At 40.0% G+C, this 144,179-nt stretch overlaps 5 protein-coding genes across 14 annotated transcripts in view; 3 read left to right on the top strand and 2 right to left on the bottom strand.

Annotated features, from left to right (window-relative positions):
- The first annotated feature begins 3,270 nt into the window (after window positions 1-3,270).
- Window positions 3,271-22,078, top strand: Gprc6a (G protein-coupled receptor class C group 6 member A). 3 transcript variants are annotated; one of them, XM_036168531.1, is made up of 6 exons: window positions 3,271-3,479; window positions 5,740-6,043; window positions 6,415-7,251; window positions 14,794-15,006; window positions 19,791-19,914; window positions 20,961-22,078. In XM_036168531.1, exons 1-6 carry the CDS (start codon window positions 3,298-3,300, stop codon window positions 22,073-22,075), a joined length of 2,775 nt encoding a protein of 924 aa, XP_036024424.1. In that variant the 5' UTR covers window positions 3,271-3,297; the 3' UTR covers window positions 22,076-22,078. The 3 variants fall into 3 exon arrangements, with proteins under 3 accessions (XP_036024424.1, XP_036024426.1, XP_036024425.1); XM_036168533.1 differs by having other exon boundaries at window positions 3,298-3,479; window positions 6,415-6,726; window positions 20,961-22,075; XM_036168532.1 differs by lacking the exon at window positions 14,794-15,006 and having other exon boundaries at window positions 3,298-3,479; window positions 20,961-22,075.
- Window positions 22,079-41,866: 19,788 nt separating this feature from the next.
- Fam162b (family with sequence similarity 162 member B) lies at window positions 41,867-47,320 on the top strand. The gene is made up of 4 exons (XM_036168543.1): window positions 41,867-42,017; window positions 42,140-42,248; window positions 44,901-45,009; window positions 47,007-47,320. The coding sequence occupies exons 1-4, from the start codon at window positions 41,867-41,869 to the stop codon at window positions 47,103-47,105; spliced, it is 468 nt and encodes a 155-aa protein (XP_036024436.1). The 3' UTR covers window positions 47,106-47,320.
- A 6,966-nt stretch (window positions 47,321-54,286) lies between these two features.
- Kpna5 (karyopherin subunit alpha 5) lies at window positions 54,287-100,549 on the bottom strand. 4 transcript variants are annotated; one of them, XM_036168784.1, is made up of 14 exons: window positions 100,366-100,549; window positions 94,789-94,922; window positions 93,120-93,221; window positions 92,894-92,993; window positions 88,962-89,056; window positions 86,565-86,696; window positions 84,772-84,860; window positions 74,917-75,016; window positions 67,452-67,615; window positions 65,220-65,298; window positions 62,641-62,766; window positions 61,197-61,324; window positions 57,665-57,843; window positions 54,287-54,617 (listed from the first exon to the last, which is right to left on the bottom strand). In XM_036168784.1, exons 1-14 carry the CDS (start codon window positions 100,367-100,369, stop codon window positions 54,430-54,432), a joined length of 1,620 nt encoding a protein of 539 aa, XP_036024677.1. In that variant the 5' UTR covers window positions 100,370-100,549; the 3' UTR covers window positions 54,287-54,429. The 4 variants fall into 4 exon arrangements, with proteins under 4 accessions (XP_036024677.1, XP_036024676.1, XP_036024678.1 ...); XM_036168783.1 differs by lacking the exon at window positions 100,366-100,549 and adding an exon at window positions 99,919-100,314; XM_036168785.1 differs by lacking the exon at window positions 100,366-100,549 and adding an exon at window positions 96,210-96,321.
- Window positions 100,550-109,204: 8,655 nt separating this feature from the next.
- Window positions 109,205-135,345, top strand: Zup1 (zinc finger containing ubiquitin peptidase 1). 5 transcript variants are annotated; one of them, XM_036169004.1, is made up of 11 exons: window positions 109,205-109,283; window positions 109,882-110,025; window positions 110,966-111,536; window positions 116,235-116,345; window positions 118,161-118,282; window positions 124,012-124,180; window positions 128,910-129,098; window positions 129,266-129,431; window positions 131,086-131,237; window positions 131,536-131,756; window positions 135,129-135,345. In XM_036169004.1, exons 3-11 carry the CDS (start codon window positions 110,981-110,983, stop codon window positions 135,174-135,176), a joined length of 1,734 nt encoding a protein of 577 aa, XP_036024897.1. In that variant the 5' UTR covers window positions 109,205-109,283; window positions 109,882-110,025; window positions 110,966-110,980; the 3' UTR covers window positions 135,177-135,345. The 5 variants fall into 5 exon arrangements, with proteins under 5 accessions (XP_036024897.1, XP_036024899.1, XP_036024898.1 ...); XM_036169005.1 differs by lacking the exon at window positions 109,205-109,283 and adding an exon at window positions 109,295-109,627; XM_036169006.1 differs by lacking the exon at window positions 109,882-110,025 and having other exon boundaries at window positions 109,208-109,283.
- A 4,573-nt stretch (window positions 135,346-139,918) lies between these two features.
- The window catches only part of Rsph4a (radial spoke head component 4A), a 13,383-nt gene continuing 9,122 nt past the window's right edge, over window positions 139,919-144,179 (bottom strand). The window contains 3 exon segments of the mRNA XM_036169314.1: window positions 139,919-140,508; window positions 142,603-142,720; window positions 143,407-143,545. Of these exon segments, the coding sequence (XP_036025207.1) occupies window positions 140,271-140,508; window positions 142,603-142,720; window positions 143,407-143,545 (495 nt within the window). The 3' untranslated portion in view covers window positions 139,919-140,270.

The following is a 144,179-nucleotide window of genomic DNA, read 5'->3' as shown; positions in this document are numbered from 1 at the left end:
AAGAAGAAGAAGAAGAAATCTGCTAGAGATGAATTTAGCACATTTGAAATATTTTTCTGAACAATTACTTAACTAGCTATGGATTCAAACTTTGAAATTAATCATTTTCACTTTGGCTTTCAAGGAAAAGTAAGGAAATAATTAATGTCTACTATAATAATAAAGGAATAATATAATTATTGTGGCTTATCTCATAGCATATCCCTTAGCATCTTAATTATCAAAAATGAGAAATTTTGTGTTCAGAGACTTAACATAACTCACTCCCTGTTCCACAGATGGTGATGAGAAAACCTACTTCTGCCTCTCAGCTTTTGAGGTCTGAGCCCTTTCTACCAGTTGTGCATAGCAGGGCAGAGTGCTTTCTGAAGCTTTTTTCCCCCCTAGCTTTGGAGGCAGATCCACATAATATTTATCAAAATGAGAATGTTTTGTTGTGTCAGATTATAAGAATACTAAGTAGTTATGAAATTGCATGTCAAGAGAAGTTATTAGTATAAACTCTATCAAGAAAGTCTTTTAAATGTGTGATCTGAACAAGCCATCCTCACATTCAATCCAAGGTGCTTTATACCCATTTGTTGCTGGCCCTGTTTGCTTCTCTGCTGCTGTGATAAAGCATGCTTGTGGAAGGAAGGGTTTATTGGGTTTACATGTACAATCCATCACTGAGGGGACCCAGGGCACGAGCTTGATGCTGAGAAGCTGAGAACCTGGAGGGACGCTGCTTGCTAGCTTGCCTTCTCTGCCTTGCTCAGCTACTTTTTAAATACAGCCCAGGCCTTCCCGGCTAGGGATGGTACTGCCCACAGTGAGCTGAGACCTCCTACATTAATTAGCAATTAAGAAAATGCCCATGGAGCACACTCATAGACTGAGATTCCTTCTGCCCAGAAGGAATGACTCTAGTTTGTGTCAAGTTGACAAAACTAACCAGCAAAATTGCTTTGCCAGGAAATTATGAGTTTTCTAATTTTAGTGTAATTTTACCAAAATCAACTTTGAACTGACAATGTTGTGAGAACTTTGAGATTATCTGAGCAAAATAACTGCATTCCTAAGATCATAAAGTCATTCAATTCCACATACACACATTTGCAAATAACAAGAGAGTTGAGTAAATGCAATTATTAAATAGTTGAAAAATCACAAACTTGTGTGTATTTATTTAAGGTTTGTGGACAACTGAAGTCACTGACTTGCATTCTATTAGAAAATGCTGTCAGCCAGGTGGTGGTGGCGCACGCCTTTAATCCCAGCACTCGGGAAGCAGAGCCAGGCAGATCTCTGTGAGTTTGAGGCCAACCTGGTTAAAAAGAGAGTTCCAGGAAAGGTGCAAAAACTACGCAGAGAAACCCTGTCTTGAAAAACCAAAAGAAAAGAAAAGAAAAAGAAAAAAAAAGAAAATGTCACCAGAAAGTAGAAAAGTCTAGAAAACATTTGTCAAGACATTTGGATAATGGGAGTGATTATGATCAAAGTGTGTGGTATACATATGTAAAAATGTCACAATGAGACTGTTATTCATATAAATTATATACACTAACTCGAAAAGAAAACACTTGACACCTTGTAACAAGCTGTGACTCCACTACTCAGTCAGCCTAACTGCATACCTCGCTGAATCTACAACTAATCTGGATCATTTAAAATGCAACAGTCACTATTATGCTATTATGTTTCGAGATTCCTTTAGAGATTTATCTACTACTCTCCAAGTAACAGAGAGATGGTAGACCAAGGACTGCTTTCCCACGATACACCTTTTACAGCAAGCATTATTTTCTCCATTGAGCTGGTATACATGATATTTATGATTTTTTCATATGATATATTTTGATCATATTCTTTCCCATCATCTAACTGCTCTGTTAGACCATCCCCATCTTCCTAATCACCAACATTATTTTTTATTCCCTTTCTCTCTCTTTCAAATAAAAAAATAAAAATCAACACAAAAGATAGACTTTTTTAAAAAATACCAAAACAGAACAAATATGGCCAAGTATTTTTCAGAATGATTTTGAACAATAAATTTTAAACTCATCATCAGTGGTCTTAATGGTGCCTAAGTCACTGAAGTTTCTGGACCCCCTTAAATTCCAAGAGCTAACTATTAGGGATGGAAATATGGCTTCATAGTTAAGAGCATTTTTTGCTCTTGCAGACAATGTAGGTTCTGCACCAGCACCCACATGGCAGCTTCAATCATTTGTAACTACAGTTCCAGAGGATTCAACAGCCTCCTCTGCCCTCCTCTTTCTTCAGGACTCTGCAGGCACCAGGTATGCACCTAGTGCACATATGTACACCCAGGCAAAACACTTGCATAAAAGTAAATCTCTCTTTTTTAAAGGATACCTGTTGTGAGGAGTGGCACCCGCCTTTAATCCCAGCACTTAGAAGACAGAGGCAGGTGGATCTCTGTGAATTTCAGGCCAGTCTAGTCTATAGAATGACTTCTACACCATCTAGAGCTACATAGAGAGACCTTGTCTCAGAATAATCAAGCAAATTAAAAAGGATACCTGTATCGTTATGTTATTCTTGTTGTATTTAAAAACATGTACAAACTTCATGTAAATAAGAAATGGACAGTGCAGGGATATAAATGATAGTTATCTGTAACAGACCTTTCTTTCCTGACATCCCACCCTGTTTTTAGTTCTGCCCAAGTGAACAAAAGCCATTTATGTCTACTACTACATGTAACTCAGAAGTAATGAAAGCCTAAATCAACTGAATTTCCTTTTTTAAGTTGAGATTTCTAGGAGAAATAAAAACAGGATGATTTTTTTTTCTAAATAGCTGATCAATTACACTTAATTTTTTTTGCATTGAAAGCAACATGTTCAGAAGATATAGAACTACTCATTTTATAAGAAGGAGTTTCCCTTTTCTGCCTCTTGCAAAAGGTCCTCAACCTGTTTCAAAAGAAAAGCCAACAGGATGCAAAGCCTTTGATATTCCTCTGGAGTAAAAGAATACAATGTCCCAAAGATCTGTTTTCACGTTCTATCAGCACACTCTTGTATTTATAATTCTATCAGTTATCTGTAACTCTCACATGTCTACTGTTGTGTGGCTCAGCACCAAAGACTGTTATAATCTGACATGCTCTTGTTGGTGAGAAAACTGTTTTCACTGACATCAAGAATCTGAATACTGAGCACTTCTGGCCCTTGACATTGTCCTATACTTCAAAGGCGTTTAGGGGAAATGGGATTCTTGTCATTAGCATCTGTGAACTGAGTGGTTCCTAATAATTCTCATGAGCTGAGCAAATAAGATAGAAGCATGGCACTATTAATTATATTCCTGATTATTCTTGCTACCTCCCAGTCTTGCCACACCCCAGATGACTTTGTGGCTATCACTTCTCCTGGACATATCATGATTGGAGGTTTGTTTGCCATTCATGAAAAAATGTTATCCTCAGACGACCGTCCCAGGAGACCACAAATCCAGAAATGTGTTGGGTGAGTAAAACTGAGAGAGAGGGGTCGGGAGAGAAATTACAATTCAAGATTATGCTGTAAGACTAAGATGTGCAGATAGTTTGCTTGTGATAACATTTTAAACAATAGAACATGAGTTTATATTGAAGTTGTATCTGGTTAGTTTTGTGGTCCATACAATAGATTCAAACAACTTCCAAGCACAGGGGTAAAGAATGCTTTACAGTGATGTATTTTTGGCAGCATCAGCTTCAGTAGTATGGCAATGTGACCTTCAAGCTTTCCTGTGCCTCTTAAAATTCTGATTACAACATGATATAATCTTAAATTTCTCTTTTATTTCACTTTTCTGTTTTGTTTTGTTTGTTTTGCTTTGAGACGGGTCTCCTTATATATCTCAGGCTAGCCTCATCCGTTGGTTCCTTTTGCCGTGACCTCCAGAGTGCTGGGATTTGAAACATGTATCATAACATCCAATCTCCTGCTTATTTGTTTCCTTATCAAATAGTGCTGAAATGGCACAAAATAATAAGTGAAGATTTTCAATGCATAAAATTGGCACCCAAAAAATTGAAGCCCATAATTTTAAGCCAATAACCAATGATAAATATAAATGTCACATTTGATCTAACAAACTTCTTCCAAAAATCACAATAAATTAAATGTTTGACTTTATTGTCACTCAAGAGAAATGTGTTTTACCAACACTGAGCCAGGGGCTAGCATCACCTGGCCCCTGTTCTGAACACTAGGGACACCAAGGTCATTGAGTTTACATGTAAGGGACTATAAAAATACTATATGGGTTAATTATGAGGTAAACTACTAATCTTTTCTGTCATTTTCAATAAATATTCTAATGATTTTCCACATTTTATCTTCAGTCATCCCACAGTGACAAATAGTAATTTTCAAGTAACCCTAACTTAATGAGCTCTAAGGAAACTTTAGAATCAAAACTCTGAAGTCCTCCTTTATCCACTTAAAAAGCATCCACTGATCTTTTATTTTATATGAGGTCATACTTGCAATGTTTATGCACAGTAGCGAATGAAATAGCAGTGAGTCAGGACTAAATTACTGAGGTCCCTGAAATAATCCCAAAGCAAAATGCATGCAAGAAATGTTCTCTGAAACAGCCGCATCTCTGGTCTGCACTAGTCAGCATTCTCTGAACAACGACTGGGCTTTACCCAATAATTCTTCTAGGTCTCATTTATGTGTTTGGACATATATATATGTATGTAACAATAATTAGAGAAAAAGAGGCCACATGTTTGAAAGAGAGCAAGGAGATGCTGTATATGGGAGGCTTTGGATCAAGGAAAGAGAAGGAGGAAATGATATAATGATATTATAATCTCAACCAAAGAAATTATTTTTAAAAATAAAAATTTGAATTTATAAAAGTCTCATTTATCTCATTTCCGACCACAACAGATTAAAATCAGAAAACTAAAAGATAGGATTTAAGTCTAAGAAGTATATGCACTGACAGCAGTAACATGCTGGCAAGAAACTACAAAAGGGAGCAAAATACCAGATATGACAGAATATTAAATTGTTCAACACAATTGTCAAGAAAAGGCTAGGCGCTGTGCTGTAGACTCTACTTATGAAACGTACATTTCTAACATTATCCCTTTTAAAGGTTTCCATTAAAATTATTTTCATCAGGGGCGTGGGAGGAAGGAGTTAGAAGTGGCTATGATCAAGGTACATTGTTCATAGCACTACAGGCAACTAATGGCTGCTGGGAGAAAGAGAAGTAGCCTTCCCCAGGAATGAGTCTTCTTACTGGTTATCCAATACAGAGTGATCGGTCTTGGGGCCATATACACACAAACAACAGAAGTGAATTCAGTAGGTTATATTTACATATATTTGTACATGCACACATATGTATGTAACAATAATAATCAAAGAAAAAGAGGCTATCAGCTAGAATTGGGGGGACATGGGTTGAGTGAACAGTAGTAGTTAGGAGGCAGGAGAGGGAGAATGATACAGTTACATTTTAATTAAAAATGTACCTTTGAAAGATACATTGTTTACATTTATAAAATTGTCAACAAATAAATAGAAGGTATTCTATTAAAATTATTATCAGAGGGGAAAAGAAGGGAAAAGTTGTTTTCAAATAAAGTTCATATTTTTCATAAAATCACCTGGACTCACCCAAACATTACCCACCAAAGGGCAGAGGTGCGGGTGAGGTAAGCTATCCCCACATCAATAGATTAGTCACGTCTTGTTTCAGAAAATGCTTGTTTCTCCACAGCTTTGAAATATCAGCATTTCTTCAAGCTCTGGCCATGATACACAGCATTGAGGTGATCAATAACTCGACACTATTGTCCGGAGTCAAACTGGGGTATGAAATCTATGACTCTTGTACCGAAGTCACAGCAGCTGTGGCAGCAGCTCTGAGGTTCCTCTCAAACTTCAACTGCTCTGGAGAAACAGTGAACTTCCAGTGTGACTATTCCAGCTACACGCCAAGGGTGAAAGCTGTTATTGGGGCTGGCTACTCTGAAATATCCATGGCTGTCTCAAGGATGCTGAATTTACAGCTCATGCCACAGGTACATTTTGGGTCTACTTCTTTCCATACATTGATTTTTTTATTACATTTAGTTTTAGGAAAAGATTGGAGAAACATGGGAATTAAATAAGGGGTTGTTTTTGCAGTAGACAAGAACTAATTTCTGACCGTTTTTAACTTGATTTAGAAAAGACACATATCTCTGAGGGCTCTCTCACCTGCTCTGTTTCCATAGTAACATCAGCCAGGTTCAAAGAAGGCAAGTCAACTCAACATCGTTGGGTGCTGACATGAGTTGATCTTCTTATAGCAAGAGAATTTAGGAGGGTCAATAGAAATCAAAGGGCAATGTGCTTACCATAACCGGCTCCTGTGCCCCACAATCATAACACAGATTCTGTCTGCTTCCAGGTGAGTTATGAATCTACGGCAGAAATCCTGAGTGACAAAATCCGCTTTCCTTCATTTTTACGGACTGTGCCCAGTGACTTCTACCAAACTAAAGCAATGGCCCACCTGATTCAACAATCTGGATGGAACTGGATTGGTGTCATCACAACAGATGATGACTACGGAAGACTAGCTTTGAACACGTTTGCAATTCAGGCTGCTGCCAACAATGTGTGCATTGCCTTCAAGGAGGTTCTGCCAGCCTTCCTCTCAGATAATACTATTGAAGTCAGAATCAATCAGACACTTGAGAAAATCGTTGCAGAAGCCCAGGTCAATGTCATTGTGGTGTTTCTGAGGAAATTCCATGTTTTTAATCTCTTCACTAAAGCCATTGAAAGGAAAATAAATAAACTCTGGATTGCTAGCGATAATTGGTCAACTGCTACCAAGATTATCACCATTCCTAATGTTAAGAAGCTTGGCAAAGTGGTGGGGTTTACCTTCAGAAGAGGAAATATGTCTTCTTTCCATTCTTTTCTTCAAACTCTGCATATGTATCCCAAAAACAATAACAAACCCCTACAAGAATTTGCCGTGCTTTTTTCTGCCTGTAAACACATCAAAGATGGTGATTTGAGTCAATGCATTTCCAACTATTCTCATGCAGCTTCGACCTATGACACTACCAAGACCATTGAAAACCATTTCTTCATGAGAAATGACTTTCTCTGGCATTACACTGAGCCCGGGCTCATCCACAGCATTCAGCTTGCAGTGTTTGCCCTTGGCCATGCCGTGCGGGATCTGTGCCAAGCCCGAGACTGTCAGAAACCTAACGCCTTTCAACCATGGGAGGTACTAATTCACATATCTGAGCCCATGCACCAACTATAACTTTCCTTTATTTTACAAAGGTCCACAGTACTTACTCTTCAGCTTATCCCTTCTACAAGTGAAAACTGTCATTTTTGTAACCTACATTGCTAATATAACTTTTTATTCTTGAAGATAGCTCTATTTTATTCTCATTGCTTTCCTTAAGCCTCAAAGTTCTGTTTTATTTTCTGAGGAGGTTCTGTTAGTAGTGCTGTCTTCCTCTGTGGGAGCCCGTTTTCAGGTTCCTCATTACCCAGCAGGTCCACATAGAGAGGATGATTAGGACCACCCACCTGAGTGCAGGTGTCTGAGATGGTCTGTGCTTGGGGGAGGTCTTTTGCTCCACCCTTTGGCATCTCTATAAATACCCTGGGGCAGAGACAGTCAGGGCCCGTTGGAATAGGTTCCAGGCCCTCTCGAGGCTATCCTGTATTTTCTATCTGTTTATCTCCGCACTATAAATCCTTCTATCTAATATTTCCTGCTGCTCACACTCAAGAAAACTCTGGGGAGCTGTGGGGTTGGTGGGTAAACGCCCCACATTCCTCCTCAGACATATGGATTATTTTCAATACTTGATATGCATTATGTTGTTTAATTATTTTTACACATAAGAATTAGACTGCACAAATTAAATGACTTTTTTCACAATCGTTAAATATAATAGTGTTTCCCTCATCTGATATGCTCAGTATTATAAATGTTTCAGATTTTATATCTTTGTATAGGACAAAGTCTATAAGTAAAATTAATCTTTGCTTATATTTGCCTTTTTCATATAACTCAAAGGTGGTCTTATACAATATTTTTAGTGTAGCTATATTGTGCCAGTGAAGTCAAGTGTAGAATTTTTCACTTGTGCTATCAAGTTGGTGCTCAAAAACTCAGATTTGCCGCATTTTGGATTAGGGATACTCCTCATGTATGTGAGGAAACTATAGACAAAAAGCATCATAAATAAACCTGTCTTCAGTCCTGGTCTTCTTACATCCCCTCTAATTGTAAGGCAGGTGAATTATAATCCTATCCTTTAGTCCAGTAGTTCTCAACTTGTGGGTTGTGACCTGTTTGAGAGGGGAGATCCAACCACCCTTTCACATGGGGTTGCCTAAGACCATCAGAAAATACAGATATTTGCACTATGATTCATAACAGCAGAAAAATTATACTTACAAAGTAGTAGTGAAGATAATTTTATGGTTGTAGATCACCACATAAGGAACTATATTAAATGGTCACAGCTTTATGAAAGTTGAGAAGCACTGCTCCAACAAATGCTCTCACTCTCATAAGTAGGATGCTGTCTGTGTGTGTGTGTGTGTGTGTGTGTGTGTGTGTGTGTGTGTGTGTGTGTTTTAAGATTTGTGTTCTTGTTTTATGTGTATGAGTGCTTTGCCTGCATGTGGGTATGTGCACTGTGTGCAAGCGATGCCTGCTGAAGCCAGAAGAGAGTGTTGAATCCCTGGAACTGGAGTTAAACATGGTTGTGAGTCACCATGTCGGTGCTGAGACTAGAACCTGAGTCAGTTGAAAGAGCAGCCAGTGTTCTTAACCACTGAGCCATCTCTTCAGCCCCTTCGAGTCTCCTTCAAGAGAATGTTGTTAGGTTTATTATATTATCATAATTTAGGTTTAAATGGGACACCAAGTGTACACACAGCAATGTTTTTCTTTCTTTTCTTGGATTACTTTGGAAAGACTTAAAGTTTAATATGGCTTGGGGGCTGGAGAGATGGCTCAGAGGTTAAGAGCACTGACTGGTCTTCCAGAGGTCCTGAGTTCAGTTCCCAGCAACCACATGGTGGCTCACAACCATCTGTAATGATATCTGGTGCCCTCTTCCGGTGTTCAGGTACATGCAAGCAAGCAGAACACTGTGTATAGATAATAAATAAATAAATCTTTTTTTTTTTTTTTAAAGTTTACTATGGCTCTAGTTAGTGAAAAAATCACATTGCTTTTATGAATGACCTTGAGCAAAGCACGTAAGAGACAGTGCTTCTTTTAATAACAATATTTTACTTGTGAGAATCAAACTTCTCAATCATATGAATTCAAAGCCAGACTTCAAGGTCTTGAGACAGTATCATGTTACAACATATATGTCGTTTAGAGTTAGAAGTGAACATAGAGTAGAATAAGACAGTTTGGATGGTATAAGCACCTTCTAGAGTGTTATTTGTACTTCTGTCATCATTACTTTTGTTGCTATTGCTTAGAACTGAAACAATGGCCTTGTGCAAGCTTGTGCTGCCTGGTGCTCCATCCCAGCAACATCAGCACCAATGCCTGCAGTAACCTGCTTACTCATTCAGATGAATCGTTTCCATGTTTGTTTGTTTGCTCTAACTTTGGTGTCATTGCTGTTGTCGTCTCTGTTTTGTTTTGCTCTGGGGTTCAGGGAGCATGCTCCCTCTGAGCTGCAGCCTCAGCCCTAGAACCGCGTATTTGAAATGGTTCGTTTTTAAATTGTACTTATTTTTATTTTTAATAGATGCATAATCAATTATACATGTTGTGGGACACGCATGGCTCATTTTCAGGTACTTTTTGCTTTATAAATAGAAAGCCCGAACTCTAATAAAGATGTAAATGATTAGTGATTAGGGTCTTCATTGAAATTAAAATTCTTCTACATAATATATGCATATTTAATAACTTTTAAACATCTCCTGGAAAGCACTTCCTTAGTACTAAAAACTCTAATGAGGGGTTAGGGGGACTTTAAATTGCCTTTGTTTAGACTCCTTTCCTTTAGACCCCTATATTCCATATGGCATTATCTATACATTTCAATACTCTTCACCTAGGGTACTGCAGAAAAGCACTGTTTGCTTTTAAAAAGTAGACTATTATACTGAAATGACTGAGCTGAATTTTAGACAAAAGAGACTGGAAGAGAAATGGAGACTAGTCCTTGAACCTACAGGATACAAGAGAAAATAAGAGGAGGAATTTTATAAGTGAAAAGAAACAGAAGCACACAGAGCTATTTATTTATCTACCAAAGGTCTGAAAAGTATTTCATATCAAAAATATATCTCAAATATTTTGAAAAAACTTGAGAAAATAGAACCTTAATGTTTTATTTAAACACTAGGAGCCTGAGGTCACTTCCTGTGCCTCTGAGAACCTGTTAATTTAGAAACAGATTGAAAAGGAGGAGACAGAGTGAGGCGTTCCTTTGATCATGATGCAAGTGAGTCACACAATAATCAATGCCAGGTTTGGGTGACAAGTCTTCCAGTCAATGGCCTTTTTACATAGAAAATCTTTATAAGACATTGAATTTTAAAACAAACATTAACATTTGGGATCCCTGATCAAGGATGCATTCCTAATTGCAAATTGCCCTAATATTAATATACTTCATGAGTGGTTTTAGATCCAACTAAATTTAGATTCCAGTGGCATTGGGACACTGCTTTGGCTGTGTTTGGTGAGAGCAGTCAGGGACAGCACACAGTCACCCTTATTTTACTTCCACAGATTTTTGACGTTCTTCTTCATGTTGTAGCTAATGGTTGGGTTTTGGCTCCTTCTTCCATCCCGTCCTATATAAAGTAATGAGAGACACATCTGAGATGAGAAAATGTTAACAGCCACACCTCACATGTTTACCTAGGAAGTATTTGTTAGCTGCCTCAGTGTTCCAGGCACTGTGCTGAGCACTGCAGATACCCAGAGGAGGAAAACAGAATCCCCTCCTACAGCAGTCAATGTGGTATATAATCAGATGATTGCCAAGCTGCATGCTGCACAGGAGGGCACACTACAGTATTTCATACAAACACCAGATAAACATGGCAGCACAGCACATAACCCAGGCAGCAAGTTCAGCGTTAGGAACTTAACATTCTCTGAAGCCTGGACATCACAGGACTGGAGTCTTGAAGGGAAGCTGGAAACAAATGAGATCAGGGATTCGTGTAGGTCACTTTGTCAAAAGACTTGGCCAGAAAGGACATCTCAAAATTTGATGTGCAATTTGAATTGCCTCGGAACTGGAAAATCTATATTTTTAACAGCATACCAGGTGATGCCCCAGTTGCTGATATAGGGAATCTGTGAAGGATGCATGGAGTTTGGACTGTAGAGAGCAAAACAGGGAACAATTAAAAACTTTTTAGGCAACAGAGTAATGACCTATTTTCCACTGCAGAGACAGCTTTTTGACTGATACAAACATTAGAGAAAATGGATGAAGAATATTTAGAATAGATCAGATGTTTTTTGGTTTTGTTTTGTTTTGTTTTGTTTTTTAAAGCAAAAACACAACAAAGATGTCACAAATGATTCCTAATCAGGGCAGTTAATGCTGTGTGTTAAAAATAGAAACATGGAGAAATGTGGAGATCTGGTGGGGAAAAATATAGACCTTCTATTTTGGAGATGCTGAATTTCAAGAACTTAGAAGACATGGAATTAGGGGTTGAGGATTTAGCTCAGTGGTAGAGTGCTTGCCTAGCAAGCACAAGGCCCTGGGTTCAATCCTCAGCTCAAAAGAAGAAGAAGAAGAAGAAGAAGAAGAAGAAGAAGAAGAAGAAGAAGAAGAAGAAGAAGAAGAAGAAGAAGAAGACATAGAATTATGCAATGGTGGCTTCATATCAGTCTAGAAGTTGGGAGAGGCTTGAGAGTGACCTTCAGTTGTAAGGGTAATAGTATCTGCTGATGTTAAGTCTGTGCTTCTGGGATTTTGAGCTGGGGATGGATCACTTTTTATCTCTACAGTTTCTGGGGAGGGCCACGGAACTTACGTTTTATGCTCTAGCCTAAGGGAGTGGAGGAGGAGGTATACTTGGAGCCAAGTCATTGAGGTCAGGGAATGAGAAGAACTGGGAGTTAAAGTATTTGCCATGGTCACTCCCAGGGCTGGAGTGAAACAGTCAGTCTTGGTTTGCTGGGTGTTTTGTTATGCCACAGGAAAATTTGACTGAAGAAACAGATATGGTCTGGGCACCAGGACAAAGACATGAGTCTACTCTCTTCCTGCTGCGCTCTAATGGTCACATGGATACCTCTTCCCACAAACAAGCTTATGTAGAGAGATGGGGCAGGCATCAGGTGCTTAGGGAAAGGAAGCCCAAGATAAACACATAATGTTAACTAGTGGGGTGTGGCCCGTGGTCTTACCAACAGAATATCAACATACAGAAGTGAATCCGATAATAGAAATGCCATTCTCAGTCTCTAAATGTTGTGGTGTGGACTCCAAGTTTAGTCCCCATGGGGGCGGGGGTGGTAACTGATGGAAAATAGCACTTCATAATTTAGAAGTTCTGTTCAAAATTACCTTACTCCAAAGTCAATGTTCTGACGTATTTCCTAAGCAAGGGTTTCACTGCTGCTTCCCTCTGCCCTCTTAGAGTGAGCAGAAATTGTGCATGGCTATAATGCTATTGTTACTTATAGAATGTATCGGGATCAGATTTTCATATTAACTATAACTAGATGCAGGAATGGGGGGGGGGGACAGGTGGAAATTACAGTTTAAACACAAGACTAAAAAAGAGATCTGCTTCCTAAGTGACTGAGGCTGATGTGGGACCACTGCTTGAGAAAGGAGCACAATTTAAAGCAGTGCCTAGGCAGAAGGGGGGAACATTGAAGCTATTCTGTTTATTAAAGCAAAGCTCTTTATCATTGAAGCTCTGATAGATTCATTTAGTTTCAGTCCCTCCAGTTTTTTGGGTTTTTTTTGTTTGTTTGTTTGTTTGTTTGTTTTTAATTCTGGTCAATGTTAGAATAATAATAAAAAAAAAAAGGTTTATTTTTGAAGCCAGGTGTCATGCAGTCCAGGTTGACCAAGAACTCCCAGCCCCCCACCACACACACACACACACACACACACACAATCTGAGTGCTAGGATGACAGCTGTGTGCCACCATGCCTAGTATAAGTGGCGCTGAGGATGGAACGTAGGACATCATACATGCTATGGGAGCACTCTACCTCTGAATCACACCCATAGCCGGAGAATAAGATGGCATTTCTGTTGTTAATTCCATCATGATAGCTCTGATGCATTCTGCCTCTTTAAAGCAATTCATTTACATTCACTAAACCAAATAACAAACCAGTGGGGACAAGTAATAAAATCAACACACACTTTGAGATTTTGCTAAGGCCATATATTTGGTCATTATGTGACTATAATAGATAATACATTTGCCTAAACGTGTTAGTTGATTTTTTTCAATCTAGTGACAAAAAAGTAAAACATTTAAAATTAGTCAAAATAGATGGAGAAGAATAATTCTATTCAGGTAGAATAATGTCATCCCATGTATTTTTAACCCATCAAAGCCACAAGACCGTGGACTTAGGCAACCAGTGGGCCATGATGAATGCATTGGGAGAGGGCACAAACTGTGCTTACTCATCAAGTAAACAGTAGACTACAGTCTCCTAGTTTCAACCCCAATGTCTTTCTGTACAGCACAAGCTTAGTGTGGCTGCCACTGTCAGCAAAGCACTTCCTGCTCTAGCCAGTTCTCACCACACCAACTGGATAGCAAGGCAGGTCATTTTTTAGTTGAATGAAAAGAAATTACTTTGTAACTTAAGTTAGAAATAGAATTCAGAGGTCATTTGATTGTGTGCTCATCACTGAGACAGACGTAAGAACCATCAGAGGAAAGATGACAAGGGGTGTTTTACCATCAATATTGCACCAGCCATGATAGAAGGAGCCAAAAGCCCCCACCTGCTCCATAGAGCCCATCCTGAAAATCTGCCACATGGACACAGGCAGGTGCTCAGATTCCAGGTTCATAGTCTGGGAAAGCTATCATCGCTAAAAAAAACTAACATGCTTTTATAATTTCACATGGGAAAAACTTCTGCAGAGATCAAATCTAGAAGCTGAGAGAAGGGGCAGAGGCACTGTGGTGATATTGTGTTCCCCAAAATATTGTGCATCCTAATAAACTTATCTGGGATCAGAGGACAGAACAACCACTAGATAGACATAGAGGCACACACGCCTTTAATCCTATCACTTGGGAGGTAGAGATCTGTGAGTTCAAGGCCACACTGGAAACAGCCAGGAATGGTGACTCACGCCTTTACTCCCAGAAAGTGATGGCAGAAAGCAGAAAGGTATATAAGGCATGAAAACCAGAAACCAGAGTTAGTTGAGCTTTTGGCTGGTTAAGCTTTTAGGCTTTTAGCAGCAGTTCAACTGAGATCTATGAGGCTTACAGTCTGAGGAAACAGGAACAGCTGAGGAATTGGTGAGGTGAGAAAGCTGTGGCTTGCTCTATTTCTCTGATCATTCAGTGTTCACCCCAATCTCTGGCTCAGGTTTGTTTTTATTAATAAGACCTTTTAAGATTCATGCTACAGGGCACTCTTTCTTAAACAGTTCTCGATATTTAAGCATGCCCAAACAGTGATCAAGAATCTTTTTTTTTTTTTTTCTTTTCAGTTTAAGTAATATTCCTGAGGATGCAGTGTCCTCACTGGGGTAAAAGATGTGCCGAAACTGCCCCGTTCACTCATGTGTTTACCTTTCACAGCTGCTTGCCGTGCTGAAAAATGTGACATTCACCGACGGAAGGAACTCATTTCATTTCGATGCGCACGGGGATTTAAACACTGGTTATGACGTGGTGCTCTGGAAGGAGATCAATGGCCTCATGACTGTCACAAAAATGGCAGAATACGACCTGCAGCACGACGTCTTCGTCACCACAAGCCAGGAGTCAAAGCGCGAGTTCGGGAAACTTAAGGTGATTTTGGCGTAGGCTGCTTTGCTGAATTCAAGTCACTAGTATCTCACCTCCAAAGTCCTGATCTCCAGCAGGGCGTCGGACGATCATCCCACGGTTCAATGGCTGCCTTCCCTCCCTAAATTCTGTGGCCAACTAGCATAACACTCTAACACCTACTCTCTGTTCCCCCATTCCTCTCCCTTCAGTGTCCTCTCATTTCTCAACATTGGCAAAATTCCTCTCACTATGTGGTCAGCTCTATGTGCGTTCCCTGAGTAGAAGAACTTGGGGTAGGAGAGGTGGGAATACAAACCTGGTTCATTGATATTAAATGTATGAACCCCAGTGTCCAGTGGACCTTGTGTTGCTGGGCAAATCAACCCAACTATTCCCCGACAGCATTAAGTCTCTTTTCTTGCTAGCTGGCCATTTTATACTCTCCTCTGACTTCACTCCATCACCTCCAGCGGATCCTGCTTTCTGTTCTAGAAACACCAAAGCAATAGGAAAAAGAGCTGTGCATATCTGTGCCTGTGCTTCTAAGTTCCATCTGGCCCCGTGGGTGGACTGCTGTGCTTATGCTCAAATGCAGCACCCCGGCTTGACCTTTGGGCCCCAACCCTTTTACTTGTTTAAAAACTGGCTGTGCCAACTTCACTTTCTCCTGAGTCCTCTGTGATGCTCTCTTCTGCACTGTCCGCATGCTGATATAAATGTGTTTTATTTCTCTCATATTCAGAAGGCAGCAGCTGCATTGATTTCCCGCATCCTCCTCCATTTGATACCCAAGCCTCTATTTCTCTTGACAGCAAAACTCCTTGAAAACATTAAATAATTGACTGGCCGCAATTCCTCTCCTTTTAATCTATCAGAATTGTTTGTCTAGCTCCCTTACACTAAATCCAAATATCACCCTAATTCATCTAACAGTCGTATTTTCTTTCCTCCATACCATGGGCCTTCCTTGCTTCCTAGACTCCACTCTCCTTTGATTTCCCCGTGTCTCTAGCCACTGTTCCTGTCTCCTTTGTTGGGTCCTTATCTTTCCAATACCTCTAAATACCAGAGTGCCCAGGCACGGCCCTACTCTTTGTTGTCTGTTTAGGGACCTTATCAGGCTCCTGTCTTTAAATAATGTCATTCTGTAGGAGGCTGGTGGCTTCTTGATTTTTATCTTTTAACTCAAATAACTGCCTAACTGGCATCTCTACATGGATATCTATCTGACGGTTGTCCTCACCGACTATCTCCAAAACAAAGCTCTTGATATTCTTTCCTACAACTCAGAAAATGGCCACCCTCCTTTGTTGGTTGCCCATGAGACACCCTGATGGGATGCTTGTCCCTGGTCTGTCACACAACACACTTGTCACACTGCAGACTCACTGAAAGTTTACCTTGCAAAATGAGTCTAAAGTGTGACTACCGTTTTTCCCCCCGGGTTATACCACTGACACTCCACTGTGAGGTCCAGTCACTGCTCACCCAGGTCACAGTGCTAGCTTTGTGACTGTTTTACCCCTTCCCTCTGCTCTTAAGACATCACCTTGGAAAATGCAATGATTTGCTTAGTACTCTTCTACAGCATTGTGTTTCTTTACAGGTAGAATCTGGAGTTTTGTTTTCATTAAGTGCTCTCTCTCCTGCCTCTATCTAGCATTTTCCTGTTCCCAGTACCCCCTCTCCTTCTCTCTTCCCCTTGATTGCCATTCCCCTGCAACTCTACAGTTCTCTCTCTCTTTCTCTTGATGGAAGAACCCTGCACCTGCTGCATTCTATTTTCAATTGTCACACCTGAATCAGGCGTGATGGTGAGCGCCTGTAATCCTAGCACTTGAGAAGCTGAGACAGGGGAATCATGAGCCTGGGTTAACACAGTGAGATCCTGCCTTAAAAAAAAAAAACAAAAAACAATCACATCTAAGCTTATAACATGATAGAAGTTAGCTGTCAAGCACATGTTTAGCACTGTGTGAGACCCCCAGACGGAAGGGAGAAAGAAAGGAAGAAGAAAAAAGAGGGGAGGAGATTTTTTAAAAAGGAAAAAGAGGAAGAGTGGCCAGGAGAGAGGAAGCATTGTATTGGCAAGCTCTCTACTTCTAGTCACTCCCTGTCTTGGTTTTTGGTTTTTTTCCTCCCCACTTGTCACCATCTCTCATTTTGTCCATTTTGCTTATTTTTATCTTGTTTATGGTCAACTTTGTCAGTTAGAACTGAAGACCTTCGAGAGAAAGGATTCTGTTTCATTCTTTGCTATGGCTCCAATTAGAATCATGCTTGGCACACTAACGGTCACTCAGCAAATATTTAGTGCACACAATGCATGCACTAGTGTTAGAAACCATTTTCTTCAAGTCCATTTCTCCTGACAGATGTGTTAGTAAAGATGTCTCTTCCTTGGAAGACAGAAATGCAGTCGTTCCTTGTGCTCTCAAAATCTCTCCATCTTCTCTGATATTGCAGGCATCATCTAGCACCATCTGAGGAGCCCTACCTTATGCTAAGCCCTGCACTCACGCTGGACTTTTTAAACCACATGCTCCCTCACATTCTCACTGAATCAAGAGGAGAGTCTATTGTTTTTGTGAGAAGCACTGTTTTTCAATTGTTATAAGATGTATCTCCATTTTCTGCATGGAAGAATCAGTGAGACTGTGAGGGATGTGCCCTGAGGGGGTGGTGTGAAGCTGTACTACAACAGTGAGGGTCTAGTCACTAGGGGAAAAACTGACCAGCAGAGGACAAGTCTTCCTTCTGGGGGAGACATTCATATACATCTAGCCTATTGCAGAAACCAACAATATCAGGGGTCATTTGGTCAGATTTCAAGACCTACTTGTCAACACACAGGCTAGTTGGAGTATCACTTCTCACTGTCCAAAACATCAAATAATCTTACATCTATTTTTATTCCAAAGTTATCTACATCAGACTCTAAAAAGCTTTTACTATCTCTTTATGTGGAGGGAGAAAACATGTTATGTTCCCAAGAAGGAAGGCAGAATTATAACCTAAATTTTCATAATGATTTCAATATTAGCTACAAGAAAATGTGGTGTATATATAAAACAAATTATCAGCCATAGAGAAGAATGAAATCTTGCCATTTGTAACAAAATGAGAACTTTAAACATTATGCTAAGAGAAATAAGCCAGACACAGAGAGGCAAGAACCATGTATTCTGTCTCATATTTGAAAGCTTATATAGCCATGCTGAGTGTAGAATAGCAATTGCTGAAAAATGACAAAGGGAGGAAGCAGATGAGCAAAGAAAGATGGATTTGACTGGTACACATTACACATATGATATATTGAAATACCACACTGAATGCTATCAAAAATAAAATAAAATATTTTAAAGTATTATTTATATATTTTGGATTATTTTTAAACTAATAATCTAACAGTTTTAAATTCCAAATTTTCCCCTACTTTGTTTTTCAAAGGTATACAGGATGTGCTCCTTGTATGCCATAATTAGGACTTTCTTCTAAAATTATAAAAATCTAGGGCTGGAGAGATAACTCAGTGGTTATGAGCACTTGGCTGCTTTTCTAGAGGACCAGAGTTTGGTTCCCAGAACCCACGTCAGTGACTCACAACTGTGTATAATGCCAGCTCCAAGGGATGCAACACCCTCTTCTGGTACACACACACACACACACACACACACACACACACACAAAGAAGAGGGAGAGCAGGCAGTGGTGGTGCATGCCTTTAATCCCAGCACTTGGGAGGCAGAGGCAGATGGATCTCTGTGAGTTCGAGGCCAGCCTGGTCTCCAAAGCAAGTTCCAAGAAAGGCACAAAGCTACACAGAGAAACCCTGTCTTGAAAACACCAAAAAGAAGAAGAAGAAGAAGACGAAGAAGAAGAAGAAGAAGAAGAAGAAGAAGAAGAAGAAGAAGAAGAAGAAGGGGGGGGAGATTCATGAACATAAATTTTTTAAATCTTGTTTAAAAATACAGAAGTCCTGCTTTTCTTGCAGAATTCTTCCTTCATCATACAACTGGAAATTCCTAGATCTTCATCTCCTTTTTCAGCTTTACAAATATGTGTTTTTCCCTATGCTGGGAGTTCTCTGAAAGAGCCATTTTCTGTGATTTGCTTATAGAAGCCATAAATGTCACTAGACTTAGTGGTGAATTGCTGTGGATATCACTTTGTATATTGTGAATGTGTTGCTCTGATTGGTCAGTAGCCAGGCAGGAAATATAGGTGGGACAAAGAGAGAGGAGAATGCTGGGAAGAGGAAGGCTGAGTCAGGAGTCGCCAGCCAGACACAGAGGAAGCAAGATGTAAAAGTACCAGTAAGCCACAAGCCATGTGGCAACTTGTAGATTAATAGAAATGGGTTAATTTAAGATATAAGAACTAGATAGCAAGAAGCCTGCCACAGCCATACAGTTTATAAGAAATATAAGTCTCTGTGTGTTTATTTGGGTCTAAGCAGCTACAGGAGCCGAGTGGACACAGGAAAACTCCAGCTACAATGAATGCCTTTAAATCCCAGGACTCTAGAGGCAGAGGCAGGTGAATGTGAGTTCAAGGCCAGCCTGGTCTACATAGTGAGTTCTGTGCCAGCCAAAGACCCAGTAGGGGGGAAAAAGTTATAAAATATCCATAAAGTAGTTTTTTTAATCCAAAATATCTCCTATATTTTAAGCTTGTTCTGTTCCTTAAGATGGGAATGCTATGAAAAAGACCAAAAATGCTACTTAGCAAATATTTAAGTGAGGAATAGCTATGATAAACCTCTTTTTTAATTATTTGGTGTTTTTTTTTTTCTTTTACTATAGCAAATTCTATCAAAATGCTCCAAGGAATGCAGTCCTGGTCAAATGAAGAAAGCCACAGGAAGCCAACATATGTGCTGCTATGATTGTGTGAGCTGCCCAGAGAATCACTATAGCAACCAGACAGGTAACTGCAGGCATCACCCACTGGCAGTGGGTGATTTTTTTTCCTTAGGCTGAATATTAATCTCAGCTTTGTCTTTTGTTTTATGTGTTTCTTTCTATTCCATTCTGGATATCAAACCTTGGGCTTTTTGTTTATTAGGCCCATGTTCTACTGCTGAGCTACAGCCCCAGACCCTCTCTAGGTCATGCTCTGTCACTGAGCTACAGCCCCAGATCCTCTCTAGACCCATGCTCTACCACTGAGCTACAGCCCCAGCCCCTCTCTAGGCCCATACTCTATCACTGAGCTACAGCCCCCAGACTCTCTCTAAGCCCATGCTCTACCACTGAGCTACACCCCAGACCCTCTCTAGGCCCATGCTCTACCACTGAGCTATAGCCCCAGACCCTCTCTAGGCCCATACTCTATCACTGACCTACAGCCCCAGATCCTCTCTAGACCCATGCTCTACCACTGAGCTACAGCCCCAGCCCCTCTCTAGGCCCATACTCTATCACTGAGCTACAGCCCCCAGACTCTCTCTAAGCCCATGCTCTACCACTGAGCTACAGCCCCAGCCCCTCTCTAGGCCCATGTTCTACCACTGAGCTACAGCCCCAGACCCTAATTTAATTTGTTCTTGTCCTTGAGAGAGAGATTCTGAAACAGTCTTGCATGGTTCATTAGCTTGGACAGGATTACAAGAATCATAGGTGTAGAGGGAGGAAATGGCTTAAGCTATGTCTAATTCCAAAACTACCTTCTTAACAAGATCCCTAAACTGCCACCAATAAATAGCAAGTTCACAAGAAACTAGTGTCTATCCGGAGTATATAGATTTCCTGAAGAGTCATGGCCCAGCTGGACTTTTAACTTTCTCTGTTCTACTTTCCCATCTTCCTCATAGCTTCTGTTGACCTTCCTCTCCCACGTTCTTTGGGTTCTGTGTAGGTTTTATTTGAATAAGTAACCAATATGACCTCCTCAGAGCTTATTTTTTATGCTGAATTGTGGACAACCACCTAGATTAAATGTTTGTGATGTAACCATTCTCCTTTCCCTGCTAGATATGGATCATTGCCTTTTATGCAACAATGAAACCCACTGGGCCCCAGTAAGGAGCACTACGTGCTTTGAGAAAGAAGTGGAGTATCTGGACTGGGATGACTCTTTGGCTCTCCTCCTCATCGCCCTCTCTCTACTAGGAATCACCTTTGTTCTGGCCATTGGCATAATATTTACAAGAAACCTGAACACACCAGTTGTGAAATCATCTGGGGGATTAACGGTCTGCTACGTGATGCTCATCTGCCATGCCCTTAATTTTGCCAGCACAGGTTTTTTCATTGGAGAGCCACAAGACTTCACGTGTAAGACGAGGCAGACGCTGTTTGGCGTGAGCTTTACTCTCTGTGTCTCCTGCATTTTGATGAAGTCCTTGAAAATTTTGCTAGCGTTCAGTTTCGATCCCAAGCTGAAGACCTTCCTGAAGTGCCTCTATAGGCCAGTCCCCATTGTCCTCACCTGCACGGGCATTCAGGTGATCATTTGCACGCTCTGGCTGGTCTTGGCAGCACCTGCTGTGGAGGAGAACATCTCCTTGCCTAGAGTTATTATCCTGGAATGCGAGGAGGGATCCCTCCTTGCATTTGGCACCATGCTGGGCTACATCGCATTCCTTGCCTTCGTTTGCTTCCTGTTTGCATTCAAAGGGAGGAAACTTCCTGAGAATTACAATGAAGCTAAGTTCCTGACCTTCAGCATGCTGATTTACTTCATCGCTTGGATCACATTCATCCCTGTCTATGCTACCACATTTGGCAAGTATTTGCCTGCTGTAGAGATTATAGTCATTCTGATATCCAATTATGGGATTCTGTGCTGTACGTTCTTCCCCAAGTGCTACGTGATTCTCTGCAAGCAAAAGACTAACACCAAATCAGCCTTCCTCCAGGTGGTTTACAATTATTCGTCTCACAGTGCCGACACCCTTGCCTTGAGTCATGTTTCCCTAGGCACCATTCACCATGTTACTGCAATAACCAATCCAAGCCGTAATGACAACGTTACCGGCTGTCCCAGCAGCAACCATAGTCTGGCACAAGTGTTTACTCACATAGTTAGGGAAGACGCTACAAAGGTGTCTAAAACTTGGCATCAGAAAAGAAGTTCAAGTATATGAATGCGGGGTTTTTGTTTGGTTGGTTGGTTGGTTTTGGTTTTTCGAGACAGGGTTTCTCTGTGTAGCTTTGCGCCTTTCCTGGAACTCGCTCTGTAGATCAGGCTGGCCTCAAACTCACAAACATCTGCCTGCCTCTGCCTCCCAAGCGCTGAGATTAAAGGGGGAGGCCACTATCCCTGAGGAGATGCTTCTAGTCTTTGCTGTAAGTTGTGTACGTGCTTTCCCAGCAAATACATCTTGTGTGGTTTTGCTACCCTTCGCTTGAGTACTCGCTCTGTTTGACCACCTATAATAAGAAAATTAAAGCTTTCAGTATTAATCTGCCTTTGTTTTCTGTTCCTTCCTTCAGCCTTTATCTTGACCAGCCGTCCTCTTAGGCAGTCCGAAGTCAATGCATAACAACACATCAGCCTTTTTCCATCCCCTGCTGTTCCCATTGAAAGAATGATAAGCGGTGTTGGTGGCGGGAAGGTCAGGAGCCACAACAGAACCTGGTTACTTTATTAGGAGGAGGGGGTGGGCAGGGACGAAAGGACCAGGCCTGAGAAAGAGCACTGGAGGAGGACAGAGAAAAAGATGGGGGGTGGGGGGGGGGCGGGAGAGCAGGGCAGACAGAGAGAGAGTGGGGTCTGCATCCGGATTTTTAAGGGTTCCCAGTATGGAGCTACACCACGCATGCGCTGATTGCTTGACAACGAAGCCACCGGTACACACTGATGATGTAAGATGCAAGACCTTTTGCTTAACTCCTGAACTGCACGTGTGCAGTCATGTAGCTGGAGTGAGCGCAGAATTCTAACACTCATACCTCTTTGTAGGGGCCCTGCTTCTTTTTCAAGCATTGTGATCCTTCTAGTCTACTGAAGTTGAACAAGTTTTGGGGCGGTTCCTACATATCCAGTAATATACTAAATGCAAAGGTACAGGAAATTACAATGGATCATTTCTAGTCTCCAGGAGCTGAAATTCCACAGGAAGACAGATATCTTCAATCACTATATAGATTCTTCATTTATAATGTGTACAGAGAACCGTGACGGTATAGGGTAATTATAGTCAACTACCTAGGGAGATGAAGGCAGGGCTTAGAAGGCTAAGTCAGGGATGTGATATTATTTAATGCCCTAAAATATGAATGGAAGTTAGTTAGGTAGTCAAAGAATGCACAGAAAGGGGGAAGGAGGCTCTACAGAAAAAAGTAACAAGAATACATGTACAGGGACTCTATCCATTCTGTCACTGCCCAGGAATCCTCTCTAGCATGTGGAGTCAGGTCAGGAATAAATGCCTCGGCCTGGAGCTGCTCACTGAGGAGTTCAGTCTTTATCTTGCTTGGTGGCTCTCACAGTGTCTGGCTGGGTGATAGTTGGCTCAAAATTCTTCATTAGAAAGATCCTGCAGGGCGGTGGTGGTGGTCCACATCTTTAATCCCAGCACTCGGGAGGCAGAGGCAGGCAGATCTCTGTGAGTTCAAGGCCACCCTGGGCTACCGAGTGAGTTGCAGGAAAGGCGCAAAGCTACACAGAGAAACCCTGTCTCGGGGGAAAAGTGAGAGAGAGAGAGAGAGAGAGAGAGAGAGAGAGAGAGAGAGAGAGAGAGCGCGAGCGCCTTCTGATACAAGATGGCGGATAATCTTATTATGAGCAGCTAGTATCTGTAACAGGAATTGGTAAGGAGGCTGTGTATGTGTTCTTGAGCAGGGAAGGAAGTAGCCATTTATTTCAAACTACTGGTGAAGGATGAGTTATGAGGGTCTAGTTCAGTTTACTGGAAGGTGATAAGGGATCCAAGAAGTGGGGAAGGGAGAATGTTGAACTGGAAATGGTGGAAACCATCTAAAGATACATCAAGCATTCACATGGAGACTTTGAGCTCAGTAGACAACAATCAAGGCTGGTAGCAAGGACTCGGATGCCAGATTCATATGACTTCTGCCCTTTAAAGAGCAGATTAAACAGGGCCTTAAGTGTTGCTCTTTCACAGGACCTGGGTTTGATTCCCAGCACCCACATGGTGGCTCATAACCAACTGTAACTCCAGCTCCAGGAGATACCCTCTTCTGGCCTCTGAGGACAGTAGGCATGGTACACATACCTACATGCAAGCAAAACACCCATACACATTTTTTTTAAGCCATAAAATAAGTAAATCTAAAAGAAAAATTTTAACCACATAAACAGATAGGAGGCCTTGTCTCAAACAAAGCAAAAACAGGGTTGGAGAGATGGCTCAGTAGTTAAGGGCTCATTGCTCTGGCAAAGGAGCAGAGTCCAGTGTCCAGCAACCACCCTGGGTGGCTTACAGCCACCTACAATCCTGGCTCCACATCCACAGAATCTATTGCTCTATTCTGGTCTTCACAGAGACAGTAAAACACACATACACATAAATAAAATAAATAAGCCTTATACACACACACACACACACACACACATCCCTGATCTGATTTTCTTTTTAGCTGCCATTGTCTTTTTTCCTCTCTTTACAATCAAAGGGGGGAATGTAATTGTCATGTTGGCAACTTATAGATTAGTTCTGAGACCATTGAACTATCAGCTAGGTAGACCACTTTGTTGAAATAGTTCACAGCAAAGTTACAGTGACACTTTGTCTCTCAGATTTAATTTGTAATTTTATGTCTGTTGAAATGCACCTTCTCAGTTCCTCAGGTGGTTCTAGTCTGATAGGAGCCCTTTGTCTGTTCTGAGCAGTGTTGGCCTCCTTTGACGGTGTGTCCTTCCTGATGTGACTGTTGTGTCTGGATGGTTCTGCCTCAAGCAGCCTGTGCTCCCTCAGCATGCCGTCGCCTGTCATATTATCATCTCCAAGTCTGTACTTTGGCCTAGATAACTCTCCAAACCGCTTCCCTGCACAGGGTCAGTCTAGTCTACTCACCCATCTCTCTAGACTTAAAGGTCAGTGTGCCCAAAATGAAATTTGCGTTTTACTTCCCTTTATTCCCTCCTCCTTAGTTTCTATTTCTCAACATGCTATCCCACTGCTGGACTAATTGGAAATCTGGGTTTCATTCTTTGACCACATTGACCAGTTCATCCTCTTATACCATTCATTTGTCTTGGAGCTTTTATTTTCTTATTCTTATATTTTCTCAGAACTTTGCCATCATGTGCCAGGTATAGTGGTGCAAGCCTTTAACTCCAGCCCTCAGTAAGGAGGAAGGTGGATATATGTGAATTTGAAGCTAGGTATGTCTACATAGTCTACATCAGCTCGGGCTATACAGTGTGACCCAGTCTCAATCTCTCTCTCTCTCTCTCTCTCTCTCTCTCTCTCTCTCTCTCTCTCTCTCTCTTTCACACACACACACACACACACACACACACACACACACACACCATCACCACCACCCTGCTGTACAGTCTGTCCCTGCTGTCATCACTTCCTTGATCAAGTCCTTCATCACCTCTTTCATAAATTGTTGCAGCAGCTTCTGATTTGACTCTGATCTCAAATATTTCACTGTCAACAAAGTAGATCTCTTCATAAACTTTATGTTTATATTACACTAGCTCCATTTCCACATGGAAGGGGCCTGGGAGAAGCTTTTCATGTTACTCACACACTCCAAAGCTTGGAAAGAGTCAAAGGACTTATCCTAAGAGCTAGTCTAGGTTCTCCAAGTTCAGCACCAACTTCGGCTCTGCTCTTCCCAGTGCGGCAACCTGATGAAGTGTTAGAGATAGCCCACATCATGCTGCTTGGTGCCTGCTAGCCTTCATTCCTCTCTGCTCTTCGTCTTCTTTACCTGTGACTATCTGAGGTACAGCTAACCCTGCCAGACACAAAGAAACTATTTCCTCCTCTAGCCAATTTCTGCCTTGATCATAGCAACTATCACACATCGTTGCATTCCCTTGGTTTGTCTTCATTTATGCAGCCTATGGCTTCTGGGTGCCTATACAATACCAAGCATAATCTAAACCTAGGAAATATAAGACAGACACTAAGTGACTAGTGAGTTCTGTGTTCTCAGGAAGTTTACACTCTGGTATTTGCATCATTTTGCAGTGAGGACAAGTTCTACCCTGTACTTGCCCATTTGCTGCCAGCATCACCAACTCCAAGACCCCAGAGTCACCTCTCATAATGCCATGTCTCTGCTGCTGAGAGACCCTGCTCGAGATTCCCACTTAACACATAGACTCCACCATCACAACTCAATCTTTTTCAAGTAGTTCTGTTGTGCCCATTTCATGAAACCCCCAGAGACCACCAAGGAGCCAGTTTCTGATGTAAGAATATAGGGTCCTTTTATTGTCAGGTTAGAACCTGGGCCACTGCCCAGCAGATGGAGGGAAATACGGTGGCAGTGGCTGCAGGCCCATGGGTAGAGAGTTTTTATAGGGAAAAACCACAAGCCGGGAATTACATGCTTTAGCAACTTGGGATTGGTTAGAAGCGATATGGGGCAAGGTGATTTTTGAAACTATTGGTCTAGACATGTGGCATGAAATTGTATTTGAAACTATTGGGTTGGACTTTTTGGCAGGGAACCACAAGTTGCTGGGCAGGATTATCTGGGCTGCTCAGCCAAATTATCTAGATATCTTCAAGGGCCATAAACCACAGACAGAATGTCTGCAGAAGCATACTGCCCTGTATCTGTTTGAGTTGTCACAGAACATCCCTGAGGTCCTTCCTGGAACTGAGTACAGCAGGTGGTCTAAGATGGTAGCCCTTCCCTAAGATGGAGTCTGTATTGCCTTCACATTCCCCCCTTCACAAGTGCCACTGACTGGACTCAATCATGACTCCTACCTGTCCAGAGGTTCAAGGGTATTGGGAACTAAGCTAACCATTAGCTAACAGATTTTTCTGTATCTATTGCCATTCTTAAGGCCCTGTAGTTCTGATCTTTGAGTAATACTCCCTTGGTTCTGCACAAAGAAGTTCAAGTGTCTTACCTTATTGCAGAACCATTTTAGTTAATAAATTTATCAATTGATAATTCTGAACCTATTTTCCTGGTGTGTCAATGGGCATTATAGTTGGCCATCTTGCCTCTATGCCAAGGAGTTTCCTTTTTACCCAGGATTTCAGTCTTATTCTGGACAGGGAACATGGGACAATGTATTCTCTTCTGGAACTGCTTCAAGCTGGCTTTGGGGAATTGTTGTCAGGGCCCCAAAAAAGGCTGAAGGCTGGTCAAAGGCTGGGCAATGGGGCATTTTTCAGAAGCATTTGTCAGGCTATCTGATCCTGTAGAGACAGGGAACAATCATAGTAACACTCTCCTAGTCAGGAAAATTTAATAATCTCTGATTGCATTCACAATTAAAGTTCACCTCCTTGATAAGCAATAGACATTTTTAGAAAGACTATGTGTAGTACTATGGTAGTGGGATGGTGGTTGATTACTCAGTCTGAATATACTCATATACAGTATGACAGTACTGGGCTGGAGAGATGGCTTGGTGGTTAAGAGCACTGGCTGCTCTTTCAAAGGACAGGCATGCAATTTCTAGCACCCACATGGTGGCTCACAATGGTCTTTGACTCTAGTTCTAGGGGATCTGACATCCCTTCTGGTCTCTACAGGTACCAGACATGCAAATGGTAGACAAACATACATGCAGGCAAAATACTGACAGGCAGATCAAACAAGATTTTTAACAACCAGTGTGGAGATGCCATCTTATAAAATTGTTAAAGGGATAAAGTATTCTAATGCACATCAACATGTTAAGAAATGACTATCCTATTGGTGGTTTCACTGACTCATAGCTCTGTTGACATGAAAATAGTTTCTCCTGTTGATTTGGAACCAAAATAGCAGGACAGCTTCCAGATACCTGGGTTGCTCACACAAAACAAAAGTTGAAGGGGTGGGGCACCAACAGAGCAACAAAAGACACATTGTTCTGTGTAAGGTATGAGCTTTACTTCAGGTACAGAGCTCTGGACCTTTATGCCAGTGGAGTGAGAAACAAAGTTTGGAATTATCTGAAGCTGAAACTACATCCTTGTCACCATGTGAATCGGGCAAGGAAGACAATGGCCACTTTCTTGTAAGATTTTCCTTTCACTGTTGAAGCTCTTAGATTCCAGTGGGAGTAAGATAAATAAGCTTTTTAATCTTTTTTTTTTTAATAAAGGATTTATTACCTTTTAAATATAAAGGTAATACCAAAATATGGTTTTTCTTAATTCAAAAATAAAAGGAAGAAAAACACACAAGAAAGTGCCTGCATCTCCAACCACCCATAAGCCGGACACCTCTTTACAGATCATCCTGTAAAGCCAAAATCATTACTCAGATGGATACTTTGCCATTAGTCAAAGCCAACTGATTTAGAATTCAGTGCACTTAGAATCCAGTGTCAGAATAATTCATAATATCCTCTTATTCTGTTCTCAGGGACATACATAGTAAAATATTTTATGATCAACATAGGGTGGGGTACAATCCACACTGCATACACAGTTTTTATTGTTAGGAAATCAGAAGTCAGTCAGCCCAGGTTTTATGTCTCTCAAGGGCAAAGTCTAGTGTAATTATCACTCGTGAGTCTTAGATTTCATACAAGCCATCACCAATTTATACTCGATAAATGCTGAATGAGCCATCAAGATTCTAATATACAGTCTTAAAATCTTGATCTGCCCAGTAACTCAATGACATCTTCCCAAGCTTATCCTCTCATAGTACAGTATCCTCATAAGAATTTCAAACAGCTAGAACATGAAGCAGTTGCTTGTCCAGTGCTCAAACTACCTGAAAAAATAAAATATAGACGAAAGATGCACAGAAGTTTGAAAACATGAAGCTTCCATCATGACACTACCTTTGTAATTCTCCCCACCCCTTTATATGAAAAGAAAAGATTTATTTCAGTTTTACACTTCCAGGTCACAGTTTATTATCAAGGGAGTTGTAGGGCAGGAATCTAAAAGCAGGAACCCAAAACAGAAACCATGAGAAATGTAGTTTACTGGCTTGCTCACTGGCTGGTGCTCAGCTGGCTTTTTAAATTACAGCTCAGGTCCACCTACCCAGTTATGGTACTACCCACAACGGGCTGAGCCCCACCTCACACACACAAACCCATCAATCATCAATCAAGGCAATCTCTCATAGACATATCCACAAACCAATCTGTTTTCAGGGCAACCCCTCAGTTAAGATTCTCTCCTCCCAGGTGACTCTAGATTGAGACAAGTTGACAATGAAAAGTAACAGCACAGGAAGGTTCCAGTTAACTCTACTGCAGCAGTGATCATGATGATAACAATGTTCAGGCATGGCAAGAGGATGTATAGGAAATTCTGTTCACAGGTATGGAGCTGGGTTGGTGGTTACCTCTCTCTTCTGGTAGCATACAGAGCACCTTCCAGTACTGTGAACACTAGTCAGTAGTGGGTGAAGACTCTACATAGACGCCAACTTGATCTCTCCATGTTCAATGAGACACGGAAGTTTCATCTTCAGCAATAGAGCTTTATTTTGTGGTTGCTTTCCACAACAGCTTGAGTTGTTTGGGGGGTTTCGATGGGAACCCTTTGACCAACAACTCAATTAGATGCAAACCATTTCTGGCACTAGAATTTTACTTGTTGGCTAAAGATGTCTAGTTGGTGTGTTCACCCCCATTATCTAGTGACTTTATTTAGATTGCATTCATATATGTATATTTTTAAGATGTTTCTACAATACTAGGTTTCAATATGACCCCTCAGATGGCCCTCGGTGTTAGTTGTCCTTTGCTGTGTCTTCTCCCTTTCTCCCACCTCCTCTCCTCCTCTGTATAACCCTGTTCCTGTATGTCCCCGTCTCTCCATAACTGTGCATTCTGTTTCTCCATCCTTAAGAGATTCTCTCATCTCCCTTAATCCTTTACTCTATACCTAACCTCTGTGGTTACACAGGTTGTAACATGCCCACTGAAGGCATAAAAGCTAACATCCATATGTGAGAGAATACATACCATATTTGTCTTTTAGGGCCTGAGTTACTTCACTCAGGATAGTTTTTTTTCTAGCTCCATCATTTACACGTGTATTTCAGGATTTTGATTTTTTTTTTTTTTTTGGGGGGGGGGACAGGAGAGTAACATTTCCTTGCATGAATGTACCATATTTTCTTATTCATTCATTTATTGATGAACATTGGGAATGTTTCCAATTTCTGGTTATTAGAATAGAGCAATTATAAACACAAATGAGCAAGGATCTCCATAGTAAGGTGTAGAATCCTTTGGGTATACTCCCAAGAATGAAACAGTTGGATCTTTAGGTAGGTCTATTCCCAGCTCCCTGAAGAACCACCACACTGATTTCCATAGTCAAGGCACTCACACCAGCAACAGATTAGTGTTTCCCCACCTGGAATTTGCAGGGTCTGAGGCTGAAGAATCAGCACTATGTCACTTGACTTTCATGGGACTCATGACATTTTCCAGTTCAGAACATGAAGGATCTGGATGAAATTATGTTAAATGTTCCCCTGAGTCTATAGTCTATAGCTCCAGATCCATCGTAAGGGACTTCAAGGCAGAGGTACTTCTGCCCCTGTCTTGGTGTGTGTGCTGTTTCTGATTTTGCACTGAAGCAGTTACTATTTTTGCTCACAGTTCTCCTCCTCTATATCCCCAGTGCAATTCAGTGTGGAGCACATGAGCACAATTTTACCTTTTATGGGAAAGTGTACTATGTTGGCTAAATTAACAAATGCATTTGATCCTTAGAAGAAAAATACATGTCGTCGTCATGTTCATCTGATATCACAGAGAATGTGAGAATCCCAGAGAGCAATCCTCAGTCACTCCACTCAAAGTGAACTCAAAGACTTGACCATCTTTACTTTCTGCTTATGGAGAACAAAAATGACATAAAACTTTTTTTTTTTTTCCCCTCTTAAGTCATTAGCTAAAGGAAACGGAGGTTTGGAACACAGCTCCTGCTTCTGTGAATGTTAGGACTTTCTTTTCTTTTAAGCAGCTTTCCAAAATCAATCACACACACACACACACACACCACACACACACACCCCACTTGTCATTTACCCTTCAAGGATGTCGATAAAGTAAGAAGACTGTTCTAAGACACTGGCACATTCTTTTCATGTTTTCCTAGAAAATACAATGAGAAGCTCTTGGCGGGAATATGAATAAGCCAGTGTCTGAGTCACCCAGAGTGGGTTTCTGTGAGGTCCCAATTCTGTGTTTACAAAAACGAGCTGGGTAGGGAAGCAGGAGGAGTGTATCCCATTATCAGCAGTAGATTAACAATTTATATAAGATATACACTTAGATGTCACAGAGATGCTTCCATTTCCTCATGGCTAAATTGTTCTCTAAAATTAGATATAGGGAACTTGGGTGAAGAAATGTGAAGGAGGAGGGTTGGTCACAGATCAGGTAAGTATCCCAGATACGTCAGAAGAAAAAATGTGTCCACAGCAGTTCCCTAGCCAGGTAAACATGTGTATTTCTTTTCCTTGGCATTATATTTAACTTACTCCTTTAACATCTCAAAAAAAAAAATTCTTCTTGATTTTTCTACCAAATTTCAACAAGCACTGTTTTTTTAAAAGAAAGAAAGAAAGAAAGAAAGAAAGAAAGAAAGAAAGAAAGAAAGAAAGAAAGAAAGAAAGAAGAGTGGGATGAAAGAAGAAGGAAGGAAGAAAGGGAAGAGACAGACCTACAATGAAACTACATGTCGAAGGGCAGGCGATATGGCTCTGAGCTGTTAAAGGAGCTTGCTAGCCTGACGACCTGAGTTAGAGTCCCTGAGACCCACATGATGGAAGGAGAGAAGTGACTCATTTAAGTTGTCCTCTGATACCCACATGTACGTTTACCATGGAGTGTACCAAAACAGGGAGATAAATAAATGCTGTTGTAAAAACCAAACACTATGATTCTGGCCTATCATATGAGGTTATTACAAAGATAAAAAACGTAATAACACAGGGCTGGAGAGATGCTCAGTGGTTAAGAGTACTTGTTCTTGAAGAGGCCCAGGTTCGGTGCCAGCATCCCCAGCATTGTGACCCACAATTACCTGTAACTCCAGTTCTAGAAAATCTGATGTCTTCTTCTGACCTCCATGGACACCAGTCATGCACATGGTGTACATTCATACATGAAACCAAAATATTCATATACATAAATTTAAAAAAATCTAAAAATTTTAAAGATAATGCACATTGAAGTACTTTGACAGCTGTACAACACTATTCAAAATATTATTACTGTCACCATTATAGCGTTTGTTTTCACAATAATTTTGTAGTGTAACTCTAAGGAGGAAGTGCCTACTTATGCGCACACAAATTGAAATGAATTCGTGCACGTGACCCGCTGCTAGACGACCAGTTCACGCACCGTAAAATTGATTTAAAAAAAGATTTCTGGAATTCTACAAGAACATTTCCCCCATGTGCTTGCCCTACACTGTTTAAACTTGAAGATAAAGAAAAGAGAGAGAGAGAATAAGTTGTCTAACAGACAGCTGAGTGAAATGTTCGGTTCCCATCCATTTTGTCTCTGGGAAGACAAAACAAGAAGTGACGAGGAGGAAAGAGTGCCTCGCAGAGCGCTCACAGCGAGCAACCAGACAGGTGTGCTCAGTGTGAGCAGGGTGTGAGCACGGACATAGGAGCACACGGAGGGACAGGGTGGAACAATTCCTCTAACTAAGCCTATTTAGAGGCAGATTCGGATAGAAACCCCACAGTTATAAATCTGGACCTCCAAAACAAGTTCTTCACTATGCAGAGGTATATTTACAAGACATTCTTTACAACACTCCTTGAAATAATAGAAAGCATTGAAAATGGAAGAATTTAAATTTCCATAAATAAATTATTGTACAATTTCTCGATGAAAGATTGTTTTTAGAAACTTTTTAAAGCTGAGATAAATTTTACATGAACAGGTATTTAAAGGCCCTGTAAAGCATTAAAAGAAGAAAGAATAAGTTGAAGAGAATTTCTTCCATAATTGGTAGATGAGAGAGAGAGAGAGAACACACACACATACATCCAATTAACAACATTTTCCTCTAAATATTGCATGGCCAGGTAGATTTCCATTTGCTCTGTTTTATTATTCTTTTCATTTTTATTAACAATGAGTATATTTTGCTTAAGAATAAAAACATAGGGGTTGGGGATTTAGCTCAGTGGTAGAGCACTTGCCTAGCAAGCACAAGGCCTGGGGTTTGATCCTCAGCTCCAGAGGGGGAAAAAAAAAAGAATAAAAACATAAATAAATCCCACTTTTAGCCTGCCCATGTATTGACTTGGTGAAATTACAATGAAAATCAAAGAAATGCTTCAGTAAATAAAACAAACACTACGGAATAGTCAAGGGTCAGACTAACGAAGAGAGCTGGGGATGTGCCAGCAACAGGTCCTTCCAGATAAGGCACCAGGGATAAGGGGAGGTGAGGCTGATGTAACAGCGAACATCCACAAATCCTAAATCAATCCTTTTGATTAAACAAGGCCACATAGGTCCCAGGATATTAATGTTTGTTAATAAACATAAGGTGACAAATGTAGTACAACCAAGAGAAAATGGATTTTGATATAAAATTCAAGCCAGGCATGATGACTCATGCCTGTAATTTCTTTTGCTTTTCTAATCCAAAGTAATTATTGTGATCTTTAAAAATTAAAGTATAATTTCATCATTTTCCCCTCTATCTCTTCCCTTCGGCCCCTTCTATATTGCCCCCTTAATTCCTCCCAAATTCAAGAGCTCTTTTTCTTTATTATGGTTAAATATGTAAATTAATGCATAAATATATAAATAGGAGCCGCTGAGTGTATTTACTGTTGGTTGTATGTATATGAGTTTGGTGTTGAGTAACCAGTTAGCAAACATCTCCATGTCTCCTTGTCTCAGCAGTCCTTAGTTGCTTGTAGTCCTTTGTCTAGAGTCACTGCCCAGATCTTATTTAGGCAGCTATGTTATTGAGGTGTCATGGGTTACTAGGCAGCTATGTTATTGAGGTGTCATGGGTTAAGCTTCCATGGCATTTCTAAGAGACAACAGCAACAAAAACAGCAACAGGTTTCCGGGTCTTCTGGTTCTTACAATCCTCCCTCTCCTTCCTCTGAGATGTTCCCTGAGCCTGAGGTATGGGGATTACGTTCTGGATGTATCTGGTGGGACCCAGGACTCCTTGACCAGTAGCTCTCTGCATTTCACTAACTGTGGTTTTCTGAAATGGTGTCTGTCCATCTGCTGCCCAGAGAAGCTTCTGTGATGGGATGAAAGCTACATCTCTCTGTGGGGCTAAGGATAAACATTTAGAATGCAGTCAAGGAATCTAGTTTAGTACAAGATCACAATTGTAATTTCCATATTCAGGAAGCAGAGGAAGTGGGATCATGAGGTCAAGGCCAACCTGGGCTACAAAGCAAAATCTTAGGAGGGAAGCCGTAGAAGAAAGAAAAAGAAAGAGAAGGAGGAAGGATTGTACGAGCCAGTGGGGGTCGAGGGGGGAGGTGTCAACGCACAAGGGAACCCACAGAAACAACTAACCTGGTCTCATAGGGGCTCACAGACTCTGAACCAACCACTAGGGAGCCTGCCTGGGACCGACCTCGACCCCTACATGTGTGTGACAGCTGTGTAGCTTGGTCTGTTTGCAGTGGGACCAGGGCCCGCCCGACGCTTGAGCTGGCTTTTGGCAACCTATTCCCCATACTGGGTTGCCCCACCCAGCCTTAATACAAAGGCTTAGTATGAGTCCTTCCTCAACTTGACTTGCCATGCTTCGTTGACACCCATGCGAGGCCTGCCCCTTTTTGAACAGAAACTGGGGAGGACTGGATGATGGGGGTGGGAGCAGAGGGGAGGTGTGGAGAGGGCAGGGGAGGAGAGGAAGGAAGGGAAACAGAGGTCGGGATGTAAAATAAATTTTAAAAATTAATTAATAAAGAAACAAACAAACCAGAGAGGCAAACTTGACCTCACTTTTTCCTCTGACATGAGAGAAGTCTATGTTTAGAATTTTTAACTAACAAAAGAAGAGGAGAGAGAAAATCTACTACGTAAAACTTCGGAATGCGGACTGTGAGTTGAGGATGGGAAGAGGTCCGTCACTTCATTGGGGAATTCCCTTAAGCACCAGTTTGTAAAACAATTTGAGGATATTGCTGCCACCTAGTGGGCAATTATAGTTTTACTTTTTATTATAGCAAACTGAGACCCTCAAGGAATACAAAATAATTTCATAAGTGCTAATATTTATGCCTCAGTATAATTCAATACTTATGAATAAAAGCATAGACATAAAATATTTACTTCATTAATTTACTTATATAAATTTACTTATAAAAGTGGTAACATAATTAGAAGCAAAGGATTTGTTTCTAGAGTTTCAGAGAAAAGAATACAATTGTGGCCAACAGCAAGATAATAATCTCCTATCTTTTACTGTGTATCCTTAGGGTAAAATAATCCCATACACTGTCTTTTCTTCCAAATGTAAATGTAATGTGCATGCACAAAATCTTCATTAAATATTTAATACCATTTGTTAATTCATTCCAAACTTGTTAATGTTTCCCCTTCGTACAAACAACAATAATTCCATTCAGAATGTGTGGGGTTTTCTATAATTGTGTCCGGTCTTACTGACAATTACGATGGGCAACACCTATCATAACTTCACTCCCATCTGAACTCCGCGTGCTAACTCAGAACCAAGTCCCAATGTTCATTGATACAGGAATCTGCACTATAAAATATGAGAGAAATTAAAACCGAAACACAAAGTCTCATCCAATCTTTGTTGGAAATGCATGAGTCATCTAAATGTGGCTTCCTAAGGCAAAGCCTCTGTTAGGCTGTGCTGACCAGGGACACAGCCTCCGTGTCTTCTAGAAACTTGACTAGCATTGTAGGAAAAGCCAACCCCGGTCTTTGCCTAGGAAGCGGTTAATTAGGAAACAGGCTTCTTTGACGCCAGGCCAGAACACGCTGAAGGGGCTTTACAGGTGAGTGGGGGAAGCTGAGCACAGAAAGGATGTGCCGTCTCCCACATACACACTCCACTCCTGGATTATTCGGTGATGAAGACAGGAAGGAGGAAGAAGCATAAGCGGGCTGCAGGAGTGAGGAGTCTGAAGCATGCTGATGTCACTGGATCCTTGATGAGCAAATAAACATGCCTTAGGATTTGCATTGGGCTGAAGGAGAAAAGAAAAAACGTAAGACAGAGTAACACAATCAGTAAGCAAATTTAGGCTATGGATGAGTTGTTCACTTAGTATTTTTAATTTTGTTTTTACCTATATTTAAAGTTTACTTTTATTTTTATATTATTACATTTGTTCTTTGGCAGTTTCTTACATGTACATATTGTATTCTGATGTATTGTATTCTCGCCTCCAACCTTCCTTATCTCCCTCTCAACCCTGTGAACCCCTCTTCTCGCTGCAAGTCCCTTTCCCAGGCTGGTGACATTTTGTTTATTTTGCGTCCCACAGAGTTTAACCAAGGCCATCTGTGTGACCATGGATTTGAGACTGTCCACTAGAGCTTGGGGGCCTCACCAGTGGATGCATGACTGAAGATAATGATCTCCCCACCCCTGTGATCTCTCAGTGTCCTGTAATCCAGCAAGGAGGAGTAAGGCCATGTGCTCCCCTCATATCTATACCCCCCTGTTGACAGCCCTGTCTTATGCAGGCCACTGCAGCAGCCGTGAGATCATGATTGCGATGGTTGTGTCATACCCTGAACATTCCAGCGCTCTTCTCCTCATCTTCCAGCTCTTGCATTCTCCCTGGCCCTTTTCCCACAGTGTTCTCTGAGTCTTAGAGGAGAGAGAGCAAATAGCTTGTACAGAGCTGCTGCGCACTTGTTTATCATGTAGTCTCAGCATCTGGAGCAGCTGAGCGTAAGATGAGAGGCTTCATTGGAACGAGAGGCTTTTCTGTCCACGAAGCAGCACTTGTCTGTGGATATAAACACAAACAATTTGAAGGCAGTTTGGCATCATGTCAGTTTAGCTAAACAATGGTACTAAGTTCCCAGCTAGGGTCTATCATCTCCTGAGCCATGTGGTTTTTGCTAGTTTATAATAGCAAGCATACCACTCCTGTGGAATGGACCTCAGATTCAACCAGAAAGTGCTTGGTTGCTTGGTTATCTCCATAATAGTTATTCCACTACTGCCCCCGTGGACACATCTTGCCTACAAGGTTAATATTACGGTTTGTACGGTCCACAGCTGGGTGAGTTTTCTCTCCTAACAGCCTGTATAGCACCTTACAAAATTATGAAAGCTAGTCAGCGAAAAGGAAGATTCCAGCCCTTCTGATTTCTCTGGATCTTAAATCCAAGGTATGTGGTCCTTTGTTCTGGTGGCCAATAAAGAGAAAAAGCAGCACCTGTCTTGTTTTAGGAGCTTCTGGAGCCTCCCTGGGGAACAGTTCATAAGGAAGTGTCCCACATGGGGCACTAGGATTTTTGCTTAATGACCTCTGGGGTCTATGTGCAGAGTTATCTAGCCATGCATTGCCCTGTCTCTCTTCTAATCTTATTTGGTTATATTTTTAGTTGGTTTGCACCATCTGCCACTCACGTTAGCCCAGCTATACTTGTTTTCTGGCCTTCGACGGAGCTTCCCTGTGCATTTCCTCCTTTGTGACAACCCTTCCTTCTGTCGATACACTCTCCCTCCAGGAAACTCCTTCACTTTAAACTCCATGCAAACGTCATCTCTTCAATGAGTTCTTCCTTGGTGACTCCATCCAAGATTATAGTCTACTCCCTGTACGGTGCTCTAAACCTTCCTTCAGCCTTACCTATTTTAACTTTGTCATATAACTTCTTAAACCTCAGTCACCTGTCACTTAATGACAGGTATATGATTGGAGACACATAGAGAGATGGTCAAGTTCATTGCACCAGGAACATCATAAAAGTATTCACAAACTGATATGGCATGGTATCCCTAAGCAATGTCACCTTACAGGACAGTGCTTGTATGCATGATGTAATTTTAACGCAGACTTTGTTTCTAGGAGACTCATTACTGCACTGATTTTTCTGTTTGTCATACACTTTCTAATATCTGCCTCAATAAAATAGAGCATCCACTCAAGAGAACAGAGAGGTTTTTTTTTTTTTTTTCTACCCACTGATGTAATCACAAGGGCCTGGAACTTTTGTCACATAGTACACACTCAGTTGATATTTTGTAGTAAGCAAAGATGAAAATAAAGTTGAGAAACTCTTCAAAAAGTAAACAAAGAAGCAATAAAATAGGAAAGACCGGGAAGAAAACATGAAGATCCAACACAGCCACATCCAAATAAATCTTCTAGAATAAACACAGAAAAAAAGTACTGGGGTGGAATTTATCAGAGAAAATTTTAAGAAATTATCTACTACTTTCAATTCTAAATAGTGAGTATCCATAGGGAGCTCACAAAATGTCAAGAACTTTTGATATACACCAAAATACATCATTGTGAAATCTTAGATGATGGCAGAACCAAAGGAAAAACCCCCCCCCCCAAAAAAAATTCTAGAAGAAAAGAACGTTTTCCTAAAGTTAGGAGTCTCACAGTGCCCAACTTCTCAGCAATAACCAGCACTGGTTAGAAACATAAGTACAGTTGGGAAGGGTACCGTCCTGTGGCAACCTCTTCAAATCCTGAAATAATGTTCTTTCTACTTCAGAGCCTTACACCAAGCTTCACAAAGGATAAGGTTCCTTTTCATTATCTTATGGGATAAATTAAATATATCAGCACATTTAACATAACAAGCAGCTTTCCATTCAAGCAAATGCCACTTCCCTATTTTACCTAGAAAATGAAGAATCTCTTTTACTACATTAATTTCCCTGCAAACTAAGATTGGAGGGCACACCCTCAACCTGATCACACCTACCTTCCTGCAAACTAAGATTGGAGGGCACACCCTCAGCCTGATCACACCTACCTTCCTGCAAACTAAGACTGGAGGTCACACCCTCAGCCTGATCACACCTACCTTCCTGCAAACTAAGACTGGAGGGCACACCCTCAGCCTGATCACACCTACCTTCCTGCACTGTGTGCACATAAGGAAAAGGAAATTAGATGGTGAGGTGGAACATGGCTGTAATCTCAGCACCTGAGAGGATGAAACAAAAGGATCAGGAATTAAGGGCCAGTGTGAGCTACAGTAGTGGAGGCTGCTTTCCTCGCTGTGAATAGGGTGTGTATGCAGGGATGGAGAAGGACAAGGACGGTGTCTGCAGCATGTCTTAAGAACTGTCTTTGGTTAAGACAGGTATCCATGTCTTCAGCTGTGGCTGTAAGAACTCAGATCATATTAACACATTTCCCATCCTCAAGTACTGGAAGTGTTCTAGTCTTGAGCAACGTCTATATAAACACACACTTGGGAAGTAATTGCAGGACTTTCACTAAATTTCTGCTGTTCACTTGAGATCTCTCCCTCCTCCTCTTCCTTCTTAAAGTTCTAAATGTTAGCGTAACTTCAGAATGTGTTCCTTGATAAAAACAAAAAATACCCCCGTTTTGTTGCTGCCTTTTCTGTCCTAAGTGTCCTAAGTGTTTGTTTTTTGAATGGTAGCTAAGCAGGCCTCACCTCACAGGAGCTACGAACAGTTGGTAAGTTTGCCCCAGCACTGGGGACCTCTGAGATGACTCTGCAGGAAAACCGCCATTTTGAACTTTTCCCACTGAAAGATTAGTAGAAGGTCAGAAAACAAGTTAGTTAAGGTCCTCCTAACACTTCCCTTGGGAGAGAAGACTTTCCTGGTGAGGGAACATCATCCCAGATAGATTGGCAGTTCCTGGGGGTGCGGGGGTGGGGGGGGAGGGAGGGAATATGTCCTAACTCAGTTTTTGCATCTTTTGTCTTAGACTAAGACAAACCATACAGTTTTCAATTAAAAAAAGAAAGAAAGAAAGAAAGAAAGAAAAAGAGATGTGGGAGAGAGAGAGAGAGAGAGAGAGAGAGAGAGAGAGAGAGATTAACCCACACCAAATCTATTCCTGGGCACAACAGTGTTTTTAAAGAAGTAATCATGGTAGATGTAGAAATCAAGAATGGAAACTACATTAACAGAGAACAAATTTTGAAGGCACAATCCTGAAAACATTCTTTTCAAATAAGTGACATAAATCTTTGGGTTGAAATATAGCACAAAACCAGAATGGGTCAGCTAAAACTACTATGGATGAATACCCTCTGTGAAGGGCACTGGCTATGTGCTGTCATATCAGAACTCAGGGCACAGAGCAAACACACTAAACATTTGTTTAATGAATAAATATGATATCGTGGTTGAAAAGAAATAAACGAATGCAATCATTTTTTCTTCTATTAAAATGATTCAACTATTTTTTAAATTTGTTCTAACTATGGAGCTAAGGAAAACATTTCTTATGCAGCTGTAAGCAATTCATGTAGAGTTCTGCCCCAAAGTCATAGCTTAAGGGGTAGGGAATAGAATGCAGGTTATTCTTTCCCTTGTGACTTGAGTTCTTATTTCCTTGCTCTGCGCCGCTTAGGTCTGTGATACCAGGAAAGCTTGAGTATATGTGCACAGCATCTTGTTCACTCCAGGAAAATGAACTTAGTTAGTTTAATACTTTATGGTGGACTATTAGCGATGAACTATTTCTCAGAGATAGTTCACTCTAGCTCTATGGATGCTTCCCCAGTGATGCAAAAATAAAATATGTTAAAAAGAAAAGCATCTGAACGGTAGGAGAATTGTCAAATAACATAATGGGGAAACCATCAGATATCTGTGGCAATGCACTCTCTCAAGCAGGAATCTGTTCAGTTTGGTTCCATCAATATTTATCTGTAGACTGCTATGTGCTGGGCAATATATATACTGGGAACATACAAATCCTTCTGGTCAGAGAACTCATATTTGTCTACAAGGAATTTCATAAATTAAAGTGCTCTGGGTTCAGGAACTAGGTTGAAAATGCTAAGGGAAAGAAATCACGTCTTCTAAAGCGTTATTGGAGAGTAAGACCTCTGCATTCCACACGCCCCAGCCTCAGATCCAAACCCTGCTCTTGCTTACTGTACCTTTTCACTGTATTTGTCTTTTATCCACTACTCCCCATCTAACATCACTGCTCTATACCAAGTTTGAGAAACATCTGGTGCCTAGTAGGGCTTGAGTAGCCAAAGGCATACATGAACAAAAGGCAAAAATTCTGTTTTTACAGATGAGATCAAGACTAGTCCATGATTGTGCAACTCTTACATTGCATGTCTCAGCTTCACAGCCAGTTGTGGAGGCTTAAGCCATGCTCTAGCTACAGTCACTAGTCCACGTGTGGGAGGGTTACAGAATTGATCCTGTGAGTTCCTTAGTGTGAGAGGAGCAGGGCATTGCAGAGAAGGCCTGCTTTCAGTCTAGTTGAAGGAAAACCTTCTGGACATCCAGCTACAGGAACGTGACTGCTTAGGAGGGTGGAAGGCATCTTTAGTTTGTTTAGAGTTCCTGCCCTTGCTTGGTGAGACTTGATGTTTCCTGCATTTGAAAGTCTATAAAAAGTTTAGCTTTATTCTCTAGGGGGACCAAGGCCAAAATCCTGATGAGAATCCCTATCTACTCAATACCAAGAAATGTCTTTTAAATGAGTCGTGTGAACTGTCTCAAGGGTTGGTGGGTCTGAGCAGACAGTGCGCAGCTCCAGGACAGCATCTGGAGCGGGGCGGGGCGGGGTGGGGCGGGGCGGGGTGGGGCGGGGCGGGGCGGCGCCCTACCCCGGAGCTCTGGAGCTGGTGGCTGTGGGGTTCAGAGAGCGTGGTGTGCAAGATGCTCTCGGTCTGCGGCAGCGTCCTGCGCTTGCAGTTCACCGTCCGCCGCGTCCCTCAAACTGTCTCGAGCTGGCCGGGATGGGGTCCCCGGGTCGCGGGCCGCCCCTGTAGCTCCAGCAGCCAGAACCCCAGCGGCTCTGAGCCCCCAGGTTAGGGTAGGGCAAGGCTGGGAGGGAGGGGGCCGCGAGAGGGCGGGCCAGGGGCTCGGGCTGGAGGGTCCAGGCTTGCGGATGCACTAGGCTTCTGGTCCTGCCCATGGCTTTCACTGCAGGGAAGGTTCACAGGATCCCCGCCCAGTACAAGCCTTCGCAATTCGACAAGAAAATCCTGCTGTGGACCGGGCGTTTCAAATCCATAGATGAGATCCCGCCCTTAGTACCGTAAGTGTGAAAAGGGGTCTTGGCCTGGGGGCCTGGGTTTCGCCGCGGGGAGACACAGTGTCCAACCAGTGTGCTTGCTGGCCAGGGGCAAGGCAGCCATGGTGCTGCGCAGTTCTTCACACTAACACAGTCATGAGCTATTTACAACACTCCCCTAAATGAGGGTCAATGTCAAGGGGCTTGACTGGACAGTAGGGAGTTGGGATTATTGAGGGCACGAGCTACATGAAAACCTAGAAGTCTATTGGACAGTTCCCAGCCTTATAGACACAGGTTCCTGGAGAGCTCTGAGTAGGCTGAGCAGTGGAGTACTGTGATTTAGCATGAACGTGACAGGATGCAGAATTTGGGAAAAGACATTTCTGAGCATGTCTGTGAGGTATTACTAGATTAGGTTAATTGAGGTAGGAAGGAAGACCCAGCAGTGGTGGGGCGTGTGTTGGGGGTGGGGCGGTTCCTAGACAGAATAAAAAAAAGCCGAACACAAGCATTCATCACTCTTGACTTCCAGTGGATAAGTTATGGCCGCCTCAGCTACAAACTCCATGCTTTACCCCCATGATAACCTACACCCTCGATCTATCCACACCATACCACAATGACAGCCTGTGAACCAAAGTAAACACATCCTTAATTTGCCTTTGTCAAGGTACTTTGTTAAAGTAATGGAAAGTCATTCAAATACTTAAGCTGAACTAGAACCTGGGTGGTGGTGGCTGGGGTGACAGAGACAGAGAGGGGCCAGTGTCGGGGGATGTTTCCCTACTGCTCCATTGACAAGGAAAGAATCCCAGATAGGACTGTCTGGCGACTGGAGAGTAGCCATCTGGTACCAGGTTTCCTGGCGCTGGGACAGCTTCAGCGTGGTTGGTCTCATCATAAATGGCTTCAAGTGAAGGGAGGAGGAAAAAACGTGTGCTGGAAAAATGCACAATACCCAGTGATACATTGTGAAGCATTTCCTTGCTCTTTGAGAAATAGTTAAAAAAAATAAAACGTGAAATTTTGAAGCCAACTTAAATGTATTTTCTAACATTAAAAACAAATTTTACTTTCCTTGACATCTGTAGACTCCAAACTGTTGAAAATGTGAGTCTCAGAAAAATTTCAGGTCAAGTTCTACTTATTAAAATTTTAGAATCAAATAAAATATAGAAAGAATACAAATAGAACAAGAAATAAAATTCCACCCTCAGTTGGTTTGTTTTGATATCTATTATTATACTAAATTAAGAAGTAAAGAATCTGCAATGTTGCAAATTAATTTCCAAAAGAACCTATTTCCATATTGCATCATCACAGCTGAATATGGGAAAGATCCAATTTTCAGAAATAATTTAATTCCCCCAGGACCACAGTCAACAGAAGTAACATACATACGGGCATTGAACAACGAATGAGATACTTATAAAAACACTGTGGTTTTGAGCTCAGAGTATTTGTGTACTTTTCATTTTATTAGTTTCTATAATTTTTTAGAGCTTTGCTATTTAGGAGGGACACTCTGTTAAGATGTTAAGCTTGCAATGTAAGGAATGTTCTTCTCTATGATTTTAATAGACAAATAATTAACAGGAGACCTAAAGTTTCTGTACTACACACCGATTATATTTATAGTAACTGTGTTGTTTCTTTTTCTTTTGTTTTTAATTGCTAAACTAACTCTGTATGCCAGATCACAGCTAGATACGGTTAAAATGATAAGCTCTTTTAACCAGCAACAAATACAATCTAATAATGTCTCCCTGGACACTAATGGAACCTGTTTGCAACTGACATTTTAAGCTTAATTCTGCCTAAAGTATAATGAAAACAAGCTATTGTGGGTTTTTTGTGATTTTTTTCAAGAGAAATTTAACATCTTTATTAATTTTTTAAAAATGTAACTGCATTATAACTAATCGTATATAAACTCTATACTAGATAAGAGTACCACTCATTATATTCCAGAGTCAAGAACCTTATGCATATTGATAAACTGTCACTTAATTATCATTGTAAATTGGTAAAGTTTTGTTTCAATATAAAAGCACCCAAAGATGGGTTGGGGATTTAGCTCAGTGGTAGAGCACTCACCTAGCAAGTGCAAGGCCCTGGGTTTGATCCTCAGCTCAAAAAAAAGCACCCAAAGCTTGATTCCCATTGTAACAGTTTTTATTGCTAAAATCTAAGGTAATTAATTATACTACACTTGCATGTAACTAGTCTCTTTGGAGAATAAGACAGATAGGACAGGACAGGAAGAAACTGAGAAGTTCTTGAAAGAAAGTGTGGGAGAGGGGTCTAAGTATAAGCTGTTCCAAATGGCTTCAATTCTTTTATCCCAGCTAAGAAATAACAAACCACAGTCCAACACATTGCTAGTGGTTTTACCTTGATCAATTAGAAACCAAATATATTACACTGGTTTCATAGTGGCTACCTTTAGTTTAAGATTGAAATCTGAACAAATGTGTACTAATTTAAAATTACTAAGACAAATGGGCTAGCTTTTGGTGAAGTCTTTTAGGACTATGGTTTGCATTTAGGCTATTCAAACAATAAATCATTATTTATCATGCTCACCAGAAAACTGGATCGCTTTAGCATTAACAAATACTAAAATGTCAAAAAATATTAAAGATAATTAACGAAATGCACATCTTGGTTCAGGCCTGAAATGGTAGATGCCGCCAGAAACAAAGCTCGGGTGAAAGCTTGTTACATAATGATCGGGCTCACGATCATTGCCTGCTTTGCTGTGATTGTGTCGGCCAAAAGGGTGAGTGTCTCCCTAGAACAAATACCCAGTGGTGGTGGGCAGGGGAGGAGGCACAGGGGCAGACCACTTGTCTACCTTCTGGAGACCCAGGGTTCAGTCCAACCCTACAGGGTTGGGGAGAGAAACAAGACTAGTTTTAAGAAATGTGATGGACCTTGTTCTGAACTCAGGGATTGACTATGCTTTACGAACAAATTCATCTTTGGATCCTGGATCCACCCACATACATATAAGAGACACAATTCTGTTCATGAAAAATTGAATCCAAAATTAATTGGTCAAGAGAGACAGAGTTTTTTTTTTCCATTGTAAAATAATGAAGAATAGTTTAAAATCTGTGTGAGAACTCTGATGTGCGACAGTAAAGCAGACTAGCTCATTCTCTAAATTATTACGGAAGTAGCCGTTGCACAGACTTAGGAGACAGAAGTGTGCAGGTTGGAGGTGCCCGTTGGGGTTGAGGATGAGCTGCTCTTTGCCATCCTCCATGCACACTTTCTATTTAATATCTATAAAGAGAAGTGGGGAGATGACCTTTTCACAGTCTGTGCTCTTGTGCTCTGCCTCTAAGCCTCCCGTCTCTGCGCCCTCTGGTCCATTTTTTATTTATTTATTTATTTGTTTATTTATTTATTTATTTATTTAATTTATTTTATTTATTTATTTATTTATTTAAACAAACCATGAGCAGTTCCAACAATACTGACAGGTGCTCCAAGAACCTCTACCTGGGGGTTGTCTCTAGACACACTCTACTTCAATGTGTCACCTGTGCCTGGGCTGGGTAGCCTGATCTCAGTGTCCTCCCTTCTGGGTGTATTTAGGCAGCTGTCATTCCATCTATGGCTCCTCCTTCTTTGGAGGTGGCAGGCATTCATCAGACTTCGCTGCTTGGATTTTTTTTTTTTTTTTTTAAGTTTCACCTATGTATACAATGTGATCATATTCACCCCCTTTACCCTCTGGAATCTTCCTTTTCACTCTGAACCCCTTCTCATTCCCGCTTAGCCAGTGGCTGGCTACACCATTAACAAAGATGACACCCTCATCCTCAGAGGGGAAACTTCAGAACCATGCTCACTGGGTTGAGTACTCAAAAGTGAACAAAGAAATCTCAACCATCTCATTTTTAGCCTCTTGGGTAACTGCTTGCCAAACTGGCAATTCTCTGGTTTCTAGAAATCTTTTAATGGAAACTATAGTCTCCTATTTTTGTTTGTTTTGTTTTGTTGAGACTGGGTTTCTCTGTGTAGTCCTGGCTGTTCAGGAACTTACTCTGTAGACTAGGCTGCCCCCAAACTCAGAGATTTGTCTGCCTCTGCCTCCCAAGTGCTGGGATTAAAGGTGTGTGCTGCCACTGCCTGGTATATATTCTCTTCTAAATGATGAACACTGGGGTTGCTTCTTTTGTTTAATCAAATAAATGACGCCCTTATTGCCAGTTTCTCAGGCAGGTGAAGGGACTTATTTCACATGTTTCCTGCCGCCTTCAGTTTCCCATTCACAGCTGCACAGTGAAGACCCCAATCCTGCACTCACTCCTTTGTATAAGTAGTTAAAGTTCCAACCCACAGCTGTTATGGCTAGTGTTTTCCCAAATGCCCTCTGGCTGAAACCATTCCCATTTGGCCTGGCATCTCTCTCCCATCCTTTACCAGCACAAGCCTCAAGTTACATTCATTTCTAGTACCCAAGGATCTCCCTTTTGGGCTTCAGTGTTTGAAGATACTTCTGATATGTTTTACCCAACACACAAGTCTATTTGAACTAGGAGAGATGACAGTGGATTCCTGATATTAACAATCCAGTTGATTAGTAGTCGAGCATCTTGGGTGATTTATTTACACGGTAACACTGAGCCATTTTGAGGGGTGGGGATATTATCTGTGAGAGTTGCTTAAGGTAACTTTTCCTCCTTTTCACTTTACAAAGGTTTTTCCATAGATCTATTGATGATATAAGTTCTTCTAAACAGTCCTGTTGTGTTGTGTTTTTAGGCTGTAGAACGACATGAATCCTTAACAAGTTGGAATCTGGCCAAGAAAGCCAAGTGGCGTGAAGAAGCGGCGTTGGCTGCACAGGCTAAGGCTAAATGATGCTCTAAGTGTCGAAGCACCCACTCAGACGCCATTACTATTATGAGCAACAGTAAAAGATTGATACAATATTTGCTCTGGTTTTATTTTGGTAACAAAAACATTAAGATCTTTTTAATGTTTTAGTAAACATTTACTAACACCCATTAAAAAACAGTGCACAAAAGTATAACTATCTTGGTAGATTTTTACCCAGCAATCAGAAGGGAAGGGACCCTAGACCGCTCGAGCATGTGGCTCTGACAGGCCTTTCCCTTCTCCCCCATTCCCTCTGCCTTGCTAAAAACCACTAGATCGAATTCCTAAAGCCGGCTGCCAGGGTCTGTTCCCTTATTCGGCCACTCCCTCCTCCCAAGGCTGATTGCCAGGGTCCAGCAATCAAAGCCCCCTTTGGTTCACTTAACTTGTCCAATCAAAATTAAATACCTCATCCTAACACAAGTTTCCCCCTTTACCTTTATAAACCTTCATTTGCCTATATGCCACATCTGTCTCCCCTCTATCCAGAGGCAGTTTTGTTGCTCTGGGACGAATACCCCTTCCCCATGACCCCTTCCCCTTCTCTCTAGCCCCCTATCTCCGCTACCACTGCATCCTAGCCCATTCTAACACAGACCTCCCCTTCTTCTCCTCTTAAAATCACACCTGCAGGCTCATTTGCTGCTGTTTTTCTGCCTGAGTCAGAAAGCAAACACTTTAACTTTTCTTCCCCACTTAATAAAGGATCCGTGTGAAAACTGGTCTTTGGGTATTGTTTGTGCCAAGTCTGGGGTCCAGGAGGAAGCCCCTGCTGTTGGGGGGGGGTGTCCTTCAAAAGGAAGCCCCAAGTGAGTGAGGTCCTGAGTGAATTTATTGTTGACATGGACACAGCCTTGAGGAAGATCCAAGCCCTTAGACCCATGGGAAATTAGCAAAGCTGTTCTCCATATGGGCTGGGCTTGAAGTTGGGAAAATCATCTTCCTCTGATCCAAGTGCCAGTGTTTACAGAGGACTGATCAGTGTGTACAAACACCGGCAACTGCAGCTCCCTCTCCCGGATGTTTACAGTCTGAGACAGCTTGCCAACAGACACCTCCTATGGAGACCAGCTAATGTCTCCCTCTGCTGTACCTAATAAAAGGGTGTGGTGGTGGAGGTAGTGCCCTTCCACCAATGTGCACACTGCACCTGACAACTGCTATAATTAACGAGGCAATTCCATGTAGTTTATCTGGTAATTAAAAGGTTTATTTCAGGGGTAACTTACAACCAATAAGGGGTCAATTACAGGATCCAGGGGAGGTGAGGTACAGTCCAATGTAGTCCTCTGGGGAACTCTGATTTGGTCTGTAAATCCAGCCTCCAGGACCATGAGGAGCTAAGAGAGTGAACAAATATGCATCTCCGTCTTAAGGGATCCCTCTTGGCCACACCCCAGGGGCAGGTCATAGCCAGGTATGGCAGTTACTTGCTGCCACACTAGGGGGCAGTGTTTCAAGGTCAAAGCTGGGATAGCTACCCACTACACCTGACCCCAGCTTTTCTGCAATATGCCTGTCCTTTCTTCCTTCCCTTGCTGCCACAGTCAGGTTTCCAGATCCAAATTCCATGGACTACAGCACTGGTAGGCTCACTGCTCAAAATAAAATAATCAACAGAAGTTCAGAACTCTACTCTCTCTCAACTTAGAATACCTAAAAGGTAACCATCGTTCTACATTTCATTAGTTTTACCTGGTTTTGAAAAAGTAAAGATGGGATCATATAGTATGTGGTTGATGTATGGACTCTTACCATTACATTCCGATGTTCATGCAAAGTGTATCCTTACATTCCTCCTTTTATTGCTAACTTTAATAAATGAATGGTACCCCGTGCATGTAACCCATGCACCGTGGTGACTGAGATAGTATTCCCATGAAGTCAAAGCTGGTCTGGGTTATAGTGTGAGACCTTGTCTCTAAACCAAGAAACAACCCCCCCCCATACTAATTCTCAACCCAAGGTCTCTAGTATTTGGTACCTGAATAGTCCCTTTAGTTATGTTTTCACTAGCTGGCAATTAAGTAACAGATCCGAAAAGTCTAAGAATTATTCCAAAGTTTATTTCATTGATGAAGTATTAAAATAGTAATTAGAAAAGCAATTTTAAGAACAGAAAAGGAGACAGGCAGTGGGGGTGCAGGCCTTTAATCTCAGTACTCGGGAGAGGCAGAGACAGGTGGATCTCTGAGTTTGAGGTTAGCCTGGTCTACAGAGCTAGTTCTAGGACAGTTAGGACTACACAGAGAACCCTATTTAAAAAAAAAAATAGAAAAGGAAAAAGTGTGTCAATAGCCTTCAAATGTTATTTATGTTCTTTATTTAATCATGTTTCTTTTAGCTTTACAAACTACTTTCTTAGAAAAAATATAGAATGCCTTTATAAATATGCTTGAGGGGACAGTATAGGAAAAAATACAAAAAGCAAATTTAAAAAAACCCAAACCAAAAAAACCCCAGAAACTAAAAAAGTAAAGGCAGAAACTTAATAAATGAAGGCACACAAATCAGTGTAACCAAAGTATCTGAGAGTAAATGAGACAAAACAAGAAGCAAGAAAAAAGTATTAGAAATGGCAAGTGAGGCAGAAGCCTACCTTCCAGACTGTTAAGAGAATATGGTGGACTGGTGCACTTCCTGCTTCCTGCCAAGATGGAGGGTCAAGGACTCAGTGTGCACTCTAGCCTAAACCACCAGAGAAAAATGTGGACAGACAGTAAATATTGTGGGCAGACATTTGTAAAGCCAAAGGGACCTAAGACTGCCCCATTTCCCTTCCTAGAGAGTTTGAAGATGGCCAGCATGACAGGGGACCCCTGAAATCTGAGCTAAAAGCCAAGACAGGCAGAGCTCATGACAGCACAGTGGGCAGGCAGAAGGGGATCCGGTTTTAGACTCGGCAGTTCCTCTTGTCTTCGGCTAAGTTGAGCAGGTGTAATTATTACCCAAGGACATCAAAATAACCCCTGAAGGACAAGAGAAACCAATCCATAAGACTCACCTGGGGCTGAGTCAGTCACCCTTATAATTCACAGGCTATGGGAGATGCTCAGACCAACACAACACTGTACCTACAAAGTTTAAACAAGCTTGTAAAAAAACTTTTTTTTTTTTTTTTTTGCACATGTAACTTCATTGCAGGCTGTGTGGCATGGCGGCTGTTCAGAATCAGTGCTGCAATAACGCCAGGGGCAGCCATCTTTATTATAGTGATTTCACTGCTCTGGGGTGTGTGCCAGAAGGGCTCACCTCCATTAGCCATCAGACACACACAGGTCAAAATAAAATGAAATACCATCTCCTTCATTAGAATGGCTATTAACAAACAGAAAACAAAATAACAAATGCTGGTTAGGATGTGCAAAAGAGAGCCTGTACATACCACCGATGGGAGTAAAATTAGTAAAGGCAGTCTGGAGAAGAGTGTGCAACTTTTAAGCAAAAAAAACTACCGCGTGGGACTTGTTCACTTTGCCTGACAACTTCTCTATTTTCAATAGTCTTTGTGAGCTATACACTACTGTGGTCGTATAAATAAGATGTCCACTGTAATCCTGGCATTGAACTACTTGGTCCCAAGCTGGTGGTTGTTCAGGAAGCACAGGAGGTGTGACTTTGCTGGAGGAAGTGTGACTCTAGGGTGAACCTTGAGGCTTCAAAAGACTGCCATTGAGGACTTGGAGAGTCTTCCTTCTGTGAGATGACTGGACCCCAGGGCTTTATCATGGCAGAAGAACAGTATCTAATACAGCTCCCTACTGTGCTTATGAGGCACCTCTTAAACACCTTCACCTCATTAAACATCTCCGTGACTGCTGATGTAACTGATTTTACAGCGAGCAATCATCCTGCTATTTGCCCTATTTTTTTTTGGGGGGGGGTCCCCTTCTCTTTTTTCTACCTAGTTCTGAATTAGCTATTCTTTATGATTCTTGTTTTACAAAATGGACAGACTATTAACTGTTGCATCTGTTTCTATTCCATTGAAAATATACAATCTTAGCAATAATAATGAAAATAAACACACGCAACTGCAAAACAGTATTTTATTGTGTTTAGTAGAGTGTAACATTTCATAATATTGCATAATGCTCAAATGTTTGTTCGTTTGTTTAGTTAAGTTAAGTGAGAATTTCATCTCACTTTCCAATCAGGAGACAACAGCCTTTTAGGACCTTACTATACTGGTTCGTAACAGCATGTCACATTTCAGACAACAGCAGTGCTCTGTACTGAAATGAATATGAGTTCATTTTATTTCACAGTATCACAATAAGCAACCAGTAGGTTACTGAATTTAGAACACTAACAAAAATCCACACATTTTTACGTTTACTTTTTCCATAATACCCCTTTATAAAGAAGAAAAAACTATAAAAGCAGAGGTAATAAATTCTTTAGTTCTTCACCCAGTGAGTCAATCTTTAGCTGCAAACAGGTTTCAGGAACCAAATGAGAAGCTATCTCTGTGCCAGGAGATTTACTTTAAAAACAAAAAAATACTCTGTCTCAGTGCTACCAGTAAGTGACAAATGGCATTAAAAAAATTAAGAACACTAAAAATGAGGTTAGAATAAAACTTGCAGCAAAAACTAAACAAACAAACAGTAAGAACCTAGGCCAGTGTGTCAAGTGTTTAAAAAATAAGTGAGCATGATTGCATAGTTCAACCAGTAGAAATTCAATTTCAAGTAAATTTAATTAAATGGGCCAATTTAATTAAACGGACTCTTTCAACTATTTTTCTTGGTGTCTGCATTAATGTCAAATGCATTCCCGAAAACACATTTTACTTTTTTTGGCACAGTATCTATCATATGTATGTGTCATAAATTTCAGGACAGCATCCTATTAAGTTGTTTCACAAGGGACAGTAATATGATGATTTTCGGGGCATTTTAAATGGCACACTTACAAAGCTGTCTCTTATTCTTGGTTCAACAACAAAGAACTAGACCTTAAAGTGGGACCAAGTGCCCTTCACACTCAAATCTATCAAATTACACAAGATGCAGATCCAAGAAGTTAAATGTATATCTAAACATTCAAAATATGACCAAGTTCTGTGCTTAGAAAAACAACATTTGTCCCACTGGTACTTTCTAAAATCTCCTTTGATAGGTCATTCATTCTATGTGTCTGCAAATATTTTATATATATAAAATGCATATATGTATGTGTATATGTACACACACACATAATTTCTTCTATAAGAACTATTTTTTGGAAGATTTGCCTAAGAGATTTGTTATAGTGACTACTGGGTTCCCAAAGCAGGCACAGCTGGCGAGGTTTGAAGTATGCTGCATCAACAAGTTCAACTAACTGATTACAAAGAATCGAATACCCTGTCATCTTATACTTAGAAACATTGGCACCATAAGATAGTGTTTATTTGATAAATTCACCCATCAACTTGGTAATCTTTCTATCACTACCCTGTTCCTTTGAATGTACATATGCAAAAGGAAACCTTTTATACTTAACTCTTTAACTTCCATTACAATAAAAAGGGCAGACACAATCCTCTACTTAATGTTACAGAAGGACCAGCAGATGCAGTCAGCACTGTAGAAACCATTTAAACCTACATTTTATGGCTGTAGGCTTTAAGTGTCTTGCCACAAGCTTAGGTTCATGATAGACAGTTTACAAAGTGTCCTACTATTTAAAAGTACTCCTATATACACATTCCTTAGGTTACATGCCTCTGATTTCCAGCAGAAACATTACAAATGCTATCATAAATGAAATCTTTCTTTATAGAATAGACTATGAATCGTATCAAAATTGTTTTAGTTCCCATCTTAAAAGAGTTATAAATTAAGTTTTACGTAAGTATTCTTAAGTATGTAATTGGATATATCCATAACCTACATATAACTATAAATCAAAAGACTGTTTGATAATCTAAAATTTTCTAAAATTAGAAAATTCTAGCACGCACAGTTCTATGGGGATAACGCATACATGTGTAAATAAATATACATTTTCTATCAAAACCCTTTAGACTTTCATAAAACACAAATTAGACTGACCAATCTGATACAAAGGTCATCTACCATACAGTTCATAATAAATAGCAGTATGACCTGCTGTGTATTACAAAAGGAAACATTCCTAATATGGACTTCTACACGTTAAATAATAAATAGCAGTATGACCTGCTGTGTATTACAAAAGGAAACATTCCTAATATGGACTTCTACACGTTAAATAATAATAGCAGTATGACCTGCTGTGTATTACAAAAGGAAACATTCCTAATATGGACTTCTACACGTTAAATAATCAATAGCAGTTTTCATTAGTGTCACTCATTTAGTAGAAACATTAAAGTGAATTTAACAAAATTTAGTACATGACAAGGTGATTTCTTCAGGATACTTTGTCATTTAAGTACTCAAGTTCACAACTATACTGAGAATAAAATGTTTCAAGACCTTCTGAAAACTTAGAGAAAATAATTAGTTTTAGGTATGTAGCGATTTTAGATTCATGATCACCTCTCTGTCATGATCCTCTTTAAAATGAGGAGTGAAAATAAACATTATTTCTAAAAGGATAGCATATCTGGATAATATATAAAATATACTAGAATAATAGTATTTTATGTGAACAAGACAAATATTTAAGTGTTTTATAGGTATATAATGTGATCAACTGAACAGCTTCTCTCTTCATAACTGCCACATTTTAACCATCAGTACACTATTTCTTCTATTTTATAAATAAATTTTGCAAGTTTTCTGTTCTGTTTGAAGTATAACTATAGCACAGTGATTTATAATCTAAAGTAAAGATTATTACATTCTAATTCAGCTATTATATGACTTCATGCTCCTGAAGCTTCTTTTTATTTTTATGTTTGCTTCAGGACAGAGGTAGATTTTAAAGCCTGGACATTGTCAGACTTCCTGCCAAAATTCAATTATCAGTATTCACAACACTACTGCTGTGAAGTTTTCAAGAATACTTGAAAAGTTTAGAACCATTATATAATGCCAAGCCCTCCTTTTCAAGCTTGAGTGAAATAATTGCATAATGTATATTCACAAAGAGATATAAAAATCCAAACAACACAAGACAAACACAGCTACATCAAAATGAACAACCAAAACAAACAGAAATCTATAAAGAAAGGGTGCATCTCAATGAAAGCTTTTGTTTCATTTTTTGCTTTTTCAAAGTGCATCCAATTTTTTCTTTTCCGTATTATATAAAAACATTTCTACCAACACTGGTAATGTGGAAGAGATATCAGAAGCTAGTTATTTCAGTCAGTCATTGCCACTACCACCTGTTAGAGGTGAAATCCTTCCATTGGTGCCTCCTGCTGCTGAAATACAAACTGTTGCTGGTTTTCATCCACCTGTGGTACAATGCTGGGGTCATCATCTTCTACACCAAAATAGTGTTCAATCAGATCAAAAGCCTTTTGATAAATTTCCTGATTTTCATGACTTTGCAGAAACTCAATTTTATCCAAGCCTATCATAGAAAGAATACATACAAGAAACAAATTATTATTAGGGTTTCAGTATATGTTATATGAAAATAACAAATCAATAGCATCCATTCACTCTACTAAGATTGAGATTTTTTTAATTAATTTATTTTTTTTTGCACAAATCAGTGAGTTCACACTTATGCCTTATTCTTTAACAATAACAAGTACAGTGGACTAGGGATGTAGCTCAGTTGGTAAGAATGCTTGACTACCACACAGAAAACCCTAGATTCAAACACCCTTAGTGCATAAAAGCAGGCAGGCTGTACATGCCTGTAACCTAGCACTGGGAGGTAAAGGCAACAGGATCAGAAGTTTAAGATCATCTTTGACCTCACAAAGAGTCCCAAGACAGCTCAGACTCATGAAATCCATTCTTTCTAAAGAATAAACAAACAAACAAACACTGGAGGTAAAAGTACAAGGAAGTACAATGTGATAAAAGACACACATTGGGGAGGAAGGTTACAAGCACCAACCTGCCTGCTGTGTTCTTGACTAAGTCAAGTTTGATTATTTGCACTTGAGTTACAAAAGTCTAGAGTAACTCCACAGACCCCTTCCAGAACAACTATGCTAAATAATGAACAGAAAGAGAAACAAAACAAATGCACAAACTAAAACACATAGAACCAGAGGGTTTGGGCATGAAATTCATGCAAACTGTATTAGACTCCATGACACTTCACAACAAAATGCCATATATGGCTGTTACAGAATGTCCTAAAAGTACAACCTATAAAGAAGCGTGAGAAAAACCTTCATTCTGAAAGGATGAAAGAAATGTGTAGCATCCTATTTTATTGCTTTCAGAAAAATCTTCTACACAGATCTGAGTGACGCTAGAATATTTTCCATTCAAAGACAAATGACTTTGGGCCAACCAGATGACTCAGCAGGTAAAGGTGCTTGCCATTCACACCTGGCAGCATGGTTAGAATCCTGTAGCCCCCTGGGAAATGGAAGCACGAAGTGACTCCACAAAGCTATCTTCTGATACTCACATATGCACTATGAACTCATGCCTACAAATGTACCCTAATAATAAAAACACTTCTAAATGCTTAAAATGTAGGGTAAGGAATAAGCAAAGCAGCCACCATCTCTCCATACAAGCACAGAACACCCTAAACTCCAGTATAATCTGGGATTAAAGGACTGTTAATAAGAAAATACTGGTTTTTTTTTTTAACTTAATTTTTTTTTTTTTATTTCTGTATATATGTGTGAGCAAGCTTGACTTTCTGTGCACCACATGCATGCAGGAACTGGATCTTCAGGTCACCTGACTGAAGTCAAAGGAGATGGTGACCTGCCCAGTGTGGCTACTGGAACAGAATCTGGCCCTATGCTAGTGCAGTGTGCTGGCTGGATTGTGTCACCATGACACAACCTAACTCCATGAGAGGAGAGACCCACAACTGAGAAAATGCCTCCATGACATCAGGCTGTGGAGGCCTGGGAGCATTTTCTTAATTAGGGATTGATGTGAGAGGGCCCATTCACTGTGGGTGGTGCCACCCCTGGGCAGGTGACCCTGAAATGTATAAGAAAACAGGCTGAGCAAGCCGTGGGGAGCAAACTAGTAAGCAGAACTCAGTGATATTTTCTATATTTGAAATAAGGGTAACATATCTCTGGCTTTGTTTAAGAATTCTGAGGAAAAGCTTAGATCAGTATATAAAAAATGGGACTTACTAGAGAACAGTGAATATTCCTATTAATAAATCTTTTCAAGAGCAAGCCTGATGATGTGAATTCAACCCATAAAGTTGTCTTCTAACCTACACAAAAATGCCATGGCACATGAGCCAATGGACCCCAGCTTGTACACACAATAACAAGCTTAAAAACTAGTGAAATAAATAAAAATAAAAATAAAAAATAAAAAAAGTGAAAACAGTAAAGTACAGAACTAAATACAGTACAATAAATAGTCAACTGTGATTAGGACACACGCTAATTCAAGAGGAACAGCACTTTTCTTTTTTAATAACTTATTCTTACTTTATATGCCTGCACATAGGTCTATGTGAGGGAGACAGATCCACTAGAACCTGAGTCACAGAGTTGTGAGCTGCTATCCGGGTGCTGGGAACTGAACCACTTCAATTCTGGAAGAGCAGCCAGTGCTATTAACCGCTGAGTCATCTGTCTAGCCCAGAAATAGCACACTCTATACAACATAAACCAAGAAATTAACATAAAAGCAATGTAGTGACATCACTTTACACAAGCCAATGAAAGGAAATACCAAGTTATAGAGGTCCTTTCATACACATAATTGACTCTGTCAATTAAAAGCCCTTAGGTAAATGAAATGAAAAGATAAACAATTTGTGCCTATGATTCAGCATTTGCATTCCTGAAACTTTCTCTGGACATACTAATTCAGCTGGATATGACAGTCCATGCTTCTAATCACAACTCCCAGGAAACGGAGGTGAAGGCCAGCCTGGGCTACACAGTGAGATCTACACCTGTCTCAGCTACACAGATGGCAACTAGTATCCAAACAAACAAACAAACAAACCAACAAACCAAGCCAAAAACTGCTACCAACAGATAGAAGAACTAAATTTACAAGCAGAAAGATGATTGCTTTGGCTTTTTTAAAGCACTAAATAATCTGGAAACAAATGATTAATTACAAGTATGTGACTAAAACTATAAAAGATTGCTTAAATTACACTTACACATCTATTCAATATCTTATACATCTATGCAATCATGGAGATATGTAAACACACATTACTTAAATCAATGTAAAGCACTTGTACAAAAGGGAAATATAAAAACGAAGGTAGATAAGGGAAGCTAAACAGTAAAAAGAAAAGTAAATGATGAAGAATTGCTACAATACGACATATGGGTAACTATTTTCAAATATTTTTCAAATATTATACTGCTTTTATAATGAAAAAAAAAAGCCATATAGAATGGGGGAGGTGGAGGTGCAGAAGGGGGACAGCCACTGGGGCAGGTAGTTAAGAATGAACTATAATTAACCTTTCACCTGCCTGCTTACCATATGCTTCTTCAATGAGCGCACAGTAGGGGTTGACACCCACTCCACTCTGCTTAGATTCTTGTTCTCCAAGACGTAAAATGTTTTCAAGTCCATTCAAAGCCACTTGAACTATTTTGGAGTCCATGACAGTCAAAAGGTCACAAAGTGGTTTAATGCAGCCCAAGGTTACCAAATACCTTCACAGAGATGTTAAAGAGAGATGGGGGAGGGACGGTTTAAAACTGTGTATCATAGTAACACAGAACCAGAAAGAAATGTTACAACCAGTAATGAAAGTGCTGTCTAGGGGAAAGAAAAAGAAAGAAAGAAAGTGTTTCTATACACACTTTTTGTTGTTGTTCTTTTTGAGTCAGGGTCTCACATGTAGCCCTAGCTGGCTTGGAACGTACTATATAGATCAGGCTAACCTTGAACTCAGATTTAACTGCCTCTGCCTCCTGATTGCTGGGATTACAGACAGGTCTATGTCACCACACTTGGCTTCAACTCAGAAAGTTTTTTTTTTATTTACATTGCAATCTTTAAACCGTTTTCTCCTGTTCTCCAGTTTCACATAATTAGCAATAATGACATTACAAATACTACAAAATGTCCACACAGACCAACACGTAGATGATTTTGCAGAGGAAGGTTAGAAATAGTAGGTTCCACCCGTTTCTTTTTTAAAAGTGAGACAAGTGTGTTCTCTCTCTCCTTCCCTCCTCCCTCTTGGTTTATTCGTTGGGAAGGTACAAATGGAGAAGGAAAGGGAACACCCAAATTCAATTTCAAAAGATTTCTTACAACAGCAATCATAGCCAATGCTCTGAAGCATACATTATTATTTCAGAAATGCAAAAGATCACAAAGAAGAAAACAGGCTACCCTGGTAAATGTTAAGAAGTACTGTTCAATGGGTGGTGCCGCCTTTAATCCCAGCACTTGGGGAGGCAGAGGCAGGCAGATCTCCAAGTTCAAGGCCAGCCTGGTCTACAAAGTGAGTTCCAGGACAGGCTCCAAAGCTACAGAGAAACCCTGTCTAAAAAAAAAAAAAAGAAAAAGAAAAAAAGAAAAGGAAAGAAAAAGTACTGTTCACAGAAATATCCCTTAACTTCCTAATGCATTATTATTACCTACTTTCTACTTCTTATATAAATGAAGTGATTTTTTTTTTTCACTTGGCAAAGAGTTCATATGAGCCACAAAGGGTTCTACCTATTTTTACCAGGCTTTGGAGCCAGATTGTATGGTTTCAAATCCTAATCCCATTTTTAATTAGTTATGTAACTTTGAGCAACTTCTCTCTACCTTGGTTTCCCAACAGAAAGTATTTTACAAAAGTTTCTACTCCTTGAAAAAGGAGAGTGTGTGTCTGAGTGTTGGGGGGAGCAGGGTGGCTTAGCACTTGCTGTGCAAGGGTTACCTAAGTTCATTCTTGGAACCCACAATGAGAAAACTGATCCCACAGTGTCATCCTCTGACTTCCACACATGCACTGTGACACACACCCACACATTCAAAAAAGAAAGTATGCACTCAATTTCTAAGTAACTGATCAAAAACATTTTTGAATGAATAATATCTCATAGGTATGAGGTTAAATGAAATAAAATATATAAAAAAACCTGGTGTAACCCAAATGACTTAGCTACCAGAACAATAACTGGCAACAGTAAGCACAACTATTGTGGTACGCATGCTGAATCTAATCTGAGATTAAAACATTTTCTTCCCGTATATGTGGTTACTTTCAGCTTAACACAGGTAAAAATAGCAGGAGCAATTAAAAAAGACACAACAAGGCAAAGTCTGTTTTATTACTGCTTATATTTATGACACAATATAAAGGAAATACTAATTAAAATAAGGGAGAACAGAAAAGGAGCAGGCACAGATGCTATCTCTATACACAGACATGAAGGTTGGCAGTATACATGAAGTTAATGAAAGACAACTGGTCTACCAAGACACAGTGGCACATTTATAATCTCAGCACTTGGGAGCCTGGCCAAGAAAATAATGAAGTCACAAAATGAAAGGTGAATAATGAAAATAACTATTAGCATGATAAAGTTACTTTTTTCCCCTCTGAAGGGCACGGTGTCACACACCTTTATTCCCAACAATCAGGAGATAAAAGCTGATTGTTCAAGGCCAGTCTGGTCTACATAGTAAATTCTAGACAAGTCAGAGCAACATAGTGAGATCCTGTCCCAATATACATACATATATACATACTTACATACACATACATGTATGTATACATATATTTTCAAATACTGTACTATTTTTATAAGAAAAATGTATGCCACTGAAAAAGGCACACAACAGTGAGAACTAGTCTCTAAAAACAAGAAACAAACAAGATAAAGATCTAACATTTGGTGGATTTAAAATTCTTTGCTTTGCTAAGATAGTATCATAATTTTTCATATTTTATAAATTTTTAAGAGTTATATATTTATCAGAAAATATTTCTTAAATAGTTTTTTTTAAAGATTTATTTATTATGTATACAGTGTTCTGCCTGCAGGCCAGAAGAGGGCGCCAGATCTTACTACAGATGGTTGGGAGCCACCATGTGGTTGCTGGGAACTGAACTCTGGACCTCTGGAAGAACAGCCAGTGCTCTTAACTGCTGAGCCATCTCTCCAGCCTATCTTAAATAGTTTTATGGAAGGATTTTTAAGAATGAGAAGATTATGTAGAGAAATCAAGTTTATTTGAGGTATAAGGTCTATCTTTGCTGTAGAAGTCAAAAAGATGGAAGATATACAATACACAGAGACTGGAATCAAGACTTGACAATGACAATTACAATCGACAGCATACCCTGTTCTAACTGAGAACCCAATGTTCAGTAAGCACTCTGCTGAGCACATCAAGTGCACACATTTCACTGTTGATATGGTTACTGATATTCAGTAGCAAGAAGAAACTGGACTAGAAAGGTTAAATAATTCTGTCAAAACTGATCCTATGACAAGTTTTACTGAGGGACAGAACTTGATCAGAACTTGGCCAGACTTACTTAAAGTCATGTACCAACTATGAATGTTGTCAGTAATATACATAATAAAAGGCACAGGTAATAAAACATGGTATAGCAGGAAAAAGACAAGTCATACATAAAAGCACTACACTATGTACTAGCAAGACAACAACCAATAAAGAGAACACCACTAAACAAATGCATATTTTAATATTACTTTAAACAAGTTGATATTCATATGTGTAACTTCTATATAATAGTTAATTTTGTGATTTTAATGCTTAAAACAAATCTAATGCTCATGACAGTATATTTCTGCAAATCAACAAATTCTTCCCATCTGAATTTCTAATCTCTGCCAAGGAAGATGGAGTTGACTTTCACTTAAGTAAAAATAACGAAAGAAACAAGATGAAAGAGACAACAAATGCTGCTATTTCATGTTAATGTATATCAAACAGACATAAAGATGTTAGTTTCATCAATCAATGAAAAACATGTTTTATTTCAAATTGTATGATTCACATTTAAAGACAATGTTAAAGACTCTGAACCCACCTTATTTGCTCTGGAGTGCCTCCTGATGTGGCATTAGTTACAGCCCATGCTGCTTCTTTTCTGGTACGAAATTCTGCTTTCTGGAGAACCTCAATCAAAACCGGGAAAATACTTGCATCTATGACAGCCTAAGAAAAAGGATCCGACAGAATTAGTGCAAACACTGTTTCAGAACTACTGTCACGTGCAACACTGAAATACAGAGGCTTTCCATGAGAGCAGCCCGAGGATGGCTCAGCACTTACAGGCAACTGCTGCTCTTTGCAGAGGACCTGGGTATGGTTCACAGCAGCCACATCTGGTGGCTCTCAATGACCTGTCCCTCCTGTTCCAGGGAGCCCGACACCCTGGCTGCCACAGGCTCGGTACACGTTGTGCTCTACAGGCACATAATTGTTTACATCTTAAAATGTGAGAGGTTTTAGAAAGATCCTCTTTGTAATCTGTCAACATTTTAACTGCTTTCTTTTGTAAAAGGAAATGAGCTTTTATAAAGAATGTCTCAGTAAAATATAGACATCAAAAGTGGTAAACTGCAAGCATGTGACTAACCGAATGGGTAAGTAGTATCCTTTGGCTCAAGAAAGCTGACAGAACCTAATAAACACCAAAAGTCAACAGAAAGATGATTCCTAATACTTAAAGCTGATGGAAACCCTGCCCAGACAGGGTCTCCCATACTGCCCATCCTGGCCTCAAAAATCATCATCCTGACTCAGTCTTCTCTCAATCGAAACCTATGCAACACCTTTTTTTTTTTTTTTTTTAATTTATTTATTTATTATGTATACATGCCTGAAGAGGGCACCAAACCTTATTATAGATGGTTGTGAGCCACCATATGGTTGCTGGGAATTGAACTCAGGACCTCTGGAAGAACAGCCAGTGCTCTTGACATCTGAGCCATCTCTCCAGCCCCACTATACCTTTTTTAAAAAATCTTTTTTTGGGGCTGAAGAGATGGCTCAGAGGTTAAGAGCACCAACTGCTCTTCCAGAGGTCCTGAGTTCAATTCCCAGCAACCACATGGTGGTTCACAACCATCTGTAATGAGATCTGGCGCCCTCTTCTGGTCTGCCAGTGTACATGCACACAGAACACTGTATACATAATAAATAAATAAATCTTTTAAAAAAAATCAAGTTAAAAATTAAAAAAAAAAATCTTTTTTCTTCCTAGACAAGGTGTCCCTATCTATAGCCCATGTGGCCTCCAAACTGGAATCTCCTCCCGCTTCATCCTCTTTAAGCACTGGGATTACAGGTGTGACCACTGTGCTCAGCAGAAACTAACTTGACATCTCGGGTACTTTATAGACATAACTGGTATTCCTCACTAGATTACTAACCACAAATGCTATTCTTTAAAGAAGAAAAGGCCATGTTGAATGCTGGGCATCCAGCCCGACCCTCCTACTATCCTCTCAACTCTGAAAGGCACTTACCTGGATCTGAGCTCTGTTTCCTGCAGTGATGTTAGAAATGGTCCAGCAGGCTTCCTTTCTAATTGACTCCTTTGGACTACCCAACAAGTGTAAGAGACAGGGCAATGCAGAACAGTTCAAAATGACCTAAAATGGGGAAGACAGAAAACAGAAGGGCCTTAGTATAAATGCAAACATCTTATGAATTATTAGAAGTACAGAAGTCAATCTGAGAAATGAAGGAATAAATTCCTCTCAAGGTGAGAACAAGGCAACTGCTAACTTCCACACCCTGCTGTTAGCAGGTCTTACCTGGTGCTACTGTAGTTCTCCACTGCAGTGGGAATCAGACATATCCATCAAATACACAAATTAAAATAATACAGCTATCACACTGTCAGAATAGATTAGGTTTGGAAGACTATTATTACCAAGTACAGAAGTCTTGAAACTCGGAGTGACCGGCCATACTAGTGGAAGCCCATGAACTGTGGACTGGTGGCTGTGGAGCCCCCATGGGACTGGACTAGGCCCTCTGGATATGGAAGATGGTTGTTTGGCTCGAACTGTTTGGGGGGCACCCAGGCAGGGGGACTGGGATCTGTCCCTGGTCTATGGGCAGACCTGGAATCCAGTGCCTGTGGTGTGACACCTTGCACAGCCTGGTGCAATGGGAAGGGGCTTGGACCTGCCTAGGCTCCATATACTAGGTTCTGCTGACTCCCCATGGGAGACCTCGATTTGGGGGATGTGGGGATGCAGGCTGGCTTGGGAAAGAGGGCTGAGGGGCGGGAGGAGGGAGGAGGGAGGAATCTGTAGATAGTATATGGAGTGAACAGAAAATTTCTTAATAAAGAAATATGAAAAAAAGAAACTCAAAACTTGAAACAGTTATGATTTCCATTCATACCCATAGAAATATCTACAAAGTTCAACTTAGAAAATTACTTGAAGAATAACTTAGTGATGGAAGATAGGATTAACCTCATTTTTTTAAAACAAATGACTGAATGATATTCTTTCCCAAACACATGTATAGCATTATAAAAATTTTCAAGTACAGAATAAATTTGTTTTGTTTTTAGAATTTGGCTTTTATAATGAAGTATTATCTAATTAGGTGTGTGTCACACGCCTTTAATCCCAGTATTAAAAAAGCAGAGAGGAGCAGGTTTCTGTGAGTTCAAAGCCAGTCTAATGAGACAAAAACCAACTGGCATAAATACTGCCTGCTTTGAACTAATATGATGATCATCCACAATGATTCTGATTTAGTGAGGGTGGAAGGTATGCGGCATTAATATCTTGAAAATTTAGCTGGTAAGTGCAGTGTATAGAGAGCTACCCTTAAAATGGGCATTATCGACTGTTAATGATTATTCTTTTAAGAACTGTGGTAGGTTATCAAAACAGAAACCTATCAGGAGTCACATCTTACCATTCTCCCAAACAGGTGTGTGCACACACAGTTAATCACCAATTCTGGAACCATTTCCTTGCTAGCTTTCCTTTGGTCTTATAATCTGATTCTTAAGTCCTATAACCTATTGATAACAAATCACAGCTGCTATTCTAGTTGTTTGATGGTTATTGGACATATCTCATGTATCTAACTTTCTCCTTATGACTACAAATCTCATCTACTCAAGTACTACTCTACTTACTCAGTTCCACTCAACTACAGAACTACAGATTTCTCATCATACTCATCTTATAAAACCTTAATGCTCTCACTGGATGATCAGCTCATAGCACAAGCATTTCCTTGTTAGTTTGCTTTGTTTGAGTCTCAAATTCTACTGAGTGAGTTAGCTGGGCACCCTGTTTTATTTCAATGACTTCTACCTAGCTGAGATTCTGAATCCTAACATCTGGCTGTCCCACATTTGAACATTAGAAGGCCGGCCAGTCCAAGTTTGAGGTCTCCATGGGGTCCCTCCCCTTGAAGCTCCTCCAGCTGAAGAAGGGGAGGAGGAATTGTGGGAGCACACCAGGAGAACAGGGCCCAAAGTGGCTGGGGAACCAACTAAGCAGGGTTCATGGTGGTTTACAGAGACTGGTGGCAATCACAGAGACACTTCAGTCCTGTGCATATATGTTATGGTTGTTGGCTTGGTGTTTTGGGGGGACTCCTGACAGTGGGTGTGGGGGCATCTCTGAGTCTTTTGCCTGCTCTTAGGAGCCCTTTCCTCCTACTGAGTTGCTTCACCTAGCCTTGATGTGAGGGTTTGTGCCTGGTCTTACTGTACCTTGTAGTGACATGTCCAGCTGATGTTCCTGGGAGGCCTGCTCTTTTCTCGGGGAAGTTGGGGAGTGGAAGTGGGGGAGGGACCGGAAGGAGTCGAGGAAGGGGAAGCCGCAGTCAGGATGTATTGTATGAGAGAAGAATAAATTAAAAGGATTCTGAATCCTCTGAGCAGACATTTGGTACATTTTGCACTGACAGGGCTCTGATGGTACCTTCCCAATTAGGTAACTGAAGTTGAAAACTGTGCTCACTGCCACAGATGCCTATACAACTACAGTAACGAGGCCTCGATGAACACATGATCAAGTGATATGAAACCATGTTAACAATGTGTCATGAATTCTCAACTCACCTGTGTTTGAATATCATCACCAGTCACAATATTACCAACTGCTCTTAATGCAGGTGATACAACTTTATAGTCATTGTGCCTAAAAATAAAAATACAAGCTTACACACTAATAAGTTAAAAGTTATACAAAGCTGAAAAATAGTACAGAAAACTTCCATAGTCTTCACTCGGAGCTCCTACTCAATTTTTACTTACTAATATTTTAAAGACAAAAAAATACAATCCAGTATCATAAATGCCATATAACCTCAGTATATCTTATCAGGTGACGCACTGTATACACTCTGTCTCATTATTACGGCACTGAACTCTGGTCGCTAATTAAGACAGTATATAATGTTATTCTTTACTAGTCTCAATTTCTCCTTTATTTTTAGTATCTGATAAGGAAATACTTGAGACCATATAAAAATCCCATTCTTTAACCTTTTACTTTATTTTAGAGATTATAATTACATTTCTCCCTTCCCTTTCTTCTCTCCAAACTCTCCCATAGACCCCTCCCCTCTGTCCTTCAAATTCATGATCTCTTTTTTTACAAATTGTTATTGTATGCATATATGTATATATATACATATATATTCCTAAATATAACTTTTTCAGTCCATATAATGTTACTTACATGTATATTATCAGGGCTGACTTCCCTTTCCCCCTCTAGTGCTAGTATCTGTATGCTCATTATCTGAATTAGTAATTATTTATATTTTTTTAATCAGTCATTTTGTAATGCTATCATCTCAACCATATGCCTTATCTAACTATTGACCCATCCACATATTTTAGTGTGGACTCTGTGGTTGTTGCTATTCACTAATTTATTATAATAATACATTACTGTTATTTCCGAGCTCATTATTTTCTGTGTTCATCTCATTTTTCCTCATTCTAATCCAATAATTTCTTTAGGAAAGCTACTTTCCTTAAACGAACAGTGATGTTTAGAAACCAAGAGCTGTGCCCTCAGTGTGCTCACCATATTTCTAGATGGATGTCCCTGGTCCAAAAGCCTCCATTCACATATGCACACAGACTTAAACAAGAGCTGTGCCCTCAGTGTGCTCACCGTATTTCTAGAGAGATGTCCCTGGTCCAAAAGCCTCCATTCACATATGCACACAGACTTAAATAAGAGCTGTGCCCTCAGTGTGCTCACCGTATTTCTAGAGAGATGTCCCTGGTCCAAAAGCTTCCAGGCACATATGCACACAGACTTAAACAGCTCCTTATTTAGAAAGCCATGAGTTTCCACTGAGGGATCTAATTCTAATCTAACAGCAAAGGCTTTTTCCCTTCACATTTTCTGACTAGGAGCCAGGTGCTTCAGTTCACATCTTCCGACATAATCTGACAAGAGAGGCCACCGGGTCATGAGCTTTTGGTTCTAGCCCTTGTTCTGGCCTGCTTGTCTACCCACTCTGGTAGAAGTCATTCTGCAGCTGGGGCCTTGACCACCCCACTGCACCTGTCTAGCTTTTGCTAACACTGTCCTCATGCTGGAACATCACCCCTTGAGCACAACTCTGTGCTTTGTGCCCTCTGCCTCACTTGTTCTTTGAGACAGGGTCTCACTATGTAGCTCTAGCTGATCTGGAACTTGCTATGCCTGAAACTCAGAGATGCACCTGCCCCTGCCTCAAGTGCTGGGACTAAAGGCATGAGCTACTAAAGGCATACCTAGTTTACTACTAACGGCGTTCTGACAAAATGAAGACAACTGTAAAGAAGGTTGGAGGGTAGAGAAGCTATAACATCTTTTTAAACAACATTTTCTTTTCATTTCTTTGCATGGAAAAGCTCTGATTTTAAACAAAGGCAATGATTGGCCAGTAAAAGAAACACCATGGAGACACTAAATGAATTTCCTGGCTTTGTATTCAAGTCGATTATTGTAAAGAATAATAACTAGATTATTGGTTCTGTGAAAGCAGTAACTGTGTTCTCTCCCTAATTACATTTCACATGTCACCTTTGGTGCTAACATTCTATAAATGCTTCCTGAGTTAAGGCTCCTACATAAAGTTTCATTCATACAGAGATTAACTTAGAAAATCATTTCCTTGCATTTCAGAATATGTATTGAAGGACCAATATATAAGGATTATAAAGGGTGGAGTTAGTAACTTTTAAATTCTTCCTAAAAATGGTGACTTTTGAAATGTTTAAGGCCATGAGTGTAACTATTAAATTTAATATACAATCACGTAACTACTAAGTATAAATTATAGTTACATCAAAAGTTCCACCAATCTTCGACAGACTCCAGAATCAATGACTACTTGAATTTTATCATTGGGTCCATCAGAGAGATAAGAAAGAGCCCAGCACACATCTGCTAACACATCTGGATCGCTGCTAAACAACAATCGTGATAAGACATTTAAGCAAGGTGAAACCTGTAAGAAAAAACGAGTTAACATTTAATTATTTTCTTTAATATCAAGGTTCCTTATCAAAATGTAGAAATTTAGTTTAAAACCAAAATCTAATACAATTAAAGTACCAGAGAACTCTTCTATTATTTCAAGATTATGATGAGGTATATGAGTATCAATAATTATGGTTGCTATTAATTGGTTATTGAATAAAACATGTTAAAGCAATAAAAATATATTTAGTACCTCCTTTTGATATCTAAGCTATATATATATCTAGACTAAAAAGCTTAAATGCTCCCTGTTTACAAATAAATTTAAATTAGTTTATTTATTGCATATGCTCAACACAAATAAATTGATTAAGCAGCAAAGATAGAGGAAATGTAAAAACAAATATTCTGAGAGGTTTTCCAACCAAAAGAAGCCACTACTGACAGTATGTATTTCTTTTCTCTCTTTCTTTTTTTTTTTTTTTTTTTGGTTTATTTTAAGATGCTGGGGCTTGAACTCAGGGCCCTGCACATGCTAGCTAGCCATAAGACAGACTATCTATCCTGTTCTCAAACTTAAGTCTCCTGCCTCAATGTAGCATTACAGGTATGTACCACCACACCCAGCTCCATTTCTTCTTACTGTAATGAATAATGTCATATATCTTCAACTAAAACAAAACCAAACAAAACCCAATAGGTGTGTTCAAATGCACATCTATAATCCCAGTTCTCAGAAGGCTAAGGCAGGAGGACTTTGAGGCCACCTCCCACTATATAATGAAATACTGTCTGAAATAAACAAAATCCAAAGAAAACACCAGCTAAAAACATGGCAAAAGAAATGCCTTAACCCCTCTTAGCACCATAATTATTTTAATATCTCATATTACTACAACTAATCAGGGTGAAAGTAAGCAAGGCACTTTACAGTTCTCAATGACTGTTTCCAAGTCTGTGAAACAGAATATTACATCAGATCAATTTTGTGATCTTTGCTATTTTCCTGCCAATCGTAATTCAAATACTATTTGCTAACCTCTGTGACATTTAAAAAAAAAAAAAAAAAGCTACCTATTATCTGTATATCCAAATTTCTTCACTTGTAAAGCAGACATAATATAGAACTGTCGGGTGTGTAAGAATGCATGTAGTTAAGAACAATGCTTGGCATCCAGGAATTACTCAAATTACCAGTACTGAGTCTCTTCCCAAGTTACTTTGAATTTTTTGAGCTGGCAACCTCACAGGCCCTCAATTTAATCCCTCACATAGGAGATAGAGTAGTGGGCTTCCATCCTCAACCCTTTTCTGTTAAAGATGCATCCTAAGCCACCAGTGGATGCCTGGGACCATGCATAGGTCTGTATTGTTTCCCTACACACACAGACACAGATGTAGTATCTTTCTAGCTTAGCCAAGCACTTGCCAGGCACTGAAGTTGAAGTTTCAACAACAAAATTAACTCGACTCATTTTAGTTCTTTATAATTTTATGTATACATGATTTTTCTTTTACCATAGATTTCAGCAACCTCAATATAACTTTTTCTTTTCTTATTAGTCCAAAAATTTTCATATTTCCATTTAGAAGAGAAGCACTTCATAACATGAACAAAAAGTATTTGTATCAGGGTAGGAGAGCAAAGGTCTTGTAACAGTATACAGAAAGAAATGCGATTTAAGGCTCATGAATCACTTATTTTTGGGTTTCCCGTTTGCCATGTTTATACCAAGAGTAGTTGAAAACTCAGAAATCAAAACTACAAATAATGGTATCAGTACATATGTTAAAAATGGTAAAGTTAAAAAGAATTACAATGTTTTAATGCTACTTTTCCCTCTACCTCTGAAGACTCAAACAGTACATTGTTATGCCCAGATCATGACCCCAAAGACACCACCAAAGACCGTGGATGTCCAGAATGCAACAGCAAGGTCTATTTTGTTTAAGTTTACAAGTCTAGACAGGGAACTCGTTCCTGCACCCAATACAGTGAGGCAGGGAGGAGTTGCTCTTTCTTTGTGTGGCTAGCTATTTAAAGGCTAAAACTGCAAGCCGTTCAGGGCAGTTGCAGGGGTTGGCTTGGGTGCTACCGGGATTGGTTTATTTTTATGTCTGTTCTCTTTTAATTGGGTGAGGGTATGTAACCTTTGAATTTATTGGTTGGGGGTTACAATTATCATTTTGAGAGCTATCCGGGACAAGTCCCAGGCTTTGTTCTTGAGCTGCCATGGGGGCTGGCTCGCCTGGCACATACTGACTGTGGGGGCTGGCTCAATGTTCCGGGCTCTGTCCTTGAGCTGCCATGGACATAGTGAGGGGTCCCAGACAGTAAACAACTGGCTGAACTTTGAGCAGTCAGAGTACATGCAGAAAGGGACCTACTGCAAGGGCTATGTCTTTTGTTCACGGCCCTCCCAGAAACTGTTTGCTCAAGTCTCAGGAAACTGAAATTGAGGCCTGAACTCTGAGAGAAGACTGAGCAGCCTGTTATGGCATCTGCTTGGTCCTTTCACATAAACTGTATCTTCTGAAAATCCTTCCTCTAAGGATAACTGTAGGGCTCACATACAGAAATTGGCTTATAAAATACATGTGTCCATCCATAAGTTAGGAAATAGAATTAGCACAATTGGATCCTTCCTCAATAACCATGCCTCCACCTCTGCCAACAACCTCCATGAAAAAGGGAAATGCATCGAATAGTTTGCTTTACATATATTTCATTTTATTTTTATGTGTATGGGTGTTTCCCTGCATGCATGTCTGTCCATCATCTGTGTGCTTGTTGCCCTCAGAGACCAGGAAAGGGCATCGGATCCCCTGGAAATGGACTGACAGACGGTTGTGAGCTCTAATCCCCCACTGGAACAGGTTTTTTTTTAAACTATAGAGAGTTCTAAGTTTAAAAAACTCAGGATGGCTGATATATACACTCTTGTGGAATTAAAAAACAAAGAATTAGGGTCAGGTGTTGTGACACACGCCCTTGATCATAGCATTTAAGAGGGAGAGGCAGGTAGAGCTCTAGGAGTTTCAGGTCAGCCAGGATTGCATAGTGAGACTATCTCAAAAATCACCAACCAAACCAACCTACAAAGCTCTAGAGTTTACACAAGCAAGCTAAAAACAATTCTGTCCCATAGTCTTGTCAGAAATAAGGAACAGTAACATAAATTTATCTTTGAGGAAATCAGTAGATACTTAAAAATTTTGCCCACAATGACTAAATTAATAAAAAATAACTGACAAAGACAAAAACAGAACAGAACAAACACACAAACAGAACAAACACACAAACACAAAGCCAACAACCAACACTTACAGAGAGAAGTGCCAGAAAAAGCCAATTTATTCCCCAGTACTTTTTTAAATGCCTTTTAAAAAGTGGTCCCCTGGTGCCACAGAAGACAGGAGACACAGAGCTGCAAGGAAGGGAAAGAGCTCAGACCCTGTGTCGTCCATCAATAGGGAGGTGACTAGCATTCAAAGACAAACACTGGGATTTTACTTTAGGACAAAGGGACAACATGTGAGCCATGCAAAGGGAGTGGTGTCAGGCAGAGTGGAGGCTGAAACAAAGCCATGCAGGGATCAGAAAGCGTGTGACAGCCTCTCTTCCACTCCAGGAGCTGGCTGTGCTACCTACACGAAACCTTCTACTAAAGAAGGCAGCATCTGTTTCCGGAAATCACAACACACTCAGAAAACACTCTAAATGAAGTTCCTTAAAGATTCTAAGGTTAAAAAAAAAAAAAGATACTAAGGTCTCACTGCCCGATTAAATACTCCACCACTCCACATAAGGCTGATGAGGTAACAGGCTGTACATATACACCCATTTTCTAGTGAGTTTTGTGCCTCAGTCCTAAATCTGTCCAGAACTAAGGATCAACAGACAATTGAGGCTGAGGACAGCACCCATAAAGAACACAAAACAATCCAAAGAAACAGACACCAGAAAAAAAATCTGTCGTCAGAGGTCAATGAGAGAGGACAGAACTCTGGGTAAACATGAGCAACCAAAGACTAAGGGAGATAATCACTGAAAATGTGATGTGCATAAGAAATAAAGTGCCATAAAGTCAACAACAGAAAGTCTTACACAACCACAAAATTTATCTTATCAAAAAGTCCATTACAATGTGGGGTTTACATTTAAATGGGAGAAATTTACTTTAAATTAATATAAATAACATATTATGTCAAAAGAAGAAAAAGTAAAATAATGGGGTGAGCAAACCTCAGGACGGCTATGACAGATTGCAATGTTAAAGGCAACAGTCAGCACTGCATAAGCCAAGGCAAGGTGAGGGCCAGCCCAGGAGCTGCAGAGATGGGTTATTAGCGACAATGCTCTCGCAGGATGGAAACTGCTCACAACTGCTAACTCTGGTCCACACGCGCGCACACACACACACACACACACACACACACACGCGCACACACACACACACACAAGAAGAGAAGCAGCCAAGTACCACTGTAGGAGCAGGCAAGCTGCTCGTGTGGTACAACAGTGGAACAGTAGGTCACTGGAGCACCAGGAGAGGAAATTCCTGGAACATTTTTAGTGGGTGTGTGATCTCAAAACTATTTCTATAACTAATAGTAAAGTATTTACTTTGGTGACATTTAAACTAATGGATAAAAAGTAAGTGGTGGGTAAAACTGTTGGAACCTGGACACAATCCAGGGCAGAAGTAGCAAAGTTCATTATACATCATTATATTCCTCTCTGACAAAAAGGAACATTTGGAAGAGTCCATTTAAGAATCACTTTGAACTATGCGTAAAAAATAAAAATTTCAACAAACTCACCCCTTGCACATATGCCTTACATGAATAATTTATCAGATGAAATGAGAAACATCTCTATAACACTTCTACTCACAGAAATACTTGGGTGATCTGAACAAGCACTCTCATGATTGAGTCGCATACTGGATTAGCTACTTTCCTCATTGAACGACATTTCTACCTGAATGACTTAATGTTATTCAGTCTTAAGTATCTGGAGGATAGTTTAGAAACTACAAACAAAGTGAGTCTGTCATTTTAAGAACTATAACTAACTATATTTCTTGCCAATGATAACTTTCAGATTTCAAAACAGAATTTTAGAAAACTTGCATCTTTCCCTTTTGAGTCTGACAGCTTGCTAGTACTGATGGTTTTATATATATATTTAAGAATAATTTAAGGGACCATATTTTCCGAATGGCCAAAGCAGTGTTCTAAGATCATGTGTGAGAAAAAGACTCTTCAAATTCAAGGTAAGACTGATGGATTTGAATGTACTAGAAAAGAAAAAGTTCACTGGTGGAATTTTAAACTCCTCAATGAGAGAAAATCCTAAGAAACTACCACGCTGATGGGCTTTGACACATGCCTTTACGCCAAGCCAGGGCAGCCTGGTTTAACATTTCCAGCCCAGCAAAGGTTACACAGTGAGACCTTGTCTCAAATAAGCATACCACTTCAAGTTTTGGTATAGTATCAAAGAACATCCTTTCAACTATCCAAACAAACATCATATTCTTCAGCTAAAACAACACAGCACAGCAAATTAGCACAGAGAAAAAGTGAGACTTGTAAAACTGAGCAAGCACAGTGGTACACACCTGCAACTCCAGCACTTCAGAGGCATGAGCAAGACTATGAACAGTACACATGTAGTTGAGCAACATAGTAAGACCCTAGTCAGAAAACAAAGCGCTGGCTGGGCATGTAGTACACACTTTTACCGCCTGCACAGGGGAGGCAGAGTTAGATGAATCTCTCTCTGTGAGACCCAAGCCAACCTGGTTTACATAGTGAGTGTCAGGCCCATCTGAGCCACATAGTAGACCCTGTCTCAAAACAACAAAAGGCTAAGGATGTAGCTTGGTGGTTCAGCACAAAAGGTTCTAAGTTCAATCAGCAGACCCACACAAAACAGATACTCTCAGGACTACTCTTCCTATAAAATTCCTCTTCTTTTGAAACATGCTTTTTGTGAATAGTATTACTGAACATGTAATTGGTTTGTTACAAGTGAAATAAATATTTAAACTTTTCATAGTTTAAAATTTTAATCTAGTATTATTAAATGTAAGTCATATAATAAAAGAATTTGAATCCTGTGGTAGCTTGAATGAAAAATGGCCCCCATAGGCTCATATGTTTGAGGACTTAGTCCCCAATTGGTGGAACTGGAACTGTTTGAAAAGGATTGGGGGTGTGGCCTTGTTGGAGGTAGTGTCTCATTAGGAGCAGGCTTTGAAGTTTCAAGACTCTTGCCATTCCCAGTGTGCTGTCTCCTGCTTGTGAATAAAGATATGAGCTCTCAACTTCTTATAGTCAACATGTTTGTGGCTTGCCTACTTTGCCCGGACATCATGGACTCTAGCCCCATGAAACCATAAGCCCCAAAAAATGCTTTCTTTTGTAAGTTGTCTTGGTCATGGTCACAGCAACAGGAAAGTCACTAATACAAATCTTCATAACGTTTAAAAATGGAAGGAAGTCCTAAGGTTAAAAGTCTTAAATCCCATTTCTTAGTTGTTTTAAACAGAGAGAACAGCTAAAGCAAAGCATGCTGTGTGAATCTGAGGAGCAGCCAACAGTCTAGGGAGGGCAGAAAGTAAAGCAAATAGGACACAAATCAGGGAGATCACAGTGGATTGGTGTATGACAATTCTTATAGGGCATTCAACAAAAGTATCTTGTTCTTTGAATAAAACATAGGCAGCCACTGGGAACAGAGGTGTAGTTTCAAAGTTGTAGATTATTCTTGTTGCTTTCTTGGGAACAACAAAAAAAAGAATGATAGCTGGGCAAAAAATAAAAAAAATAGAAAGATGATTTGCCAGAAAGCTATTGCAATAACCCAGGTGATAAAAGGGTCTATGTGCATGCAGGTCTCTTTATGGTTAATGGTGCTGAACTTTTTTCAGAAAGTACCAGCCAGTGAGAATGTCAGATGATTTACTCCAAAGTCTCTGTGTCATTTTCCATTTTCAATTACCTAACAGTGGATCTGGACAACTACCTTAATCATATGGGGGTTGGGGAACAACTTCAATTTCCTAAGAAAGAAAAGGACTAAATTACAAACACTTCTAATTCAACTCTAAGACACACAGACATCTGGTTACAGTGGGCCAGAGGAACTAGAGGCAAAAGAAAAGTAGCAATCTATAAATTTATTTAATTTGCTGAATGTATAAATAGTCAAGTTAACAGAGAAAATAACAAAAATCAAGAGTCTACTCAACCTCAAAAAATCTTATCATAAAGGAACTTATGGAAACAGACTTCTTAACTTATATACTTCACTCATACCTTACTGAAATTTGGAGGAGGGTTTTTGCCTCTACATAAATTTGAGAGGGCCCACACAGCATTTCTGGTGGTTGTAAGTCTGTTTGAATTTGTTAATAACCTGCCAAGAAAAGAAAAAGAACTGTCATTTTATATTCACTTTTCCATTTCAACTATTTTCTTGTAATAACTAAATTCTCTTTGATAGACTTTATAAGATATTTAAACTGATAAAACAGAAAAGGGGAACTTAAAATTCACTATAGTTTCATTAAAATTATTATAGTCCTATTTTCTCAAGACTGAATCTAAGAGCTAAACACTTAAATCATAACAGACTGAAAATAATGGATGTCAGAAGAAATGTACAAGATTACTTTTGTTAAAATAATGAAAATACTACAGTATACAAAATCAAGAAGCAGGAAATATAGTGTCAAATTAAGTGAAGGTCAGCTATTGGTAAAAGAAGTTCTTTGTTTTTATTTTACAATGTGTGTTGTTAAAACTGGTTTGCAATGAATCCTGATAGATTTTAAGAAACTGAGTATCTGAAACAAGAATGTCTCTTCCTTGGCTCCCTATCAAGTTAACAGTTTCCCTACACATACAACAAGCTTCATTATTCTGGTGGTTTGAATGAGACTGGCCCCACAGGCTCATATATTTGAATACTCAATGAGAGAGCCAAGCAGACGCCATAACAGGCTGCTCAGTCTTCTGCCAGACATCAGGTCTCAGTTTCTATTTCCTGAGACTGGGCAAGCAGTTTCTGAAAGAAACACAAGCAATGAATAATCAATCTTCAACACCCCTGACAGGAGAGATGAGGGAGACAGCATGTACCAAGCCTGGGCCATCCCCTACTGTATCTCAAGGCAATGACCAAACAGTGACAAATCCTCTATACCCTCCCCCCACCTCCCCACCCCCACCCCCGTGGAACTTGCCCAAAGATGGTAAAACTGTAGCCCTAGCCAGCTGCTAGCCCTAGCCAATTAGAAATGTACTAACATAGTTGCCACTTGCCATAGTTGCCACTCATAGACAGGATGACCCAACTGCTTCCTAAACTCCCCTTAGCGAAGGAGCCTGCACATTCCTCTTGTCATCATTGCCATTTTGTACAGGAGGACGACCCCTCATGTGCTGGTAGAGTAAATAAACACTCTTGCTGATTGCATAAGTGTCTGGTGGTCTTTTATGGTTCCCCCAAGCCAGTGGCTATCTGGAAAGGAGTAGGAGGTGTGGCCTAGGTGGGGGAGGTGTACCACTTAGGGGTGTACTTGAGGCTTCAACAGCCTTCCACCACTCCAGGAATGTGAGCTCCTAGCTGCTGCTCCAGCCACCATGCCTTCTCTCTGCCATGACAAACTCTAACCCTCTGAAACTGCAAGCCAAGCCCAATTAAACTCTTTTGTAAGATATTTTGGCCATGGTGTTTTAGCACATCAATACAAAAGTAACTAAAAGGCTTATTTATATGTTCTTTGTTAATTTATTTGTTAATTATATCTAAATAGGAGACTTCCAAAATAGTGAGATGAATTAACAGGAAGGCACTAGCCACTAAGCCTGACTACTGGAGTTCCATCCACAAGATCCATATGATGGAGGCAGAGAACTGACTCCAACAAGCTGTCCTCTGAACCCTACAGGCACACACTACAGGAGATTCCCTAATGTAGTTTGGTTTTTTGTTTTTTTAAACTTTTAGGGAGGTATGGACTATGGTGACATCATACTAAGTCTTTATACCTTAGAAAAAGAGCACACACAGCAAAATTAGCTGAGTAATTTTAGGAGTTTTTTGAGCTGCTACAGACCTTCACAAACCTGCTAAGTATATTAACACTCTAGGTTGAGGGGGAAAAAATACCCCATTTTGTAATGACATCAGCAAAAATGGCAAAGAAGGGAACCCTAAGAAGCTTCTCCCTCCCCAGAAGCACCACAAACAAAGAGCAAAACAAGTTGTGAACACTGTTCTTATTAACTTTGTCAGAATTCTGGAAGACAGTCAAAAGTTTACAGCCACTGAGGACTGATATGTATCTATGAACCTTTCTTTATTTTAATTCATCCTTGCTCAAATCCACCTCTCTAGCCTGGCAGCTGACTTTAAAATGGAATCCTTTTCTCTGGAGGGTCCCTGTTCCAGAGCGAGAAGAATAAGAGCATATACCTTGTTTCCAAGTGCTTTTACATGTGGTGCCAGCTTCCTGGGGACCCTGAAAAATGGATACAACGTGTGTTTGTCTTTATTTTGCCTATCTGAGAACTTGCTAAAGGTGGAAAAGTAGCTAGATGTCTCTTAATAAAATGCAGAAACCTAGAGCAGAATATAGGGCAAATGGAAGACTGAACATATGGGAGGGAAAACTAGGGCATGAAATACTCTGGGGGAATAAGCCATTAGAAGAGCTTTGGTGTAGCAGACATCTAGATAGTCGCACATCTTCTGGTCAGAGGACACACTCAGGAAAACACGTGGGAAGGCCCTAGCTATCGGCCTCATTTGCAGGCTTAGCATAAACCAAGTAAGTGCTGAGTCACAGTGGTATCTGGTGCAGCTAAGTGACACATAGCTGACGACGACGACGAGGACAATTTTTAAAACATCTTTTTTTCAAGGGCTGGAAAGTCAGCTCAGTCACTAAGAGCACTTATTGCTCCTGCAGAGGACCCAGTTTTGAGTACCAGCATCTATACTGTGATTTACAACCAGTGATTCCCAACCAGCTGTAATGCCAGTTCCAGGGGATTCGACTATCCTTTTGATCTCTGCAGACACCAAGTACATAGGTGGTACACAGGCAGACGTGCAGGCAAAACACTCACATAAAATAAAATGAATAAAACTAACTTTCAAAACCACCCCCTTCTTTTTATGCCTTCAACCACTTAAAATGCTGTTAAACCGTAAGTCCCACTAACCTAAAGGCACAGAAACACTAGAGACTATAAATATCCAACAACACAAGCTTTACAAACTTAAAAAAAAAAAAAAAAACCTTTAAACAAGCAACTATAACAAGGATCATTAGAACCCAAGAGAAGATAATCTAAGTTCTATTGTAATCCCAATGTGCAGTTTTCAACAAGGAATTTGTTAGAATTTCTGGCCACTCTCCCAGCTACAGGACCGCACAGTAGTTGTCCAGTAGCCAGGCAAGGTGCTTAGTCTTCCGAGGGCCTTACGTCCTAGTTATCTGAGCACAGCGTGGTCATGTAATCTATGAGCATGCTTGACATAGCTTTATAAGCCCATATGCACATGTGTGGGGGGGGGGGGCTATAGAAGCGGGTTCCACCTATTCCTTCCTTCTCTTCCTGCATGGTCATTCCATAGGCCTATGCACACCCCTTCTGTTCCCTTCCCTTGATAAAATCTTATAGTGGGTTTTGTTGTGCCTTGTGGCTTCTCTTGTACAGTAAACAGCACACTTAATAAATAATATTCTGTCACTTAATAAATAACAGAATTAAGAGGCATACAAAGAAAAAAGAAAAGAATTAGACATTGGATTTTACCATAAATACTTAAATACTAAACTAAAAACTAAACAATTCTTAGTGAAAGGAAAACATTGAACAAATAGAAAATTATTAATATGAAAATTATAAGATACTAACAGAAATTTAGGTTTGAAATTAAAAATTCACTAGGGGCTTTCAACAGCAGATCTGAACAGGTTGAAAGAATCTATGTATTATCTGAAGGCAGTCTACTTCAAATGACGGGGTCTGAGAAATAAATGGAAGACAAAAATACATAGAGAATTTAAGATATCCATAGGACATAATCAATCCTACCAATATATGTATAATGGAAGTACAAGATGGAGAGAAGAAACAGAGCAGGAAGAATATTTGTATCAGGAAACCAAGAAAGTGAGAATGCTAAAAATAAATTCAACGAAATCCACACTAGGACACAAAATCAAAGTCTCAAAAGCCTAATGAGGAAAATATCAGATAGGAAGAAACAGGTAGCCCACTGTGTGTGTACAAAGGCTCACTGGTAATAATTGTTTTCTCATATAAAGGAGGACAAAGGCAACGGGGTGACATATTTATGGGGTTGAAATTAAGAGTCACTCAACACTATATCTATAATCACTATCCCTTTGACAGTTTTTCATGAGAAAGCAAGGATTCCTTGTCAATTTTATGTCAAGGAAGATCATCAATGGGAGGTTTGCTTCACAAGATTGGCTAAAGGAAATCTTTCAGGCTGAAATAAAAGACCAATCAAGAATGGCTAAAACCACACAAACAGGAACAGTACTAAAGATCATCACATGTGAATGAGCTAGACACTTTTCCCTATGTGACTTAAAAGACAAGTTAGCATACATTACAATATATAATGACTTAGCTTGTGCCAGTAACAACTTAAAAGGAAGGACAGAGCGGAGTTTTGGATAATTTCTTAAACTAAACCAGTGAAAATTCCAGGCAAAATTGTTGTTAGTTTAAGATGATAATTATATTACCTCAAATAATCAAAAGGAAAATAACTTTATACAATTTTAAGCCAATAAAAGGAAAAGACTCAGAATGAGCTTCTAACAAGTCATTCACTCTGGCTTCACTACTGAATACTATGAAGAATTAAGAAAGAATTCAATATTTCCCAAGTACACAGACAAGGTCACCCTCAAAGCAAAGGCAAGGCAAACCTACAGACCAATATTCCATATGAATGTACATATAAAATTCTAGGAAAATTAATTCCAGGAAATTTCATTTCACAATTCAAATTATTATAGAGTATCACCTGATAGGATTTTATTCCAGGAATTAAAGGATGATTACATGATTATCAATGTAATAAACCACATTAATAGGATAAAGAAAACATGATCATTGATATACAAAAAAATTAAAGGAACCCAACATTCTTTCATAATAAAAATAAATAAATAAATAAAAGGAAATCATTTCAACATGATAGAAGGAAAAGACATTCAAATTGGAGAATAGAAAATGAAACTATTTCTATTTACATGTGATATAATCTTATACACAGAAACCTAATGATCTGTAGAGACATATGGTAAGTTGACTCAGTCTAAAAGAGGCAAAAAAAAAAAAAAAACCCTACAAGTAATAATAAGTCAATTCACACAGTTGTAGGGTATACGATCAACACCTAAAATTAACTGAATTCCCATATATTTCTGTAGTGGGTAGCCATTCCAGCCTTGGCCTAGAAGTTCCGACACCCAATGAGGCCTTGGTAATGGTCACGCCCACAAGGCGGGGCTGAGGGAGGAAGCTGAAGACCCAGGATGGAGAGGAGAGGCTTCTCTTGGTTCCAGGACCCTGGACACTGGAGGTAGACAGAGCAGAGTTCTCCAGAGAACACCGCCAGACTGCGCCATACCATTCCCAGACCCTGCAACCTATCCCTTCATTTGTAAGCTACCCCACAAATAAACCTCCCTTTTAACCACATGGAGTGGCCTTAACAATTTCACCAATATACTTCCTACAAATAAGTTTTTAAAAAAAAAATCAAGAAAATGCTTTTATTTACAGTAAAAATATAAAGATGTTCTTGGGTTATGAATGACTAAATCCATTACAACTTAAAAACACTGCAAGAAGAAAACCTATAAAATGCATCTAACCTGTTAGTGTGTTTGGACCTTAAATAGTCTCCAAATTTCATGCTAAAGATTCAAGTGATAACAGAGTCTTTTGGAGATGGTACACAGTAGAAATAGACTAAGTCACTGGAGGAATGACTTTAAGATTTGGGGACTTTGGACTTTTCTGCATGTTAATTTTGCTTCTGGACTGCTGGGTCAGCAGTTTCACCCTACCACACATCCCTATAGTGATGTTGTCTCTGTAGAGATACAAAGTAACTCTGGTAAGTAATCTTATACCTAAGCCTCTGAGACTGTGAGCCAAAAATAAACCTTTCCTCTTGACAAGTTCATCACAATGATAGAAAACTAACACACCTACCCAAACAGCTTAGCAACCCAGTACTCTCCAGAGGATCTGTTGTTTGCTCTCATCTATGGCTAACTAGCAGCTGCAGTTTGCCTCTACTGCCTGGAATCACAAGAGTATCACTCACATAGTGCTGACCCAGGAAAAGGTCAACAGTCAAAAACAGCTTCCATCAACTGTACTGCACTCTTAACCCATCAAGCCAATCAAGCATGTGTTCAACCAATGTAAACTAGAGACTGCCTTAGAATAAATTTAATCAAGGCCTAAGACTTGATCAAAATTGATTAAAGTATTTGAAGATCTAAATAAATTATATTGCATGCCATATTTTTCTTTTTAAACACATATTATTGTTCAGAAAGCAATCTGCAGATTCAAAATGGCAATTACTTTTTCCAAAAATGGAATGCTATTCAGCCATAAAACAAAATACCACTACAGGAAACAATGCAGATGAAAACAATACATTAAGAGAAACAAGCAAGACACAAGATCATGCTGTGTTATTCAACTTATGACATATCCAGAAAAGGTAAAGACATAAAACAAATTTTAGTTCCCAAGAGTGGTGCTGAACTGGGATGTGATTGCTTAATGAGCGTTAGGTCTCTGAGCTGAATAAAAATTCAGGAAGTAGACAGTGTTGATAACTGTGTAACAGTAGAAATATACCTGCATAAAGAATATACAGTGTGGTTAAACTGAGCTGGGCACAGCAGCTCATTCATCCTGTAATCCCAGCACAAGAGACTACTATCCTAGGATATGTACAAAGTTACAAGCTAGACTCAGCCAAGTGTGAGACACTATTTAAAAAAGAAAAAAAAAAAAAATTAAGAAAGAAAGGGTTTATTTTAGGCCACAGTGTGAGGGTAAAGTTCATCATGAGGAAGCCCTGGCAGTTCTCAACACAGCAAAGCCAGCATGTACAGTCAGGAAGCAAAGAATGGTGAATACTGGCACGCAGCTCATTTGTCATTTTTATTTAGCCCAGAATCCCAGCCTATGGAATGGTACCACCCACCTCAACTGAGTCTTCGAACTTCAATCAATGCAATCTAGAAATTCTATCACAAGCATGCATAGAAGTTTGTCTCTTAGGTTAGTCTAAATCCTCTCTGTTGACAATCAGTATTCACCATCACAGATAAAATGGTAAAGTCTATGTTATCTGTATTTAAAAACAAACTAAACACTGTTCTGAAGGTTTTCCTATAAGCAGATGAAGCCTCTAAAGAATACATCTCATTTTAAAACAAAGTAATAAAACTTTTTTCTTTTTATATTATACTATAGCAAGTATTTTCAGCAAATATTTTAGGCCTTTCTGTAGGTATGCAATTCCACTGACACAAAGCAAAGCAAAAGAAAACAGGTTAACAAGCCAGATTTGGCTTGAGGGAGAAAATTGGCCAACCAATTATATATTTATCTTGATTTAATATGTTGTGAAAAAGTACAAAATTATAAAGCTAAATTACATTTAAATAAAGTTATTAGCATATAGTCTATAGAACTAAGACTTATATTTACTAAGAATCAAATTAGCAAAAAAATAAATAAATAAAACTTCAATCAGGAATGATCAAATTACACATTAATAGAAAATATATATTTATTTAAATATTAGCAGAGTGAATCTCAATGTAACAGACAGATAATTCATCATCATTTTTCAGCTAGTGACAACCTTTGGTAGCTAGCATGATTTATTTTATTTCTCTTTAAACTTTCCAATATTTTGTTTGTCTTCTCCCCCGAGACAGGAATTCATGCAGCAGAAGATGACCTTGAAGTCCTGATCTTTCTGCCTCCACCTCCCAAGTGCAGGGATTATAGGCATGCCTCACTATGACACACTTCTGAAATTCTCAATTTCTATAGACAAATTTTACAATGAAACTCTGGTATTTTCAGACATTCTTTGTGAAATGCATTATGTAAACTTCTAGCAGTACACTAGATAGTAGGGTTGTGTTCTCTCTTAGATTTGCTCAGTGAGCACCAACAGAAACTTTTGTAGAACATTTAAAAGAGATCAGAAGCTAACAAATGCTTACTACTTCATAAACTGCTACCAGCCTGATAAATTACCTAGAGTAATAGCACCAAAAGCATAAAAAGAAACAAAATGGCTCAGTTAATCTACAAATCAAATAATCAGATGAGAAAAATGTCACATGGAAAGGGCAATGACAAAAAAGTCCACAGCAGTAAATTGTAGCAAACAATTCAGTGACCTGCAAGCAATTGGTTCTTAATTAAGTTTAATGGTATTGTCATGCCAAGAAATCATTTCTAGGTTGTTTATTAGAACAAAGGGTTGCAAACTAGTCTAAATGTTTAAATTTATTCTATTTAATTCCTCCCCGAAAAGGATGGAGAATGCTATAGAATGAGTTATTTTTCTTCTATCATCCTTTTGATTAGTTTTTTTTCCTTTCATAATACTTGCCATTGACATTTAACCTAAAGAATCTTTCAGTGAATGCTAATTATCCTGTATACAGAAATCTCTCTTTCAAACAATTTCTGTAGGTTTTTTTTAAGGACCTTAGATTATAGTATAATGTATTTTTAAATGTCAAGCAGCTAAGACGCTCAGCATTTAAGAGCACTTGCTGTCTTCCAGAGGACTGAAATTCAGTGCCTAGCACCCATATCAAACAGCTCACAACCACTGTAACTCCAGCTCTAGAAACTCTGATACCCTCTTCTGGCCTCAGGCACCTGCACTCACAGGAACATGCTCCCAACACAGACACACACATAAAGATAAATCTCGGGCTGGAGAGATGGCTCAGTGGTTAAGAGCACTGACTGCTCTTTCAGAGGTCCTGAGTTCAATTCCCAGCAACCACATGGTGGCTTACAGCCATCTATAATGAAATCTAGTGCCCTCTTCTGGTGTGCAGACATACATGCAGACAGAACACTGTATACATTATAAATAAACCCTTAAAAAAAAAAAAAAGATAAATCTTGTAAGTAAAGCAGCCAGAGAAGAAACCACTTGCTCAGTCACTGTAAGTAAAAAGTAACCATCAAGCACTAAAACAAAAATCTCTTATGGTCATTGTTTTGTAGATATTTCAAAATCAAATATGAAATTCTGCAGACATCATGAATACACAATTTGTTTTAGTGTTTCAGTCTTAAAGACTCCATTTTATGAGGCTCTGGAAAAACAGGGCAGTGGCTAAAAGCATTTGCTGTTCTTCCAGAGGACCTGGTTCAGATCCTAGCTCACAACTTCCCATATTTAACTCCAGTTTCTCAAGTCTGACACCCTCCTTTGGCCTCCACGGACAAGTGCAGTCATGTGCACACACCCCTGTCCCCAAATACACACACAACACACACAATATATACATATTTTTAATCTTAAAAAAAAAACATTCCTGCTATGGGACCATTTAAATGTTATTATATTATACAGTAGTATATGTCCTTGTCAGAATTACTTTAGCACTAAAGGCATTAAGTAAGTGATGACTACTAATAAGTGCAAATTAAGAGAACACAGAAGACTGTGTGTGTGCGTGCACTTCAAGACAGGGTTTCTCTGTGTAGCCCCTAGGTGTCCTGGAACTTGCTCTATAGACCAGGCTGGCCTCAAACTCACAGATCCACCTGCCTCTGCCTCCCAAGTACAGGGATTAAAGGCATTCCCCACCACTTCCTGGCATCATAAAAGACATTTTAAAAAAGAATATAATTTGATTTTTTTTTCCTGGTTTTACCTACTTTCAAGTAACTTTAGGCCTGGCAAATCATAAGTAAAAACTACAAAATAAAACATTGTTTGAGAATTTAACTGTTATATAGAAATGGAGGAGATATAGCTTTCTTTTCCAAATGTAAAATTAACTTAATTATGATAAACTGAAACAAAATACTTACTCTAAAAGAGGTGGAAGTATCTCACAATTCAAAACAAAATCCCTGCATTCTGCATTGTCACCAGCAATGTTACCAAGTGCCCAAACAGCCTGAGAAAAATAAAATAGTGCTCTTAAGACAACGTCCTAAGCCAGACACTCTCTGCTAAGAGTGTTAGTAAAGCAACAAAACCATGGTTTTCAAGAACATGTGAGAAACAAAGCCAAGGAAATGGGAAAGGAAAATTTCAAATGCAATGCTATAGTATTTTAAATCCTAAGTTAAGGGCACTTAAGAAGTTTCCCTCACATTCCAGTGATCTCTCAATACTCTTCAAAGAGAGCTGAACGAGTCTGTCTATTCTGAATCTACCAAGATAGACAAAATATATCTAGCAAATTTTCTCATTACTTATACTAGAGATTTGCTCCTCTGCCAAGAATATTCTAGGTAGAATGGTACTGATTTTTAAATAAGAGAGAAAATACATGGACAAAATATAAACAATAACTAAGATGAAAATTAGTATTTATTTAAGATTAATCAATTTAGTATAGTTTTAAAAGTAAGTGGTAGTAAATTTCAATTATATGAGAAACTATTCAAATGAAAATTATCATTTTATCATAGTCTAACTTTAAAGTTTTCATGGAAATACAAAAGCATATTATGTTTTCAACTTGGAAGGTCTTATTTTAGAATTTAAAACATGAATTATTATTTTTAACATCTACTTGAGACCTAAAATTTAAAAAAAATTAAAACAAGACAAGGAAAAACTTACTTTAAAGATAATTCTTACTATCCGAAATAGTATTATCAAGAGGGGAGCAGATGTGATGTGTTCCTTTTATCCCAGCCAGTACCTAAGAGGCAGAGGCAAGTAGATCTCTGTGTTCAAGGTCAGCCAAGGCTATATAGTAAAGCCTTGTCACCCTATCTTAAAAAATGTACTCTCTCTCTCTCTCTGTTGGTGGGGCTATATATTTTTTTATATGCTTTGTAGAAGGTAAACATCCGGTATGTTTACCTTCTACAAGATAGCAAACTTCTGTAAGCAGAACCAGAAGCACATAAAAACCAATACATAATGATGTTTACAACTATATTATTAACACTAGCAAGCCAGAAATAGCAAATGTACAATTAAGGACTGAATAATGAATGATTGAAAAAATGAGTTTGTGTTGGATAATTAGTAACATTTTCTTGGAAGAGTAACCTCATAAGAAAACCTTCCAATAATAGCAATAAGTGAATACAAAATTTCATGAAACTAAACGAAGAATGGAACAGGACAGCAACAGATGAACATGCAGAGCAAAAACAAGAGTACCCAAAACTTGAATTTCTTTGGATGGTCTAATCACATTATCAGATTTTCTCTCTTAGAAAAAAACTTTGAAAATGTACTACTGAAATCTATTAAAATGCTTCAATTTGAAGTAATACAATATTTTCAAGAAACAGTAAGATATGCCCTGTACATGCAGAGAATGAGTCCGAGCATCCGAGATGTAAGCCTTGCAGGCATCCATGACGCACTCCTTTTTATGTCTCACTGTGCTCTATCATAAAGAGAAACAGTAGATCCTGTGCTGAGCCCAGTTCTCATCAAAAACCCAGAATTATGGCTAAAGTAGTCCTCTCTCCCACTTCTAACCTGAGAGTCAAAAAAATTAAAGTATTTTAAATAAATGTTGGGCAAATTAGGAACAAAAATGAGTCAAAGTGAAGGTCAAAATTACAAGTAGTATTTTCAAGAGAAAATTTAAATCTCTACATACAACATGGGGCATGAGTTAGAAACTTACCTGCTCCTGCACATCTTCATGTTCCGACGTGAGAAGTTTGATAAAAATTGGAACAGCTCCAGTTTCAATCACTACCTTGGTATGCAGAAAAGTTCCAGAGGCTATATTAGTTAATGCCCAGGCAGCTTCAAACTAAGGAACAAAAAGTAAAATAAAAGAAAGCATAAAGGAAATGTCACAAGAGAAGAAAAAATAGTGATACTACTTACAGAGTGAAAAACTCATAAACGCTATTTGTTTCCTGGGGGATCATGTCACCCCAACCTCATTTAAGGACATAAAAATTAGAATGCCAGACATTTAGGTGTTTGTTCAACATGTAGGTTTTATTACTTTTGCTAATTTTTCACACAGCAGAACCTCTGAAAGACTAAGGAAAAAAAACCCTGAGGAAATAATTTGTAATTAATATCAATGGCGACACTAGCCCTCATCAGCTGTAAATAAGGAAACACATGGAAAGCAACTCCAAGTTTACAAATTTCTCCTTGATATCCCTTAGGAGAATGTATTCATGAAGACCGGAAAAGTCACAACCTACTGAAGACCTGCGGAGCCTAGAGTGCACAGCTATGACTTTAAAGGTGGGAGAAGCTGGAGTGATGGCTCTGTGGTGAGGAGCACATGTGCTCTTACAGGAGACCCACATGTGATGGCCAGCACCAAAACCTGGGCTCTCAACTGCCTGTCACTCCAGATGTGATGCCTCTGACCTCGGAGGGCACTGGCACTCATGAGCAACATAGCCACACATATAAACACAACTGTATTGTGTGGTAGTAATGACAATTGTTTTGATGTGATAAAAATGTTCATTTGATGTCCCCTAGTTTTTAAAAGCCTCATATCTACCTCACATTTTAAAAATGTGTGCATGCCTAATAAAAATTGCCTATAGGACAATGTGTCCCACAGGAACCTCGTTTGAACTTAAACGGTCTGAATTAGCAGAAAAATACCCACTTGGATAACAGTATAGAGCTATCCCCAAATTACACTAGTGAATTTCATCAGAATCAGAGAAAGATTCGATGTTCTTGCATACACACCACACTGTTTACACGTGCTGTGCTCTCATGAACTATTCCTTCCTTCATCCCAAGTCAACTGCTCCATCCTGTGTTCCCCAGAGCACTTCTCTCACAGTTCTGTTGTAATGTTAAGCATACGGGGGTACTTCCTACCTCTCGGTATGTTTACCTCCTACAAGACAGCAAACTTCTGTAAGCAGAAACAATGCCTTAATTTTGGACTTACATCTTATATAATGCCTGGCTCTCAAGTTAGCACTCAATAATTTTACTTATTTATTACCATTTATTTCTTCTTTCATTCACTGGAAATAAAGGGCCAAATAATAATAAATATTTTAGACCTGAGTTTCAGTCTGTACTCACAGCTTATATAAAGCAGAAACTAAATCCTATTACTTCTAATTCAAAATAACTGACCTGAAAATAAAGTAGCCTTTTCCTCAGAGACTCTGATTAGAAAGTCTAAACAAGTTTTTCACATTCACACGTATTACATATTCTTTTGCTTAGGCCTAAAATGGGGCCTTTCCCAAACAAGTGGACCACTACTCTCAGTTGCAATTTCAGTAACAGTGTCTCAACAATCTTCACTACTGACAACAGCATTGATTTCCAAATTCTAAAACATAAGTCTGATTCTAGAGTATATAAAGACATCAAAGTGAGAGAATGTAATCTCTTTTTATAATATTAAAATGTTGGCAAACAGCAGCAAATGATTTGGGAGATTATAACCATATCTGGGTTCAGAGATAATGCTCCCTAGGAAAAACAGATCTAACTTTGTTCATATTTTTTGTAAGTAATACCAATTTATTCTTTAAAAAAACAAAAAAGAGGGTTGGGGATTTAGCTCAGTGGTAGAGCACTTGCCTAGCAAGTGCAAGGCTCTGGGTTCGATCCTCAGCTAAAAAAAAAAAAAAAAGATTAGCTAAAAACATTTTAAGCAGTTATTTAAGACCCAACAGAGTTGGATGTAGTGGTTTATGCCTTTAACTCCACCACATACCAGGGGCGGGCAGAACTCTGTAAATTTAAGGCCAGGGCTACTTAGGCAGACCCTGTCTCAGAAAGAAATAAAGAAGTTTAATAATGAGATAATCACTTTAGTTTGAGTTTTAAAAAGGTTGATACTATAGAATTTCATTAGTATTACTATGATTTTATGTTTCCTGAAACTGTTCAATAAAATAATTCCTAACAGAAACTAGCAGTGTAGCCATGCCTTAGCCAAGAGTGATACCTATATTTTTCTTTATTGTCAAGTATTTAATGAATGCTTACAATATAGTCAGCACTGAAGCCATTTCCACTAGAAACTCAGTCATTTCTAGAAGTTTAAGAAAGAAAACTTCAGACTCACTTGTAAAGTACAATTTTCATTTCTTTCAAGAAACTTCACAAATCTCTGCACAACTCCTGGTTTCTGTATAACTTGATCTATTGGTGGATTGGGTTCTAAGATTTAAAAAAGAAAGGTTGTTACATAGACAGAGAAAGACAATGAACTGACGCCCGCTTCATGCGACATGGTATCCTAGTTCCTTTTCCTTGTGCTGTGATAAAATATCCTGACTAAGACTTAGAAGAGAAGTCTGTCACAGTCCATTATGGCGGAGAAGCCAGTCACACTGGCAGGGCTGGAAGCAAGTGGTTATGCTTCACCCGGAGAGAGCAACAAGCCTCCTCTACTTGGTTCAGCTCTGCATCTGTACAGTCCATGCAGTCGGGATGGTCGGGATGGTGCTGATGACAGGAGCAGCTCTTCCCATCTCTGTTAAGGTCATCAAGACAGTCCCTCTCAGGCATGCGCAGAAGCCCGTCCCCAGGTGACTTTAACAGACTGGAAGTAATGGAACTATCACAGACGACATAGGAGAGTTTCCCTAGGTCTCGCTGACCTAAGTGTAAGCTCTTAGCTGGCTATAACTGCAGATAAATGCTCTCATTACTGCAGTACTTCCACAAAGCAAACTCTACTTTTCATTAACTGCAATGAAGGAAATTAAAATATACTTTCTAATGTGAAATATATTTAAGAGATCACCCTTACAAAATGGGAGAATACTCACAATACAGACTGAGAAAGTCCCCACTAAATCCTTATAGCACTATCCTTGATTTCCAAGGATGTTCCCTCACTAGTCATAATATCACTCACTTACCTTAGTCAAGATTTTGTTCTGTCTAGACATTATTTTTTTATAGTAATGCTATTAGATTATCTAAAAATCTTGACTTTTTTCATGAAATGCAGACTTTTGAGAATCATAAATCCTCTTGTAATTGATGTAAAATTCAAACAAATGTATTTCAAGTACTGACCAGCTACATACAAGGAAATCTTTTTGTACCTCTGCTTCAATAAACAGTGCCTCAGGGGTTCCGCAGCTTCTAGGCTGGTGTCCTATAAGTCTTCTATTCTCTTCATAGAAATGTACCTATTTTACCTACTATTACCACTTATAAAACTTCACAAACCTCCTCAACTGCATTCTTTTCTCCTATGCTCCACACCATACTTTGTGTATATTAGATGCACTTGTTTTTATAACTTTTTTATAAAGCATAGCCAAGTCACACACACCTATCCTGCTCAACCTGACTGTACTGAAACACCTTTCAACAAGTCCCATGACAGAAGAACTCTCACTCTCCCTGTGACTTCTGCAACGCTGACAAAACTATGTCCATTACATTTTTCCATGTGTTATTAATAAAAGCCCAGACTTCCAAAATGTCCACCCTCCCCATTTTACAAAACCTTAGTAGACATTTCTACCCTCTACCTTTCAAAGTCTCAGAATTTTAGGGGTAGGGTTACCAGCTTCACCTTTTTTCTTTTTCTATTGGAAAACTCTAAACTTTCCTTTTTTAAAAAAAAAAATTTTTTTGAGGACAGAGGCCATAAGATAGGAGATGAAAACATAGGATGTGTGGTTAGAAGGCAGTGAGAAACGGACACTGAACCACCAGCTACATTAGTGTCCACAGATCAACACAGACACAGACCTGTCAGTTATATCAGAACACAGATGCAGCCTCTTCTGGCAAAGTTCAAAGCAACAGTTTATTACTCCATCCAAAAGAGTTCAACTAAAGTGCACTAGAATTACCAGCTAATTTAACACACACCATGAACTGCTGTTAATAATACATAACAAAAAAAAAGAGTCTACATAAGTTTATAAAGGTGATGAGTATCATAAATAAGACTCAGAGATACTTTGGCAATTTAAACATAAGCAAAATAGGAAAATACATGCTTCAGTAGTGAAAACAAAGAGTTTGGGGGAAATTTAGTAAAGCTGCAATGGAAGTGTAACCCATGATGTACATTTACAGGAGTGGCTATGAGAGGGAGACAGGTAAGGGGATTTTAGCAATGGTTATTATCTGATTTGAATCCACACTGGATTGAATGGGCGGCTATGCAGGAGCCAATGGCACACTTAAGTCTGCTTACTGGCAATAGTTAGAATGCTCCTTAACTCCCTGCTGTTTCTGCTTACAGCTCTACTTTCAGCTGCCTTCCCACGTTCCTATACTATAGGTTAAGTAAAAATAGAGTAAGTCCAATATTCTCCTATCCTAGAGACATTTGTCAGGAAACATTTATTATGCGTTTTATGTCTAACTTAGGTTAACATCTACTAAGAAGAAACAGTGAAAATAATTGGCATATAAAGTTTAATACAAATACGACAGTTTGAACAATTACAGAAGATAAAGTCTTCTTACTAGAAGAGTCTCACCTCAAAGACTGACATCACAAAAGGGAAAGATTACTTAAACTCCTTCTAACTACGTTCTTAGTTTAAAGAAAATAAATTCAATAATGATAAGATGTGGTAGAAAAGTAATTGAGAGCAACTTCAAAATTCTCAAACATAATCTACAGAAATCCTATCAGTTTGACACTATGCATGTATCAAAAACAAATCTTCAAAGAGAATATAATGAAAAAATTTGAATCATGTAAAATAAACATTAACTTAAAATATACTAAAATGCAATGATTAAAAGAAGTCACTCTTGATTGTATAAGTATTTCTGAAAATTGCTGAGCTCCTGGAAGACGAAGGATGAGATATAAAAGTTACATGTATTTATTAATAAAATCTATGTGATAACTTTTCTCTTATGAAACATTTCCACTTTTTTTATTCTATGTGGTGTGTGTGTGTACCTGTTCACAAGTGACTGTATACACATGAAGAACAGAGGTTAACTTGGGAGGAGAATCAGTTCACACAAGTTCTAGGGATCAAGCTCAGGTTACAGTTTTATGGCAATCGCCTTTACCCACTGAGCCCTCCTGCCAGGCTATCCTATAACTGTTTGTAATATACTTACTCTTCATACATAAGAGAGCAAACACAAAACCCTTAGAATCCATGCTGAGCAAACAAGATTTCATTCACTCCTCACGTTAGTCAATTTTATCTTTCTTAGGAAATTGAGGTAGGTGGTTCAGTGTCATCTGCAAAATCTTAACAGTTTCAAAATTCCTTACAATCCAAATGACTAATTCTATAAATTCTACATATGAAACAATACTAATATTAACTGGATAAATAAATTGGCCATATGAACCACCAAATGGTCAGCAAACAATGAAAGAGCTGGATGTACCTGAAGGTGAGGCAGGGAGATCTGGAGATCAGCCTTAACTACATGGTAAAACCTTGTCTCCTCCAAGTCAAAACTGAACAAATAAAAAGTATGTCTAAAAATAGTTCTATAAGGAATTATAGCCTTATTTTTTGGTCACAATTATTTTTATATTTGCTTCTTTATATTCTTCTACAATTTGTATTTTTTTCTACAATGTGTTTAACAATGTATTTTTTAAAAGATGATACTTTAAAATATATATATTTTTTAAAGACAGGATCTCTATGCAGCCCTGGATGGCTTAGAACTCATGATGTAGACGAGGCTGGCTTTGAACTCACATAGATCTGCCTGCCTCCACCTCCCAAGTGCTGGGATCAAAGGTAAACACAACCAAGCCGGGTGCTGAGGCAGGTGAGCCTACCTGTATGATTTGGAGGCCATCTGGACTTACCTGTGAGCTCCAGATTAGCCAAGGTTAGATAGAGACCCTCTCCCAAAGGAAAAAACAAAATGAAAAAAGGTGTGCACAACCATACCAGGCTAAAATACATTTTAAAGAGAAATTAAGACCTGTCTCTGATTTTAAAAAGGACAAAATAAGTGTCTCAAACTTTAAAAACTACAACTCTCTCACCAAACTGCGTACTGTCAGTAAGAACTGGGAATCACTCTTGCCTTTAGAAAGCAGCTTTCGGAATTTCTGTGTTGCTGTCAGCTGCTGTTCAGCATTACTAGAGAAAACCATCTGAATCATATCTGCGGTGATCACGTCTTCCTAAAACACAAAAATAAATTAGCATGCAACAATTTCTGCGTGAATATTAATTACATTATTTGATGTATATCCTGTCTCTGAAGTACCATGGAGCACAGTACAAACACAGTTTTGTAAAGGCTATACCTCTGGAATGGGCACAGTGGAACTGATGTCTGGGTCCTGGATGGGACTCTCCAGCATACAGTCATCATTTCTGGGCAAAGAGACATTTCTACGTTTGAACAACTGCAACAAAGAGAAATTATTTTATAGACCGAGTTTTCCAAAACATTCATAGGATTCATATGAGTAAACAAAGCAATGTTTATAATTCAATATATTAAACATTTTCATTTTACAGGACTTGAAAAAGCATATATTTCTTTATTTGATTACTAACTGTTGAATTTTTCTAAGAAAATTTTTATTAGGGGCTGGAGAGATGGTTCTATGGTTAGAAGTGCATATAGCTCTTGCAGAGCACCAGAGTGAGAGTCCCAGTACCAACGTTGGATTCCCAATACCCAAGTTAGACAACTTATGACCATCTGTACCTCCAGCTCCAGGGCACCTGATACCTCTGGTTTCTATGGGCAACTGCACTCATGTGCATATATCCTCACTCACACAGACATACACATAGTAAATAAAAACAAATCTTAAAAAAGAGAAATCTTGATTTAAAAAGCAAATCACACAGTATAAATAGCATGCTATAGAGTTACTATAGCCAATTAACAAGCAATAGGAAGCTGAGTGTGGTGATGCATGCCTGTATCCTAGCACCTGAGGTAGAGGCAGGAAGATCTAGAATTCAAGGTCATCCTCAGCTACAAGAAAATCTGAGGTCAGCCCGGACTACATGAGACACTGTCTAAAACAAAATAAAACAAAAAAGCAATAGGAGCAATTTTTCAAGAAAACTATCCCTGTACTTCTTAACAAAAATAGAAAGATAAAACAATCAAACAATACCTCCTGGTGCTTTGATGACTAAATAAATATAGCTCTTCTTCAGACTATACACACTATTTTTAGTCAACAGGTTTTTTTTGTTTGTTTGCTTGTTTGTTTTTTGTAAGTCCTGCAAGATACTGCAGACAGGAGCTGAAAAACCATAATTATTATATTTCTAAGCAGGCCTTCTTAAACTTTTTTGAATAGTTCTTTTCATATATCATTTTTAATTTGTTATTGAAGGACTATTTACTTATTTATTATTATTTGTTATTATAAGGGCTACTTATAAATATTTCCAAATCCATAATGGAATGAAAAATGCTGAGAAGTACTCTTAAATGACTCTATTCTTTATGTTGCATATGCAAAGTATAAACAGAGGCTATGAAATAGAGAAATATATTAGAAAATATAGAAAGCATAAAATGAAAACAGAAGAATGACACTAATTACCTTAAGACTTATGAAATCCACAAATGCATGTAATGTGTTTTCTGAGGACAAATTCTATACTGAAAACTGGAGGTGATCTAAGTGATTCAAGGGTAAACATTTTTAGCAGTGGGGAGAAATAACGGTAACAAAATGTTTATTAGCACAAGAGGAAAATCATTCTAGTCAGTAACTAACAAGCACAAAATTCTAATCAATGAATTTATAAATATTATTCCAGGGACTTAATTAAAGAACAGAGTTAGCAAATCAATTTTCTCACTTAGCATTTGAAATTTTCTAAAATACATCAATGATAATAAAATTTGCAAACCTCCACATGAGGTACAGATTAGATGAATGGATGGACGGATTTAGTGTTGCTGCTAAGCAACACTAAATATCTAAGAAGAACTCCTACCTGTTCTTCCCTTTTTTGTTTTCGAAGTTGTATTCCTTCTTCTTCTCTTCGCCGTCTCATCTCTTGAGGATTTAAGGCTTTGTTCTTATAACTTTTCATTCTGTAGTTATCCTTCCCTGGACTAGCCATTGAATCTTAAGGGAAGAAAACAGATAAGGTTAACTCTCAAAACAATGTAAGAGGCTTAGTCTAGGCAGCTAAATATAAGCTCACTGATTACATTAGACCAATAAAACCCACTTTGAAACGTAGAGATTAAAAAATACATTCTCTCACTCCTCTATCATATTGGAGAAAAATGACCAAATATTTTAGTATTTATTTCTTACTCTTAGCACATTTCCTGATGCCTTAAACTTGAGACCCTAGCAGCTTACTTTTAAAAGAGGTTTGGTCAGCTCACAGATCTGGAGGCCAGGAAGGTGCAGCAGATGCCCTACTTGGAATGGAGGCTAACTCATACATAGCAGAGAAACAGAAAGGCAACGGGCATTTGTAGAAGAGATAAGGGACAAAGCTGCTGGTCCAAAGGGCTTCTATACTGCCGATAAAATCTGGACACAAATTTTGGCAGGAACAAATCATAGCTAAACATTAGCAATATTAAATGAGTAACAAATTTGGGTCTAAAAACACTGATCACCCTCATTTTACAGAGACCAAGACTGAACAGCTTTACCCTTTGTGGTATGTTAACATTTCTGAAGGACATACACCTTTCAATCACTGTCAGGAAACTCATCTGGGTAAAAGAAACTTCTGAATTATACTGCTGGCAAATTCAAGAAACAGCCAGTATTATACAGTCCCATTTTCAAAAAAAAAATGGTGTTAGCACCAATAAGCACACTGCTAGTATATTGGAGTCTGGCTTCTTTCACTTAATTAAGACATTGCCAAGGTCATGAAGGTCATTGTGTTATGACTGTACTATCAGTTTTCAGTTCTCTATAATAATTAGTTCTTTTGAAGCAATGAAGTGTTTGTACACTTTATTTCTAAAGTTTTATTACAAACATATTTTAAAATAACAACTGAAAGCCGAGTGTGATGGCACATGCCTTTAATGTTAACACTTGTGAAAGAGGCAGTTGGATCTCTGTCAGGCCAAGCCTGATCTGATGATCTACATTGAGAGTTCTAGGCCACAGAGAGGTACACAGTGAGATCTTGTCTCAAAAAACCAAAACATATAAACACGAGTATTTTTAAAGCATAAATATGAAATGTTGTATTTGAAATACACATCAGTTTCATATTCAGAAATTTATAAACCTTTTAGTATAGTAATGTTACATTGATATATGATATGAACATTTTATGCTCATGTTATGACCTATTCTGGGCTTACACATGAAGACTAAACAAACAGTAGTCTAAAGCAGTATTTCAATTATAAGTTAAATGTGACAGATACTTACTGATTACTTAACACACTATTGTGATAAGTTTGAAGAACATACCCAGGCCTGACCAGAAACTACTGTACTCAGTTGCCTGGCAGTGGTGGTGCACGCCTTTAATCCCAATACTTGGGAGGCAGAGGAAGGTGAATCGCTGAGTTCCAGACCAGGCTGGTCTACAGATAAGAGTCCCAGGAAAGCCAGAGAAACTCTGCCTGGGGGGGAAAAAAAAGTAAACAGAAAAGGCTTTCATTTACCTGTCATCTCTAGTATAAGGCACTAATTAGTTACAGATGTACAAGCAATAAAGTACACTAAACTATATGCATTAAATCCTGTGAGAGCACAGTAAGTTAACAGTCCCTTAGGAAGCTCAGAGTGGCTGTACTGTTACTCTCTGTAAAAGGATGGAAAAGGAAAAAAAAACAAACATTTCAAACAGAAAGAATATATGAAGGAAGTCTGGTATAAACGTAGAGCAGTAAGAAATACAGTGTACCTCAACAAAGGACTCAAGGGGAAAGAGACAGGCAAGTTATACACAAAAACAAACAGGGTTCCCACAATCCAGCTGAGACAGACAGACAAACTTGATCCTATGGAAGAGAACTGAAGGAGTTAAGGGGAGAAAACGGGTGCAATGTCAACGAGCGCAGCGCACATGCTGCTGGTGTCAACTGTAGCTGCTGTAACAGATGAGCGCTGGCTTTAGGATACTGCTCCGAGCTACAGATGGCTGAAAAACAGGTCAAACATAGAGCAAGGGTCCTGACTTAATCATCCAATGTCATGGAGAGCCACAAAAAGAAAGGTGACCAGGAAAACTCTTCATGGTATTCACATTTCAGTGAAAAGGGGCAAAAGAAAAGGAAACCAAAAGAAATAGGACAGAGAAGAAGAGAATAAGAGAAAATAAGGGAGTGGGGTGAGTGCAAGAAAGGGGAGCCGGAGAAATATCTGAGTTGTACTGACATTACACTCATAAATACATTTTACTCTTTCACTGATTCATTAAAAAAAAAAAAAACAAGCCAAGTACCAAACCAGGCATCAGATTTGGTAATCAGAGGTCACTGGTAAAGACAGTAAAACTAATAGAGTTCAGATTAGAACATAAGGGGCTAAGGACTCAAGAATGAGGGGACGGTTTGTTTGTGATTGGAGGTGTAGCTTAGTGGTAAACTACATGCTCAGAATATATGACACATTCACAGCTAGTAAAAACCCAGTTTTAACATGTCTAATATGTTTCAGCAGTTCACATATGCCTATGTGGTGCTTTAATGAGACTGGGTCCCCAGTTGGTGGAACTGTTTGGGAAGGACCAGGAGGAGGGGTGTCACTAGGGGCAGGCTTCGAGGTTTCAAAAGACTTGAACATTCGCAGTGTCTCTCTTCCTGCCTTGTGGCTGTCTCAAGATGTTCTCAGTTACTGCACGCCGTTGGCCTGCTGCCAAGGTCCTTGTCATGACGGTCATGAACTCTATCCTTCTGAAACTGTAAGGCCCAAGTAAACTCTTCCTTCCTATAAACTGCCTTGGTAATGGTGTCTTATCACAGCAATAGAAAAATAACTAAGTCAACCTACAAACAGTAATTAGAAATTGTTAAATCAAGGTTAATTAATAACAATGTATGCATCATTCTCTATTTTATATATTAGGGGCCTTAGGCTGGAGAGATGCTCCGTAGTTAAGAGTGTGTATTGCTCTTACAGGGGACCACAGTTTGCTTGCAACACCCAAATCAGGCAGCTCACAACTCCCCATAACTTGAGCTCCATAGGAAGCCAATGCCTCTGGCACCTGCACTCACATATCCATACCCATGTATAAATAATTTAAAATAATTAAAATAAATTTAAAAGAAAACGTATTTTTAAAAATCTCTCTAATTGCACTAACAGCTTAGGCTAACGTAGAAAAACAAGGGAAAAAAACTAGTTTCTGAAATAACTCAACATTAGTTACTATAATACTCTATTTGTAGAAATCTTTTTAAATTTTCTCAACTACATACGTGGCATTTTCTAGATTGTTGGCATTTAAAGATTTCTGAGCACACATTATTTTATGTATGTGGAATATATATCCATCGTCAATATTTATTTACTTGTGTATGTGTATGCTCATATGTGTCAACACCAGAGGTCAGCCTTAGGTTTTGTTCCTTGAGGTGTCATCCGCTTAAGACAAGGACCTGTGGCTTGTTATTTATGCTGGCCCTCAGGGAGCTCCATGGACCTACCTGTCTCAACCCTAGCAACGGGATCCATGGTTGCTTTATTTTTAAAGACAGGGTCTCTCTTTGTAGCCCTGGCTGTCCTTGAACTCACAGAGAGACGCCCAGCTCTGCCTCTCTCTCAAGTGCTGGTATAAAAGGCGTGCACCATGTCCAGCCTATGTGCTGCCTTTACATGGGTGTTGAGGATTAAAAGGTCCTCATACTTACCTAGCACCTCCCCAGCCTTTTCAATACTTGTAGCAGGCTTTCTTGGACCACCAGCCCCCAAATCATCACAAGGAGACTTACTATTAATTATGAATGCTTGGCCTTAGCTTGGGCTGGTTTCTAGCTAGCTTTTTTAATGGTCTATGTGCTGCCCTGAGGCTCGTTTACCTCATCTACATACTGTCCTTCCTGCTTCCTCCAGCTGCCTGACCTCCCTCCCCTTTTCTCCTCGCCTGCCAGCCCCACCCATCCCTGCTCTGCCTAGCTACTGGCCATTCAGCTCTTTATTAAACCAATCATGTGCCTTAAGCAGACAAGGTAAAACAACAACACATCTTTACATAGTCAAAACAAATGCAACACACCTTTATATAGTTAAACAATTATTCTGCAACACAAGTAAAGGCAACACATTTTTACATAAACAAATATTCTATTCCACAACAAATATTTATCTTCATACATGCGTTACTATCCTAATTATTATCCCATTGTGAAAATTACAAAACTAGCCATTTTCTTCAAGGAATCAACTTAAAATGTAATTGAATAGGAGTTCTAATCTTACTTCTCACATTTGTTTGGGTCACTTTGGGCCCTTCTCCACCACACTTTTGCATTCTAGATGCTTCTTAGATGATCAACAAATGTATAATCCAAATAAAATGTAGCTCCAAGAACACATATATTATTTTCTTTCTTCACTGATACTTTCTGTATCTTTACTGTCTTTACTGTGTTATCTCACCCAAAGAAATCTAATTAGCTGGAAAATAAGTTCCTTAAGGACTAAAATTCAAAGACTTGAATTTCACACACACACAAAAAAAAATTTAAATATAAGAAATGCTATTCAGACATATGAAAATTGCCAAACTGGGTTTTGTTTCTGTTTCTTTTTTTTTTTTCATTCATAATTTTTTTCATTCATAAACTTATTTTTATCCACTTCTTACAAAAACCACACTGGATGAAGTTAAGCACATCACTGGAATCTGAACTTCCAAGGGTCTTTTGTTTTTCTGATATTTATTAATGCAATTTCATTTTTCTGTGCTTGCACACCTCGTTAGAAAATGACAAGCCCGAACAGAGAGGAGAGTCCCAACTCTGAGCCCCAGCGACCAAACACACAGTACTTCGGTGTGAAGCCAAGTTTCCTGCCTCCCTTCAGCAACCCTTTCTCCTACAAAACACTAGCCGTCATCATTGGGAGACAAGTCAAGAACCCCCTAGTCTTTTCCCCTTCTTGTTTTTGATACGTAGAAAAAGCTCACGTGTAAATGTCACAGTTGACCTCTCGCTACGCCCTCTCATAGCTTCCACATCTCTCCACCCATTATGCATCACATTTTCATCTTGAAACAGGGAAGCCAGCTGACAGAGAGAAGGAAGCATGGAACCCAGGGTGGCTGGCTTTGGGACGGAGGGCTAGAGGCGCCTGCTGGGGTGCAGCACGGACGGTCCCTCCTGAAGGCAGTGGGGCAGGTCCTTACGGTGACAGCCGCGGCACACCGGGATGACCAGAAGAAGAAGAAGAAGAAGACGGCGTACGGAAAACGACCGAGCAGCAGGGCGGGAGCCCGGCGGGGCAGCGTGCCCGCGGCCACGCCCCCCACAGCCGCGGGCCTCCGGGGGTCGCCGCGAGGCGCGGGTCGCCGCCCCCCGAACCCTGCCCGGCCCCGCGCTCGCGCGGCCCGCCGGCCTGCGTCACTCCCACTTACCCATGCACGCGGTCCCCGCCCGAGGCCCGACCTGCAGTCTCCCGCGGTGACCACGGCCGCGGACGGCACAAGGGTGGGCGCTCCGCCTCGGCCGCGGCTCGCAGCAATCCGGGAAGCCACCCAAGATGGCCGCCTCCAGCGCCCCTTCCTCAGACCCTGAGCCGGCGGCTCCCAGAAGCCCTTGCTCTCGCCGGCCACGGCGGAGGGGGCGTGGCAGCCAGCTTGGTGGCAGAGGGGCGTGGCCGCTCAGCGGGTGGAAGGACCGCGTCCTGCAGCTTGCCCGCGTTGAGCCCTTAGGTTGTAGCAGCGTGTGCAGAGTGTCACTAGTCCTCGCTGCGCCTGCACCGGCGAGCTGTCTTGTGTCCGTTCGTTCATCTACCTCTCCATTCTAGACTATTAGTCTGAGAGTGCTCGGAGGACCCAAGAACTATCCGGGATCTAGCACCGGAACTGGTTTTTAAAAAGCAAAACAAAAACTCAAGGCTCATGAAAAGTCACATACAGCCTTTTGCCTTCTTCAGCTTTACAATCGTCTTGCGATGTGCTTGTGCGTGCGAGGGTGCGTGTGTGTGTGTGTGTGTGTGTGTGTGTGTGTGTGTCTAGCTTAAGAAATAATCTTTCAAATTTAATCATGAGACAGGTCTTGTTGTATAGCCCTGGCTGACTATCATGTAGCTCGGAAATAGTCTCCTACCCACCTACAAGTCTCCTGCTTCGGCCTCTAGAATGCCTCTTCCCAGTTTTGAATTTGCCCTCTTTTATAATTTTCTATAACACCTGAAGGTTTTCCACAAATGTCGTTTCCTATCAACGCAAGAATTAACTCCAGATGAAGTACTCTATAAATGATAGCCAACTCACAGGAGCCCCATAATCCACCCTGAAGAGCTATAAGCAGTAGTGGAGGAGGCCAACTGAGGCCCACATGTAACGCTAAGCTCCGAGGACGCAAGGTAAATACCATGGTTCCTGCCACGAAGAAGTTTTCAAGGTACTAGAGTAGCTAAATCAGTTATGTCTGGTAACTGAAATATGAAGAGCTACAAAGTGATTCTTTGACTGCCCATATGCGTAACCGAGAAGGGAAGCTTAACAAAAGGAACCTGGATAAGACTTTTCAAATATTGATAAGGCGAGCAGCCTGTCTGGCCAACACATTCTAAAGATACACTTGCATCCTTTGCCTACCAGACTATTAGAAGTATAATCCCACAAAATTAAAATGTCTCTGGCAATCTCCTGTTGGGCAAAGGAATGGCTGACACGGGTGGGGCAGCCAGGGAGGAACCTGTGTCTTGAAAGAGTCACAACTTGTCAGATAACCTTGCAGGACAGACTTGGAGCTGAAACAATGGTGGACAAAGGGGCGTGCCATAGCCGGACTGAGGAGTCGTGAGTACTTCTGGCCTTGTCTTCAAATACTACCTCAAGTCAAGATCCCAGAGATGGACGTGAGAGGTCAGAGGATCTCTTTGTCTCCCTCCCCAATATGGCCACGTTGAATAAATCCCCTTTCATGCTTGTCATTATTTACTTGGCTCTTTTAATCAACTTACTGAGAATAGGGGGCCAGATCTAGGTGTTGGTAAGCTGCGATCCTCAGTCTGGTAACCGTAATCTCAATTCCTCTTCACATTTCCTGCCTCATTTAGGTAGATGGAGATTACTGTTGAATTCCATGCTTTCCACTTTCCTTGTTTTGCTTCTTTCCTTATTCCTGCATTTAAAAAGAGAGAGAGAGAGAGAGAGAGAGAGAGAGAGAGGTAGTGTTTGGCAAAATGGTCTCCTACTTTATTTCCTTCAGAATTAATTTCCACCTTTTTGTCTTTTACTCCTTTGTGTCGCTCTTGTTAGCTAGGGGTACTTAACTTGTTATCTAATTTGGCACTTTTAAAAATTGTTGTACTTTCTGATTTTCCATCTCCTCTTTTTTTCTCTTTCCTGAGAAACTTCCTGTTGTGTCCTCTAAATTCCCACTGATAGATACACTTAAAACTTGTGGTAGTAGTTTCTAATCCCAAGAGGTGATTGTGCTTTTAAATTAGAAATTAAGTATATTTTTATTGTCCCTTAGAGGATATTGTGGTTTTAACTTCTCCACTTTTATTCTTACGCTGTATTTCTTCAGACCTAACTTTAAAAATATTGTTTTGAGGCCAGGTGAGGTGATGCACACCTTTAGTCTCAGCAGTCTGTGAGTTGGAGGCCATTGGGGACTATATAGCAACTTTAAAATCAGTCAGGACTATACAGTGTGGCCACCTGATGGATCAGCCGACTTCCATCTTAGGCTATCTGATAGTAAAGACTGATGGACCAGCTGGCCTCCATTTTAACATTAGGAGCCATCTTGTTACAAGGTCAAAATAAGTTACTCCTGTTTTCTGTAAAACTTGCGTTTGATCAAGTCTTGACTTATTTTCTGGAATTTGACATATTCCACCCGTTATATCCTTAACCTCCACCCATGAGATGTTTTGCCAAGTTTATACATAACCAAAATTCCTCGGGAATCCCCCAACCCATGAATGCCGCCCTCACACACACCAGTCTTGCAGGTTTGGGGGCTATATAAACCTTCTGTGTTCAATGCTATTTTCTCAAACCTTACTTTAGGGAAACAGCCCTCCCTCTTTGACAGAAAATAAAGCTTGCATAATTTGACCAAAGAATTTAGGTAATGCTCTTTACTCCCATTTGGTGGAATTTATAAGACAAGCTAGGTTAATTCTTGTCTATGATTAAACTTTTATTTCTCAAGGATTAAGCTATGCCTCACCTGTAATCTTAAATTCAAATGGTTCTTTACTGCCTGGCTGTTCCAGGAAACAGCAACCATGTCTTTGTTTCAAAAGTTATTGTGACCATCTTACAACCCTACCTTTGTTTCAAAAGATTATTATAACTACTTGTTGTTGTTACTCTATTGTTCTGATAACCTTGTTATGTTCTGCTTTATAACCCTGCCTATTTGCCTGCCAAATCCCCCATTTGGAACTCCCCTACCTGCTGTGGAACAGTCCTTTCCTAAACTATGAATATGTATTACTCTCATTTGCTAATAAAAAGTTGATTGGCTGATAGCTGGGCAGGAAGAGATTGAACTTGAGAGCCAGACTAAGAGAATTCTGGGAGGAGGAGGGATAGAGTCAGAGAGTGGCTGGCAAGTGCAGAGAGGCAAGATGAGAATGCTGTTTTGAAAACAGGTACCAAGCCACATGGCTAAACATAGATAAGAATTATGGGTTAATTTAAGTGTAGGAGCTAGTTAGTAATAAGCCTCAGCTATTGACTGAGCATTTATAATTAATATAAGCCTCTGTGTGGTAATTTGGAAAGCAGCTGTCAAGTATTTGGGAACAGTCAGTCAAGACAGGAACCATCCATCTACACCTACCCCTGAGTTATAAAAATCTCTTATCTTCCCTACATCCAATGTTGACCTCTTGAACCTCACCTTAGGCAGAGCCAGGTTGTATACACGAACTTAAAAAGCTTGCTTTAATTAATTTGGTCATGTGATTTGGGTCAGTGGTCTTTCTCCTCCAATCTTTGGGATTAACACACCCTGACTCAAATATGTATAAGTTCTATCCTACCTGATCTTGGCTGTACTCAATGGCCCGGTAATCCTTAAATAATAGACTCTTGAAGGATTAAGGGCCTAAAACAAAGAGCCTCAGATGAGTTAAGAAACTCCTGACTCAGCACAGGAATAAGAATACCTGCCTGACAAGATAGCTAACACAGTAATGACAACATCAGTTAGGAGCTGGGAGACTCCTGACAAGAAGGTCATGATGTTATCAGAACTGGCATTATTCTGTAGATGGATTTTTCTTCGGGCTGCCAGCTCACAAACAAACAAACAAACAAACAAAAAAAGACATTGAGACTTCTTATTAATTATTAAAACTGGCTGATAGCTTAGGCTTGTTTCTAACTAACTCATAACTTAAATTAACCCATTTATTAATTTACTCTATTACCTCATTTCCATATTGCCAATCCTGCTTGCTCTGTGTCCTTGATGTCTTGTCTCCACTTTCTTCTTCCCAGCATCCTCTATGCCTGGAAAACCTGCCTAACTATTGGCCACTCAGGTTTTTATTAAACCAATCACAGTGACACATCTTCACACAACATAAAGGAATATTCTACAACATTATTCCATTATTCAGCTGGCATTATTTAGCCCTAAGACTACAAAGAATAGATCTACAGATAAAAATTTTCACCCCAAAGGTTTCCTTTTCTGCCCTATAAATCCCTAAGCCTCCTGTGCCTGGGTGTACATCCTCCACTTCTGCAAAGAGACTCCTTGCCTTCCATTGTCCCTGTCAAGGACATCTGCTTCAGTAAAGGTCAGTCTCCTGTTTGATTTTACCATTGTCTCCATCAATCCTGATCTAACAACTCATATTTATGAATAAGACACTGAAGTACCTGTATACTTATTGCAAGAAAGCACACACCAGATAGGCTTCTTTGCGTATCAGCTGGTGCCTTCTCCACAGGGTAATACAAGGGAAGGACTGACTTTCATCAGGCAATGTTCTATCCCTCCCTCTTTCTCTCTCCCCTCTCCTTTTCCTCTCCTCTTTCTCCCTTCCTCATTTCTCAGGGGAGGAATTTTCAATCTCTTGCCTTGGAGACACACATCAGGCCTCAGGATGAGATAAGATAAAAAGTTTTAAAGGATTCACTGTTAGCCAGAACCATGGCATTTCATAAAGTTCCTTTGTAGTAGGCTTTCTTTTGGGCCACTAACCAGCTCCCAAATAATGACACAGAGACTTGTTATTAGTTATGAATGCTGGGCCTTAGTCTATATGTGTTCCACTAGTTCTTATTACTTAAATTAACCTGTTTCTCTTCATCTACGTTTTGATTGGGGCTTTTTATCTTTCTTTTGTTCTATATGTCCTACTCCATGTTTGGCTGGCTGGCAGCTGCCTCTCTTTCTCCCTTGTTCTCTTCTCCCTTCTCTCTCTCCTCAAGAGCCTAGATTCCTCCTCCTATTTATTCTCTCTGCTTGCCAGCTCTGCCTATCCCTCTACTGCCTAGCTATTGACCAGTCAGATTTTTATTAGACCAATCAGGTGCCTTAGGCAAGCAAGGTGAGACACCAACACATCTTTACATCATAAAACAAATGCAGCATAAACAAATGTAGCAATCTTTGCCTAGTTAAAGCAATATTCCACAACATTCTTCCACTTTGCTTGAACTGTGATAACTCTCAAGTAGCATGTTTCCCTAGATTCCTGCCAATCCTGTTCTATGAACTCAAAACAGTGTCTGTCCAAGAGAAATGTTTATGCACCACCTGCCATTCTTTTTACTGACATCCTGGTTAGTTTTATGTCAACTTCACACAAGCTAGAGTCTTTGGGAAAGAAGGAACATTAACTGAGAAAATGCACTCACCAGACTGGCCTGTGGGAAAGCCTGTGAGGCATTAGGCATTTTCTTGATTAATGATTGAAGAGGGTGAAGTGGGGGGTGGGATGGGGTGGCATCCCAGGATGGGGTGGTGTCTCAGCCTGTTGTGAGTGGTACCATCCCTGGGCAGGCAGCCCTTAGTTATACAAGAAAGCAAGTTGAGCAAGCCATGAAGAACCATAAGCAGAACTCCTCCACAGTTTCTGCTTCTCTTCCTGCTTCTGACCTCCATCAGAGATGGCGTGGGACACAAGAGCTGTAAGCTGAAATAAACGTTTTCCTCAACGTTGCTTTTTTTCCATGGTGGTCTTCTTTCTTTCTCTCTCTCTCTCTCTCTCTCTCTCTCTCTCTCTCTCTCTCTCTCTCTCTCTCTCTCACACACACACACACACACACACACACACAGCAATAGAAACCTTAATAAAACAACTCATCTACCCTAGAAACAGCCAACCGTGGGTTAAGAGAAAACTTCTAAAATATCCTTCCCAGAACCCTTCCCTCGAGAGCTCTAGGGACTCCCATTCTAGCACAAGAACCTGCACCCTCCTCCGAGAACTTCTTCAGCTGCCTGCTGTCATGGCATTAACTCAACATATTTCTTATCCCAATGGGCAATTGACCTCAGAGCCCTCCTTGAACCCCGAACAGAAAACTTGTAATTCATAGTTCAATATTTGCCTTTTTCTACTTCCTATTTTCAATCCAATACCTTGACACCAGCCTTATCCATTGCTGGGTCCATTGCTTCTATGAGTTATTTTCTTCATGAACTAAATCTGTCTTGGATCGAAAGATGAGTCACGTGAGAAGCCAGTGATAGGGAAATCTGGGGGCAGAGTTTTAGCTACCCCTTGTTAAGGCATTCCATAAAGTTTTTCTTTGTTTGCATGCATTAGCCTTTTGATTAAAACAATACTAATCCTGGTGATCTGAATGTATGTGCCTTTAGTCAAAGCCTACATAAAAGTAAATAAACCAATAGCTTCTCTTCAAATAGCATGTTTCTGAACTTCTTTCTTTTCTTCTTCTTCTTTTTTTTTTTTTTTTTGGACTTTTTTTTTTCTTTTAGTTTTGTTCTCAATATATCCTGACCACCATTGTCCCTCTGTTCACTCCTCCTGGTCTCCCTACTCCACTCTCCCTCTTCCCTAGATCCACTCCTCCATTTCCCTTTAGAAAGGAATAGGCCTCTCAGGATTTCAGCTGAATAAGGCATAACAATATATAAGAGTAGGCCCAAACCCTCATATAGGAGGAAAAGAGTCCCAAGAGAAAGCAAGAAAAAAACAAAAAACAAAAAAAAAAACATCAGAGACACCCCTATTCCCACTGTCAGGAGTCCCCTCAAAACACCAAGCCAACAATCATAACATGCATAAGACCTAGTACAGACCCATGCACGCACGCTCCATGATTGCTGCTTCAGACTCTATGGGCCCCATGAGCCCTGCTTAGTTGATTCCGTAACAGTGTTCTCCTGGTGCCCGCAACCCCTCTGGTTCTTACAATCGCTCCCGCTCCCCCTTCCCCTTCTGTGGGTTCTTCTAGCTTCTAGAGGAGGGACCTGATGGAGATCTCCAACTTGGGCTCTCTCCACTTAGTGTTTGTCTGTGGATCTCTGCATCTGCTTCCATCAGCTGCCAGCAGAGGCTTCCCTGATGATGATTGGGCTAGGCACCAGTCTATGATTATAGCAGAATATCATAGGAATCATTTTATTGATTCTGGTACTCCTCCTCTATTCTCGGTCTCTGGGCTATCCAGGTCTTGGGCTATCCAGCTTCCAGTTCCTAGTCATCCAGGCAGTGTGGGGCAGGGGCTCCCTCTCCTGGTACGGAACTCAAATTAGACCAGTAATTGGCCACGCCCACAAGTTCTGCACCTCTGTCTCCCCAGCACAAATTATAGGCAGGACAGAAGGTTTTGTTTCTAGGTCGGTGTCCCAAAATTGGAAGCCTTGCCTGGTTACAGAAGATGGCCTGTACACCTTTCTTCATTAACCAAACCTATCTTGGAGGGAAAGAGGAGTCACGTGGGAAGCTGGTGATGGATGAAATCTGGAGGCAGAGTTTTACCCCTTGTTTAGACATTTCACGCGTTTCCTTTCATTCACTCCTTCAAGTTCTTTTCCAGAAGTTTCCTGCTTTCTGAATATTTTTTATACCTCTCAGGAATTGACTTTTTTGTTCTTGTTGACCTCTCAGCTAATTGCTGACTATTAATCTGCTTGTTTTCTAGCTTTCAATGTCCTGTAAGAATACCATTTGCTCTTATACGACTTCTGCCCTTTCATTCTCCTTCAGTAGATTCAGAGGATCAAAAAATATATTTTGCTCCTTGTACCACATTTAACCCATCATTTAAAAATATTATACTTATCAGATTATGTCATCCTGCACTTAAGTATTTAAGATGTCAATTAAATACTCTAGCAGCTTCCTCAGAGGTCTTAAGTGAGTTGCAGACCCTACAGCTCCAAGCTTACTTTGTAATCCAGTGGTTCTCAACCTTCCTAATGCTCCAGCCTTTTAATATAGTTCCTAATGTTATGGCGACCTCCAACCACAAAATGATTTTCGCTGCTACTTCCTAACTGTAATTTTGCAACGGTTATGAATCGTAATGTTAACAATTGTTTTCCAGTGGTCTTAGGCCACCCTGTGAAAGGGTCCTTCAACAACCCGCTAAATAGGTCCCGACCTACAAGTTGAGAACCACTATGGTAATCACTCTTCTAACACCTTATGATTTAGTCACAAAACATCCCTGTTGCTCCAGGCTAAGGCTTCTTTCTTGTTAGTTTCCTTCTGTTCATCAGGCTATCCACCTCGTGAAACAGAACTTGCCCTAACATCAGTAACTCTGTGAGCAGACTTCCTAACATTAATGCTGTCTCTCTAAAAGGAGAGCACCTATGAGGAGACTTCATGACAACAGCAACCTCTTTAACTCAGTTTTATTTTCTTGGTGACATTTATGGTGTCCGTTTGTTTTTCTTGTCTCTGCCTCAGCAGACTATCCTGTGTTTTGTGTATTTTAGTTAGCAGGGAGCCTCCAGGGACAAACAACACTTCTTGTGGGAACCCTGGGAAGACTGTCACTACAAGGAACAGGCAACTTTGTAGTCTTGACGAAGGAACCTGCCTTAATTAGCCTGCAGAGCATAATTGAGAGGCTGACACTAGACAATATGTAAATAGAAACACGAGTTTGCCCTAGGAGCCGACGAATCCATTTACTCAGATTTCAAAAAGCTCAGAACCTAGTTTTTCTTTTAGCAAATCAGGCGTGGAAACTGCGGCGGGAGACTGGGAGGGACCAGGGATGCGCTAGCAAAGGATGCAAAAAAAAAAAAAAAAAAAAAAACCCCTCACGGCAGGTCCCAGAATGCATCACCGCTCAGACGGATCTGGAGAAGGGCATGCTGGGATCTCCTTCCCGGCGATGGAGGAAGGGCTGTCGTGCATGCGGTACTGCCGAGGGCTCTCGCAGGCCCCGGGTCCCTTTCGGTTCGCGGTGGGGTGGAGTCCCGGGAGCCCGGCCCGCGGCGCTCGGGCGGGCTGTGCGGGCCGCGGCGCCGGGCAGTGGTGGCTCCGGCGGCGGGGAGGGGCGGCGGTGCAGCCGCGGGTCCCAGTCCACAGGCCCGCTCTGGGTAGCCGCAGAGCCGGTTCCCTGAGCCCGGTGGGACGTTGGCGCAGAACTTCGTCAGGTTCGGGCCTGACCGCCTGCGCCCCCGAGTACCCAGGCTAGCCCTCCGTCAGCCTCGGCCTATCCCACTTCCAGCGTGTCCTTTATCTGCCGCGCCCCAGCCTCTGTAAGAAACGAAACTGGGTGCCAAGAGAACTGGCTTCCTTCTAGAATCAGACACTTATTCTCCTTGTCTGGAAGGAAGCGAGAAAAAGGGAAAAAAAAATGTAGAGAGATTTTGTAAAGCTGAATGTAGATGAAGGGGATAATTGCCCTCCTTTTTCTCTTCTGGGATTAAATACTTGACAGCTAGGTGATCGTCTAGTTAGGAAAAGTGGTGTGATTGCTTGAAAAGGTTTGATTGGTTTGGCTTTTTTTTAGACACCTTCCTATAAGTAGTCGGCATTCCATTAGCCCATCAAATCTAAAGTCTCGGGACTCATTTGATACTGGACTTCAGAGGAATGAGCTGTCAGCTAACATAATGAAACCAGCGTCTATAACCCAATTTGCTAGATTCGGGGAGTAAGTGCTGTTTTCCCACGGCCTTTCAGCTTTTACCTTTGGATTCTGCCGTGTGTGCTTGCCTTCCATTACTTTCTGGCTTTCGTGACCTGTCTGATCCAGGGTTTCCATGTATGTAAAGTGATACATGTAAAACGGTAGCTGTACGGTTTGCCATATGTAGAGCTCTGAAATGTTACTAAGGTGCATTTACCCTCCTCATAATACTGCATGCAAGTAAGTATGTTGATCAATAGTAGACTGTTGTTTTCTTTTAAACTTATCTTGCATGGACAAACTAATTAAATGTCCTTTTTTACTACTTCTTGGACCAAACACTTGAGTCTCACTATGCAACACTGACTGGTTTGGAACTCACTGTGTAGACCAGGCTGGTCTCTAATCCACCTGCCTCTGCCTTAGGAGTGCTGGGATTAAAGGCGTGCATCACCATGCCTTACTGAAATGTTTTATTCATTTTTTAAATTTTACTATTACTTTTGATATCTTGAAATTCAGGTACAGGTTGAATAAATATCCTTTTCCTAAAATTTTTGGAAACACAAGACTAAACACAAAATTTACATATGTGTCATGTATGTCTGTGTTTTCATGTATATTTGTACATGTGTATTTATATTCTCAGCATGCCTGTGTGTTGACTGTCATCCCTCACATGAGATCAGACCTAGATCCACTTGTGATATCATGCCAGAGATGAGAAGTTTTGGATTTTGGAGCACTTGGAGCTTGGATTTTTGGATCAGAGATGCTTAACCTGTAGTGAGGTTTGGGTTGAGACTTATAAATAAGCGTGTACATTTAAGGAATGAGAAGTACACTAAGTATTCTTTGCCAAAGCTAAATACAGCTCCAAACACTCCCAGAGTCCCAAATCATTTATGAAATGTGCTTGTCTTCAACTCTTGCTGCCAGACTTACGATTCTGTCTCATGTCTAGGTGCATGCCCCCGTCATGTTCTCCTGTGACATATGTGGAGAAACGGTGACCTCCGAACCAGATATGAAGGCTCACCTCGTCGTTCACATGGAAAACGAAGTTATATGTCCATTTTGCAAGTTGTCAGGTGTAAACTACGATGAAATGTGTTTTCATATTGAAACTGCTCATTTTGAGCAGAATACACCAGAAAGAAACTTTGAGACGCTAAATGCAAGACAGTATGAAAATCCAGATGGTCAGAATACCACCCTGCAGAGTGCAAAGGAAGTTAATTCAAGCATTCATTCAGCCTGTGCATCCAATTTTCCAAAATATTCACCTCAAAGCCTTCCTAGAGATGGGATTTTAAAACATGAAGCTTTTCATACAGAGAGCATAACCGAATCTAGAAAGTACCCGAAAAGCCCAGAGAAGCAGTCTGGGTTGTCTGTGGTACAAGGACCAATTTATGGGACAACATACAGTCTCCCTGAATGTCCATTCTGTGGAAAAATAGAGGGGCGTAGTCAAGATATGGAGATGCATGTGAAGACAAAGCATGCCAGTCTCTTAGAGGCACCATTAGAAGGTAAAGTGTTCAACTTAGTTAAATTGTTATGAAAACAATAATCTCACTTTAATCTGTGGTATCAAGTCAGCTTGTTCACTGTTACAAATGTGCTTTTAAGATTCAATTTCCGACATATCTTATTCAGTTGCTTTAAAAATATATTCTCAGTAGTAATCCTTGACTTAAACTGTTGTCCATCCCTATGGCTTACCCTTTAATTTTTGCAGGATTTACATTTTGTGAGTCACCATGTGGTTGCTGGGAATTGAACTCAGAACCTCTGGAAGAGCAAACAGTGCTCTTAACTGCTGAGCCATCTCTCCAGCCCCAGGATTTACATTGTAGATGTGTTTGCTTTCCATTTATTTCCTGTAGTGGTATTTTTCACTCTAAGATAATAAAGGTATCCACTTGTATTCTTATTTCTCACACTTTTATTTCATTTGAATTATGTATATGTTGCATGTACTAGTGTATATTGTGAGAGTTTGGAATCTAAAAATTTCCTATAGTGATTCATAATAATTTTAAAGTTATTATATCTATATAAGCCCATTTCTGGTCTTCCAGCTCCTCTTTACTTAGCTATTCCTTACTGCTCTGCTACTTTAATAACTATCAGTTTGTAACCTGTCGTTGATATCAGAGAGGACAGTTCTTTTCATTTTTCCTTAGGCACTTCTCATTTTATTTTTAAGATTTTTATTAGTGTGTGTGTGTGTGTGTGTGTGTGTGTGTGTGTGCGCGCGCGCGCGCGCCCCCATCCATGTGCAGGCCTGTGGAGTCCAGAAGAGGGAACTAGAGTTATAACTGGTTTTGAGCTCCCTAATGTGGTTGCTGGGGACTGACTCCCTGGTCTTTTGGAAGAGCAACAAGTGCTCTTAACTGCTGAGGCATCTCTCCAACCCTTCTTACTTATTTATTTGCTTATTTTTTTTTAGGACCATTTCATTAAATTCCACGAAAATTATGTTGAACTGTTTGTTGTTCGATGTTAAATCATAGTCCATTTTCACATTAATCCAGGTTATCACTTATATCCCTCCATAAAGATTTCTCACTTTCTTCATTGTACGTGTCTTTATTTAATTCAATTTTGCAAATTTATAGAAGCATTGTCAATCTGTTGGCACACTGATTCTCACCTAGGAAGTATGACTGTGAGTGGAAGAGAGCCTGGTTGTCATTAGAAAGAAGAAGTAAAAGTGGTGAGGTAGAAGTTGAGGTAAGGAGAAGAGGGATAGCTGAGAGGGCTTCAGACGTAACAGACCTGGCCATGTTGATAACAAGGATGTCAGTTATGCTGTGGCGGGGCTAAACCCGAGTAAAGGAAAAGATTAGTGGGGGTGAAGATCAGGACCCACTCCTGTTCATACTGAAGTTAAGAGGCAGGGCAAGATATTCGTCTAGGGCTGACATTTTCAGAAAATGAAACTAAGTATTTACTATTTAAGAAAAGATTAGCTACTGGAAGTTTATAGTTCTACTGTCTGGAAGCAGACTGGCAAAGCAGTGCACCTTTTGAAGACGGAGGAAACGCTGGTTTGAAAGGGAGCAGAGGAGACATGTTTTCTACTTCTAGGACTGTGGTGATATATTGTGTACCCTAATAAACTTGCCTGAGGATCAGAGGACAGAGCCAGCCACTAGATTAGACATAGAGGCCAGACAGTGGTGGCACACACCCTTAATCCTATCACTGGAGAGGCAGAGCTCCATCCGGATCTCTTGAGTTCAAGGCTACACTGGAAACAGAGCCAGGCAGTGGTGGCACACATCTTTAATCCCAGTACTGGGAAGCACACATGCTTTCAATCCCAAGAAGCAGCAGCAGGGCAGAGAAAGGAATATAAGGCAAGAGGAAACAGGAACTAAAGCAGTTCAGCTGAGACCCTTTTGGGTGAGGACTCAGAGGCTTTCAGTCTGAGGATTCCTGAAAACAGGATTGGCTGAGGAGTTGGCGAGGTGAGGTTGACTGTGGCTTGCTCTGCTTCTCTGATCTTTCAGCTTTCACCCCAATACCTGCCTCCGGGTTTTTTATTTAAAGACCATTGAAGATTCGAACAACATAGGACCATGAAATAGAAGGCCCTTTTGTTAGAGAACGGGGCCCACCATTCTCATTAATAACTGGTTAATATAGAAAATGAAGTGAATATCCAGAGAACACTTGGGGCGACAGAACAGCTGGCTGGCAGCATGCTATGATTTCTGTGGCTTGAGGCAGGAGGAGGTGGGAATGAGAAAGGTTGATTGCTTGCATCAGTTGAAAAGCGTGCCAGTGGTTAAAGACTGCGAAGACCCAGATGCTGGCTGATTAGAATGGAGTCATTGCTAGGCTTGGTGCTACATCAGCCTTCCAGGAGTCCATGAATAGTGATGGCTGACCCAGGAGACTAAGATTTCTGGTGGCAAACCTTCCTAACGCCGTGACCCTTAATATAGTTAGTTCCTCATGTTGTGGTGACTGCCAACCATAAAATTATTTTGTTTGCTACTTCATAACTGTAATTTTGATACTGTTATGAGCCAAAATGTAAATATATGATACACAGGATATTTGATAATGCAGACCCCCCCCCCCCCCGGGTGTCCTGACCCACAGTTTGAGAACCACTGGTATAGACATCTGTGAATGAGGCAGGAGTTAATGAAGATGCTGATGATGGCCAGGTGGTGGTGGTTCGTACCTTTAATCCCAGCACTTGGGAGGCAGAGGCAGGTCTGAGCCTGAGGCCAGAAACAGTGTTATTTTGGGGTTTTGTTGTGTGGGCTTGCTTGTGTGTGTGTGTGTGTGTGTGTGTGTTCGTGTGTGTTCGTGTGTGTTCGTGTGTGTTCGTGTGTGGTATGTTAAATTACATTTTGAGCAATAATATGTGTTCTCAACATGTAATTATACTTACTGGTATTTTTGTAATTTATTTTTTAAAATAAATTCCCGAAGGTGCAATTGCTAAGTAAAAGCACACCCACACTGTTATATTTAGTAGATATGATTAGCTTTTTTGCTTTTTATTTTTATTAAATTAATTTAGAAATACAATGTGACTGTATAGCTCAAGCTGGTACTGAAATCTGAATCTCCTGCCTCAGCTTCCCAAGTACCTGCGTTTTAAAATTAATATTTTAGTCTACTATGAAAGTTTTCTATAATAGTATCCGTCCCCATTGAAGAAACTGTATGTTCCCTTTATCATGGCCGTTTTGCTTCTATGTCAGACCAGATCCTATGTGTATCAATTGCTTACTGCTTTCTCTCTGTGTATGGCTGTAATTCTGAGCCCCTCTTCTCCACCTGTGAGAGCTAGGCTTTAGTCTTGCTACGACGATACTTTCGGTTTTTTTCACGACAGGGTTTCTCTGTGTTGCTTTGCGCCTTTCCAGGAACTCACTTGGTAGCCCAGGCTGGCCTCGAACTCACAGAGATCCGCCTGGCTCTGCCTCCCGAGTGCTGGGATTAAAGGCGTGTGCCACCACCGCCCGGCTTGCTACGATACTTCTGTCTGTCCTGGCCTGTTTGAGTCATCTCTTTAATTTCCCGTTCCCAAGTAGGCAGGATGACTTCAGTGCTGAGCTCTGTGCTGGACACCTGAGCTCAATAGCTGGCCACTTTTCATGAGTACTGGGTAGTTAGCACCCAACCCCTCCGGATTCATACCCACTTGGTTTTGCTTCTCCTTCCTACTTTGCTTGTTTCAACCACAGGTGTGAATGTTTACTATTTTCTTGTTATAGAGTAGTAGGTAAGAGAGCTCTGTACTGTTGTCGGTCTCTCATTCCGTCTCTGGAAGCAGATAAGCACTTTCTTCATTTATTTTTACAAATTACGCGTTAACCCATTGTGCCATACTCACATCCCTGTATGCTCTGTTTCGTATCCAAAAATCCAAGTCTTACAGATTAGCTGCCATCATCCAGTATACTCATCCAAGGCTGACATAAACACCACCGGTGTTCAAACAATATTCTAAAATTAATGCAAATATTAATTTTAAAATAGCATATCTTTAGTGTGTGTATCTTGTATTTTGCCATAGCACATGTGTGAAGGCCAAAGGATGACATTTAGAAGTTAGTTCACCATGTGGGTCCCAGATACCAAGCTCAGGTCATCGGGCTCGGTGGCTAGCACCATTATCTACTGGCCCATCTCACTTGCTCCCAGCTTTTAAATACAACTATAAAGAGCTTTTATTTTTACAATAAGGTTAGAAAGTAGTCGAAAGTCTTTGATATGTTTGCTTTGTTTGTTTATTAAGGCAGGGTCTCACTGTATAGCCTTGGCTGGCCTGGAAATTGATGTGTGGACCAGGCTGGCTTTAACTTACAGAAGTCTGATTGCCTCTGCCTCCTTAGTGCCATGATTAAAAGTGTGCACCACTGGGCTGGAGAGATGGCTCAGAGGTTAAGAGCACTGGCTGCTCTTCCAGAGGTCCTGAGTTCAATTCCCAGCTACCACATGGTGGCTTCCAACCATCTGTAATGAGATCTGGCGCCCTCTTCTGGCCTGCAGGCAGAACAGTGTATACATAATAAACCTTAAAAAAAAAAAAAAAAAAAAGTGTGCACCACTATGCCTGGTGACATGTTTAATGCTAACTACAGAAACATTTTACTCATCTGATAAAGTTGTGAGATTATAAATAGTCCTTGGCGTGGGATGAAAAGTTTAAAAGTTCTACAGATTAAATGAGCCTTTCTGTGTCTCTAATCCAGACTGTCATCAACCATTCTATGACTGTCCCATGTGTGGACTCGTCTGTACAAATTACCATATTCTCCAGGAACATGTGGACTTGCATTTAGAAGAAAGCAGCTTTCAACAAGGTATGTTTATGTCTTTTTAGATTTTTATTTTAATATCTACCTCCTAGAATATACATTTCTTTTAGGTTAATGATACAATGAAAAAAGCCATACTGTTTAAAAGCGATTCTGTTCTTTACATAATTCTTATGTAGCTGCACCGCTGAAGATGTTTTACAGAAAAGTTGTAAAGGATGAACTGTGGAGACAACATTCAAACCAAGGTTTTGCTTGACATGTAGAGGGTTCACCATTTAAGATAATGCTTTTTTAATCGTTTGCCATTTTAAAGTTTTTATTGACAAGGTGAGGCCATTCTTTCATTGGTTTGAAGTAATGAAGTTAGCATTTAGCCAGCAAAATTTTTGAATAAAGAAGCTGCCAATTTTTAAAAACTACATGAATTTATGTGACTCTTGTAGCTATTGTGTGACAAAACTTTACTGGAGAAGATGCAACGCACATATCTACTTACCCCAGATAGAGAACTTATCTATGACAGACCAAGGTACTTATACTACCAACATTCAGTTTGGCAGGTCAGTGAGTTTTACTGGAGTTGCTCAACATGAGGATGGGTTGCTGCATCCCCAAGGCCCATCCTGTCATGTGGGATAGCTCACAAAAGCTGGAGCACACTGCACACAGCCTGCAGGCAGCTCACTATTTTGGAGAGTGCCCTTTGCAAGAGATTCAGTTGTTCTAACCCTCTTCTAGACAGCTCAGCTGGGTTCTGCTTTTTCAGGCTGCTGGTCTGATCTGAGTCTTATTTACACCTTTGCTCCCCTCACTGAGTCTTTGCAGCTAGGTTCCCTTCTATCTCCGGGGGACCCTCAGCTTTTGTTGCTCACTCTGGCAGGGAGGGGCCTAGCAAATCTGGTCAGTTTCAGGGACTTCCTGGCGCTATTTTTCTTAAAGAGCTACCCTGCAGTGATGAAATGTTTCAATCTCAAGGAAACTGTTACACAACAGTAACCTAAAAGTCTCAATATGTATGTTCAGTTGGTTGCCAAGGCTTCTAACATTACTTATCTGTTTAATAATGATTTTACAAAATTTGTCCTATGTTTTCTCTCTCTTTTTTTAAATTGTGTATGTGTTCATGTGTGTCCTTTGATCTGGGACTCTTGTGAGCATCCCTACCAGAAATCTTGAACCTTTGACCTCAGATTGGGCTCTCTGTCCTTTCCAAACTGGTTCTGGCATTTCCAACTTCTTGGTCTGAATCTCACTACTGACTTCTGTCTCTCTGGCTATCAGGAACTTTTCACTTGTATCTACATGTGACCCAATCCCTCATGACTCATGATATTTAATGATGTTCTCTCTGTCACTCTGGCTGTGTGTGTGTGTGTGTGTGTGTGTGTATTTCTGTGTCTGTGTGCCTGTGTGTGGTGTTTCTGTCTTACCCTCAATCCTGTTTTACTGGAGAACCCAGAAAAAATAAAGGAATCTAAGAAGTAAGATACTACACTGAAGCTACTGAGAAAAGAATCTGAGTTTTGCTGGGAGAGAGTAAACAAGTCATTATGCTGTAAAATTGTTCATCTTGTTTGGGTAAAACTAACCATAATGAAACAGTTGGAGGTAGTGAATGTATAGTTTGTAATTCTTTATTACTTTCTCCTTTCTCTCTTTATATTTCTTTAAAAAATGAATCTCCATTAGTTGTATTCAGAGGCGTCAATGGAAAGTGTCACTTAACCTTTCAACTTTTTTTTCTTCTCAGCAGATAACACTCCCTAATGTTGTCAGGAAGATCAACTCAGTTAGTTAATGAGAAGTGCTTGGTACCACCTGAGCACTGAGTGAATATTGGTTGTTACTCTCTAACAGGCATGGACACAGTCCAGTGTTCTAGTGATCGAGAACTAGCTCACCAGCTTCAACAAGAAGAAGACAGGAAGAGGAAATCTGAAGAATCAAGACAAGAAAGGGAAGAGTTCCAGAAGCTGCAGGTACAAAGATCAGTAACAGTTTTACTGAGTAGAGTTCTTATTTCCCAAATAAGCGTTTGAGCCGTTAACCTATATCTGGAGATATGGCTCCACCATTAAAGGATAAGATTCACAGCCAAAAAGATTTCTACCTAGCTTGTCCATGTTATGTAAAAACTGCTTTTATCTGTGTACTTTATAGCTTGTTGAGGTGGGGTGGAGGGGGGCACTTAAAAGCAGCTGGTCTCCAAAGCTGGAGAGATGGCTTAGAAGTTAGGAGAGCTTGCTGCTCCGGCAGAGGACAGTTATAAGAGTTGTAGAATTACAACTGCTTTTAATTCCAGGTGATCCCATTTCTTCTTCTTATCTTCACAGTCACACACACACACACACACACACACACACACACACACACACACCCCAATAAATTTAAAAGAAAGAAATAAAGAAGATGTAGCCATTCTTGACTATGTGGCACATGCCTTTAGTCCCAGTGTTAGGGAGACAGAGGAGAATGAATGAATCTCTTGAGTTTGAGGGCAGCCTGGGACCCATCTCAAAAAATCCCCCAAACAAAACAAAGCAGTGTAGCCATCTGTTCAGATACTAGAATAATCATTTCAGATAAAATATGTAAAAATATTCACAGAAAACACATAGGGTTTTGTTGTTTTCATTTTCTTTCTTTCCTGTGTTTAAATGAAGAATCAAAATAAAGAGTTTAGTGGTTTGCCCCAGATTAGACAACGATTACGATTACATAGAAAAATGTTCATGTAAAACTATGCAAATGAGGGGCAGATCATGATAGTGTACTAAGAATCTGCCTGTCTGTTTACTTAAAATTATTATGTATCTCTCCTTAGTCTTAAATTCCCTTAAAGATCATAGTTTCTGGAGTGGAGAGATGGCCCAGAGGTTAAGAGCACTGGCTGATATTCTAGAGGACCCAGGTTTGGTTCCCAGCACCCACATGGCAGCTCATAATTTCAGACATTTTTATTTAACGAACATTCAGAGGTTGGTGTTTCATGATGTTTGAGGGCACATTTTCCTTATGTGAGTGTAGTATCTATTGGATTAATCTTGCAGCATCTGATATTTTTAATGCATTAGAAATTTTAATGCATGTTTTCTTCTTTTTTTATTTCTAATTTGTGGACTATGGCCATTTGTACTGATAATGCTTGTGGAGTTTTTAAATGCCATTTGTATGTGTTAATAGACTAGTATAAATATAAAGGGTTTATGAGGGAATGGATCTGAAAATGTCCCAGATTTACATACATCTGAAAGCCTTTTTTTTTTTCCTCAGACATCTTACTCATGACTATTTTTCCTTGAATGAGTTTTGGAAGATCTAACTTAGGATTTTTACTACTGCATACACAATTCATTAGTTATTCATTTATAACTTAGGATTTTGACCACCTCACAGTTCACTAGTTATTCATTTATTTGCAAACCGCTTTTCATATCAGAATTCAGATGAATGAGAAGAATTGTTTTTTCTAAGTTTTATTATTATTATTATTATTATTATTATTATTATTATTATTATTATTTTGTTACCATACATACTAGTTCTTCAACACTGCAGCCATAGTTGTCTACATTAACAAGTTAAGGGAGGGATGACTAATCTGGACTCACAGCTTCCGACTGTCATGATGGGAAACACATGGAAAGGCCGTTCACATGACAGTGGACCAGATGTGACAGGGTCCGAGCCTGCTCCTTGCTGGCCTCTTTTTGTCAAGGAAGCACAGCTCCCCACATGTCTACAACCTCCCCAAACAGCACCTTGGTCTGGGACACAGGTATTCAAAACACAGCCTGTTGTTTGGGTACAATGCCTTTTGAGTATCAGCAATAAGAAAGTCCCTAACGTTTAAGGAGTTTTCTTACTGTGTTAATTCTTGTGGCTGTGATCAGATACCTGAAAAGCAGCAGCATAAAGGAGGGGGTGTTTCTTTGCCTTACAGTGGGAGGGGGTGCAGTCTGTTAGAGCAGGAAGACGCGGCAGGAGGAATGGATGCTCACACTGCATCCACAGTTAAGGAAGCAAGAAAATGGTTACAGGTCCCAGTTCACTTTGTCCTTTTTATTCAGTCTAGAGCCCCAAACCATAGGATTCATTCAAAATAGTTTCCCACTTCAGTTAACCAAATCTATAAGCTCTCTCACATTTGTTCCCCAGGGTTTGTTTTTATTTATTGTGTGTGTGTGTGTGTGTGTGTGTGTGTGTGTGTGTGTGTTCCTGTGCCCACTGCCATAAAGCACATGTGGAAATCAGAGAACGCCCTTGGGAATCAGTTCTCTCCCTCCACTATGGGTTTCAGAGATCTAACTCAGGTCATCAGCCTGGCATGGGAGACACTTTTACACACTGGGTCATTCCACCAGCTCTTCCTGCTGATTCTGAATCTCCTCAAGTTGACAGTCAGAACACTGCAACTCTGCCATTTGTCAACTTGACATACAACACATCATTTTAAACCATAGTTTTCTGCCACTTGTCTCCTGTGACTATCCATCAGTCCAACCTCAAAAGTCCCCATAGTCTTTAATAGTGTCAGGACTGTTCAAAAGTGTAGGTACAGAGTGTCTTAGGACACTCAGGAGGCACTGTCTCTCTCTCTTTTTTTTTTTTTTTTTTTTTGAGACAGGGTTTCTCTGTATAGACTTGGAGCCTGTTCTGGATTGGATCTTGCTGTGTAGACCAGGTTGGCCTGGAACTCACAGAGATCCACCTGCCTCTGCCTCCTGAGTGCTGGGATTAAAAGTGTGTGCCACCACTGCCCAGCTTCAGGCACTGTCTTAACTGTAAATTCCTATAACATTACAAAAAAAGAGAAAGTTTCATGCTATCTATAATGTACAGTGCATTCGTTTTTTATTTCAGAAGATCGCATAGTCTCTAGTACAGTACTGTTCAAAAGTAAAAGCAGAGAGTCTTTTGTGAGGTTCACACAATCTCTGAACTGTAAGCCTCTCTAATATTACAGAACAAGTTTCATGCTTCTGTCGTATGATGGTACAAAATAGAAGTTCTGACTCCATAAAGGAAGAATGGGGATATAGCAAAAGAAATTATCGGACCAAAGGAAAACACAGCCCAGCAGAACAAGCACCAAATCCTGCAGCTCCGTGTTAGGCATCTGGGACTCGTGATGAAATCACTGGACTCCAGAGGGCTTGGGTGGTCCTGCCTCTCTAGCTCTGCTGCCTCTAACACAAATAGCCTTTCTTTTGGACCATTCCCCTCTGCCTACAGCTTTCCTCAGGAGATGTCCTTGGATCTGTAGCTCCAGCATCCTAGGATCTCTACTACAGCTTATGCTTTACCTTCACAGCTTTACTCACTGACCTCTTGGGGCCTCCTTGCTGTGGGGGGACCCCACCACACATTCATGGCCTCAGTGGCTCTCTAGACCCATGGTGCAAGACCCAGTGAGTCTCGTATCATTCATGCCTGCAAAATCAGCACCACTTCGACAACACTCAAGTTCTGTTACTTTCTTGGAATCGAGCCTGGCCCCTTGGACCATAGTTGCATTTGACCTTGAGTGTCAACCATGGGAAAGAACTTTCCTACATGATAGTTTTTGATTAGGGAACCCTTCAGTAGCATTCAGTTTAGGCCCTCTCCTTTGGAATGAATTGCCTTTCTTTTCATTAGATAGAGTCTTTAGTGGATAAAAGTAAGGAATCTTTCCTGTTGTCTCAGGGCACATTTCTCTCTTAATGTGCTTGTCTCTTTAACAGTTATCTTAGTTACTACTGTATTGCTGTGAAGAGACACCATACCAAGGCAACTTTTACAAAAGAAAGCATCTAATTGAAGTCTTGTTTACAGTGTCAGAGGGTTAGTCCATTACCGTGGTGGGGAGTATGGCAGCAGGCAGGAAGACTAAGAGTGGGAGCTGGGAATTCACCTTGATCAGCAGGTAGCAGGCAGAGGGAAAGAGCCTGGACCTGCCATAGACTTTTGAAACCTGAAAGTATACCCCAAGTGACACACTTCCTTCAACAAAGCCATACCTACTCCAAATGGTTCTACTACCTGGGGACCAGGTCTTCAAACATAGAGCCTATGATGCCATTCTCATTCAGATCACCACAACAATTACTGCTGCTTAAAAAATAGAAGTTATCTGTGGGTATGAGTGTACACATGCCATGGCAAGCATGCGGAAGTTAGAGGAAAACTTCTGAGAGTTGGTTCTCTCCTTCCAACACTGGGTGTGAGGTTTTGAAGTCAGATAATCAGGTTTCAGAAGCAAATGTCTTCACCCACAGAGCTATCTCACCCTGCAGCTGCTTTTCCTTACCACTTCATATTTTCAGCGCTCTGTTCTACCTTGTGCTCTATGGTAGACCTACATAAGGGATATAAACTATAATGATGATGCAGTCTGAATGCTATCTTGTTTTGAGATTTCCTTGCCGGTCCATGACTCCTTCAACTGCAGTGAAGTTCTTAGCACACAAGCAGGATGAAGCTGAATTCTTTGCCAGAAGATATCCTGAATGGCTTCTAGCACAGTGTGCCTCTGAAACCTCCTGAGCCAGTCCTCTACTTTGGTCCTCTACATTTTTCCTGGCATTCTGGTCTTCCCATTCTGTCAGAATGGCCCCTTACGCCCTGCTCACAGTATTCTAGGGCTTTTTGACCCTGAAGTTCCAAACTCTTCCACAGTCCCCTCAAACAGGTTCCAGAGGCCTGAGAACTCCAGTTGTTTGCTCCAGTAGAAACCCACTCCTTCAGCTTTCTTACACCTCACTTGTTGCTTTGCTCAAATAACTGACAAGAAGCACCTTAGGGAAGGAGGGTTTATAAGAACAGGGCGGGCTGGAGAGATGGCTCAGCCGTTAAAGACTAGGCTCACAACCAAAAATATAAGAACAGGGCGAGGAAGGTGTGGCTGCTGGTCACGTGACATTCACAGCCAGGACACAGGGACAGATGAACAAACAGCTTTATCCTTTTTAATCAGTCTGTGAATTACAAGGGATGGTGTCATTTTTAGGGTGGGTTTCCTGTCTCTATTAGCTCAATTTAGACAAACTCACAGACATGCCTTAAAGTGCTTCTATAGTGAATTTAAGTTCCTTCAGTCCTGATAATCAAAGATTAACCATGACACAGGTATAACTTTGTAAGTTGTTTAGACCTCAGGAAGCTTATCCATAAAGGCGGTTTATACGTTTGAGTCTCTCAGTCCATTTTGCAAAAACCCAGCCCATTTACTCTGTAGCATGATTGAGTGATTTGTGGGTAAAATGGGACTCTGAATTAGGGTTGGTCCCTTTACCAACTGTATCTTTACAGTTTTGCCTTTCACAATACCTTTAGCAGAAAGATGTGTCTTTTATTCCTAAACTACAAAGAAAGCAACTAATTATTTATAAGGGCTACCAAGTGAGTTCCAGGAAAGGCGCAAAGCTACACAGAGAAACCCTGTCTCGGAAAAAAAAAAAAAAAAAAAAAAGAAAGAAAGAAAGAAAAAAAGAAAGAAAGAAAGAAAGAAAAGAAGAAAGGAACAGAAGCTTACAGAGAAATATCTATTAAGTTAAAGGTGTATGGTTCAATTTTCATAAAAATCTTTATATTTACTTGTATGAAAAATCCATAAACCAGACTATTTCAATGTACATTTCCAAAAATTAAAAAAAAAAAAGTCAAGTTTCCATCTGGTTGAAGTAAAGAGGCACAAAAATAAGTTATTTGTTTTTCTGTTCAATAGCGGCAGTATGGTTTGGATAACTCTGGAGGATACAGACAACAGCAGCTGTGGCATATGGAGAGAGAAGTAAGCAGGGGAAGAATGCATCCCTCTGAATTTTATAGCAGAAAAGCCGACATGATGGAATCGATAGCTTTTGGTATTGATGACGGAAAAACAAAAACTTCCGGTGAGTGCTTAAAAATCCAAGCTGCAGTGTAATATTGCATACACCACTGCATATATCACTTGAGTTTGCTGAATTTTCAGTCTACAGTTTATTTATATAGTTTCAGGTGAGATTGTATGTTCACATATTTCTCCAAAAAGTTTAAAACTAAACTTTATTTTTATAGTAAATAAGTCACTTAAAATAATTTAGTTTCTATTGAATTAACTAACAGCAATGGGGAATGAGCCTTTAGGGTTTTTAAAAAACATTTTTATTAGCATATATTATCTGTAATATGTTTCATTATGATATTTTCATGCAGGTATGTAATGTATTTTGGTGACATTCCCCACCACCCCATTACCCTCTTTTGTCCACCTGCTCTTGCTGTTCCTTCTATTCCTTTCCCAGCCCGTGTCCACCACGACCCCTTGACCCCTTCCCACATGTGTTTCTATTTGTTTGTTAGGTTTACTTGGTTTTGGGTAAGGGTTATGTATAGGAACATAGCTGAAGAGTTATTTACACAGCATGGGTCAGGAAAAAGAGTGTGTTTTCACCACTCTCCAGCCCCCAGTAACCATCAGCTTCCTATAGATATAGGGAGGAGGGGGGCCCAACTAGCAATGGGTTAATGTCTGTAAATCCTCAGAGAAGGGTGGGTCCTTGTGAACACCTCTCTCCTCTGTGACAGGGTGTTGGCGATCTCAGTACTGTTGAGATAATCACTGCTGCTTAGTTGGAAAGCTCCCAACCGTGCCATGCCTGGAAGACAGCTCCTCTGTTTTCAACCCCCTCTTCCTTGATGTAGATATCCCATCTAGGACTGAAGAGGAAACAGTCATTTATTTTCACTCCGTTCTTTGCCTAGTTACTGATATCTACTACCAAACACTAATCTATGGATGTAAATATAACCATATAGAAGACAGGTCAATAGGCATAGCATGTCAGTTTGGCAAAACTTGCTTTCCTACTAGGGCTGGTGAGTTACCTACCCAGGGGGCTTTTGACAGTGGTTACATCACCAGACCAGACTTTGCTTTTATAGATACACCTTTAATCCAGTCAGAAAATGCCTGGTTACCCCAAAGCCGTCATGTCACTGAACCCTTAGCTTAAATTATTGGTTGTCTGAACACATTACAAAAATATAACGTAAGCCACCTGCAGAATTTTACATCTCTTAGAGTCACATTAAAGGGGAAAAAAAACCATAAAATTATAGAAGCATTTCAGTTTATGGTAGATTATGTATTGATAGATCCATTTCAAGTTGAAAATATTATAAGTTGAAATTGCATTTTGTCTATACCTAAACACAGTAGCTTCCCACTGTTCATTCTACAGTTACCTTTCTAATGCGGTGACTGACTGGAAGCACTCTGGAAAGTAGCTTACTACATACCTATCCATAGTTCAGGAACACTTCAACAGTCAAAGTATGGTTTCTGCTCAACGTGTTGCTTTTGTAGTAAAGTTTAAGAAAACTCCTATTGGACTGTCATAAGTGTAAATTCCACCTTCTAATAGTTTAAACCCAGTATCTACAGCACCATTTCAACATATTGTTAGTATGAAGAGAGGTTTTTCCATAATATAATAGTTACCACGCTCATCACACAAGAACTGTTAATTGAAATATTTTACATTCTTTGGATAGTCTTCCAAATTTCTTATATGTTTTATACTTCACAGCACATTTCAGTTAGATAAGCTACAGTTCAAATGCTCAATAGCCTCATGTATGCATTTTTGGATACTGAAAGCACTGTATACATTGTTTCTTCTGGGCCCAAATGAATATTCTTATGTACTTGATATTTACAGTGTGTATAACTAACTTGTCTGGGACTTACATTGACCACTAGCTGTAGGGCTAGCTAGTGTTAACAATCAGATCTGCCTTATTCAAGAAGGTATGTCTCTTTTTCTGGTGAGTGGCTTTATTTTTCCCATTTATGTTTCTGTATGTTTGCTAAGGTACTAACACAGTTTATATGGAAGCAATTGCATTCCCATGACTAGGTCGTTCTTTTAAAGGCATGATCTCACAGGGCTAGAGAGATGGCTCAGTAGTTTAGAGGACTTGTTGCTCTTAAGGAAATCCTAGTTCAACTCCCAGTACCCACATGGTAGCTTACCACAGTCTGTAACTGCAGATCTAGGGGATGGATAAACACACACACACACACACACACACACACACACACACACACACACACAAATTATTTATTTATTTATTTTTAAAGACATGATTTTATTATATAGCCCAAGTTGTCCTGCAACCTGGCTTTGTAGATCAGCTGGTCTTGAACTCACAGAGATCCACATTTCTCTGCCTCCCAAGTTTTATGATTAAAACCACATACCACTGTGCCAGACCTGTATATGGATCTTTAGGTAGAAGTTTTAAATTTGAATATAATCACATCTCTCATGTATTTTTGAGGGAAGTTTGAGGTTCGGTAGCACAAGCTGACCTGGAACTCATTTGTTAGCCCTGGCTACCCTCATACTCTTAGCAGACCTTTGCCTCATCCTCCAAGTGCTGGGATTGCAGGAGTGAGTTACCACACACAGATCTATCCATTTTTGTCTTGATTGTATGTGTTCTGTTTGTCTTAATAAGATGGAAGGGTTTCTTTAAGATCATAAATGTGCATTCCTTTATGATTCTTTAAATATGCTATTTTGTATTTTTATTTTAAAAATATATTACAGGTATGGAAGTTTCACCTGCATGTATATCTGTGCACTGCTTAGATGCCTGGTTGCCCACGTGTGCCAGAATTGTGCATCAGATCCTCTAGAAGCGGAGTTACCGATGGTTTTAGCTACTACATAGGTGCTAGGAATTGAGTCTGGGTCCTCTGAAAGAGTACCCAGGAGACAGTTCTACAGTCCCTATACATATATATTTTTAATCTCCTAGTATCTGTTTATTAAGGGGTCAGGGGGGGGGTATCGAAGGATCAATGTTATATTTGCAAGCACTTATATATGACAGAATTAGTTTCTCTGATTCCATTTATTGAGTCTGTTTTCCCTGTAAGGGAGTCAGATCCCTGGAGTTGGTGTTACAGTGTGCTTGAGCTGCCCAGTGTGGGCTCTAGGAACTGAACTCATGTCTTTTACGAGAGTGGCAAATGTCCTTTTCTGCTGAACCATCTCTCCATGCCAAAAATCCATGGCAAAGATTTTTATTTTTTTTTTGTGTCTATTAGAGCAGTCATTATTTAATACCCCTTTACATATTTACAGCCTTGTTATTTTTAACAATAAAATATAATTTAACAAAAGGTAGCTTTTTTAAAGAAACATCTAAGGAAATTTAGGAATAAAAAATACTTGTTATAAGAAAAAAAATTTCTTTAATGTGGTTGTATGATATCTTTGCTAAGACACAAGTTACCAGGAAATGAGGTATTTCTGTCTTATATGTAATATGCATGCCAGAGTATACTGGAACATGTATTACTTTATTCTTTTAGGTTTTCCCCTTTTCCTTCTTAAAGGAGTCTTAAATCTTGGTCTCATCTGAGTCAGCATTGGTCTTTCTGTTCTGAGAGTGCCTGTTCCATGTCACCTCATCATTGTGTCCTCCACGTGTAAACTCAGTCCTCAGTCACACGTCGTTTTCATTCTTGTTTGTCTTGAATGTGAGTCTTGTTTAAGTGTATGTTTTCTAAATTTGATATCTAATTTCTGTTCTCCATAATAGTGGGCATAGCTACAGCTATTGGGTAAAGGATTGTTTTGATTTATTGTTTTTTTTTTTTTTAAACTTGTCTCCCTAAAGACATATTTTGATGTATTCTATTAATATAAAATACATATAATGACTTTTCTTTTTTCATGCCACATAACCATGAGAAAGCATGAACCACAGAAAACACATCACTGCCCATTAGCTTCAAGTTTTTAAAGGAGGCAAAATATACACAAAGAACTGTAATGTTCTGCTGTGACGAAGCGTGACTAGACAAGTAGGGGTCATGAAAAAATAAATGTACTGATTGTTTTTAAGAGTCAGACGAAGGTAACTTAAAGATGATATTTGGTCCTTATAGGTTTTTTAGGATTCTAAATGGAAGAAGAATATTCTAAAAGGAAGAATCATATGTAAACTTGTCCAAATACCTTGCTTAACCAAATTCTAGCACTCTAGTCTAGGGCCATATTTCTAGGGATATTGTCACATTTATCTCTCTTTGGTTAGCACTTACTATCCTTTTACATATACAAAATACAATACTGAAGTTAAATTAAAATTCATAGGCAGAATATTTCATTGTTAGGTCACAAACACAATTACGTCAAGAAGAATAAAAAATGAAGGTCAGATGGAGGACCCTGGCATAAGCTTTATGTGCTGTCGATTGGTACTGATGCTGTAGGCTCTCCGGAGAAACATAACGAGACTACGCAGGCTCCAGTGGTGCATGGAACAATGGAAAGACAAGAAGAGTATGCGTTCTGGGAGGGTACTTCTGTGTCCAGGCTTTGCAGTTGAAGAGTTTAAAGATGCAGACGACTTCAGTTCAGTGCAGGGAGTACTATTTCGGTGTTAGAAAACGGGTTGTGGGCACGGTGAGAACATGAGCTAGGGTTGTAGCAGTGAGAAGATGAATTTCAAGTGGAGTTGGTAGGGTTTTCTGTGGAGCTTGAGGCCGATGTTAGACTAAGCAGCTATGTAATGGCAATAGCGAATCTTCCTAAGTGTTGTGAATCTCTCCTATTTCAGGAGTCATTGAAGCCCTCCGTAGATACTATCAGAGCACTGCCACAGATGTGAGGTGTGTGTGGCTGTCTGCAGTGCTGGATCACTTTCACTCATCCTTTGGGGACAAAGGTTGGGGTTGTGGCTATAGAAATTTCCAGATGCTACTTTCATCATTACTACAAAACGATGTGTATGGTGACTGCTTGAAAGGTATGTAAAGTACTGTTATCATCTGAGTTTATGATAGACAGAGGCTATTATGAATAAGTGTCATAGAAACTTTTGTGGGTGCTTAGTAGAATATGTGTTACTATGTGATATTATTGTTCAGCATATTAGTAACTGGCCTTGTGACTTGTTTGCTTACATAACTTCAGGTATGTCAATTCCTTGTATTCCAAAAATTCAGTCCATGATTGAAGATGCATGGAAGGAAGGTTTTGATCCTCAGGGAGCCTGTCAACTTAACAACAAATTACAGGGAACAAAGGCCTGGATTGGAGCATGTGAGATTTATACACTTCTGACCTCACTGAGAGTAAAGTATGTACCCGCTAACTCCAGTTAATATTATTATATTCATTTGTAAATTACTGGCATTAAATTTATAATCGACTAAAATTAAGTACCTTGGCTATTTTTTCCATGCTGTGATAAAATATGCTGACCAAAGCAATTTAAGTGAGAAAGGGTTTATTTTGGCTCACGTTTCAAAAGATACAGTCCATCGTGGTGGGGAGTCGATAGAGCAGAAAGTAGACTGGCTGTCACATTGCATGGGCAGTCAGGAAGCAGAGCTCCAACAGGAAATGAACCTGCTGTAAAGGTTCAGGGCCTGCCTCAGGTGATCTGCTTCCTCCAGCAAGGCTCCACCTCCTGCCGTTTTCACAGCCTTCCCAGATAGCACTACCCGCTGAGGACCAAGTCTGACAGGAGCCTACAAGGGACATTTCACATACAAACTATGGTGGAAGCCATTAACAGTTCTGAATACTTTTGAGGTTTCATTGCTGTGAGAGACAAGGATGCATTGTTTATGCTGGGACATAACTTTATAAAATATTTTTTGAGTAACATAGAAGTGAGCCTACTTCAACAACCTTATTTATTCAAGATGACTCCATTTAAAAGAAGTATACCACCATAGTCTGGGGCCAAGCAGGAGATACATGGATGTGAAGGTGTGAACTCTCACACATTTTTCTATGCTCTTCACCTATATTGTCTGTAACTGGAATTGAAGAAAATTGAATGTATTTAGAATATTTTTATATTTATTTATGTATTTTTGGATGAAAGTATTTAGAACGCTTTTAATGTAAAGAAATGACTAAGGATTAAAATCAGAATTTAGATTCTTTTTTTTCTTTTAAATAAAAATTACAAAAACCTACTGATCTATTTCTGTGTTTACACTGTTATAAATTAGCTGAGTAGATAAAAATTTTGCTAGGAGTCAGTTTTCTTTTTAAATAAGCCTTAAAAATTACTATTTTACTGGTAAGTTATATGTATACATGCCTGTTTGTGCATATGTGCACATGAGTGCAGGTGCCTTTGGATCCCCTAGAGCTGGAGTTAACAGTCAGTTGTGACCAGATGTGGGTCTTCTGCAAGAGTATCATGTGCTTTTAAGCACTGAGTGATTTCTCTAAGTTCCTGAGTTTCTGTTATTATGTGTGTGTTGGAGTGTGCATGTGGAGGTCATAGGCAAGTGTGTGGAGTTGACCTTTCCTTCCTCCCTGATGTGGGTTCCAGGGATGCAGGTCACCAGGCTTGCAGAGCAAACACCTTTCCCCATGGAACCATCATCTCACCAGCTCCAAAGTCGATCTCTAGTTGGTGATCAGAGATAGAGACAGTAGACTAAAAGTGACTATGTCCTAGACTCTAGCACGTGGGTTTTCAAAGTCCAGCATGACCCTCATTTGCTGTGCAGGGAGACTTTCCAAGTTAGGAAATCTTTGTAACGCTTAGCTCATTCATCAGTCTTTATATGAGTGGGGATTGGAATAATTATTTTCCCCACAAAATGATAGTTTTTCTAAATAAGAGTAAAAATTATATTTACTTTTTTCTTCATAGGGAAGTAATGGATATATAAATTTGTTCTGGATTAAATAATTTTGGGGGGGGGTTAGGATAATTACATTTATGCAGAAATTGTCCTAAATTATCTGCTCTGTCAATTGTTTAGGTGCCGCATTATTGATTTTCACAAGCCAACTGGTCCTTCGGGTACACACCCTCGCTTATTTGAGTGGATACTGAACTATTATTCTTCAGAGCGGGAAGGGAACCCTAAGGTTGTGTGTACATCTAAACCTCCTGTCTATCTCCAGCACCAGGGTTAGTAGATCACGCAGAAGCACCACATTTAAGATAGCAGAGAGACTGCTGCCTAAGGGCAGGCCAGGGTGTACTAGTGGAGGTCACGGGTTGGGGAGGGCTGTTGTAACCAACTGTTAGAGAAACTTGTAGTTCTCATGTGTCCTTGGGTCTCTGCACTTCCTGTGGTCTTTCTCTGTTCACTGCTCTCGTTATCCATCCTTTGCCTTCTTCCTGTCTTTACCAGCTTGTCACTATGTTGAGCCTTTCTAGACTCATTTAGATGTAATATATTAACTGTTACTTATACTTTGACTAGGTCACAGTCGAACAATTGTTGGAATTGAAGAGAAAAAAAACCGAACATTGTGTTTACTAATATTTGATCCTGGATGTCCTTCCCGAGAAATGCAGAAACTGTTAAAACAAGACATAGAGGCTGGGAGTCTGAGGCAGCTGCGGAAATCTGTGGGAAATCTAAAACATAAGCAGTACCAGATAGTAGCAGTAGAGGGCGTTCTTTCGCCAGAGGAGAAAGTTGTAAGTATCTCAGTATTGGGTGAAGTGGCTTAATTTTTAGTTAAAATCAGCGTTATCTCTTTTTATCTCCTCACAACTCATTCGGTTTCATGAAATGACAAATACATTTGTCTGTAACATCACGGGATTTTGGGAATGGCCATTTTTAAATTTAGATGATACCTAAACGTCTTTTAGTTGCTTAACTCATCTTAAAAAGTTTAATTTTATAATTTTAATTTTTGATGTCAGGTAAGTGATCATTAGCAATAATATGTTCTAAAAACAATCTATAACCTAACTCAGGTGGTCTTATTGTTTATTAAATTTTGATTCTGAAGCTGTATTTTATCCTTTTATCTTCTGGTTATACTCAGTTCTAGAATAACTTGCCTTTATCCTTTATAGTTATGTGATGAATTCCAAATTACTGAAGAATTTCTAGGCATTATAACACCTCCACTGAAGTTGTGAGCTGCAGCTACATCATAGCACACCAAGCCTAGAAAATGCATAAGATCCCAGATTCTTAAGATGTTATTTTTTATTTTTAGTTGCATGCATTTGTGTATGTCTGTGTGTGAGATTGTACATGGAGTGTTGCACTCAGGGAAGCCAGAAGAGGGCATTAGATGCCATGGAGCTGGAGTTACAGGTGGTTGTGAGCTGCTGGATGTGGGTTCTGGGAAATTCATTTGGGCCTCCCGCAAGAGCACTATGTCCTCATAACCATCGAGCACGTCTCCAGCCTGAGGTCTGGAGATTTTATGAGAAAATTAGAAAGAGTATTTATTTGAGGACCTCATATTTGTTTCCCTCTAAGGATGAAATAGGACTCAAGAGGGACTTGGGAAAGAACAGGATCAAGGGGAAAGGAATAATGCTTGAGACAGGAGCTAGCTCATCTCAGCTTACCTTGAAATACAAATACCAGGATTGTTTGCTAGGTTACTCAATTTAGTTAAACTTTAGAAGATTTCTTTGCAATGTCCTTAATCCCCAATGGCAGTCTCCTTTGTAATCCTGTTGCTAGCTTGGCCAGATAAAGTTAGGGTTCATTTTAATTCTTCTTAAGTGCTCCGATGCTTGCTTACCCCAGTGCACAGTAATTTTTGAGAGTATAGTGCTGGTCAAGGGTTGCCATGGGCTCCAGGTGAATAACATCCTAGCTGGCTTTTATGTTTCCAGTTTTGGAAAGTGGGTCACTGTTGCTGTTAGAATACCAAACATGTTTTTTTCTGTTCTTTACTTTTGACTTTGTTCCTTGGGGGTTAGGGGCTTGTTAGACAGTAGCTGTGCCTTTAAGAATTATCAGCAATCTGAGCGCTTTACATATATCAGTGTATACAAGGCCTTCTGATTATTCTCACCACCTCCACCCTTTTCTGCTTCCCTCCCACCCCATCAACCCTCTCGTGGTTCTTTTTTTTTTTTTTCAAAAAAAAGGTCATTGCTGACCTGGGACTCTATATAGACCAGATTGTCCTCACAGAGATTGGCATGCCTTTGCTTCCCAAGTGCTGAAATTAAAGGTGTACACCACCATGTCCCACCTTATTAATAATTTTAAATTATGCTTATTTTTTATTGTTTTAAACTTGTGTGTGTGTGTGTAGGCAGGCAAGAGGCCAGCATTTGGAAGTTGTTTCTCTCCTTTTACCATGTGAGTCCCAGGCCTTAAATTCAGTTTAATAGGTTTGGCAGGAAGTGCCTTTACCTACTGAGACATTTACCTGTTATTCACAAACAGGCTGGCATTCAAAACTTCTCTTCTTGAAACTGTCTTATGATTGCTGTAAGATGTTTGCTGTGAATATATGTTGAGTACATGTTTATTCCAGACCTGTCTAGATATTTAGGCTCTTATTAGTTGAAGGAATAAATACCTTCTAACTAAGGTTACTTAAAAAATAAATACACATGTCCATAATAGCCATTAGCCATATCCTCAATTTTAAAAAGATCTTATTTTTGTATTTGTGTGTGTGCCTGTGTGCACACCACACTCGAGTTATACCAGAATAGACGATGGCATCAGAAGGCATCAGACGATGGCATTCGAGCCACTGTGGCTAGAGGTACTGGTGGCCGTGAGCTGCCCAGTGTGGGTGCTGGGCACTGAGCTTGCATCTTCTTTAAGAACAGCGTTCTCAACACTGGGCCAGTTTTCTAGCGCCCTATTTTCACTTACATTTTTTTTTTCCAACTTTTGAGACAAGGTTTTGTGTGGCCCAGGCTGGTCTTGAACTCACCGTGTAGTCTAGGTTAACTGAGCCCTTCCTCCTCGTATCTCAGCCTCCTGGATTATTGGTGTTTAATGCCAGGCCTTGCTCCTTTCACATCTTGATGATGGTTGTTAATTTGCCTCACTACATTCTTAGTTTTTTATTGTGTTATCCCACTACTTTGAATTTGATTTAACCAAATTGGTTAAGTTTAGCTTAGTTTAATATGCTTTAGTTTGTGACCCAAATTTGGAAGCAGCACAGTGAATGAAAGTTTCCGATTTTCTTTTAATATTTTATTGACTCTGTGAGAATTTTATATGTGTATATAATATGTTTTGATCATGGTTTCCTCCCTCTATTCCCCCAACTCCTCCCAGATCCACCTCCACCACACCCCCATCCTGTGCTTTTGTTTTCATAACTGACAGAGTCCAGTTTGTGCTCACATAGTCCTGGGTACGAGACCAGCCACTGGAACATGGTCAGCCTACCAGGGGTCACACCCCGAAAGAAAACTCTCTCTCACCCCAAGGCTGGAATACTAACTCGTAATAAATAAGGGGTTTTTGTTGTTGTTTTTGTTTTTGCTTTTGAGACAGAGTCTCACTCTGTAGCTCTGCTGTCCTGGAAATCACAATGTAAACCAGGCCCACCTAGAACTCACAGAGATCTACCTGCTTCTGCCTCCTGAGTGGTAGGGCTAAAGGATTTTTGAAGAGACCTGGTTAGGGTGCTAACGAAGTAGCTAAGTTTTTCAAAGGGTCTTTGCTCATTGCTCTGTTTTCCTTTTTGCTTCCTCTTTATGACTTGACATTTAAAATATGTAGTACTAATTTTTTTAAGTTTTAGGCGATAATTTTCCACTAGGACTTTTCATTGTTATCTTGAAAAAAATCCAGATTTTATTTTCTACATTAAAAAATGATAAACTACAGGGTTGACAAGATGGCTCAGCAGTCAAAGGTACTTGCTGCCAAGCCTGACAAACTCTAACCTCAGGATCCACCTGGGATAAAGAGATCTGACTTCTGTAGGTGTGCTCTGAGCACCGTGCATGTGTGCTCTGATAAAATAATAAATTAAATTAAAAAATGATAACGTAGCATATGTAATTAATTTCAAGATTATAATTCACAGGCTGTTTTCTTCTCAATTCTTTTTCAAGGCCAGAAAACAGGCTTCTCAAGTGTTTACAGCAGAGAAGATTCCTTGAGTGATTTTGTACTGATCTTTTTTCTGATGTAGAACCCTGATATTGTTGAAGAATTTGATTTCATGTAAGTCCTTGGTCTAATATTTAAGTTGTAAATGTTATACTTCTTAGTTCTTCATTGTCTAGTAATTAGTTGAATAAAATACCTTGTTTGCGTTGTGGGTTTTGATTTCTTGTCCATGTCTCAGAAACTTGTTTTAAAGCTATAAGCTCATATAAATGGGTCATTACTCATATGAGCTACTCTCAGTACTTAACATCTATCTATTCATACATGTACTTTTTAAACATTGGTTTGAGGCAAGCACTATTATTAGCCCCATGAAGAAGCTGACTCTCTAAGACATTTGGGATTAGTCCTAGAATATGGCAAGATGGAGCCACAGCCATCTCACTATTGGATTTTCCAGGGTTGTGTTCACCAGGGCTTCATTGCTGTGACAGGCACACAAGAGCCTCTGGTGAGGCAGAACACCATGGCTGTAGACCGTGGCGCTGCTTGAGCAGAGCCCCTGACTCACTGTGGCCAGAAAACAGAGGGAGAGGCAGGAAGTGGCCAGGAACAAGTTATGTGCTCAGGAGCACACCCACAGTGACCCACTTCCTCCAGTTGTTCTCTAAGAGCGACATCAGATAATCCACCAAGTGACTGATCACTGACTAGGTCAGAACTCTTCTGGTCCAGTCTACTCGATAACTCGATCTACCAGTTAAATGCAAACTTGGAGCAAATGAGCTGGTTTTTTTTGGTGGGGGAACACTTCTATTATCATATAATGAGAGCCCCTCCTCAATGTGTAGTAATCCCCTTAGTATGTAACCAGCTCTAAAACCAAGGATTCTCTTGTTAAATATTTCCACTAACCCTAAACTCTGATGAATGCCTTCTTGTTAATGTGTCCTGTAGGAGTGCGAGATTCTGGTCAGACGTCCCTTGTATGTGTGTACACGAGAATCTGCTTACTCTGCCCAATAAATAAGGGAATTATTGAAAGACTTAGAAACTCACAGAATCTGTCTGTAACTTAGAGAAGTGGCTTGGAACCTAATCAAGTAGAGGCTACAATTGTTAAAGCAGGAACAATTGAGTTAGAAATTATATAATGTTCAAATTTCGGGTTATAAACAGCACATCTGATTGGTGTAGAACAGAAGTCCCCAGAAGGAATGGATGCTGAGCAATTTAAAAAGGTTCCTACTTAAAACAACAACAACAAAAGAAAAGTAAAAACAACAACAAAAACCCTGTTTGAATTTCAGTCCTCCAGCCTCCCACTGAGTCTCCTTGCCTTAATTCTCTATAATCTGTCTTTAACATTGAAGCCAAAATGTTCTAACCTTTACATGTGTTTGTGTGACCTAGTTCAGTACTCTTTCTTGCTGCTTTATAAAACCCAGCCTGTAGGAAAGCCAGTGATGTCCTGAGTGAATGTGTATCTCTGACATGGTCATGCCCATATCAAGGACAGTGTCTCAGCCTCATTGGAATGGTCAAGCCTTCCGGGGGAGCTCAGCGGGGTGGCAAAACCTTCCTCGGGTCTGAGTGTGAATATTGATAGTACTAGAGTGCAGGAAATTTCCAGCCTTCTCACCCCCATCCCCGTGTTTATGGTCTGAAGACTGATATCCTACAGAGACTTCTATGCCTACCAAGATTAGTCAAACCTGCCTTCTTGTTCAGGTGCACACAATAACCTTCCTCCTCTGTATACAAAAACCTGCCTCATGGTCAACTGTGAACAATAAAGACACTGAGATTGCGGGTTGCTGAGGTTTCTCCATCAGAGCCCAGTTTCCCCATCCCAGTTTTCCTTTGTCAATCCCTGGAGCCATGGCACCAGCCTTCCTTCACTAGCCAGCCTCTGCAGGTTCAACACCTCCCCAACACACACACACACACACACACACACACACACACCTACCTTTCACTGGAAGTTGTATTCACCCCAAAATCCCTTGCCAAAATGCAGCCCCTGCTGCTGGGAGCCCTTCATCATAGCAGTGTACACGGTGGCTCTTATGTACTTCAGATCTGCTCAAATGTGGAGGCCAAGGCTGGAATGGCTACCCACTACAAGACACACCTGATTTACCACAGTGTCAATCAAAAATGTAGACCAGTGATCCCCAAAGTCCCATTCTATGACGAGGTGGAAAAGTGTGAATTGCTGATTGCTTTTGAAAAGTAACACAATTGATTCATTATTTACTTATTTTGGTTTTTCTGAGACAAGGTTTCTCTGTGTAGTTTTTGGTGCCTGTCCTGTAGACCAGGCTGGCCTCAAACTCACAGAGATCTGCCTGGCTCTGCCTCCCGAGTGCTGGGATTAAAGGCGTGCACCACCACAGCCCGGCCAGTTCATAATTTCTTAAGGATTTATTTTTATTTGTGGGTGTGTGTAGCCTGTGGAAGCTACAAGAGGTATCGAATCTGCTGGAGCTGAACTTACAGGTGGTTGTTAGCTATCCAGTGTGAGTTGTGGGAAGTGAACTGTAGTCCTCTACAAGAGGGAGAAGTGCTCTTATCCTCCGTCAGTTCTCTGCCTCATAGAATTGTTTTTAATTGGAACTTTAGTATAGAGTTTGAGAAGCACTGATCTATGGGACCCCATATTGGTATTAATTTTATATTTTCCTTTTTATAATCCCTCTTCAATAAAAGCAATGTTCAGGAGCAGTGCTAAGATTTTATTTATAATCTCATGATGTCTAGTACATTTAAATTTTAAAATGCTGGGGATTGAAGAGTTGGCTCAATGGTTAAGAGCACTTTTTGCTCTTGCAAGAGGACCTGTGTTCAATTCCCAGCACTCACACGGTGTCTCATAACCACGTATAACTCCAGTCCAAGACATCCAATGCCCTCCTCTGAGCTTGGTAGGCATCAGGCATGCACCTAGTACATGTACATACATGTAGGCAAAGCACTCACACACATAATAAAAATAAAATTGCAAGTGCCTTTTTAATGGATGAAAAGGTTTTAGAGTGGGAGCATGTAAGTCTAAAGTGTCTGGATATCATCACCTCCCATCTCTGTAATTCTTTTCCCACCAACTAGTTTATGATGAGCAAGAAGTTTGATGGAGAAGTTGAGGAAAACAAAGGCGCTAAAATTTGAATACTGCAATATTTATAAGATTTGAATAGCTTTTACTCTGTCTGTTTCTGGAATTATGAATACTCAACCCAGAAAGAGGATGGATGCACATGCATAATATTTGCACACAGTACCATTGGCTCCAGCATAAGTAGTTATGGATTTAAGAATATATACTCCAGTTCTGGCAGAGGCTAAATACTTGCTTTAGGTTAATGGTTAGAGATTTGTTTGTTGGATTTTTTTTTAATGTGCGTGATTATTTTGCCTGTCTATAGTGTGAGTGTGTTACCCAAGAGGTCAGAAGAAGGCATTGGATCCCCTAAAACTGATGGTTTTAAGCTACCATGTGGATGCTGGGAACTGAACCCAGGTCCTCTGCAACAGCAACAAGTGCTCTTAACCACTGAGCCACCTCTCCAGCCCCTGGTTATCAATGTTTTAATTCCATATCTATTGACACTCAAAATCTAGGCATTTCCAAGAAGCATTGTGAGTTATAACTTTAAGTACTTGCCATACTAGAAATTAAATTTGAGTATTGTTGTTGTAGAATATTATCTTAAGGTGTGTTATTTTTGTTTATGTTGCATTTGTTTAACTCGGTGAAGCTGTGATACTTTACCTGTCTAAAACATCTGATGATCTAATAAAGAACTAAATGGCCAATAGCAAGGCAAGAGAAAGGATAGACAGGGCTGGCAGCCAGAGAGAATATATAGAAGGAGAAATCTCAGAGAAAAGAAGAAAGCCTGAGAAGGAGGAAGACTCCAGGGGCCAGCCACCCAACTACACATCCAGCAACAGATTAAGAAATAATGGAAGGTATACAGAAATAGAGAAAGGTAACAAGCCCAGAGGCAAAAGGTAGAAGGGATAATTTAAAGTTAAGAAAAGCTGCAAAGAAACAAGCCAAGTTAAGGCTAGGCATTCATGATTAAGAATAAGCTTCCGTGTATGATTTATTTGGTAGCTTGGGTGGTGGGCCCTCCAAAAGAATAAAATAAAACAACACTGTGGTTCATGCCTTTAATTTCAGCACTGGGGAGGCAGAGGCAGGTGGATCTCTGTGAGTTTGAAGTCAGCCTAGTTTACAAAGTGAGTTCCAGGACAACCAGAGCTATGTAGGGAAACCCTGTCAGGAGAGGAAAAAAAAATATTGAGATCTTTTCAAATCAAGATTACTTAAGTGTTAATTACCTCGATTGTAGCTATTATAACAGTGATGTGATCACATGAAATTCTGGAAAATCCACTGTACAACATTCTGTAAATACTGGCAGTTCTAGATATGAAGTTTCCAATTTGATGTTTGGTTTCTTTTTAATTTTTGTTATTTTCAAGACTTGGTCTCCCTATGTAGCCCTGGCTGTCCTAGAACTCAAGTAGACAGACCATGCTGGCCTTGGACTCAAAAGAGATTTTGGCTCTGCCTCCCAAGTGCTGGAATTAAAGGTGTGTCTCACCACATCTAGCTTTTAAAATATTTTTTAAAGATTGATTTTGAAAGCTGGGTGGTGGTGGCACACGCCTGTAATCCCAGAAGTTAGGAGGCAGAGGCAGGTGGATCTCTGTGAGTTCGAGGCCAGCCTGGGCTACAGAGTGAGTTTCAGGAAAAGCACAAAAGCAAAACAGAGAAACCCTGTCTCAAAAAAAAACAAAAAACAAAAAAAGATTGATTTTGATGTGTTGGAGCACACGTGCACATGTGCAGCACCCACTGAGTGCGGAAGAGGACGTGGGATCTCCTTGAGCCACCTGACTTAGGTGCTGGAGACTGAACTGTCCTCAGTAAAGGCAAAACTTCTCTTAACCACTGAACCTTCTCTCCACATCCCCTCCCCATTTGATAATTTTAAAGGGATGATATTTTGTACCATCACCTCCAACGTATCTGTAATTCCAATATATATGTATGTATATATAAAGTCGGTCCCCATAGAAGATCCGTGTGTGTGTGTGTGAGTGCCACGGAAGACTGGGCTGATTTTGTGCTAGTCATTATCATCATCATCATCATCTTCATCCTCAGTGCCTTCACCCTCCTCAGCTGAGTGGACCACGGCCTCTTGTGTAGTCCTGAAAGCCTGCTCCTCATCCACACTGGGATCATCCATTTCTGTAATTTCTGGTCCACTGGGATACTCTTGATAGACTGGTGCCAGGCCTGGGGGCGTGTAATCCTCCACACTATACTTATGACCCCAGCCTATGTAGAAGTTTTCAAACTTCCTGTAAATGAAAAGAAAATAAAGTCATGTCTCTTAAGAGAAGTTGACCCCTTAATTGTAATAATGTGTTGTTAATGTATCTTGGATCCATGTTTCTTTAACAAAACAAAGCATTTTAAAATGCTAGAGTGAAATAGTCCCCAATAATTCCTCAAGTACTGGAAATTATTTGTATTAAACTGCTAAGTTGGTTGTGAAAAACAGGGCCAGATTCTGTCAAAAATGCACCCTATATCTAGACCTCTCTTAAGAAAGGGCCTTGGGTTATTCAATTATTTCATTTTTTTTGCAGACATTTTCTACAAAGTTCAAAAGTTGCTCACCTTTGGCTGGATGAAGAGTTAAGAGCTGTGGCTAAAAACTGATGTGTTATTTTTCAGGCCTCATAGAATCAAAGGAAATTGCAGAGGCTTTACCTTGTAGGCCTCACCCCACTTAGGAAGACTCCCCATCCCACAGCAGATATGATACATAACCAATGGATGGACCCCCTTTGCTAACCGGAGTTTCAGTCAAGAACTCTGCCCCCAAGGCTAGTCATGCATTCCTAACTCAAGAGCCTTCGTTCTTAGGGTTCTGTCTCAGGCCCGAGGGCCCACCCATGAGGCGACCTCATGATATCCATAGATCTGTGACACCCACATTCCTGCAAATCTGTTTGATCTTTGGAAGAGAATAATGTGGGGGGAAAGGCATCTCTTCCTTGTGATATCCTTGTAAATAATTAAAAACTTGGCTTTTACTTTTTTTTTTTTTAGTATAATATTTTTATTATTTGGGAATTTCACATTATGCACCCTGATTACACTCACTTCCCAGTCCTTAAGTCCCAGGTCTGGTCCCCTAACCCTTGTGACCTCTCCACTCCAAAAAATAGTGGGGAAAAAAAACCCCACAAGTCCAATTTGTGTTGCCCATGTACTCACTTGGTCAAACTCCAGTGGCCATTGGCTTTCACTTTTGACTTGTGATTTTTAAACTTTTTCATACAATATATTTCATCATATTCTTACATCCAACTCCTTCCAAATTCCCCCACCCATCCAACTCAGTTTTCTTTTTTAGAAACAATGCAACACACGCACACGCACACGCACACGCACGCTCGCCCACAGTGCATGGAGCGTGTTTTGTGTTGGCTAACTGATGCCTGAGCATGAGGCTTGCTTTAATGGCTAATCTAACCAACCAATGCAGCTCAGCTCTCACCTGCTCAGTTGTGCTTTCTGACCCTAATTAGGAAAGAAACAGAAACAAGACCAATGAAACTGTGTTCTTTCTCAGCAAGGGATAAAAGAAGCTGTAGTAGTCTCTTGATCCTAATGCCCTTGAAAGTGACCACCTAAATAAAGCATATTTCAAAACACTCAACAAACATAACGTCTAATTCAATTGCATCTTAAACTCTCCACTAACTTAAATGAGTGAGTGAGTGATGTAACACCATGTCCAATATAGATAAATGGGATAATTATGTGAAAAAGTACACCCCTGAATTACTCTAGCTCTAAACTTAATCTTTACTATATTGCAGAAGTCATTTTAATAAATCACACACTCTATATCTAACATGCCAAAGATGAATTTAGACAATAGTAACATAATTTCCAGAGCCTAAATAATGACAATTGTCAGACTAGGCTAGCACCTTCAATGTCAATGCTTATATTAATAATGTACTTTCAATGTGTCCTTTATTTGTATCTAAAGTTCTATCTGAGCATGCCCAGAGTCATTCCTGTCTAGGATTTAAGTCCCAAACCATGTTACTTAATCTTTAGCTAAATATGTCTCAAAAACGTATCCGATATCTTTCCTTCCTGGATTATGACTTTTAATTGAATATGCTTGGGAATGTACTGCTTACAACCCAGAATACTCTGCTCAGGATTGTCTCTACCCTGGGTGAGTGTATGGGCTCTCTAAACAACATCATCATTCTTGATTGATTTTGATATTCTGCTTACCTGCTGTGGGCAAATATATCCTTTCCCAGCTTTCTGTCCTGGTGGAGCTAGCTTTGGTTTTGCACTCACCAAAATATAAACTCTCTGAGTTTGGTTACATATGGCTTTGTGAGCAGCCAGATACTTACTTGCCATTGGAAAAGGCATATGCTCCAGGCCAAAGATTGGATCGAAGGACAGCAATTGCATACTGCGGAATGAGATTCGAAGACAGCCGTGATGTCCAGGAGGGTATATTTTGAATATCTGTAACCCAATGAGAAAAGTTACAAGCTTCACAACAAAACAGACAAGAATCTACAGATAACTGAAGCGATTTTTATAAATATAGACCCATCACCAACATTTGCTATAAGTATACAAATCAAGAGAGCATTTTATGAGTGTTCTGGACCAATATAATTTTATGCCTGTATATGCGGTATACATATATATACACACATGTATCTTATGTATAAATTTATAACATAAACATATAAATACGTATTAATATTCTTGCTAAACAGAGACTTTACTAAAGGAGAAGTTTGTGTAGTCAGGAAATAGTTTGATAACCAAGGGATAAGGTAATGCATTCCTATGGAAAAGGCTAATAAGACTTGCAAGCAAATCAGAATAGGAAGAAACAAGAGAGACAAACATAGATTGGAAGCCAACTATAGACCACATGTAACAAATGTGTTTGTGGCATACAGAATGCCAGACAAGAATGGCATCAACCTTTCCAGTTAGTGACGGCCCATTCCTGTTTCTTCAGCCTTTTTCAAAGCATGCTAGTATAGCCGAAAGCACTCTTTACTCCTACCCTTCCAGAACCCAGGAGGAGAGAAGGGGTGAGACCTATCTCTCGCCCCCCTTTAGGGTTTCCAATGGTTGCATGTTTACCACACAATATGGTTTATGGGTCCTTGTTAACAGTTGTATAAAGTTACCTAAATCTTCAGAGATTGGTGTCAAAAGAGGAGGCCCCACTTCCTGTTCTATGTAGTCAGGCTCTTCTCCTTTTTCTTCATCTTCTTCCTCTTCCTCTTCCTCGTTTTTTTGTATGGGATTGAACCAAGTACAGCGACCCTGGAGATGAACATCAAAACGTTTAATGGATTAATGTGAACCTTACAAATGAGAGAATATTCATATTGGTTGGTAGTTACCAAGATGAGGCTTCTCTGTATGGGAAATTGGCCAACTATTCTGATACAGGGTCACTTTCTACGATCTGTCTCAGTTTTTACAGTGCTAGGCTTGCCAACATGTGCATTCACACTGAGCTTTTTCATTCTGTATACTTTCACCAAGTATTATTTCCATCTGGGTTACTTAAGGAAAAACAACAAACCTGTATTAGTTACTTCAATAATTTTCCATTTCTTGGAGTTTCAGAACTTGGAGGTGGATGCCTGCTTTAAAATGGACAGAATTGTGGTATTATGTTCCCAAAAATATTGTACAGGTAATAAACTTAACTGGGGTCAGAGAACAGACAGCCACTAGATACAGAGCCACAAATGGTGGCTAGAAAATGGGAAGAGTAAGCCACAGCAGAAGTTGGGCGGTGGTGGTGCACACCTTTAATCCCAGAAGGCGAACCTTTAATCCCAGGGAGTAGAGGCAGAAATGGAAAGATTATATAAGGCATGAAGACCAGAAACTAGAAGCATTTGGCTGGTTAAGCTTTTAGACCGTAAGCAGCACAGTTCAGCTGAGA

This window comes from Onychomys torridus, chromosome 19 (assembly GCF_903995425.1).
Source record: "Onychomys torridus chromosome 19, mOncTor1.1, whole genome shotgun sequence".
Lineage (NCBI taxonomy): Eukaryota > Metazoa > Chordata > Mammalia > Rodentia > Cricetidae > Onychomys > Onychomys torridus.
Note: the sequence above shows the minus strand (reverse complement) of the source record. Positions and strands in the feature narration are given on the sequence as shown.

Bases quoted from the DNA above. Each gene is read 5' to 3' on its own strand.
- Kpna5 (XM_036168783.1), bottom strand. From the start codon at position 100,039: ATGCTTCCTTCTCTCTGTCAGCTGGCTTCCCTGTTTCAAGATGAAAAT. The intron at 93,222-94,788 runs GTAGGAGTTCTT...TCTTTGTTGCAG, and splicing joins AACAAAAAAGGGAAGAACAG to TTGTTCAAACGTAGAAATGT. The intron at 89,057-92,893 runs GCAAGAGTGATT...TTTAAATCTTAG, and splicing joins CCGAAAGCTGCTTTCTAAAG to AACCCAATCCACCAATAGAT.
- Gprc6a (XM_036168531.1), top strand. From the start codon at position 3,298: ATGGCACTATTAATTATATTCCTGATTATTCTTGCTACCTCCCAGTCT. The intron at 6,044-6,414 runs GTACATTTTGGG...GTCTGCTTCCAG, and splicing joins ATTTACAGCTCATGCCACAG to GTGAGTTATGAATCTACGGC. The intron at 7,252-14,793 runs GTACTAATTCAC...TACCTTTCACAG, and splicing joins ACGCCTTTCAACCATGGGAG to CTGCTTGCCGTGCTGAAAAA.
- Fam162b (XM_036168543.1), top strand. From the start codon at position 41,867: ATGCTCTCGGTCTGCGGCAGCGTCCTGCGCTTGCAGTTCACCGTCCGC. The intron at 42,018-42,139 runs GTTAGGGTAGGG...CTTTCACTGCAG, and splicing joins CAGCGGCTCTGAGCCCCCAG to GGAAGGTTCACAGGATCCCC. The intron at 42,249-44,900 runs GTAAGTGTGAAA...ATCTTGGTTCAG, and splicing joins GAGATCCCGCCCTTAGTACC to GCCTGAAATGGTAGATGCCG.
- Zup1 (XM_036169003.1), top strand. The intron at 118,283-124,011 runs GTACAAAGATCA...TCTGTTCAATAG, and splicing joins AAGAGTTCCAGAAGCTGCAG to CGGCAGTATGGTTTGGATAA. The intron at 131,238-131,535 runs GTTAGTAGATCA...TACTTTGACTAG, and splicing joins TGTCTATCTCCAGCACCAGG to GTCACAGTCGAACAATTGTT.